This window comes from Ranitomeya variabilis, chromosome 3, assembly GCF_051348905.1.
Source record: "Ranitomeya variabilis isolate aRanVar5 chromosome 3, aRanVar5.hap1, whole genome shotgun sequence".
Classification (NCBI taxonomy): domain Eukaryota; kingdom Metazoa; phylum Chordata; class Amphibia; order Anura; family Dendrobatidae; genus Ranitomeya; species Ranitomeya variabilis.
In genome coordinates this window covers 640,766,255-640,872,087 of record NC_135234.1, presented here as the reverse complement: position 1 = coordinate 640,872,087, position 105,833 = coordinate 640,766,255, and the positions used below count along the sequence as shown (strand labels likewise).

The following is a 105,833-nucleotide window of genomic DNA, read 5'->3' as shown; positions in this document are numbered from 1 at the left end:
ACCCTACAAAGAGGTCTGGGGGGCAGTGAAAATGTTGAAATTAATGGAAAAATTGCTGAATGGAAGGAGAACAGCATGGGGAAAACACCTGGAAGCATCTCTGACTCCCAGATCTCTGATGAGAACAATGATGTCACACTTTCACTCCACTTTAAATTGGCGTTTACAGGAGAAAAGTGTTATACAATGACTTGTATATCAGGCAAAATTTAATAAAAAAGGAGAAACATAGGATAATAAGGAATACACCGGTGGGTGAAATAGAAAAATTGTTTAATATTTACTAAAGTAATTCATAATAATTACAATATAACCTGACACCTTTTCAGGAAACCACAAGACCCATGGAGAAACTACTCATAAATACATCAATATTGCACAAATCCCATGCATCCTGTGATGCTAAAAAAAAGTGCAAGTGTGCTAGTAGATAGATAAGTCAAGGTAAAGAACCACCTAGTAATATTCTTCAGTGAGTGAAAAGGTAAATGAAAAGCCCGAATTAGGAAGGTTCTTACCCAGACAAGATGAGTAGAGCCCCAGGCCAGGTGATAATGCCCCAACACACGTTTTGCGTGTATATGACCACGATTTCTCAAGGAGATGTGAGACAAAAATAATTCTGTTATAACCTTGGCCAGATCTGTGCCTTGCCACAATTCTGTCTCTGAGCTCCTTGGCCAGTTCCTTTGACCTCATGATTCTCATTTAGTTTGACATGCACTGTGAGCTGTGAGGTCTTGTACAGACAGGCCTGTGCTTTTCCAAATCAAGTCCTATCCGTTTAATTATACACAGCTGGACTCCAATGAAGGAGTAGAACTATCTCAAGGAGGATCACAAGGAAATGGACAGCATGTGACTTAAATATGAGTGTCTGAGCAAAGGGTCTGAATACTTATGACCATGTGATACAGTGGGGCAAAAAAGTATTTAGTCAGTCAGCAATAGTGCAAGTTCCACCACTTAAAAAGATGAGAGGCGTCTGTAATTTACATCATAGGTAGACCTCAACTATGGGAGACAAACTGAGAAAAAAAAATACAGAAAATCACATTGTCTGTTTTTTTATCATTTTATTTGCATAATCTGGTGGAAAATAAGTATTTGGTCAGAAACAAACAATCAAGATTTCTGGCTCTCACAGACCTGTAACTTCTTCTTTAAGAGTCTCCTCTTTCCTCCACTCATTACCTGTAGTAATGGCACCTGTTTAAACTTGTTATCAGTATAAAAAGACACCTGTGCACACCCTCAAACAGTCTGACTCCAAACTCCACTATGGTGAAGACCAAAGAGCTGTCAAAGGACACCAGAAACAAAATTGTAGCCCTGCACCAGGCTGGGAAGACTGAATCTGCAATAGCCAACCAGCTTGGAGTGAAGAAATCAACAGTGGGAGCAATAATTAGAAAATGGAAGACATTCAAGACCACTGATAATCTCCCTCGATCTGGGGCTCCACGCAAAATCCCACCCCGTGGGGTCAGAATGATCACAAGAATGGTGAGCAAAAATCCAAGAACCACGCGGGGGGACCTAGTGACTGAACTGCAGAGAGCTGGGACCAATGTAACAAGGCCTACCATAAGTAACACATTATGCCACCATGGACTCAGATCCTGCAGTGCCAGACATGTCCCACTGCTTAAGCCAGTACATGTCCGGGCCCGTCTGAAGTTTGCTAGAGAGCATTTGGATGATCCAGAGGAGTTTTGGGAGAATGTCCTATGGTCTGATGAAACCAAACTGGAACTGTTTGGTAGAAACACAACTTGTCGTGTTTGGAGGAAAAAGAATACTGAGTTGCATCCATCAAACACCATACCTACTGTAAAGCATGGTGGTGGAAACATCATGCTTTGGGGCTGTTTCTCTGCAAAGGGGCCAGGACGACTGATCCGGGTACATGAAAGAATGAATGGGGCCATGTATCGTGAGATTTTGAGTGCAAACCTCCTTCCATCAGCAAGGGCATTGAAGATGAAACGTGGCTGGGTCTTTCAACATGACAATGATCCAAAGCACACCGCCAGGGCAACGAAGGAGTGGCTTCGTAAGGCCGGGATCACACATGCGAGAAACTCGTCCGTGTCTCGCATGTGAAACCCAAGCTCTGGCGCCGGCACTTGGGAGCGGAGCGTGCAGCTCCATGTGTTCCTATGCGGCCGCACGCTCCGCTCCACAGTGCCGGTGACACTGCTTGCTTTTAACCAGCGAGACTCGGCCGTATCTCGCACCAGTGTGTCTCCGGCCTATGAAGCATTTCAAGGTCCTGGAGTGGCCTAGCCAGTCTCCAGATCTCAACCCTATAGAAAACCTTTGGAGGGAGTTGAAAGTCCGTGTTGCCAAGCGAAAAGCCAAAAACATCACTGCTCTAGAGGAGATCTGCATGGAGGAATGGGCCAACATACCAACAACAGTGTGTGGCAACCTTGTGAAGACTTACAGAAAACGTTTGACCTCTGTCATTGCCAACAAAGGATGTATTACAAAGTATTGAGATGAAATTTTGTTTCTGACCAAATACTTATTTTCCACCATATTATGCAAATAAAATGATAAAAAAACAGACAATGTGATTTTCTGTATTTTTTTTTTCTCAGTTTGTCTCCCATAGTTGAGGTCTACCTATGATGTAAATTACAGACGCCTCTCATCTTTTTAAGTGGTGGAACTTGCACTATTGCTGACTGACTAAATACTTTTTTGCCCCACTGTATTTCAGTTTTTCTTTTTTAAATTTGCAAAAATTACTATATTTCTGTTTTTTTCAGGCAAGATGGGGTGCACAGTGTACATTAATGCGAAAAAATGAACTTTTTTGAATTTACCAAATGGCTGCAATGAAACAAAGAGTGAAAAATTTAAAGGGGTCTGAATACTTTCCGTACCCACTGTATAACAATGTTTTTGGGTTTATAAGATTCTAAATCCCATGTTTGATTTGTGTAGCAGGTGCCAAACATGCAGGCCGAGGATTAGAGCCTTCAATCCGAGCACCAGCAAATGCTCAACGAGTGCCGAGGATATCGGAGCACCCAGATACTTGAGTGATATCCGCGTATCACCGAGCGTATCACCGAGCATGTTTACTCCTCACTAGATGCCATGCCATTCTCTACAAAATTAAAAATTACCATTTTTATTTGTTTCTATCATTGGTTAAAAACTTGATTAGGTTTTGGGGTTTTTTTTTAACCAAACCACCTGGGTGATGTAGGAAATATAGCAAAATAAGATAATTTATAAATGGAAAATAACTTGTAAAATATACAAAAATAATGGTATCTCCACATGTATTTACAAAAGTGCCACGTTTATTTCACATCCTGTGGAAAATTGCTGTTTTTCATTATCCTTTTTACAGTGATCTGGCAGACTTTATGCGATTTCCAACTTTTTTTTTCTCGAGCAGTGTAGATCAGCTGCTAGGCTTCAGGACTTTTGACGTAGGTTTACGTTGTGGTTGGAAATCGGTTCCCGAAAAATGATGTAAATTTACATGATGGCAATCATGCTGGCACAGGAGCAGTGCCCCAACAATTGCCGTCAGGAGCTCAGTTTAAGCGAAAGCTGAGCCTGTCGCTGCCAAGAGTGGTGCCGCATTTTAACCCCCTAAATACCATGATCGATATCGATTCCAGCATTTAGAAGGCAGGTAGTGGACTCTCTCTCCCTCCAGATCGACAGCCCCGTGACATAATCATGAGGGCCCGATCGTTGCTAAGGCAACCCGAGGTAGTCCTGGCGACATCTGGGTTAACCTGTTAGAACATGCTCTAAGGCAGTGGTGCCAAACCTATGGCATGCGTGCTGAGTTGATGACGCGCATACCCATAGGTAGGACTGTGATGTATGAAGAGACCAGATCAGTATTGGAACAGGCAGAGGTGAATAGTTTTTTTTTGTTTCTTTTTTTATGTGAGGCCATTATACAGTATGGAGCATCATGTGGGCACATTATGCAGTATGGAGCACTATCTTGGGCCATTACAAAGTATGGAGCACTATGTGGGCACACATACATTATGGAGAATCATGTGGGGCCATTATACAGTGTGGATCACTCTATGGAGCATAATTTGGGACCATTATACAGTATGGAGCATCATATGGGGCCATTATACAATATGGAGCATTATGTGGGCATATTATACAGTGTGGGGCACCATGTGTGGCTATTATACAGTGTGGAACACTCTGTGGGGGTTCTGCATGTGTACCAACTCGTCAAGCTCAATTTTTGTTTCTTTTTTTTTTTTTTTTTTTTTACTTTGTATTATTGCATTCTGTGCAAGCCGGGGTGTGGCCTCCCTCTCCTGAGCTGGAAATTGTATCTAAGGCTTCCCCAGACTGGTGTTCCACTGGTTGGGCTCAGTCCTTTTGTCTGCCCTTATTCACACTGAGGTCAACATTGAACCATGGTAAGGTTTTAATATTAGACAGTGTAGGACTGTCCCGATCAGAGTTACTTTGTCATGGTGGGAGGGCTTTTATGCTATTTTTTGATTAAAAAAAAAAAAGTATTACTAAAAACTCTGTTATTTAAATGCACTTTTTTGCTTTTTATTTACTTAGTTACAGCAGGGTTTTTGCTCACTTTTTCTCTTGTAGGTTTTATATGTATGGAGCTCTTTTTGTTTTCATTATACATTATGAAGTTCTGTGTGGGGATTACTGTTGGAGAATTATAGTGTGATGAGGTCACAATTCTCTGTTGGGGGAATTGAGGGAGGGGAGTACAGTAGGGTCATCAAACTGCATGTGAAAAAACTGGCATATTCTAGGTAAAGATAATGATTTAATAGAAAGAGTTGAAATGGGCCCATTGTTCGCCAGCCGGCGTGGTAAAAATATTAAAGACTTGATAGTCCGTAATAGTATCCAAAATGATCATACAAGTTGCTTAGATAGAGGCATCCTGAAAGGGAATTTCAAGTGCGGGCAGTGTTATTTTTGTTCCTATCATTTAATAGGTAGCACTATAAGAATCGGGCCCATCAACCATATAGTTCGGGAATTTATCTCTTGTAAATCAGCATATGTGGTATATGTAATATTTTACCCTTGTGGCTTTTACTATATAGGCAAAACCATTCGCCCCCTTTTTGTGCGAATAAGGGAACATTTAAATTCGGTACGCAGAGGAAAGGGGGTCCTCGCTTAGTGAACCACATAAGACAGTGTCACGCAGGTAATGTTCAAACACTTCGCTTTGCAGGCATTGAAAGGGTGAATCCACCGCAGCAAGGAGGGAATCTGAACCAGTTACTTCTAAGACGAGAAGCAAGATGGATACTGCGCACATGCGCAACAGGGCCAATTGGCCTGAATGAAAGAATAGACATGTCGGTCTTTCTATAAGGTTTCCAAAAAGCGGTGTTCCTGAATTCCCTACAGGTGTTTATGTTCTATGTTTCTATAGCTATTGTGTTATTTCAAGTATCACATATTTTTAATACATGTAAATTTTCGTGTTGTTCATTTACGTTTTGAGAGTAGGTGCTTTATTGCACCGATGACGTAAGTAAGGGGGAGTGTACATGCTTTGGTTTAACTATAAATCCAACCTCTCCACTTCCTTTAGTCATTGGGATCTGTAGAAGTGCACTTGCGCGAAACAGCTGTTGTCCTTTTACCTGCACGTTTCTCCTCGTCTGTAACCGCTAAATGTCCAAATAAAGGAAAGCATTTTATGGGACCGGTGAGTGCACATCATTTTTCTTTGATTTCGGACTATATACTTTGTTCATGGATGTAGCACCCGAGGTGGCCCGCCAAGTTTTGAAGCAATGGAGTAACAGCATAGTGGATGGCATGGAAACAATGGGTCAGTGATGAGCAGCGGTGCGGATTTCTTTTTCTTCATTGTTGGATTTGCTTATACTCTGTGTTCCAAATTATTATGCAAATTGGATTTAAGTGTCTTAAAGATTTAATTGTTTTGTTTTTCAAATAAACTCGTGGATGGTATTGTGTCTCAGGGCTCAATGAATCACTGAAATCAATCTTAAACACATGTGATAATTAGTTTTCCAGGTGATTCTAATTAAAGGAAAACTACTCAAAAATGATGTTCCACATTATTATGCAGGTCACAGGTTTCAAGCAATATGGGAAATAAAAAGGATCTCTCTGCTGCTGAAAAGCGTTAAATAGTGCAATACCTTGGACAAGGTATGAAAAAATTAGATATTTCACGAAAACTTAAGAGTGCTCATCATACTCTGATGAGATTTGTGACTGAAACAGAGCACAGACAGAGTTCATGCAAATAAAGGCATAATGAGGAAGTTTTCTGGCAGACAAATTCATTGGATTAAGAGAGCAGCTGCCAAAATACCATTACAAAGCAGCAAACAGTTATTTGAAGCTGCTGGTGCGTCTGGAGTCCCTCGTACCTCAAGGTGTAGGATCCTTCAAAGGCTTGCTGTGGTGCATAAACCTACTATTCGGCCACTCCTAAACAGTGTTCACAAGCAGAAACGGTTGCAGTGGGCCCAGACATACATGAAGACTAATTTTCAAACAGTCTTGTTTACTGATGAGTGTCGAGCAACTCTGGACGGTCGAGATGGATGGAGTAGTGGATGGTTGGTGGATGGCCACCATGTCCCAACAAGGCTGCGACGTCAGCAAGGAGGTGGAGGAGTCATGTTTTGGGTTGGAATCATGGGGAACCAGCTGGTAGAGCCCTTTAAGGTTCCTGAAGGTGTGAAAATGACCTCAGCAAAGTAAATTGAGTTTCTGACTGACAACTTTCTTCCATGGTCTAAAAAGCAGAATCGTGCCTTCAGGAACAAAATAATCTTCATGCATGACCATGAATACCTCTGAGTAATTGGCTGCTATGTGCATAAAAGGAGATAAACTCATGGTGTGGCCACCATCTTCCCCTGACCTCAACCCTATAGAGAACCTTTGGAGTATCATCAAACAAAAGATCTATGAGGTTGGGAGGCAGTTCACATCAAAACAGCAGCTCTGGGAGGCTATTCTGACTTCATGCAAAGAAATACAAGCAGAAACTCTCCATAAACTCACAAGTTCAATGGATGCAAGAGTTGTGAAGGTGATATCAATGAATGGCTCCTATGTTAACATGTAACTTGGCCTGTTAGGATGTTTTGGAGTTAAATAGCTTTTTTGTTCAGTGACTGTGACCTCCTAATGCTGCAAATTCCACAAATGAGCATTTTCAGTTCTTTAAAACATATCAAATGTTTAGAAATACTACTGTGCATAATAATTTGGAACAATGCATTTTGAGTTTTTATTCATTTTGGAGATTATACTGTTATCATTGGGAGGTTTCTTCAATAAAATTCGATGTATACTCTAACGGGTGATGACTCTTATTAGACTGACTGTCATTTGCACTGACCATTTAGGAAAATCCGAGAAAAATGCCATTTGCATAATAATTTGGAACATAGTGTATAGTATTTTGACCCACAGACTTACATTGGTTTCTATTTATCTGCCTCATAACCACATATGGTGATCTACCGCTATGTTCGTAGCTCCTACCATATTAGAAGAAAACTAGTAACTTGCAGAATATGCATATTTGTTTCTTGTACATTACCTCATTTTGAAATGCTTAAAGGGACTCTGTCACCCCCTCCAGCCGTTATAAACTAAAAGAGCCACCTTGTGCAGCAGTAATGCTGCATTCTAACAAGGTGGCTCTTTTAGTTTGTGGTGCAGTTATAGCCAAAATAAAGCGTTTTATAATTTCGCCAAAATACCTCTCTTTAGCCCTGGAGGCAGGTCTTAACCCCTCTGCTGCAACCGCCACACTTCAGTCGCTCAAATCTTCTTCGGCGCCGGGCGCCGCCCCCTCCATGCTGTTTTCCACTCAAATCCGGCGCCTGCGCTGTTTAGTACTGGATGGGGCAGGCGCAGTGAGCTCTGGCCGTCTGACCTCACATGCAGTCTTGCAGACTACGCCTGTGCGGCCACCCAGCTTGTAAATCCCAGCCCCGCACTGTGCATAATACATAACACACTGCGGGGCTGGGATTCACAAGCTGGGTGAATGTCTAATTGTTCAGTGTTTGTACCATCAAATGCAAAATCTGTGTACTGTAATTGATAATATAGAAATTGTGTATGACTAATAGGAATTCCCAGAACAGTTATAGGAACCAGGGTTTCTAGGCAATATTGCCTTGCGCAGGCGTGTACTCCGGAGGACAGAGAATGAACTTCAATCCAATATTGCGGCCAGCATGCAGCCAGCGGGTAAGGAAAGGGTGAATCAAACACCGAAAACCCCGCCCATATGACCCAAAACTGGTCCCGCCAAATTCAGGTGACAGGTTCCCTTTAAAGCTAAAGTAGCATCTTGTAGATGTGACACAGAAGATCCCAATACAGCAGCAGTGTTCAAAACCATCTTTTCAATGACTTGATTCAAACTTTTCTGAATGTTTACCCCTTTACTTCCAATATACCCAATATTTTCCAGATCTGATTTAAGTGTATGAATGTCCATAGTGTTAATTAGACTTCCCACTGTTCATAATCACCCCGAAATACCTTTTCTAACATTCCCCTCTTAGGCTGGTTTCACATTTGCGGTTGTGTCTGCAGCGTTTGTGCCGCAATTCTCCGCATGCGTCGTGTATTCCTATCTTTAACATTAGGGATGCAGGTGTCTGCGATTGGTTGCGTTTTGCTGCGTTTGACGACGCATGTGTCGTTTCGTCATCTGCGGTTTGGGCGGTAAACACTACATGTAGTATGTATAGAGGCGTCAATTTGCCTCCTAGAAATGTATGTGGTTGTTAGCGGAAGGAATGTGGCAAAAAACACATTATGGTCTATGTGAATGCATGCGGCCGCAAGCACATGCGTTTGGGAACACATATGTTGCACCACAGGAAAACAGGTCTAGACACTGATTAGCCACCCCCCACATACAAACTGATAAAAGGAGGGAGTGGGCATTGGCAGCTCACTACACAGCAGACTGATAAGCAGACCAGACGCAGGAAAGCACCTTGGAGGAAACAAGACTCTGAGGCCATGTGCACACGTTCGCGTTTGTTCGCTATAAAAACGTGATAAAAACGCAAAAAAAACGCTTACATATGCCTCCTATTATTTACAGTGTATTCCGCATTTCTTGTGCAAATTTGCATTTTTTTCCACGAAAAAATCGCATCGCGGAAAAAAAAGCAACATGTTCATTAAATTTGCGGAATTGCGGGGATTCCGCACACCTAGGAATGCATTGATCTACTTACTTCCCGCACGGGGCTGTGCACACCATGCGGGAAGTAAGCAGATTATGTGCGGTTGGTACCCAGGGTGGAGGAGAGGAGACTCTCCTCCACGGACTGGGCACCATATAATTGGTAAAAAAAAAAAAAGAATTAAAATAAAAAATAGTAATATACTCACCCTCTGATGGCCCCCCGGAGTCTTCCCGCCTCTCAGGTGCATGCTGCCGCTTCCGTTCCTATACATGGTGTGTGTGAAGGACCTGCGATGCGTCGCGGTCTTGTGATTGGTCGCGTGACCGCTCATGTGACCGCTCACATGACCGCGACGTCATGAAAGGTCCTGCACACACACACCATCTATAGGAACGGACACCGCTGAGGAGATCGGCTGTCTGCAGGTGAGTATAACCATTTTTTTATATATTTTTTTATTTTTAACATATCTTTTTACTATTGATGCTGCATAAGCAGCATCTATAGTAAAAAGTTAGTCACACTTGTCAAACACTATGTTTGACAAGTGTGACCAACCTGTCAGTCAGTTTTCCAAGCGATGCTACAGATCGCTTGGAAAACTTTAGCATTCTGCAAGCTAATTACGCTTGCAAAATGCTAAAAAAAACCGCAAAAAAAAAATGCGGATTTCTTGCAGAAAATTTCCGGTTTTCTTCAGGAAATTCCTGCAAGAAATCCTGACGTGTGCACATACCCTGAACAATGTGAGTATATCAAAGCCAATGTCTTTATTTATAGTGCTTTGGAACAAAGCACTATATTGTAATCCGAACGTGGTTAACTTCTTCTTATTCTTCTTCTTAGGGTACTGTCTCACTATACGATTTACCAACGATCACGACCAGCGATACGACCTGGCCGTGATCGTTGGTAAGTGGTTGTGTGGTCGCTGGGGAGCTGTCACACAGACAGCTCTCCAGCGACCAACGATGCCGAAGGCCCCGGGTAACCAGGGTAAACATCGGGTTACTAAGCGCAGGGCCGCGCTTAGTAACCCGATGTTTACTGTGGTTACCAGCGTAAAAGTAAAAAAAACCAAACCGTACATACTTACATTCCGGTGTCTGTCCCCCGGCGTTCTGCTTCTCTCCACTGTGTCTGCGCCAGCCGGCGCTCACAGTGCAGAGAAGCAGAACGCCGGGGGACAGACACCGGAATGTAAGTATGTACGGTTTTTTTTTTTTTACTTTTACGCTGGTAACCACGGTAACCACGATGTTTACCCTGGTTACAAGCGAACGCATCGCTGGATCGCTGTCACACACAACGATCCAGCGATGACAGCGGGAGATCCAGCGACGAAAGAAAGTTCCAAACGATCTGCTACGACGTACGATTCTCAGCGGGGTCCCTGATCGCTGCTGCGTGTCAGACACTGCGATATCGTATGGATATCGCTGGAACGTCACGGATCGTACCGTCGTAGCGACAAAAGTGCCACTGTGTGACAGTACCCTTATTATTAGGCTTTTTTCCACAATTAATGAGGCCCGAATCGCTGCACCCACAGACTCCAGTGAGGCGTCATTTCGAAGCCAGCGTCCACGAGAGGTGTGCTAAGTATTTTTCGTGTCAATCCGATTTGTAGTTTTTTTAAAAATTGCATTAAAAAAAAAATTTCCCATAGGAAATAATGGCGAGCTTTCCATTACCCCCAACTTGACCTTCCAAAGATGGCAGCTCTGTACGGTGTCCATTTTAGGACATGATCATTTATCAAAGTCAAACATCAGAATAAAGTGACTATGACACCCTCTCGTCCTGTGTGTGAAAAGTAAGTGCACACCCGTTCCCATGTGTGAAAAGTAAGTGCACCGAGTGGCCCCGCCCCCCAAATCGAACCCCGAGGGGCCCCGCCCACCAAATCGGACCTAGAGTGACCCCGCCCACCAAATTGGACCCAGAGTGACCCCGCCCACCAAATCGGACCCAGAGTGACCCCGCCCACCAAATCGGACCTCGAGGTGCCCAGCCCACCAAATCGGACCCCGCCCACCAAATCGGACCCCCAGGGGCCCCGCCCACCAAATCAGACCCCCAGGGGCCTCGCCCCCCAAATCAGACCCCAAGGGGCCCCGCCCCCGAAATCGGACCCCGAGGGGCCCCGCCCCCCAAATCCTCAACCCTGAGGGGCTACAACTACCAAACCAGCGCCTGAGGGGCACCCAAATGTGAAATTCTTGCAGGGGCAGCCCGGGCACCATTCCAAAGCACTATCTGTAGTCATCTTCTTCTGAGGAGGAGCAACAGCCTGGGCCTGCACAAGGGGAAAATGTCAATTAAGTTTCGCACTCCCTTCTTCAGATTGGTAAGCAATCACTGTCACATCTACACATGTGACAAATTTTTTTTTATCCTTTTTTTAGAGCAGTTCTTCCACTGCAGCAGAGGCTGAGCAGGAGCAGCGTGGAGACGCTCGGATGGCAAGGCGGCAGCGTGTAAGTACACCTGGCTGACTGTTTATTGTATCCTGACTTTACAATTCTTGAATGTTAATTTCTTTACTTTCCTCTTTCTTTACCTTTTTCTTCGTGTCTCCTTTTTTTTCTTGACTTTCAATATTCATGCCAGTTTTCTGTCTTCTTTCTTTTCCTTATGTTAATTTCTGCAACATTAATGTCTTTATATTTATTTTTTAGGTTCCAGAACGGGATGAGGACCTCATTGAAAATGACCTCCTAATCTCCCTGGTCCATGAACGAGTCCCGTTGTGGGACACCCGGGTTCTGCAGCACTCGGACAACATGACGATCCGGCGGCTATGGAATGAGGTGGCCAAAGCCATGTGGGATGGCTGGGACAACGCCCCGACTTGGGTCCGAAATGCATTTTGTAAGTATTGCAATGCTGTGTGCTGCAGCAGTGACCTTGGCTGGGATCACACAACTGTGTGTGATGAGAGAAACTCTCAGGAGTTATTCTAATCACACACAGTTGTGTGATCATGGTCAAAAGTGCATTGTCTGATCATTATTTATATTTTTAAACCGTGCTCAAAGTCAAAACACGTTTGCGTTCGATGAAGGACCGCTTCAACAAGGACCTTCGTCAAGAGAGCCGGGTTCCTAGTGGTTTTGGAGCAAGGATCCGCAAATACAAATATCACCGCATCCTTGCATTTTTGAGACCGGTCCTTGCCCAGAGAACGTAAGTATTTTTTGTGGTGTTATGGGTTGTGTTGGATTGCTTAATCTGTATTTTTCTATTCCACAGGAGTTGGCGCTTTACTATTGTAAATGTTTTGTATTAATGTATTTTTTTCTTTTTTCACAGCACATGGAGCAGCACTCTTGACACGGGTTCTGGAGCGGTCCTTCATCAAACAGCCACAGACCCATCCCAGCCTTCCAGCAGCGCTGCAGCAAGTGGGCCTGCCACACAGACTGGAGACCAGGAAGCTGGTCCATCAGGAGTTCCCCTGTCCCAGTCCTCTGCCTCTTTTTTTTTTTTCAGTGGCAGAGCGCCTCGGACAGGTCACTTATGCCCGAGTTTTTGCACTTGAGCTCGGTCTTTCATGATGGACTCAAGGCGATGGGTGACTGACTAGATAGTGCCATAAACCATATGAATACACTTATCCAGGAGGTCACCAAATGCCTTGACCAAGTGAAAGCCGATCTCCAGAGGCCAGCACATCATTTTTTCAATCAAATAGAGAAGGGCATGTCGGAAGACCTTACTCCTGATCTCCAGCTTAGTGTCATGCAGGCCTGCAATGCTGCTTACATGCAGGCTATGCAGCAGAGTCAGTATTTTCAGCAGACAGTGGCGGTATATCCACCTGTGCCTACACTGTCACGCTTGACCTCAATGCCAACCTCTGCTGCATACCACTGCACGGCCACCTCCATTCCAAGCACTGCCGGACACCACTACAGCACCACCACCATGCCAAGTGCTGTTGGACAGCCCACCGCCACCACCATGACAACTGCTGCTCCTGCTTGGACCGCCTCCACTGCCACCACCATGCAGCAGCAGGACTGTTGTGAATTCCGTTCTTGGGCTCCATCCTGTGGTTGCAAATGGTATTGTTGGGAGTTCTGCTCTTGGGCTCCCTCTGGTGGTTTCAAGTGGAACTTAGCAGCTGCTTTCACTAATTGGTTCCCTGGCCTTGTTATTTAACTGGGCTTTGCTTTAGTGGATGCCAGCTGTCAATGTTCCTTCCTGTGGATTCAGTCCTTTCCTGGAAGTTCTCTGTTGGCCAGTCCATTTCAGCTTAAGATAAGTTCTGCTAGTTTTTGGGTGTTTCCCTGCCTATGACCTTCTGTTCAGTTTAAGTTATGTCTCTTTTGTCCAGCTTGTCATTATGAAATATTCCGGCTAGTTGGAAGCTCTGGGGTTGCAGATTTGCCCCTCCACACCGTGAGTCGGTGTGGAGGTTATTTTTGTAAACTCTGCGTGGACATTGAGTTTTTTATACTGACCGCACAGTAGCCTTTTCTATCTCTGTCTATTTAGATAGTATTGGCCTCCTTTGCTAAAATCTAGTTTCATTTCTGAGTTTGTCATTTTCCTCTTCACTCACTGTCAATATTTGTGGGGGGCTATCCTTCCTTTGGGGGTTTCTCTGAGGCGAGATAGTTTTCCGTTTCCATCTTCAGGGATAGCTAGTTCTTAGGCTGTGAAGAGGCATCTAGGCAGAGATAGGAACGCTCCACGGCTATTTCTAGTGTTGGTGTTAGGAGTAGGGATTGCGGTCAGTAAAGCTACCACTTCCTCAGAGCTAGTACTTTATTTGTTTTACCCACTAGGTCATTTCAGTGCTGCTCCGTAATCACTAGGTCATATAGGTGATTGCTGTCTGTGGAGCTGCCACCTCCTCTGAGCTTGTCCATGATTGGTTTTACCCACCAGGTCATTTCAGTACCACTCCGTAACCACCAGGTCATAACACAGGACCCTGGCATGGCCTTCTGCTCCACCACCACGATGCAGCAGTGCCCAGGCATGGCCTTCCCCACCACCATGCAGCAGCAGGACCCTGTCATGGCCGTCCGCTCCACGAGCACAATGGACGCTGGCATGGCTGTCCGCTTTACGAGCACAATGCAGCAGCCGGACCCTGACAAGTCGCCCACCATGACCAGGTCACAACAAATGAGCCCACTGAGGCTCCCCAGACCACGTAGATCCCAAAAAGGGGAAAAAAATAAAAAGCAGCATACTATCTGTATTCCTCCCCCATCACCTCCCAATGTGTCTGTAATGTCAGATTTGTTTCACCCTTCCAGTGTGTCTCAGGCCTCTCATGTGTCAAGTCCCATCCCCGAACTCCCAGACCCCACTACTTTAATTGCCCCTTCTCCTGCCACCCCTGCGTCGTCCACACTTAGCCTGGCCTCACAGCTACACACCCCCCAGTTCCGTCACTCTACCCCAAGCAGGCGCAGTTACATTTTTTTTTTGTTAAAAAGTAAATAATGTTTCTTGCCCCCAATAATGTTTGGTTATTTGTGTATTTTGCCACCAGCAACACACACCGTGCGCCTAATAAAACACTGCGCCGCATACTATATTTTTTTGCCTACTCATAACTCCAGTAGTTATTAAGTACAACACTGCATCTTTGTGTGTTTGGTATAGAGCTATGAGGTGGCAAAAAAAAATATAACTAGTATTTTTTCCATAATCTCTTCAGTCTGATTAATGTGTCATGGACTGAAGAGAAAATGCGGTAATACAAAGCAGAACTATACTCAACAGGTCATGTGTCATTAATAGTGAGTTCATGATGCACAAAACTCTACGTCTTGAACATATTATTTATGACACCTGACCTGGTGAGTAGAGAACTGCATTGTATAATCTCCATTTTTTCTTCAGTGTGCATAATCTATTTCACACAAACTGAAGAGATGATGGAGGTCATACAAGGCATATCTATACTCTCCTGGACATGTGTCAGAAATAGTGAATTCATGAGGCTGTTATTTGTGCATCATGAATTCATTATTTATGACACCTGACTTGATGAGTGTAGATCTGCTTTGTATTATACCTCCATCGTCTCTTCAGTCTGCGTCCAATAGATACTGCAGAACAGAATCCGGACGTAATGACGTCAACTACCTTATCACTAGCAACCTAAGTGGTTTTTAGAGGAAATACATAAGAGACTCGGTCAAGATATCAAAACATGTAGTTTATTAACAAAAAATATTAGTAACATTTAAAACATAACTGGTACAGACCCAAACCCAACAGGACATTTTACACAATATTGTCTTGCTACACGTCCAATATCAGAATCAAAATAGGCAGCAAATTTGTCCCGCATGTGGCCAATTTCAACAGTTGACCACAGCGGGTGATGCTGGTAATCTGGCAATGGGTTTGCAACTAGTTCATCCAGTTCAATGTTGGGTCACTCCTTAGCCATTATGTAATTGTGGAGAACCACACAGGCTTTGACCACCTCATCGACTGTCTCCATTTTTAGATTGATGGCTGTCCCAAGAATGAGCCATTTTGAGACTAGAATCCCAAAGGTACACTCTACTGTTCTTCAGGCCCTGGTCAGATTGTAGTTATGAATTCTTTTAGTGTGGTTCAAGTCCCGACTGGAATATGGCTTCAGTAGGTTTTCACACATCTGAAAGACCTCATCCCCAACCATAACAAATAGCATCGGTGGGCCTTGAGTGTTGGGGAGAGGTCGTGGCAATTTCCATCCACATGTCCTCCGTGGGTAGGGGTATTAATTCATCCTGGAGAACATTCCACAAAGCCCGGCAGATGTCCACAAAGCCCGGCAGGTGTCTGCAACTATTCCAGACAGGGTGGAAATTCCAAGCCGGTACTGAAAGTGGAGAGATGATAAGCTCTCTCTGGTTGCCAGAAATCTGAAATAAAATAAAAATCTAAAATTACAATCAATTCCATTTATGGTGGTGTTTAGCTAAAGACATAAAGGAAAATACAAATAATACATGGCAGACCAACAATAATTATGCCAGTCATTTGTTTAGAATTATTACGTACCTTAATGTAACCAGGAGACGTTCCTCTGCTGGAATCGCTCTATGGAGCTAGGTGTCCTGTCTCCCGATGGCTTCTTGGACATGACCAAGCAAATCTCGAAAAGAGTCTTGAGACATCCTGGTATATTCCGGGAATTTGTCCGGGTTGACATTAAGCTCGCCATATAGCGTGTGATAGGCTCCACGGCTCTCCCGGAGTTCAATAATGGGGTGTCTCCAAAAACGCCTACGCCGTGTCCTTCTCTGTCGTTCTCTATTTCTTTGTTGCTCCCAAGCAAACGCACAGGCAAGAAACAGCTTGATACTTAAATCCAGGTTGAAATAAAAGCTCTCCATGTGAAGATCCATTATGACACAGGATGCAGTAGCAAACTGTTAAGATTTCAGCAGTCCAAGGGTCTATATAGATAGCCCATAATACACGCCCACTGTAGTCCCATTGGCGGTGTCTGTTTATCTAGATTTTTCTCCTGTTAAATTTTTCACCATACGCACAGAAAAAGCAAAACGCATAAAAAAGTGTGAAAACGCCTTTTTTTTTTAACCGCATGCTTTACCTTATGCGTATAAAAAACGCTGCGTTTGTACGCGTTTGCATGCGGTTTTTCGTGCGTTTGAGGTTGCGGATTAAACGCTGTGGATTGTAACGCAAATGTGAAACTCACCTTACTTCTAACCTGTGCTGAGGTTCTTTTCCTAAACCATTGTTCTATTCCCATTTCCTTGTTAATGAGATATGATTGACACTGTGGATATCTAGAAGAGATTTTCCAGTTAGACATGTTAAAAGTCCATATCATAGTCCTAAACACTCCATCTCATAATGGAGGTTTAGATTGGAATCGGTTGATTTGGAAAGGAGTAGATGGTTGAAATCTTGTCTGTGTGCATACATTATCTACTGCTGACCATACATTTACATTTACATCTTTACATTGCTTGTAATTATTTTTCGTTAAAATGCAACATTTATAAAATCCAGAATCCTCAGGAGATGAATTGAATTATCTACAGAAAAAATAAAATTCTTATTCAACCATCTCACTTTACCGGATTGAAAAACTTCCCAAAAATAATCTATCTTTGGTCCATGTCAACAGAGATTCCGAAGGTAACTCTAACTTTGTGTTGCATTTTAATAACAATGGCGACATATTTTCTTAACTATGTACTGCTTTTGGGGTAACCCTTACTTCTGAAGCTATAGTATTTGTTACTGTAAAAATTAGATACCTGTACTTATATTCATTTTCTAGTTATCTGGAAATTCCATGTTTTTACCCAATCTTCATCTCCTTCTGTAATAGAAAGTAATGAAGGATCCAAACTTTCCCCACAAAGTTGTGTCCTTAACCCCTTTACCCCCAAGGGTGGTTTGGACGTTAATGACCAGGCCAATTTTTACAATTCTGACCACTGTCCCTTTATGAGGTTATATCTCTGGAACGCTTCAACGGATCCCGGTGAATCTGACATTGTTTTCTCGTGACATATTGTACTTCATGATAGTGGTAAAATTTATTTGATATTACCTGCGTTTATTTGTGAAAAAAACGGAAATTTGGCGAAAATTTTGAAAATTTCACAATTTTCCAACTTTGAATTTTTATGCAATTAAATCACAGAGATATGTCACACAAAATACTTAATAAGTAACATTTCCCACATCTACTTTACATCAGCACAATTTTGGAACCAAAATTTTTTTTTGTTAGGGAGTTATAAGGGTTAAAAGTTGACCAGCAATTTCTCATTTTTACAACACAATTTTTTTTTAGGGACCACATCTCATTTGAAGTCATTTTGAGGGGTCTATATGATAGAAAATAACCAAGTGTGACACCATTCTAAAAACTGCACCCCTCAAGGTGCTCAAAACCACATTCAAGAAGTTTATTAACCCTTCAGGTGTTTCCCAGGAATTTTTGGAATGTTTAAATAAAAATGAACATTTATCTTTTTTTCACAAAAAATTTACTTCAGCTCCAATTTGCTTTATTTTACCAAGGGTAACAGGAGAACATGGACCCCAAAAAGTTGTTGTACAATTTGTCCTGAGTACGCCGATACTTTATACGTGGGGGTAAACCACTGTTTGGGCGCATGGCAGAGCTCGGAAGCGAAGGAGCGCCATTTGACTTTTCAATGCAAAATTGACTGGAATTGAGATGGGACGCCATGTTGCATTTGGAGAGCCCCTGATGTGCCTAAACATTGAAACCCCCTCACAAGTGACACCATTTTGGAAAGTAGACCCCCTAAGGAACTTATCTAGATGTGTGGTGAGCACTTTGACCCATTAAGTGATTCACAGAAGTTTATAATGCAGAGCCGTCAAAATAAAAAATCATATTTTTTCACAAAAATGATCCTTTCGCCCCCAATATTTTTATTTTTCCAATGGTAAGAGAAGAAATTAGACCCCAAAAGTTGTTGTCCAATTTGTCCTGAGTACGCTGATACCCCATATGTGGGGTGGAACCACCGTTTGAGCGCATGGCAGAGCTCGGAAGGAGCGTCATTTGGAATGCAGACTTTGATGGAATGGTCTGCGGGCGTCACATTGCGTTTGCAGAGCCCCTAATGTACCTAAACAGTAGAAACCCCCCACAAGTGACCCCATATTGGAAACTAGACCCCCCCAAGGAACTTATCTAGATGTGTTGAGAACTTTGAACCCCCAAGTGTTTCACTACAGTTTATAACGCAGAGCCGTGAAAATAAAATTCCTTTTTTATCCACAAAAATTATTTTTTAGCCCCCAGTTTTGTGTTTTCCCAAGGGTAACAGGAGAAAGTTGTTGTCCAATGTGTCCTGAGTACGCTGATACCCCATATGTTTGGGTAAACCCATGTTTGGGTGCACGGGAGAGCTCGGAAGGGAAGGAGCACTGTTTTACTTTTTCAACGCAGAATTGGCTGGAATTGAGAGCGGACGCCATGTCGCGTTTGGAGAGCCCCTGATGTGCCTAAACAGTGGAAACCCCCCAATTATAACTGAAACCCTAATCCAAACACATCCCTAACCCTAATCCCAACGGTAACCCTAACCACACCCCTAACCCTGACACACCCCTAACCCTAATCCCAACCCTATTCCCAACCGTAAATGTAATCCAAACCCTAACACTAATTTTAGCCCCAACCCTAACCCTAACTTTAGCCCCAACCCTTACTGTAACCTTAACCCTAGCCCCAACCCTAACCCTATCCCCAACCCTAGCCCTAAACCTAACCCTAGCCCTAACGGGAAAATGGAAATAAATACATTTTTTTAATTTTTCCCCAACTAAGGGGGTGATGAAGGGGGGTTTGATTTACTTTTATAGTGGGTTTTTAGCGTATTTTTATGTTTGGCAGCCGTCACACACTGAAAGACGCTTTTTATTGCAAAAAATATTCTTTGCGTTACCACATTTTGAGAGCTATAATTTTTTTCCATATTTTGGTCCACAGAGTCATGTGAGGTCTTGTTTTTTGCGGGGACGAGATGACGTATTTATTGGTTACATTTTCGGGCACGTGACATTTTTTGATCGCTTTTTATTCCGATTTTTGTTAGGCAGAATGAACAAAAACCAGCTATTCATGAATTTCTTTTAGGGGGGTGTTTATACCGTTCCGCGTTTAGTAAAATTGATAAAGAAGTTTTATTCTTAGGGTCAGTATGATTACAGCGATATCTAATTTATATTTTTTTTTGTTTTGGCGCTTTTATACAATAAAAACTTTTATATAAAAAATTATTTTTGCATCGCTTTATTCTGAGCGCTGTAACTTTTTTTTCTCCCACCGATGACGCTATATGGTGGCTCGTTTTTTGCGGGACAAGATGACATTTTCAGCAGTACCATGTTTACTTATATCTGTCTTTTTGATCATGTGTTATTCCACTTTTTGTTCGGCGGTATGATGATAAAGCATTGTTTTTTGCCTCATGGTTATTTTTTTTTTTACGGTGTTCACTGAAGAGGTTAACTAGTGGGACAGTTTTATAGGTCGGGTCGTTACGGACGCGGCGATACTAAATGTGTGTACTTTTATTGTTTTTTTTTTATTTACACAAAGAGATGTATTTATTGGAACAATAATTTTTTTTATTTATTTAGGATTTTTAAAAAATATATATTTTTACAGTGTGTGTAATTTTTTTTTTTTTTTACTTTTTCACATTGTCCCACTATATATTGTCAGATCGCTGATCTGACACTTTGCACAGTACTGTGTCAGATCAGCGATCTGAAAGGCAGTGCTGGAGGCTTGCCGGCACCTGCTCGCAAGACACCTCCCTGCAGGACCCGGAAGGACCCCCGTGGCCATCTTGGATCCGGGGCCTGCAGGGAGAACGGAGGAGACCCTCGAAACATCGCGTTGTTCTGAGGATCTCAGGGAAGCACGCAGGGAGCCCCCTCCCTGCACGATGCTTCCCTATGCCACCGAAACGCTGCAATCATGTTTGATCGCAGTGTTCCGGGGGTTAACATGCCGGGAGCGGTCCATGACTGCTCTTGGCACATAGTGCCGGATGTCAGCTGTGATAATTAGCTGATACCCGGCCGCGCTCCCTCGGTGAGCGCGGCTGATAGCATATGACGTACTATCCCGTCGATGGTCATACGGGCCTGGGTCACCTCGAATGGATAGTAGATCTAATGTCAGAAAGGGGTTAAGAAGCATCTTACAGCACTGACAGGTATAATGCATTAGGGCTTGTGCACACGCTGCGGATTCCATTGCGGAATTTTCCGCAGCGGATTTGATAAATCCGCAGTGCAAAACCGCTGCGGTTTTTACTTCGGATTTATCGCGGTTTCTATTGCGGGTTTTCACCTGCAGATTTCTATTGGATCAGGTGTAAACCCGCAGCGGAATCCGCTCAAAGAATTGACATGCTGCGGAATATATACCGCTGCGTTTTCGCGCGTTTTTTTCCGCAGCATGTGCACTGCGGATTTCGTTTGCCATAGGTTTACATTGTACTGTAAACTCATGGGAAACCGCTGCGGACCTGCAGCTGCGGAAACGCTGCGGTTCCGCAGCAAAATCCGCAGCTTGTGCACATACCCTTACAATGCATAACACCAGAGATCAGATGAAGAAAAGTGAAAGTTCCATGTAAATATATTTAAAAAATAATAAAATAAACAAAGAAAATGAAAAAAAATTAAACCAATAACTAGGTATATTTACGTAAAAAATAAAACAAAAAAAATACATATTTGGTATTGCTGCGTCTGGAACGACCTGACCTATAAAACTGTCATGATATGATCCCCTCGTCAATGAACTTTTAATAAAAAATGTTGCAAAAAATTATGCTTTTTCATCATACTGACAAAAAAAGTGTAAGAAAATACAATCAAAAAGTCAAATGTAAATAAAAATGGTACCTAAGCCACATTTAGGCTATGTGCACACGTTGCGGATTCATGTGCAGATTTTTCCGCACTGTTTTTGAAAAATTTGCAGGTAAAACGCACTGCTTTTTACCTACGGATTTCCTGCGGTTTTTGGGGCGGATTTGACCTGCGGTTTTAGGGTATGTTTCCACGTTCAGGAAACGCTGTGTATTTGACGCTGAGCAGAGCCGAAGCGTCATACACGCAGCGTCCAGATGTTACAGCATAGTGGAGGGGAATTTATGAAATCCCGTCTCCACTATGCGTGGTAACACGCACCCGGCGGCCTTGCGATTATGGACATGCGGCGCGTCTTTTAAGATCGCAGCATGTCCGTTTACCTTGCGGCGACGCTGCGCCGCCGCAAGGTAAAACACAGGGCCCTATGTGTAGGGTGCGATGATGTCGGATGTGTGCAATGAACACATCCGGCATCATCGCGTCACAGAAGGGGGCGGAGCGGGTTTGCCGCTCCGTCCAAACCGCCGGCCATCCTGAAGGTGGACACGTACCCTTACACCTGCGGATTCCTATACAGGAACAGGTGTAAAACGCTGCAGAATCCGCACAAAGAATTGACATGCTGCAGAAAATACAATGCAGTGTTTCCACGTGGTATTTGCCGCAGCATGTGCACTGCGGATTTGGTTTTCCATAGGTTTACACGGTACTGTAAACCTGATGGAAAACTGCTGTGAATCCGCAGGCAAATCCGAAACGTGTGTACATACCCTCAGAGCCAACATCCACTGCTGCTTGTTTCTGGAAAACACCCATGTAGTCAAAATCATCACTACACCTGTACGTAAAATCCTAAAAGGGTGTAATCTCCAAAATGGGGTCATTAGAGAGGGGATTCGGCTCTTCTGGCACTTAAGGGCTCTAAAGAGTCAAATAGCGCCCCTTCTCCTGACAGTCCTGCCTAGTGGCTAAGCAGTATAGGACAGATGCATATGCGGTATATACAGCAGAAATTATGTGACACACTGTAATGCCATTTTAATCCATTTCCCAGTGTGAAAATGTAAAATTTGGGGCTAAAACAAAATGTTTGTGGTAAAAATGTAATTATTTTTTCTTCACTGTGCAGTGGTATAAAATTCTGTGACACGCTTGTGGTGTCAATATGATCACTGTACCCTTGGATGAATTTATTGAGGTGTAATTTGAAAAATGAGGTCCCTTTGGGGGGGTACTGATGTTTTGAGACCTCAGAGGCTCTTCCAGTAGAACATTGCATCAGCAAACCATAACAGTGAAATCTGCCCTATAGTATGGCGCTCCTTCATTTCTGAGCTTTTCACTGTGCCTGAAAAGTATTTCCTGATTACATGTAAGGTATTGGTACACTCAGGAAAAAAATGCATAAAAAAAACTGTGAGGTCCATTTTTTCCTCCTAGGCCTTATAAAAATAAAAAATGTGGGGCTAAAACATTTTAGTGGTAAAAATATAATTATTCTTTCTCCACCGCCTAATGGTATAAAATTCTGTGAAGCACATGTGGTGTCAATATGATCACTGCACCCCTAGATGAATTCATTGGGGGGTGTAGTCTCTAAAATCGGGTCACTTAGGAAGGGGTTCTGACACTGCGGTGGCTCTACCAATGTAACATGGCACCCTCAAACCATTCCAGCTAAGGGTACTTTCACACTAGCGTTTTTTGCAATGCGTCGTTTTGGCGAAAAAACGCATCCTGCAAAAGTGCTTGCAGGATGCGTTTTTTCACCATTGACTAACATTAGCGACGCATTTTCGACGCATTGCCACACGTCGCAGCCGTCGTGCGACGGTTGCGCCGTGTTGTGGCGGACCGTCGGCTGCAAAAAACGTTACATGTAACGTTTTTTGCTGCCGACGGACCGCCATTTCCGACCGCGCATGCGCGGCGGGAACTCCGCCCCCACCTCCCCGCACCTCACAATGGGGCGGCGGATGCGCTGGAAAAATGCATCCGCTGCCCCCGTTGTGCGGCGTATACAGCGCTAGCGTCGGTACGTCGGCCCGACGCACTGCGACGGGCCGAGTACGACGCTAGTGTGAAAGTAGCCTAAGGCTTCTTTCACACTTCTGTCGTTCGGGGTGCGTCATAATGCAGTGAAGTGATTTATCGACGGATGTTGTGGAAAACGTGTGCAACGCATCCAGTGTTATGACGGATGCATCGAAGGAGATCCTGCCTGCATTTTCAGGTATAAAAAAATCCTTCCGGGCATGCTCAGAGTGAAAAAACGGGATACGTCACTGGATTCCTGTGTTTGACGGTGAGCGACATATCCTGTGTCCAGAGGCTTCCATTATAGCCGACGGACAGCACAGGATGCGTCGCTGAGCGTTTTTCCGACGTGCAGAAAAAACGTTCCCCTGAACGTTTTCTCCGCACGACGGACCGCTATTTTCCGACGGATCCAGTGCACGACGGAAGAAACGGATGGCCATCCGTCACTAAGGCTACTTTCACATTTGCGTTAGAATCCGCAGCGTATCATGCGCAACCGCATGCAAAAATGCATGCAAACGTCTGATAACGCAGCGTTTATCTGCATCAGCTTACGCATGATGGTAAAAAAAACACAGCGTTTGAATGCGTTTTTACATGTGTTTGCACTTTTTCTGCCCATGCGTTTGATATTTCCAGGAGGGTGTGCCTTTAATGGGCATGCGCAGTCCGAAGTATGCGTGTCAAACGCGTGCGTACGCAAAGACATGTGTACGCATGTGTTCCCATAGATAGTAATGCGTTTTTTTGCCGCATTCCTTGCGCTAACAACCGCATACGTTTCTAGGCGTCAAATTGACACCTCTAAAATTACTACATGTAGCGTTTACCGTGCCAAACCGCAGACGATGAAACGACGCATGCGTCGTCAAACGCGGCAAAACGCAGCCGATCGCAGACTCATGCATCCCTAATGTTAAATATAGGAAAACACAACGCATGCGGATAATTGCGGAAGAAATGCTGCAGACACAACCGCAAATGTGAAACCGGCTTTTACAAGTCTATGGAAAAAAACAGGATCCTGCAGAAAAAATTGCAGGATCCTGTTTTTTCATAACTCGACGGAAGGAAAAAGACGGAAGTGTGAAAGAAGCCTAAATCTGAACTCCAATAAGGCATGTCTTCCCTTTTCAGGCACAGGGGAAAGCTCAGAAGTAGTTTTCTACCACATATGGGGTATTACTTAGAAGAGATGAATGCTTCAAGAGTAATTTTCAAAATGGAATCGCTTGTGGGGGTTTCTGCTGTTTTGCATGTCAGAGGCTCTTCAAATGTGATTTGGCATCTGCAATTTATTCCAGCCAAAACTGAGCTCCAGAATTCACTGAGCCCGGCCGTGTGCCCATACAAAGCAACAACTTGTATAGTCCACCTTTATCCTAAGGCTACTTTCACACTAGTGTCGGGCTCGGCCCGTCGCTGTGCGTCGGGCCGAGGTTACCGACACTAGCGGTCTCTGCGCCGCACAACGGGGGCAGCAGATGCATTTTCCAGCGCATCCGCTGCCCCATTGGGAGGTGCGGGGAGGTGGGGGCGGAGTTCCAGCTGCGCATGCGCGGTCGGAAAAAGCGGACCGTCGGCGGCAAAAAACGTTACATGTAGCGTTTTTTTGTGCCGACGGTCCGCCACAGCACGGCGCAACTGTCGCACGACGGTTGCGACGTGTGTCAATCCGTCGCAATACGTCGCATAATGTTAGTCTATGGTGAAAAAACGCATCCTGCAAGCACTTTTGCAGGATGCGTTTTTTCTGCAAAACCACGCATTGTGAAGGATTGCAGTTAACGCTAGTGTGAAAGTAGCCTAAGACTACAGGTCACATGGGGTGAAATGATGAACACATTAGAAAAAGAAAACACAAATCAATTGAATATATTAAAAAAAACCGCAAAAAATGGAAATAACTGAACGAGAAATAAAATGACAGCGCTTAAAACCGCATCTCTTATTATCAGCGGTTTCCAGAGCACAAGGCCTCGGTGTGGGCAGACTGCAGCCATCAGTGCTCGCATGGTAGTAATAGGGCGCCATCTTGTGGAGAATCGCTACACCCAGCTTGGCGCCATTATCTGGTCAATACTGCTGAGAACCCCGATTACCCCCAATGGCGGCCAATATCCTGCTCTGTGGCCAGGAGCCACCCAGGGACTAACATTGGCCATGTGCTGGTGAGAGGGTGAATAAGTCCCTCTGGGGCTGCGCACTTACAGCTGGAAGGAGATTAAAAAAAAAACTACATCTCCCATAATGCTAATAGTGGGAACCGGAAGTGGCGTCAGAATTATGTCCGAAAACGTGGGCGTGGTCTGGTGTTTCCCGCGTAGTTTGTGTTGTTGCTGTCAGAACGAAGAATCGCTAGGTCCCTCCGGGCTGCAGCATGGACTTGTCGGTGTATGACCCGGCCAGTCTGCCGGACCTGCTGCCGCTCTACTACCGGAGGCTGTTCCCCTTCTACCAGTACTACCGGTGGCTGAACTACGGGGGCGGTGAGAAGAAGGCTTATAGTATAGCGGGCAGCAGTCATCTGCACTGGTTCTCCTGTATCGGGGGCGTCCAGTGATAGCGCGGTATCCGGCTCCTCACCCTCTATGTTCGTGAGCTTTCAGGCTGCGGGTTTCTTTCCGGTAAATGCACAGACCGGGAAAGGTGAAGTGACGGATGCTGCAGTTACTGATGTGTTGGAGACCCATGGATCTGGTCAGAAGTGCTGGACAGTGGTGCGGTGTACAGGGGTCGCACAGAGCGTAGTGGCGGTGTACAGGGGACGTGCAGCACGTAGTGGCGGTGTACAGGGGACGCACAGCACGTAGTGGGGGTGTACAGGGGTCGCACAGCGCGCAGTCGCGGTGTACAGGGGTCGCACAGCGTGTAGTGGCGGTGTACAGGGGACGTGCAGCACGTAGTGGCGGTGTACAGGGGACGTGCAGCACGTAGTGGCGGTGTACAGGGGACGCACAGCACGTAGTGGGGGTGTACAGGGGTCGCACAGCGCGCAGTCGCGGTGTACAGGGGTCGCACAGCGCGCAGTCGCGGTGTACAGGGGTCGCACAGCGTGTAGTGGCGGTGTACAGGGGACGCGCAGCACGTAGTGGCGGTGTACAGGGGACGCGCAGCACGTAGTGGCGGTGTACAGGGGTCGCACAGCGCGTTGTGGCGGTGTACAGGGGACGCACAGCGTGTAGTGGCGGTGTACAGGGGTCGCACAGCATGTAGTGGCGGTGTACAGGGGATGCTCAGCACATAGTGGCGGTGTACAGTGGACGCACAGCACGTAGTGGCAGTGTACAGGGGTCGCACAGCGTGTAGTGGCGGTGTACAGGGGACGCACAGCGTGTAGTGGCGGTGTACAGGGGACGCACAGCGTGTAGTGGCGGTGTACAGGGGACGCTCAGCACGTAGTGGCGGTGTACAGGGGACGCTCAGCACGTAGTGGCAGTGTACAGGGGACGCTCAGCACGTAGTGGCGGTGTACAGGGGTCGCTCAGCACGTAGTGGCGGTGTACAGGGGTCGCTCAGCGCGTAGTGGCGGTGTACAGGGGACGCTCAGCACGTAGTGGCAGTGTACAGGGGACGCTCAGCACGTAGTGGCGGTGTACAGGGGTCGCTCAGCACGTAGTGGCGGTGTACAGGGGTCGCTCAGCGCGTAGTCGCGGAGTACAGGGGACGCACAGCACGTGGCGGTGTACAGGGGTCGCACAGCGCGGAGTACAGGGGACGCACAGCACGTAGTGGCGGTGTACGGGGGGCTCGTGCCGCGTGTGGTGGTGGTGGTGGTGGTGTAGGTGTACGGGGGGGGGGGGGCCGCGCGCGCGTGGTGGCGGTGTACAGGGGGGGGGACGCACGGTGCTTAGGCCAGGTTCACATTTGCGTTAGGGGGCTTTGCGGAGGGCTGCATATGTCCTCAGTTAAGCTCCGCCTACTTCCGCATGCGTCCTGCATACCCAATGTTAAAGTTAGGTACGCAGGACACATGCGGAAGTAGGCAGAGCTTAAGTGAGGACATACGCAGCCCCCTGCAAAGCCCCCGAACGTAAATGTGAACTTAGCCTTAGTGGTGGTGTACTGGGGATGCGCGCCACACTGCATAGTCCATAGGGTCAGGGTTCTGGGGCTGCCATCATGTATGTTTTGCTCTTATGACTGTTCCAAACAGTGGACATGAAGAACGTACATGGTACATGTGAACAGAGCCTATGCGACCCTCCGCCCTATCCCTAAAATGCGGCTATACATCTTGTATCTACAGTCCCATTCCCTGTTCTGTGCTCCCACCATGCTGGTGCGGTAATAAGTCTACAGCGGGCGTCTTCTGCTCTTCGTGTGCTGAGTGTTGGACACGTGCTGGTGACTTGTTTTCACCCTGTAGCTCTGATTTCAGCAAAGTGCCGTCCTCCGCGCACCGTCCTCTTCGCTATATGGACAGAGTATCAAGAATCTCCACTTAAAGGGAACCTGTCACCCCCAAAATCGAAGGTGAGCTAAGCCCACCAGCATCAGGGGCTTATCTACAACATTCTGTAGTGCTGTAGATAAGCCTCCGATGTATCGTGAAAGATGAAAAAAAGAGGTTAGATTATACTCACCCAGGGGCGGTCCCGCTGCGGTCCGGTCCGATGGGCGTCGTGGTCCGGGGCCTCCCATCTTCTTATGTTGACGTCCTCTTGTCTTCATGCTGCTGCTCCGGCGCAGGCGTACTTTGTCTGCCCTGTTGAAGACAGAGCAAAGTACTGCAGTGCGCAGGTGCCGGGCCTCTCTGACCTTTCCCGGCGCCTGCGCACTGCAGTACTTTGCTCTGTCTTCAACAGGGCAGACAAAGTATGCTGCAGTGTGAAGACAAGAAGAGGATGTCATCGTAAGAAGATAGGAGGCCCCGGACCGCGACGCCCATCGGACCGGACCGCAGCTGGACCGCCCCTGGGTGAGTATAATCTAACCTCTTTTTCTCATCTTTCAGGTTAGATCGGGGGCTTATCTACGGCATTACAGAATGCTGTAGATAAACCCCTGATGCCAGTGACAGATTCCCTTTAATTACTGAATTTGGATTTTGTGTTCAGTCCTATTGCCACAGGTGTATAAAATCCAACAGTCTGCCCTTACTGTGTGAAATGATGTGGTCAGTATTTTGCATCAGTATTTATAAGCGAAAACCAGATGAGGAACAATCAGAGGAAAAGTATACTGTCACCACTTCTGGATTTATCACCCACTCCTGGTTTTGGCTTACAGATACTGATGTAGAATACTGACTGTGGCCAGAGAATGGGCCGTTCTATAGAGGTTACTGATCCCAGCGCAATCAATCCTGTAAGACTCTGTTCACATGTCTGTTCTGGAGTTCAGGGTTCCTGCTCCTTTTTAATAACAAACACAATTTCCAAACAAGATCCGTTTGCTAAGTGATCTGAACCGAGCAGTTGAGCCGAGTCTGAAGCAGAAGAAATGTCTTCTATGGAGTGACGGATCATACTTCTGTCTGATGGATTGGTCGGGGTTTGGCACATACAAGTAGAGAGTTAGGCTTCTTTCACACTTCTGTCTTCCAAATCTGCACAGGATCCATCAAGACGTTGAAATGACGGATCCTGTGCAGATTGTGGAAAACGTGTGCACTGGGCCCATCTTTCTGACGGACTCGTTGAGCCTATGTGCACCTGTTGTGTATGCGTCTTCGCAGCGGTTTTCCACTGCAAAAACGCATACACAACACAAACCAGGTTAAAAAAAAATAAAAAATTGCAGTATTCTCACCTACCGGCGTCCTGCGCAGCGATGCTCCCGGCAGCTAGCGTTCCTAGTAATACATTGCGAAATCTCGTGAGAAGAGCATCAATAGTAAAAAGAGAAAGAGAGCATTTCCCTGACGGGAAATTCTTCCACGCATGCTCTCTTTGAAAAGACGGGACCCGTCGCTGGATTCCTGCTTTTCACAGACAACGACGCATCCTGCGCCCATAGGCTACTATTGTAGCCAGTGACGGGCAGCGCAGGATACATCGCTGACCGATTTTCCGACGTGCAGAAAAAACGTTCCTCTGAACTTTTCTCTGCCCGACGGACTGTTTTTTTTATGCAGGATCCAGTGAAAGACAGATGAAACGGATGGCCATCGTCACAATCCGTCGCTAATACAAGTCTATGAGAAAATGCAGGATTCTCAAAAAAACGACGGATTGTGACTGGAACTGAAAGACGGAAGTGTGAAAGAGGCCTTACCTGCCAAACTGCATTGTGCCACCTGTAAAATAAGGGCTTGGTTGGGGGAGTTTGTTTGTTTGTTTGTGGAAGAACTTCCCTGGCCGCACAGAGCCCTGATCTCATCCCATTGAACACCCTTGGCATGAGCTACAAAGGTGCTCGCTCTTGTGGATGAATGCAGGAAGCAGGAATTCCCACACTCCAAAATCTTGTACACCCAGAAGAGTGGTCTCCTAATGAGCGTTATCCCGTACAGAACGCACAATGGGTTCGGGGTTGTCGTCTTGGTGACCCCTGTATATAGTGTTCTGTAATGCTCTAATAATATGGTTACTGTATATGTAATATACCTGCCTGTTTGTCTTTCAGTCATAAAGAACTACTTCCCAAACAGAGAGTTCAGTTTCACCCTGAAAGACGACATATACGTGCGCTATCAGTCCTTTAATAACATGAATGAGCTGGAGAAGGAGATGCAGAAGATGAATCCCTACAAAATCGACATAGGCGCCGTGTATTCCCACAAGGTCAATACTAACACTTTTTTATGTAGTAACCAGGGCACATGGCGTATATTAATTATAGACCTAAAAGCAGCACAAATCATTGCACCCAATGCGCATATATGTGTAACTGCTACACCAGTCAGCCGTCATGTTAAAGGGGTTGTCTGGTCTAAAATGAAACGTTTGCAGTCACTATATATGACTGCAGACTTGTAAATCCTCACAGTGCATTCACTTTCAGGACTCTGGTGTCAGCAGCGGGAACAGCAGTCATGTGACTGCATGTATACGAGAAACAGTCTAGTCAGATTGTGGCCGGAAGTGTGCATATCATATACATGCGGCCACACGACCACCGGTGCAGACACCGTGCACTGAGGATTTACAGGTCTGTAGTCACATAGAATGAAGACCCCTCATTCTGCCAGTACAGCTCTGACCCTTTTAGCAGTAGACTCTGGTACATCTGGCACCAACACACTAGTAGCAGATCCTGAGTTGCAAAATGGGTTCTTTATGGATTGGACTTATTTTTCCAGCACATCCTACAGTTTCTCAGTTGGATTGGGATCTGTAAGACTTAGGGGTTAACACCTTGACCTTTTGGTGGTTGTTGAGCAATGATTACAGTGCGGCAGGATGACTTATCCTTCTGAAAGATACCACTGCATAGAATCCCATTGCACCTTATGGGGTGTACTTAGTTTGCTTCAATCTTTAGATAAATGGTATGTCACAGATGTCCTGTGATGTAGAAGAAAATGAGACCAGGGACCTCCTTTGCGGTCCATTGTAGGTGGTTTTGGTGGTGGGCAGGGGTCAGCATGGGCACATCCATACACCGCTGCCATGCACTTGTGTTCTGACATCTTTTTGTAATAGCCAGAAACTTTTTCAGCAGTTTTTGCTACAGTAGCTCCTCTGTGTGATCGGACCACACAAGCTAGCTTTTTCTCCCATGATCACCTGTAACTTAGGTACTAACCACTGCTTCCACCCACAAGACCTGCTGTTTAGAGATTCTCTCACCCCGTTGCATACCCATTACAGCTTGTCCATCAAATCAACTTGAAGATCTGACTGTTCATTGGCAGCCTAATATCCCACTCCATGACAGATCCCATGCCATGGGATACTCCATTGTGCTCTTCAGTGGTTTTAATATTGTGGGTGATCAGGGTATGTGGTTTTTAAACTATTGCCTGTCCAGGAAACGCCACATAATGTTTGTAAATTATTTCTACAGCCCAGTATGCACAACTCTGTGAAATCTGGAACCTTTCATGCTCAGGAGAAGGAGCTGGTGTTTGATATCGATATGACAGATTATGACGATGTGCGGAGATGCTGCAGGTAATAATCTCATCCTGACTCTGTACCATCTCCACCTTTGAATCTGCTGTCGCTTTTTCTTTTAGTTTATATCTGACATTGTGTTTTGTATTTGCGCTAAACTTTTAAATGGTTTTGGGGCTATATTGCTTATGTAAATCAATGTTATTGATGATTATCAATGCTGCTTACTAATGAGCTTATTGTTTCCAATTTGTGTTAGATTCATGTCACACCTATTAGCCATCTTTTTGTGAAATCTTGATGGCACTCCCATCTATAAGATGATGATGGTGGACCATGTGACTACTTTTTTTTTTTTTTGCCTTCTCATCTGTTTTACTCCCCTATGAGCATTGCCTGGCTTAAAAGTCTCCTTACGCATTTTGGTACTGTTCAAAAGGAGAAACTTTACTCTCTAAACATCCATTGAAACCCTCTCTCCCACCCTGCCAGTGTCCTACCCAGCACTGACAAACTGCATTTATCTACAGATTGAAGTCTTTCCTATTGGTGAAGACTCTTGTATGGCTAAGTAACCCAACTAATGTGGAAAACTTGTTATATGGTCAGTTACCGCCAATAAATGGCACGAGAGAGCACTTAATGTTTTTCTTTCTCACAAGAGGGCTAATTTGCAGACCTTTTTTTCAATAAGTCTGCCTATGCCAGCTTGGTGTTCTCCATGGGAGAAACTTTACACCCTAAGCCTTCTACATAGTATTATACCATGCGTCCATAGGAAGCTAGCGCAGGCCCTAGGAGGATGAATTGTGTGTGGTTACATGTTCCTCCACTGGGGGCCACTTTAGGGATGGAAGCACATTCCTGGCTGGAAAAGTGTCTCAAAGGGGCGCAACTTCAGAAATATAACATTTTTTATATTAGTAATTGGCATGTAATCTTTATCCATATACGATGTATTAGCCATAAAGGTGCACTTTGGAATCAGTACTTTTGATGTCTGTTCTAAATGACTTTTCTAATCAATGTCATGTCTAGTTCTGCAGATATCTGCAATAAATGCTGGACATTGATGACCATTGCCATTCGTATCCTGGATCGATCCCTCAATGGTATGTATTTTGTGTAATGTATTATAGGGCTGATGTGTGCTTGCATCATTTGAACTGTATGAAGTAGACATCCGGTGCTTGTATTTCATTGTGAGAAGCTTCACAGGTCTGTCAGTCATTTTACTTCTAGTTACACCCTGCCCGATATGTCAGCTGATCCCCCACAGGCTTGTGTTCTTTCCTGATACCCCAAATATACCAAATGATACCTAATGAAATAGGATTCTGCCACTAAAGTCTTTTGTTTCCGATCTTTCCTTATCAGAGGACTTCGGCTTTCAACATCGATTATGGGTTTACTCAGGTAGAAGAGGCGTTCACTGCTGGGTGTGTGATGAGTCTGCAAGGAAACTTTCTCAAGCGGAGAGATCAGCGGTGGCAGAGTATTTAACTATTGTGAAGGTACAGTGATTTCTATTATAGTCTTCTGGATTAAGAAAGCAGTTCGCCATACAGTGGCATGTAAATGTTTGGGCACCCCTGGTCAAAATTACTGTTGTGAACAGTTAAGCAAGTTGAAGATGAAATGGTCTCTCAAAGGCCTAAAGATGAAACATTCCCTTTGTATTTTAGGCAAAAAATATTTACCTGTATATATAGTCATTTTTTCCATTTTAAAAATTAGAAAAAGGAATATGAGCCGATGCAAAAGTTTGGACACCCTTGGAGATTTGTTTGCTCAGATAACTTTGACCAAGGTTTCAGACCTTAATTAGTCTGTTAGGCTTATGGCTTGTTCACTATCATCGTTAGAAAAGGCCAGGTGATGCAAATTTCCCAGCGGTATAAAAACCCAAACTCCTCTAACCTTGTGCCAAAAAACCGCAGCCATGGGTTCTTTTAAGCAGCTGCCGAGCACTCTGAAAATGGCGGAGGCCCACAATGCGGCAGTAAGCTATAAGAAGATAGCAAAGTGTTTTCAAGTTGTCCTTTCCTCAGTTCGAAATGTAATTAAGAAATAGCAATTAACAGGAACAGTGGAGGTCAAGACAAGATTTGGAAGACAAAGCAAAATCTTAGTGAGAGCAGCTTTTAGGATTGCTATATAGGAAAAGAACCCCCACTTGACTGCAAAAGTCCTTAAGAAAGATTTAGGTGACTTTGGATTTGTGGTACATTTTTCTACTGTTCAGATAAACCTGCACAAATATGGCCTTCATTGAGGAGTCATCAGAAGAAAACCTCTCCTGCATCCTCACCATAAAATTCAGCATCAGAAGTATGCAAAAAAACAGCCTGGTGCATTTTGGAAACAAGTCCTGTGGACCAATGAGGTTAAAGTAAAACTTTGGGAACAATGGTGAAATGTATGTGGAGAAAAAAGAGCACAGAATTTCAGGAAAAGAACATCTCGCCAATCATTAAGCTTGGGGGTGGATCAATCTTGCTTTGGGATTGTGTTGCAGCCAGTGGCACGAGGAACATTTCATGGGTAGAGGGAAGAATGGATTCAATGAAATTTCAACAAATTATTGATACAAATATAACACTGTAAAATGGTGATGTTTTTTTTTTTTTTAAATCATAAACAGTGTTGATACAGTAACTGTGTTCAGCCACCAGAGGTCACCCTTGAGTAATAGGATAATTACAATGTTGTTGCAGTAATTTTGTTCAGCCACCAGAGGTCACCCAGGAGTAAAAGACAAGAAGATTCTGGAAACAGGACAGTTACCTCAGAGAGTTTCCGGACGTTTGAGAAGAAGCAGCACGGTGATGGAGAGTGGGGAATCCAGATCTTGAGGCATTCCTGTTTGGGACTGTGTGATTTCAAGAAAGCTATTCTTGTGAGTAAACAGAGAAGTGTGACCGGTCACCGACTGTGTAGTTAGCTAGGGATAGCTAGATAGGAATCACAGCCTATTTAAGGACACTCTTGTATTAAGAATTGCATGATAACTAATAGACACTGTGTGGATTCCTGCGCTTCACGATTCTGGCTGTGGGATATTCCTGGAATTATTTGTGAACTTTATCTGGATCTGCATCAGAAGATTTGGTGGCTCAAATACCTATTTAATCCGCTGCTGGACACCTGTATAATAAATTCAGTTATTGACTGTTGAAGCATATATTGTGAAAGAGTACACTCTGAGCACTCAACAATAAGACAGTGCACTGCGTATACACTGAGTATATACTGTGATATATGTATATGTTGGGAAAAACCGGGTACCCGTGATTTATTGTAAATTAGGCGGGAGGCGGGTGTAAGATTGTATTCCTGAGAGGACCACGTGTCACAGGCACAGTATAACCCCGTGTAGGCCCGTTACAGTTGAGGGAGTGGTATAGTTGTGGGGTAGTCGGATTCCTGTCTGTGAAGCTTGCACTTGGGGTCTCTCAGGCTGTATAACTTGTATTCTGTGAGTTGTGGCCCATATTGTGTTGGGAGAGAAATTCTGTCATTTTTTGCAATAGTTATAAAGAAAAGTTGGTTTAATATCATATTGTGCCCTGAGTCATTCATAGCAGCGCCGTATTCTGTTCTCGAGCAGCGACCGGCATAATGGTCGTTACAACACCATCTGTAAAAAAGCTGAAATTGAAAAGAGGATGGCTTCTACAAATGGATAATGATCATAAACACACGTCAAAATCCACAGTAGGCTACCTCAAAAGGTGAAAGCTGGTCCTCAGTCCACTAATCTGGACATCATTGAAAATCTGGCTAGACCTCAAAATAGCAGAACATGCAAGACGACGCAGGAATCTCACAGAACTGGAAGAATTGTACTAGGAAAAATGGATGGAAATCCCTCAAACAAGAATTGAAAGACTCTTGGCTGACTTCAAAAAGCGTTTACAAGCTGTGGTACTTCCAAAAGGGGGTGCTGCTAGGTACAAACCATGCAGAGTGCCCAAACTTTTGCATCAGCCCATTTTCTCTTTTGTAATTTTTAAAAATAGAAAAAATGAAAATATATTTATTTTTGCCTAAAATACAAAGTAAATGTGTCATCTTAAACTTTAGATCTTTTAGAGCTCACTTCATCTTCAACTTGCCTAACTGTTCACAATAACAGTAATTTTGACCAGGGCTGCCCAAACCTTTACATGCCACTGTATACCTGCCTTGAATTGTGACTTATTGATGCTTTTTAAATTTTGCTTCTCTGGGATTTTTAAGATGTTTTTTTTCTTTTGCAAAGATGAATATATTGCATAAAAAACAGCTTGTGTTACCCGTTCACTGGTCTTTTGGATTATCTGGACAGTGCCATACTAGATCTATTTCTGTAAGATATTGCAGTTTAGCCCCATTCCTTGTAATAGAGCCATGCTGTAATATCTGATACAGTCTGGAAAGAAAGGAGCCATATTTTTCTTACTCAGGACAACTTCTTCCAATAATAAACATTGCAAGGTAACACAAAGCATCGTTCCAGCTAATAATGAAGACTGCGACATTCACCATTCCGTTGTCTGGAGCAGACTCTTGGGTGAATCTATTACTTTTAATTTGTTTTATAAGAAAGAAAAGAGACCATTAGCCATTCCCTTTAATCAAATATGGAACCATTCACTTATATGTATACCTGTACCCTTCATGTCCACTGCTCCACATTGAAATTGCAAAATCAAGAAGGAAAACTCAAAGAATGATGGAAATCACAGGATTGGTAGACATGTTAGTGATAGCAAATGATAGAAGAAAAAAAAAAAAAGAGACATCATGGAAAATTTCAAAATACGTTGAATCAGCATAAAATGAGTGCCTCACACAGAAATCAGAGCACTTACACTCCTAGTTGCTATCAGTGAGATTAATAATGGTTCTCTGAGAAATGTTCTGCCATGGTGTTTGCACTTGTGCAGAAAATCATCAAGATCCACTGCTGGCAGCTAGATTTGCAGTTGCCAACCAATGATATCCCAGATATGCTCAATGGCAGACCATTCCAGAGACTTTGGCTGTGGTAGCATGTTTAGGCCACTCAGGCTGCTCCCAGTAGTATGAGTAACATGTAGCCTGGCATATGAATGTGTGTAATTCTACACGTGGTGCTCATTCTCAATACTGAATAAAGTAAGTTTTATACATCATTGAGTGCACAATTTTCTGTCATTTGGAGGGATTTTATAGGACTTAATTGATTTAAACAGAACTGTAAAATGAGATGTGTGTATGTATGTATAATATATTTATATTTATTTCATTCGCCACTTTATCCACTGATCACTGACTATTAAAGAAAAAAAAAACTCCACTTGGTCTCTAAAAAGTGTTTTGTTTTTTTTCCCTTACAGGGAGGAGAAGAAACTATAAAGAAAGTACAGCTTTCTGATCCAATTCATCCATTCATAAAGTATGTTCACCATTCTTCATTAACACTGCTGATATTAGGGCCACCTTTACTGATGGTCATGTGCCAAGGAGGAAAAAAAACAGGGGCATCAAGTTACATAGATATCTATCACTCTACAAATCACCACTCAGACAAGACCAAATGTTTTGTACAGTTTTTAGGGTACTAATAACTGTCTAAATGTATCAAGGTTCAACAGAGTCTATAACAAGGTATCTTCCTCTACATTTCTCCACCAACATAGATGGGTTTTTGGCTTCATTAGGCCATGTTCACACGCTGCGGGTTAATCCCGCAGCGGAATTGAAAATCTGCAGGGCAAAACCGCTGTGGTTATCCCTGCAGATTTATCGCGGTTTGTTCCGCGGTTTCCGCTGCGGGATTACTGCTGTACTATTGATGCTGCATATGAAGCAATATGCAGCATCAATAGTAATGTAAAAAATAATAAAAATTGGCTATACTCACCCTCTGACGTCGCGATCTCCCCGGCGCTGCAAGCGGCTGTGCCGACAAGGACCTTCGTGACGTCACGGTCATGTGACCGCGGCGTCATCACGGTCATGTGACCGCGACGTCACCACAGGTCCTGTTCGGCACAGCAACTGAGACCGGACGGCCGCGGGCAGCGCTGAGAGGTGAGTATAGCTTCATTTTTTATTTTAATTCTTTTTTTTACACTATTTTATGGTTCCCAGGGCCTGGAGGAGAGTCTCCTCTCCTCCACCCCGGGTACCACCCGCACATTATCCGCTTACTTCCCGCAACGTGGGCACAGCCCCATGCGGGAAGTAAGCGGTTCAATGCATTCCTATGGGTGCAGAATCGCAGCGATTCTGCACAAAGAAGTGACATGCTGCGGGTTGTAAACCGCTGCGTTTCTGCGCGGTTTTTCCCGCAGCATGTGCACTGCGGTTTGCGGTTTCCATAGGGTTTACATGTTAATGTAAACGCTATGGAAACTGCTGCGGACCCGCAGCATCAAAATCGCGGCGGTTCCGCGGTAAAAACCGCAGCGTGTGAACATGGCCTTAGAGTCTCTGCAGGTCTGAAACAACATTGCAGGCTATTACACTGAACTGGATGGCCATTTTTTGTTTTTCAGACTTCCAATCTATGTTACAATGTTATTGACAATGTATGTTTTTATTTTTTATTTGTTTTAGTTCATGGATTTTTTTTTTTACTTTGTACATCTATAAATAGTTGTCCTTCTAGCATATGTGATCCTGACAATAACCCTGGTTCTGTATCTTGCAGGAAATCCATTAAAGTTGTAGAGAGATACTTTGAACAATACGCCTTGGTGGATCAGGACATCCTGGAGAATAAGCAGTGCTGGGACAAAGTGTTGTCACTTGTTCCTGATGATATCCTTTCTCTTATCTGCTCATTACATTAAGCATTTTGTTGTTGGAACATTTTTAACCATCTTACAAAAATACCGTTAAAATATATCCTTTATTAGTAATGATTACAAACACCCTCCCCATAGGTAATTATACACACCCACATATCACAAACATAGAAGATACATTTCCAGTACCACAGGAAAGGATTAGCAACCCACCAATAATAGTTACAGAAGAAACCTACAGATCTTCCACCAGAAAAATACATCTTGTCTGTGAGGATAACAAGATAACCTCAATGACACTGCTACTGTATCTTCTCAAAGTACGTCATGATTTGATGCCATGTTGTCTAAGAGCCTCCTGATGAATGACGGAGGGAAAATGCTTAGAGGCACTGCATGCGATTCAGATGACACTTGCTTAAGGGGATTCTGTCACCAGGTTTAACCAATATGAGATACGGCTACTGTCTTTCAGGGCTTTTTTATTATTTATTTATATAGCACCATTAATTCCATGGTGCTGTACACGAGAAAGGGGTTACGTACGGAGTTATAGATATCGTTTACAGTAAACAAATTTACAATGACAGACTGGTACAGAGGGGAGAGGACCCTGTCCTTGCGGACTTACTGTAGGCTTTCCTGAAGAGATGGGTTTTCAGGTTCCATCTGAAGGATCCGAGGGTGGTGGATAATCGGACGTGTTGAGGCGTGGAATTCCAGAGGATGGGGGATATTCGGGAGAAATCTTGGAGGCGGTTATGTGAGGAACGAATAAGTGTGGAGGAGAGTAGGAGGTCTCGGGAGGATTGACGATTACGTGAGGGAAGATAGTGGGAGATTAGTTTAGAGATATAGAGAGGGGACAGGTTGTGGATGGCTTTGTAGATCAGTGTTAGTAGTTTGAACTGGATTCGTTGGGGAATTGGGAGCCACTGAAGGGATTTGCACAGGGGAGGAGAGAGGTTGATTAGCTGGGCAGCAGAGTTGAGGACAGACTGGAGTGGTGCAAGAGAGTTAGCGGGGAGGCCACAGAGGAGGGTGTTGCAGTAATCGAGGTGGGAGAAGATGAGGGCATGCACAAGAGTTTTGGTAGATGGTGGGCTGAGGAAGAGACTGATTCTGGCAATATTTTTGAATTGGAGGCGACAGGAGGTGGCAAGAGTTTGTAGGTGCGGTTTGAAGGACAGGGCAGAGTCGAGAGTTACCCCGAGGTAGAGGATTTCAGGTTCTTGAGAAAGTGATGCCGTTTACCATAATAGATAGATCATGTAGGGGGGATACGCGAGATAGAGGAAAGGTAATGAGTTCGGTTTTGTCTACATTGAGTTTTAGTAAGCGAGAGGTGAAGGAGGAGGATATGGCTGACGGACACTCTGGGATTCTGGACAGCAGAGGTGACATCTGGGCCAGAGAGGTAGATCTGAGTGTCGTCCGCATACAGGTGGTACTGGAAGCCGTGGGACTTTGAGTTGTCCTAGGCCAAGGGTATAGATGGAAAAAAGAAGGGGCCCTAGGACAGAGCCTAGAGGGACTCCCAACAGAGAGGGGGCGGGGTGAAGAGGTAGTGTGGGGTGGAAAACACTAAATGTGCGGTTGGAAAGGTATGAGGCAATCCAGGACAGGGCAAGGTCTTTGATGCCAAGGGAAGAAAAAATCTGTAGCAGTAGGCAGTGGTCCACTGTGTCGAAGGCAGAGGACAGGTCGAGAAGGAGGAGGATGGAGAACTGTCTGTTAGCTTTGGCTGTGAGTAAGTCATTACTAATTTCTCCATCGCCACATTGGGGGACACAGGACCATGGTGTATGCTGCTGCCACTAGGAGGCTGACACTAAGTATATACAAAAAGGGTTAGCTCCTCCTCTGCAGTATACACCGCCCACTGGCTCCAGATAATACCAGTTCTTGCTTAGTGTCCGTAGGAGGCACACTGCGTCTGTTTTTTTTCCAGACGTTCTTATTTTTATTTTTAACTTTGCGCAAGAGGACGAAGGGGGCGACAGACCCTTCTAAGGGGGCCGATCTCCCCCGAAACATCAACAGGCGAGCACGGCGAGTCTACTCCCCGTACCCTCTCCTGCGACGTGGGATGTTCGGCCGAGACTAGCCCTGTGAAATCCTAGGGGAGCGAACCCCTAGGATACACAGAGGCACTTTCCATGGATACAGTCCGGCCGCCCTCCCTCTGCACCACCACTGAAGAACAGCGGTGCTGCAAGGAGCTTCCCAGTCCCTCTCCGCCCCCTCATCAAGAGGGCGGCGGATCAAGGTTGACCGCACCCCCCCCCCCCCCCCCATACCTCGCCCGAAGAGGATGCAAGTGGTGAGTCTGGCAGGGGGGGAGGGGGCTCCCGAGCGCACCGTGGTCTCGGCCGCATTTTGCTGCTGGCCACCGCTAATTTAGTCCCCGGCTTTGGCCTCAGCTATGCCGCGTTCCGCCCACAGCGTGCGTGTCACACTGCGAGAAGCGCCTACAAACTCTCGCCGGCCATCTTTGATGCCAGGACGCCTTCTGGACGCCGGCTGCACTTTCTCGGTTACAGCACCGCGTCAGGACGCAGGACCTTGGGTAGGTGCGCTGCACACTGACACAGGCCCTCATACTCCTGCACTCAGTGCTCCGCCTTTTAGCTGCACAGGTGCCCCACAGCCCTGCACGGAGGTTAACTGACAATATGTCTCTGCCTGAACCTAAAAAGTCTGCAAAAACATAGTGTTCTTCACTTCTTGCACCTCCTGTCAGGCTGCGCTACCAAGCGGGCATACTGCTCCGCTCTGTAATGCTTGCGACCCTAAATGCACTCAGGAGCCCCCCGCCGCAAACGAGCCCGCGGTGACCAGTCCCCCTGAGTGGGCTTTGTCACTTTCGCAATCTATTGCTTCTTTGACTAAAGCTATTGAGTCCCTCCAGGATCCGAGCAGGACCGCTAATCCGCCTATTCAGGAAGCTTCCCCTACAGCTGCGGAATCTTCAGCCTGCAGGGGCCGCTCTCATCCTAAGCACAAGAGGCCATCCAGGAAGCGCGTCCGTAGCTCGTCCCCCAGGCCCTCTGGTGCCTCGGCGTCCGTTAGCTCCGCTACCCGCTCTCGCTCCCCAGGCACCTCTTCCGACCAGGACTCTGATCCTGAGTCTGATGGGCCTCTAGATCTGGAGTCGCCAGGTTATCAGAGCACCATAGATAGTCTCATTGAGGCCGTCAACCAGTCCCTTCAGGTTGATGAGGAACCGGCGACCTCCAGTACGGATAATTCGATGTCTTTCAAAAGGACCAAACGCACTCATAGGGTGTTTGCCAATCACCCGGAGTTACAGGACATTGTCCAGCGACATAGGGAGCGTCCAGACAAACGCTTTCAGGGTCATAAATCTCTGGAGTCCAAATATCCTTTTTCTCCTGATCTCCGCAAACAATGGACAGAATCCCCTCCTGTGGATCCTCCTGTCTCACGTTTGTCCTCTAAAACTATCCTGTCTGTGCCGGACGGATCTTCTATCAAAGATCCCACAGACAGACTGGTTGACAGTCTCGCCCGTTCAGCTTTTGAGGCTTCAGGCTCGGCACTCTTTACCTCCTTCGCTGCTACCTGGGTAGCCAAAGCCGTGACTTGTTGGGCAGACTCTCTGCATAAAGCCTTACAGAACAGTGACCTTCCGTCTGACATAACGGAGCTAGCAAATCAAATTTCCTTGGCTGGCGATTACTTAGTAAATGCTTCCCTGGATGGGGCGAACTGCTCTGCACTTACTTCTTCAAATGATGTGTCGATTAGGAGAGCGCTATGCCTCAGGAACTGGCGAGCGGACTCCGTATCTAAAAAGTCCCTCATGTCTCTGCCATATCTCCAGTGGTCGTCTATTTGGTGAAAAGCTGGACAAACTGATTTCAGACGCTAGGGGGGGAAAAAGTACTTCCCTTCCCCAGCAGAGATTCAGGCAACCGTTCCGACGACAGCCGCAGGCTCGTTTTCGGCCCTTTCGTGGAACTTACGCATGGCATTCCTCAGCCAGTTCCCCTGGTTCGGGGCACCTCGCCGGCAGAGACATAAGCCCTCAGGCTTCATACAGGCCCAACCATTCCTGGAGGTGCCGCTCCACACAGTCTCTAGGTCCAGGGGATCCAGACCCCAACCATCTTCTAAATGACTCGCAATCTCGTCCGGACGACACCAGCAAAGTAGGCGGACGCCTTCTCTTGTTTCGTCATGCCTGGCTCGCAGTCGTTCATGACGAGTGGGTCAGGGATCTGGTGTCCTCCGGTTACAAAATCGATTTTTCCTTTCCCCCTCCAACCCGACTCTTCTCTTCCTGCCCTCCAGCGGGAATGCGCGCTCGGGCTTTTTTTTCCCAGGCCATCCAGTCGCTCCTACAGGACGGAGTGATTGTCCCTGTCCCAGAGGACGAAAGGTTCTGCGGCTTTTATTCAAATCTGTTTGTGGTCCCCAAAAAGGATGGAACAGTAAGGCCCATCCTGGACCTAAAGCTCTTGAACAGATTTGTCAAAGTCCGTCATTTCAGGATGGAATCTCTCCGTTCCGTCATTGCCTCGATGCAACACGTTGAATTCTTAGCATCCCTCGACATCCGGGATGCGTACCTGCACATCCCAATCTTCCCACCTCATCAAAGGTTTCTTCGTTTCGCCGTCGGAGAGGACCGTTTTCAGTTCACGGCCTTGCCTTTTCGGCCTCGCCACCGCCCCCAGAGTTTTCACAAAGGTCTTGGCGGCAGTCATAGCCATTCTGCATTCTCGGGGTCTAGTTGTGCTTCCTTACCTAGACGACTTACTGGTCAAAGGCTCATCTTTCCGAGCCTGCGAGGAGTGCGTCTGCATTTCCTTGGATACTCTTTCTCGGCTGGGCTGGTTGATCAATTTAAAAAAGTCATCTCCTGTTCCAGCGCAACGTATCTCCTTCCTGGGCATGACCCTGGACACCTCCCTAGGGCTGGTGCTTCTTCCTCGGGACAAGGTCCTGGCTCTTCAACAGGGGGTCTGGAAGCTTCTTGAGCCGTCCCCCTGTTCCATACGTTTCGGGAAAATGGTGGCCGCAATGGACGCGATTCCATTCGCGCAACTACACCTCTGTCCCCTCCAGCACCCTCTGCTGGACGCATGGGACGGGAGTCCGTTTTCGCTCAACCAGCTGTGTCCTCTCCTCTGGTCAAGCAGACACTCCAATGGTGGATGCTCCGATCCTCTCTTCTCCAAGGGAAGTCCTTCCTCCCAGTCCATTGGCTGGTAGTGACTACCGATGCCAGCCTCCTAGGCTGGAGAGCAGTCTTTCGCCATCACACTGCGCAGGGAACCTGGACTCATCACGAGTCTCGTCTTCCAATCAATATCCTGGAGATACGTGCGATTCGGCTGTCCCTAAAGCGGTTCCATCATCTCCTAGCAGGCCGCCCCATCCGTATCCAGTCAGACAATGCTATGGCTGGGGCATATATAAATCATCAGGTGGGCACTCGCAGCAGAGCTGCAATGCGCGAGGTAGAGCACATCCTTCGCTGGGCCGAACACAACCGCTCGGTCATATTGGCCGTTCACATTCCAGGAGTGGAGAATTGGGCCGCGGATTTCCTCAGCCGGCAATGTCTTGCCTCAGGAGAGTGGTCTCTCCATCAGGACATATTCCAACAAATCTGCCTTTGTTGGGGTACTCCGGATGTAGACTTGATGTCTTCCTGGTTCAATGCCAAGGTACCTCAGTTTGTGGCCCGGTCCCGGGATCCCAGAGCAATCGGGGCGGATGCGCTAGTCCTTCCTTGGAGTCAGTTTCACCTCCCTTACCTGTTTCCCCCCCTGCCCCTGCTTCTCAGAGTCATCAGGAAGATCAGGGCAGAGGGTATCCCGGTAATTCTCATCGCCCCGGATTGGCCTCGCCGGGCATGGTATGCAGAGCTGGTCCAGCTCATCGCAGACGTTCCTTGGCGCCTACCAGATCATCCAGATCTACTTTCTCAGGGCCCGATCTACCTCCAGAACTCAGGGGCCCTGTGTTTGACGGCATGGCCGTTGAATCCTGGGTTCTGACTCAAGCGGGTTTTTCCTGTGAGGTAGTTTCCACCTTGATCAATGCCCGAAAGCCGATGTCATCACGTATCTACCATCGGACCTGGAGGATCTTCTTTGATTGGTGCAGAAGCAGAGGGCGCCCTCTGATGGTTTTCAACATCCCTACCATCTTGGATTTCCTCCAATCCGGTCTGGACTTGGGGCTTTCGCCGAGTTCCCTTAAAGGGCAGGTCTCGGCCTTGTCAGTCCTTTTTCAACGAAGAATTGCTTCCAAACCTCAGGTCAGAACGTTCTTTCAGGGAGTCTCTCACGTCGTGCCTCCCTACAGACGGCCTCTAGAGGCTTGGGACCTTAATCTGGTCCTAGGTGTCCTGCAGGAATCTCCCTTTGAGCCGTTGCAGTACATCTGTCTCTTCTTTCATGGAAGGTGACCTTTCTCGTCACCATTACCTCGATCAGACGAGTCTCGGAGTTGGCTGCCCTTTCCTGTCAGACGCCGTTCCACCGGGACAAGGTGGTCCTCAGGCCGTCCCCTTCTTTCCTCCCGAAGGTGGTGTCTTCCTTCCACCGCAATGAGGATATCTTACTTCCGTCCCTTTGCCCTACTCCAACGCACCGCGTGGAGAAGGCTCTTCACTCCTTGGATCTTGTTAGAGCTCTCAGGAAGTATGTGTCCAGGACGGCATCTTTTTGACAGACGGACGCTCTGTTCGTGCTCCCGGCGGGACACCGGAAGGGACTGGCCACTTCTAAGTCGACAATCGCCAGATGGATTCGGTCGACAATTCAAGAGGCTTACCGCGTCAGAGGCAAGCCTATCGCTGCGGGCCTCAGGGCACACTCCACTCGGTCGGTGGGTGCTTCCTGTGCCATTCGGAATCAAGTGTCTGCAGAGCAGGTTTGCAAAGCTGCGACCTGGTCTAGCCTGCACACCTTTTCAAAGCATTACAATTTCCATACTCAGGCATCTTCAGATGCAAGCCTTGGTAGGCCTATTCTGCAGGCAGAGGTAGCACACCTGTAGACAGCAGGTGCCATAAGTTTACACTACTGCTGCTTTTGGTCGTCCCACAGGCCTGTGACCCCCAATGTGGCGATGGAGAAATAGGGATTTTTGTGTACTCACCATAAAAATCCTTTTCTCCGAGCCACTCATTGGGGGACACAGCACCCACCCTTGTTTTGGCTTGTTGCCTATGATAAGTGTTTTAGTCTCTGACATGTTGTACCTACGGTTAAATTTTGTTAATCTCCTACTGCTTTGCTGCGAACTGGTATTATCCGGAGCCAGTGGGCGGTGTATACTGCAGAGGAGGAGCTAACCCTTTTTGTATTTACTTAGTGTCAGCCTCCTAGTGGCAGCAGCATACACCACGGTCCTGTGTCCCCCAATGAGTGGCTCGGAGAAAAGGATTTTACAGTGAGTACACAAAAATCCCTATTTTGTCAGGGCAGTTTTGGTGGAGAGGTGGGGGTGGAAGCTAGATTGGAGGTTTTCAAGGAGAGAGTTAGATGAGGTGGAAGGAAAGTTGAGCATGGACATGCTGCTCAAGGAGTTTTGAAGAAAACGGGAGCAGTGATATGGGGTGATAGCTGGACATAGCAGTTGGGTCAGGGCTTATATACAGCTTTCTATAATGCTGTATATAAGCCCCAACCCGACCTGCAAGAGAAGAAAAAGAAGTTTTATTATACTTACCTGTGTGGCGGTCCGGTCCGATGGTCGTCGCTGGTTTTGGTCTGGCGCCTCCCATCTTCTTACGATTCCTTCCCTCCTGCTAGCTTCATGTGTATGAAGCGTCCCTTCATCATCCATACAGTCTCCTTGGCACAGCGCTCCTGCTCAGGCGTACTTCTCTGTCCTGTTGAGGACAGAGCAAACTACTGCAGTGCACAGGTGCTAGGGCTCCTTGACCTTTCCCGTCACCTGCGAACTTAAGTACTTTGCTCTGATGTGTAAAGTGCTGGGGAATATGTTGGCGCTATAAACATAAAATTATTATTTGGCAGTCTGTTTACACAGATTATTGTAAAATGATCTTGTTAATAATAATTTAGTGTAAATTCAGCATAATTCTGTTCTGTGATGCAGAGTCTTGCTGGCAATAGGTCTCCATATACATTAGGCAATGCCTTGGTTCAAATGGCCGTCTCACAATGTGGGCAAAATGTATGGTCTGTAAATCGGACCAGAATAGTGCGGGTTACGATTTTCTCTATGGCATCAGTGTGGATAATCAGCCATGTGCACTGGCACACTAATGGTCTATGTGCTCTCTGGGTGCAGTCTGTAATGCATACCTGCAGAAAACACAGTTGCTTGAATGAGTCCTAAAGTTGGTTAGACCTGAGAATTCTTGCAAGATTGGCGGATGATCTAATGCAGGGATCTCAAACACGCGGCCCCTGAGGCTGTTATCTGTGGCCTGTGGGACACTGGCGCTTATGAGGCAGGGAGCAGGCCTTTAAGGACATCTTGTTGGGGCTGAAAAATCTCTTTTCTGTGCTGCTGAATCGCTGATTGTTGAATATGGAGAGGAGGGTTTTGTTTTGTTTTTTCACCAGTCCCAAAATGTAATGTACATGTATGATGCAGCAAGAAATGACTCCCTGCAAGCCACCATATATGTGTGTGGCTTAATGATGGCTCCAGCTCACAAGCAGAGGCGGCACCAGGTGTCGGCTGTGTATCATAGCCAACACCCTGCTGGAATGGCCATGATTGGTATGAGCAGCTTAGATACCTCTCTCAATAGTGATGGCAGTATCCAGACTGTTACTTGAGGGAGGGGGTTCCCTCTTTAAGCGTATCGACATGCCAAGTTAGAGCAGAGTGTCAGATTCCTGTCCAATTCTCTCGGATGAGAAAATTGTATCACAGGTGCAGAGAAGACTAATATAATTTCTCAACTTTCTCCTTTGTCTGTGTCCTCGTATATTGAACAGCACTCGGATGACATCCTAGTGTAGCCTGCTGGTTTACACTGGCCAATGATCTGCTTAAACATAATCACTCTGCACCACATTGTCTTGTGTAGGACATGTGCTGCCGTAGGAGGGCAACAACCCAGCAGCAGGATCGCCATCTCAGCCTTTGTGCAAAATGGAGCACTGCCAGAGCCCTGCAAAATGACTTCCAGCAGGCCACAACGGTTAGAAACCGGCTCCATGAGGATGGTCTGAGTGCCCGACGTCCACAGATGGGGGTTGTGCTCACAGCCCAACACCGTGCAGCATGTTTAGCATTAGCCACAGAACACCAGGATTGGCAAACTCGCCACTGGTGCCCTGTGCTCTTCACACATGAAAGCAGGTTCACACTGAGCATATGTGACAGAGTCTGGAGACGCCGTGCAGAGCGATCTGCCGGCAACATCCTTCAGCATGACCGGTTTGGCAGTGGGTCAGTAATGGTGTGGGGTGGCATTTCTTTCAAGGGCTGCACAGCCCTCCATGTTCTCGCCAGAGGTAGCCTGACTGCCATTAGGTACCAAAATGAGATCCTCAATCCCCTTGTGAGACCATATGCTGGTGCGATTGGCTCTGGGTTCCTCCTAATGCAGGACAATGCCAGACCTCATGTGGCTGGAGTTTGTCAGCAGTTCCTGCAAGATGAAGGCATTGAAGCTATAGACTGGCCCGCCCGTTCCCCAGATCTGAATCCGATTGAACACATCTGGGACATCATGTCTCGCCCCATCCACCAACGTCGTGTTGCACCACAGACTGTTCAGTAGTTGGCGGATGCTTTAGTCCAGGTCTGGGAGGAGATCTCTCAGGAGACCATCCGCCGCCTCATCAGGAGCATGGCCCAGGTGTTGTAGGGAGGTCATATAGGCACGTTGAGGACACACACACACACACACACACACACACACACACACACACACACACACACACACACACACACACACACACGCACTACTGAGCATAATTTCCTTGTCTTGAGGCATTTCCACTGAAGTTGGATCAGCCTGTAACTTCATTTTCCACTTTGATTTTGAGCATCATTCCAATTCCAGACCTCCGTGGGATGTTAGATGTGATTTATGTTGATCATTTTTAGGTTTTATTGTTCTCAACACATTCCACTATGTAATGAATAAAGTGGAATGAAGGAGTATTTCATTCAGTGATATCTAGGATGTGGGATTTTAGTGTTCCCTTTATTTTTTTGAGCAGTGTATATTTAAGCTTATTTTTGTAAGGCAATTTTTGACAATCCCTTATTGAAACCAATATTGTGAGCCATTCTGGTACATTTTTAACCCCTTCCTGACATGGGATGTAACAGTATGTCCTATGTGCGTACGAAACTGAGCCTATACCACAAAGGGCTGGTGCTTGCTGTTTTATGCAGACCGCTTCTGGCGGTATTTTTGTTCCAGTGTCCCCAGCTCTGCCAAAGTGCCTGGGTTGCAGCGGGTCAGGTCGTGAAGTCATAGCTCGTTTAATTTATGACAAACTAGCATTTCCTATGCCAGAAATCTCTAATTCGAGACTGGAGTAAGATTTGTGGCAAAGCACACGCTACTTGTCAGACGCTCTTGAGGAAGACCCCTCTGAATAAGGAGCGTCTGGTTCCTACATGCTCCCTCATCAAAACTGGTGAGAAAATCATCGGTCTTGATGAATTGGGGCTTTTGTATGTTCCCTAAAATTATACCATTAAAAAATGATGGCTCTTATTGCATAAAAAACAAGCCCACTCGCAGCTCCATGAGCGGAAAGATAAAAAAAAAAAGTTATGGAAAACAGCGTCACAAACAACATTTATCTTTTTAACAATGTCCAGAATTTTTGAAGCGAGTACATTACATGGTCAAATGAATGGTGTCTTTTAAAACCACAACTTGTCCTTCAAAAACAAGCTCTCGTACGTCTGTCAATGGAAAAATTAAAGTTACGCTCTTGGAAGAAGGGGAGGAAAAATGGAGTGGGTAAAAAAAATAATTTGCCATGGTGCAAACAGTAAAAGGGTAGTCTCATCACAGACATTGGCGCTATATTACTGTGGTGAGAGTGGTGTGTTCCCTGCCAATCGGTGAAACAAAGTTGCAGTGGAACTCCAAAAAAGCTGATCTGCAGTCACAGCTGATAACATTCTTCCTTATTGCAGGGAAAAGTCTTTCTAGAACATGAGCATTGTCCCAATACCCCAGCTTTGCCACCCGAATCAGTAACTAGTTATATGGCTGTTTGCAGAAGAAAGCACTTTACCACATTTTCAGGAGATTCTCCATCTAATACAGTACAATCTGTTCTATTAGTGATGGTCTAGTAATTTGAAGCAATAATTTTCTCCTTAATTTCAATAACCACCAGCGCGAGAGAGTCTTCTGCGTGATTTCCAGAAAGCGCGATCCTCTGTAGATCGCTGGGAGAAGTTAAAGAAAAATGTACCTGGTTTGGTGCGTAATCCTACTGTAAAAAGCCCATGGATTAGGGTGTCGGTGTACGTTCCCACGGGACATTTCTGCTGTGGATTATCTACAGCAGGAATACCGCAGCTGCGCTTACCATAGAATGGTGCTGTAAATTCACATGTCTCACTCTTTGCATTGTAAGAGGGGAAATACGCACTTGTACTGCAGGATAGATTGACATGTTATGGATTTAAAAGGGAACCGGTCATGTGAAAAATGCTATTAACCTGAACATATGGGGTTACTGCAGGTTAATAGCGTTCTGGAGCTGCCCAGCACTTGCATTGAAAGCCCAGGTATCAGGAGGAAATTAATTCCTCCCAGCAGCTTCCGGCTTTCAGTCATAAAGTCACGGCTCAGTGCATAGTGAACCGCTGCTGTAACCATGCCCTGACACTGACTGACAGCCAGCTTGGCTCTGCAGAGTCCGCAGTCATTTGGGGCAGTGTGGCATGGTTACAGCCACCGCTTTCTATGCAATGTACTGAGCGGTGATTGAAGCCGCGCTAGCTGCTCGCCAATAACTGAAAGCCTGAGGCGGACAGGGGGAGTAAAATTTGTTTTCTCCCAGCAGCCCAGCTTTCAGAGCAGGTGCTGGACAGCTTCAGAACGTTATTAACCTGCAGATTAAACCCATATCTGCAGGTTAATAGCGTTTTTCACATGACAGGTTCAGTTTAAATTTACAGCATTGCTCGATTTTATGTTGCAATTTTTTGCTTGTGCTTGAGATTCCTTTTAACCCCTTCATGACCCAGCCTATTTTGGCCTTAATGACCTTGCCGTTTTTTGCAATTCTGACCAGTGTCCCTTTATGAGGTAATAACTCAGGAACGCTTCAACGGATCCTAGCGATTCTGAGATTGTTTTTTCGTGACATATTGGGCTTCATGTTAGTGGTAAATTTAGGTCGATAATTTCTGAGTTTATTTGTGAAAAAAATGAAAATTTGGCAAAAATTTTGAAAATTTCGCAATTTTCACATTTTGAATTTTTATTCTGTTAAACCAGAGAGTTATGTGACACAAAATAGTTAATAAATAACATTTCCCACATGTCTACTTTACATCAGCACAATTTTGGAAACAAATTTTTTTTTTGCTAGGAAGTTATAAGGGTTAAAATTTGACCAGTGATTTCTCATTTTTACAACAAAATTTACAAAACCATTTTTTTTAGGGACCACCTCACATTTGAAGTCAGTTTGAGGGTTCTTTATGGCTGAAAATACCCAAAAGTGACACCATTCTAAAAACTGCACCCCTCAAGGTGCTCAAAACCACATTCAAGAAGTTTATTAACCCTTCAGCTGTTTCACAGCAGCAGAAGCAACATGGAAGTAAAAAATGAACATTTAACTTTTTAGTCACAAAAATGATCTTTTAGCAACAATTTTTTATTTTCCCAAGGGTAAAAGGAGAAACTGGACCACGGATGTTGTTGTCCAATTTGTCCTGAGTACGCTGATACCTCATATGTGGGGGTAAACCACTGTTTGGGCGCACGGCAGGGCTCGAAAGGGAAGGAGCGCCATTTGACTTTTTCAATGAAAAATTGGCTCCACTCTTTAGCGGACACCATGTCGCGTTTGGAGAGCCCCCGTGTGCCTAAACATTGGAGCTCCCCGACAAGTGACCCCATTTTGGAAACTAGACCCCCCAAGGAACTTATCTAGAAGCATAGTGAGCACTTTAAACCCTCAGGTGCTTCACAAATTGATCCGTAAAAATGAAAAAGTACTTTTTTTTTCACAAAAAAATTATTTTAGCCTCAATTTTTTCATTTTCACATGGGCAACAGGATAAAATGGATCCTAAATTTTGTTGGGCAATTTCTCCTGAGTACACCGATACCTCACATGTGGGGGTAAACCACTGTTTGGGCACATGGTAAGGCTCGGAAGGGAAGGAGCGCCATTTGACTTTTTGAATGAAAAATTATCTCCATCGTTAGCGGACACCATGTCGCGTTTGGAAAGCCCCCTGTGTGCCTAAACATTGGAGCGCCTCCACAAGTGACCCCATTTTGGAAACTAGACCCCCCCAAGGAACTTATCTAGAGGCATAGTGAGCACTTTAAACCCTCAGGTGCTTCACAAATTGATCCGCAAAAATGAAAAAGTACTTTTTTTTCACACAAAATTTCTTTTAGCCTCAATTCTTTCATTTTCACATGGGCAACAGGATAAAATGGATCCTAAAATTTGTTGGGCAATTTCTCCTGAGTACGCCGATACCTCATATGTGGGGGTAAACCACTGTTTGGGTGCACGGCAAGGCTCGGAAGGGGAGGCGTGCCATTTGACTTTTTGAATGGAAAATTAGCTCCAATCGTTAGCGGACACCATGTCGCGTTTGGAGAGCTCCTGTGTGCCTAAACATTGGAGCTCCCCTACAAGTGACCCCATTTTGGAAACTAGACCCCCCAAGGAACTTATCTAGATGCATAGTGAGCACTTATAACCCCCAGGTGCTTCACAGAAGTTTATAACGCAGAGCCGTCAAAATAAAAAATAATTTTTCTTTCCTCAAAAATGATTTTTAGCCCAGAATTTTTTATTTTCCCAAGGGTAATAGGAGAAATTGGACCCCAAATGTTGTTGTCCAGTTTGTCCTGAGTACGATGATACCCCATATGTGGGGGTAAACCACTGTTTGGGCGCACCGCAGGGCTCGGAAGGGAAGGCACGCCATTTGGCTTTTTGAATGGAAAATTAGCTCCAATCATTAGCGGACACCATGTCGCGTTTGGAGAGCCCCTGTGTGCCTAAACATTGGAGCTCCCGCACAAGTGACCCCATTTTGGAATCTAGACCTCCCAAGGAACTAATCTAGATGTGTGGTGAGCACTTTGAACCCCCAAGTGCTTCACAGAAGTTTATAACGCAGAGCCATGAAAATAAAAAATAATTTATTCAGTCGTCATGACAGCACTAACGAGAGAGGGGATCCGCCCTTCAGGGACAGGAAACCTACAGAGATAAAAGGGCGGCACCTCTCTCCCGCATCAGTTGGTTTCCTGTCCCTGACAGGGGACCCTGCAGAGGCCTTTGGAAGAAGGCGAAGAAATTTTGACCCAGGTCCGACTCACCGATCCTGGAGGCGGGATGGCCCCTTCCTCGGTGTTGATCGCGACGCTGGAAGTGCCGCACCACAGAGGGCTGTGGGGGTAGGCAACAGCACGGCAGGAGCAGCCTTCAGGGGGAGTGCTGTCTCCAGGGGTGTCCCATCGCCAGGTACGCGTGAGTATACTGTGGGAGGCCCTCCATTCCCTGGCGTCCCCTCTCACCAGCGTTCTAAGCGGTACTCTTGCTGCCGGCACTGCGCTGGAGCGTTCCCTCTTCACCGGCATCCTAAGCAGCACGAGCACTGCGTTCAGCGTCCAGGAAGCGTCGCACCGGAGGTGACGCGCATAGGGGGGCGGGGCTTAATTCGGCAGCAGACAATTACGCTCGGCGCATGCGCAGTGCGTCGCGCTGGGGAAAACATGGCGGCGCCCGGCGGTCTCTTTTGTATAGTCGGCGTGCGCGGATTTTTCGGGTATTTCTGGCGGCGCTACTTCCAGACGAGGATCGTGGCGCCATTGGCGGGGGTCTTGGAAGGGGAGGGGCCTCCCACACGCCAGATTGTACCAGGCAGTTCACCGGAATTGGCCGGCTGTCCCCCATCAGGGGGAGGTACCTTTAGGGGGCCGGCTATTTAAGGATTCAATGAGGGCTGCTTCATGCTTCATGTCCATTGTTACAATGGAGTCTCAGGAGCAGGACCAGTTGCCTTCTGTGCAGCAGTGTTTAACCCTGGAGAAGCCCCATACAGCGAACACCCAGCGACGTTCTAGTGGCAGTAGTCGTCCTGGAGGTAAAGCTGATCAATCTGATAAAGCCGGAAAGTCCTCGAGCCGGATGGATAGTGCTTCGGTGGAGAGGGTCCCCCCGCAATCTTCGGTATCACTTGGACACTGTAGGGGTAAGTGATCATCGTGAAAGTTCACTTAGTGATTGGTGTCCCTCCTTATTCCCTCTTTTTACATCAGGGAAAAAAGCGTCGGGTTCTGAATACGAACATTCTTGTTTTTCTTTTGACCGCATAGACCGCCTAGTTAAAGCGGTAAATAATACAATTGGGATTGAGCAGACGACACCAGAGAGATCCATGCAGGATGTCATGTTCCGAGGTCTGGACCGTAAATCCCGCCGATGCTTTCCGGTAGTGGAAAAAGTTAGCGCCCTAATTTCCAGAGAATGGAAAAAACCGGAAAGAAAAGGTTCTCTTCCTCCATCCTTCAAACGGAAGTATCCGTTCGAGGAGTCTGCTTCGGCCACGTGGGATAAAGCCCCGAAGCTTGATGCGGCTGTTGCCAAGGCTTCAAAAAAGTCCTCTCTACCGTTTGAGGATCTTGGTACTTTAAAGGATCCACTGGACAGAAGGGCAGATGTGTTTCTCAAGGGAACCTGGGAAACTTCAGCAGGGGCTCTCAGACCATCAATCGCTGCCACCTGCACGGCACGGTCTATGATGGTGTGGTTGGATAGCCTGGAGAGTCAGCTGAAGGACAAACCGCCGAGAGATGAAATATTATCCTCCCTCTCTATGATTCAGGGGGCTGCGGCTTACCTTGCTGACGCTTCAGCGGACTCAGTTAAATTGGCGGCTAGGTCGGCCGCGCTCTCTAATTCAGCCCGTAGAGCAATCTGGCTGAAATGTTGGCAAGGAGACATGCAGGCCAGATCCAAATTGTGCAACATCCCGTGTGTGGGAGAACACCTATTCGGTCCGGTTCTGGACGAATTATTAGAAAAAGCGGGAGACAGTAAGAAACGGTTTCCCTACCTCGGTAGGTCCTCTTACAGAAGAGGCGCTAATAGAAGGTGGTTTGATCGAACAAGACCAAATAGAGAAAGATCCAGATATGATGCCAACAAAAAGAAAGGTAGAGGCTACATGTTTAGCTCCTTTAGAGACAACAGGAAGCCACAATGACTGGCGGACCGGGTAGGAGGCAGGCTTCTAGCCTTCTATCCGGCATGGCGTACTATATCCAATAGCCCGTGGGTCTTGAACATTGTGGAGTCTGGTTTAAAGTTTGACTTTCGATTCACTCCTGACGACAGGTTTCTGGTAACACCATTGCGTTCTTCCTCCACAGAACAGCTGGCGTTAGAGAGTGAGGTCCAGGAACTCCAACAGAAAGGCGTTTTGGTGGAGGTTCCTGAAATACAGAGGGGTAAAGGATTCTATTCTCCCCTCTTCTTGATTAAGAAGCCAGATAACACTTTTCGCACAATTATAAACCTGAAAAGCCTAAATAGATTCTTGTGGATCCCGTCATTTAAAATGGAGTCGGTCAAGTCTGCAATAAAGTTATTGTTTGGCGGGTGCTTTATGGTCGTCTTGGATCTGAAAGACGCGTATTATCACGTCCCCATACACGTAGACCACCAGTGTTATCTAAGAGTTGCAGTCCTCTTAGGAGAATCAATAAGACACTTCCAATACAGGGCACTCCCCTTTGGTGTTGCGGTGGCCCCTCGGGTATTCACTAAAATAATGGTGGAGGTTATGGCGCATCTTCATGAGCAGGATATTCTCATAGTTCCATATCTCGATGACCTATTAATAATAGGAAACTCCGAATCACACTGCACGTCCCAACTACACAAAGTAATCGCAGCCTTGCAAAGGTTGGGGTGGATAATCAATTTTAAAAAGTCACGGTTGCAGCCTCTAGAGATTCAAGAATTCTTGGGTCTCATATTGGACTCAAGGTTACAAGAATGCCGTCTACCTGACGTTAAGTTGGAAAAGATCCAACGACAGATTCTTGGAGTGATTGCTAATCCAGTTATAACATTGAGGGGAGCAATGTCACTGTTAGGCTCACTCACGTCGTGCATCCCGGCAGTACGATGGGCCCAATACCACACCAGGGTCCTACAGTGGGAGGTTCTGTACAACACTCGTCGGTTAGAAGGTCACTTGGACAGTTTTCTTTCCTTGTCAATTGCCACTATTCAGTCTTTACGTTGGTGGTTACACGCTCCAAACCTTCGTAAGGGGGTACCCTGGATAAACCACATATCACGAGTATTAACCACAGACGCTAGTCCCACGGGATGGGGGGCGCATATAGGCGAGATGTGGGTCCAGGGGGTTTGGTCACCCTCCGAACAGAGTTTGTCTTCTAACCTCAAAGAGTTGTTGGCCGTAGAACGAGCTCTGAGATATTTCCTTATATCCTTACAGGACCATCACGTCAGAATATTCTCAGACAATCAGGTAACGGTAGCTTACGTTAATCACCAAGGGGGAACCCGATCCAGGTCCTTAATGGAGGTATCGGGTCGTATCTTACAGATAGCCGAGAATCATCTACGGTCACTAACATCACTGCACATAAAGGGGAAGCACAACGTTGTAGCCGACTTTCTAAGTCGCAGAAAGCTCGGGCAAGGAGAGTGGGTGCTCAATCAGACCATCTTCGATCAGATCACCCATCGTTGGGGATACCCACAAATAGACCTCTTCGCCAACAAAGAAAACAAAAAATGTCGTCGATTTTGTTCCCTAAATCCCAGAGACAATCCGGTGGCGGTGGACGCTCTCCTGATTCCTTGGCACTTCGAAACAGCCTATGCCTTTCCCCCGTTGAACTTGATCCCGATAGTCCTCAGAAAGATTCGGGAGGACAGAGCTCATGTGATTCTGATAGCGCCATTCTGGCCCAAGAGGCCGTGGTTTCCTTGGTTGAGGAAAATGTCCATTTCTCAACCATGGATTCTCCCAGAACTCCCAGACCTCCTCTCACAGGGTCCGATCTTCCATCCACGAGTGGCCAGTTTACATCTGACGGCGTGGGATTTGAAGGGTCATTATTAAGAAAAAAGGGATTTTCTGAGGGACTTATTAATACCCTATTAAAATGCAGGAAAAACTCCACAACAAATATTTATGTAAGAATCTGGAGAAAATTCCTTTCAGTCTCAGGATCGGTTATCAGTCAGAAAGCTAGTATTCCAAAGATCTTGGAGTTCCTGCAGAAAGGTCTCGAAATGGGGCTAGCTACAAGCACCCTCAGAGTCCAGGTTTCAGCCTTGGGGGCACTGTATAATTGTGGGTTAGCTAAAAATTATTGGATTGCTCGATTTATTAAAGCGGCCGCTAGATCAAGACCCATCATTAAAAATAAACTAGCCCCGTGGGACTTAAACTTAGTCCTCTCAGCGTTAACGGAACCCCCCTTTGAGCCTTTAGAATCTGCATCTATAAAGATCCTGTCCTTAAAAACTGCTCTTTTGATTGCTCTTACGTCTGCTAGGAGAGTTAGTGATTTGCAGGCCCTCTCTAGACTAACTCCATATATGCAGATTAGAGAAGATAGAGTAGTATTAAGAACGGATCCCCTCTATCTCCCAAAAGTAGCATCTAGGTTCCACAGACTCCAGGAGATAAATCTCCCTACCTTTTGTCCTAATCCTAAAAACCCAAAGGAACTCAAACTCCATACATTAGATGTCAAAAGATGCCTTCTTAAATATATTTCTTTAACAGATCCCTGGAAAAAAGACAATTCCCTGTTTATATCCTATCAGGGAGTCAAAAAAGAGTTTAGAGTGTCCAAAAACACCTTGAGTAGATGGATTAGGGAGGCAATTTCTCTGGCTTATTCAGCAGGTGGCCTAGAAGTCCCGGAAGGCGTAAAGGCTCATTCCACTCGTGCCATGGCATCTTCCTGGGCAGAGAGATCGGAGGTGTCAATTGAGGACATATGTAAGGCGGCCACATGGTCATCTCCGTCTACTTTCTTGAATCATTATAGATTAGATCTTGGTAGCTCCAATGATCTCACATTTGGTAGAAGGGTGCTGGAAGCAGTAATCCCACCCTAATACTCTTTTCTCTGTAATTCTCTCGTTAGTGCTGTCATGACGACTGAATAAATACTCAAGCTACTTACCAGGTAGCGGTGTTTTTCAGGAGTCCATGACAGCACTCCTATATTCCCTCCCTTTCTACTGGTATGGGTTTCATCACGATAAGTATATTCTCATGTAGGTTAATCTTCTACAAAATTTAGTCACAAGGTGAAATGTGTTAAGATATTTATGTGTTACTAATCAATGGAGGTCCTCTCATGCTCTGTAATCCAACTGATGCGGGAGAGAGGTGCCGCCCTTTTATCTCTGTAGGTTTCCTGTCCCTGAAGGGCGGATCCCCTCTCTCGTTAGTGCTGTCATGGACTCCTGAAAAACACCGCTACCTGGTAAGTAGCTTGAGTATTTTTCTTTTCTCAAAAATGATTTTTTAGCCCACAATTTTTTATTTTCCCAAGGGTAACAGGAGAAATTGGTCCCCAAAAGTTGTTGTCCAGTTTCTCCTGAGTACGCGGATACCCCATATGTGGGGGTAAACCACTGTTTTGGCACACGTCGGGGTTTGGAAGGGAAGTAGTGACGTTTTGAAATGCAGACTTTGATGGAATGCTCTGCGGGCGTCAGGTTGCATTTGCAGAGCCCCTGATGTGCCTAAACAGTAGGAACTCCCCACAAGTGACTCCATTTTGGAAACTAGACCCCCAAGGGAACTTATCTAGATGTGTGGTGAGCACTTTGAACCCCCAACTGCTTCACAGAAGTTTATAACGCAGAGCCGTGAAAATAATAAATGTTTCCTTTCCTCAAAAATATTTTTTTAGCCCAGAATTTTTTATTTTTGCAAGAGTAACAGGAGAAATTTGACCCCAAAAGTTGTTGTCCAGTTTCTCCTGAGTACGCTGATACCCCATATGTGGGGGTAAACCACTGTTTGGGCACATGCCGGGGCTCGGAAGGGAAGTAGTGACGTTTTGGAATGCAGACTTTGATGGAATGGTCTGCGGGCATCATGCTACGTTTGCAGAGCCCCTGATATGCCTAAACAGTAGAAACACCCCACAAGTGACCCCATTTTGGAAACTAGACCCCCCAAGGAACTTATCTAGATGTGTAATGAGCACGTTCAACCCCCAAGTGCTTCACAGAAGTTTACAACGCAGAGCCGTGAAAATAAAAAATCATTTTTCTTTTCTCAAAAAAGATGTTTTAGCAAGCAATTTTTTATTTTCACAAGGGTAACAGGAGAAATTGGACCACAATATTTGTTGCCCAGTTTGTTGTGAGTACGCTGATACCCCATATGTAGGGGTAAACCACTGTTTGGGCACACGTCAGGGCTCGGAAGTGAAGTAGTGACATTTGAAATGCAGACTTTGATGGAATGGTCTGCGGGCGTCACATTGCATTTGCAGAGCTCCTGATGTGCCTAAACAGTAGAAACACCCCACAAGTGACCCCATTTTGGAAACTAGACCCCCCAAGGAACTTATCTAGATGTGTGATGAGCACGTTCAACCCCCAAGTGCTTCACAGAAGTTTACAACGCAGAGCCGTGAAAATAAAAAATAATTGTTCTTTCCTCAAAAATTATGTTTTAGCAAGTAATTTTTTATTTTTGCAAGGGTAACATGAGAAATTGGACCCCAACAGTTGTTGCCCAGTTTGTCCTGAGTACGCTGGTACCTCAAATGTGGGGGTACACCACTTTTTGGGCGCACGTCGGGGCTTAGAAGGGAGGGAGCACCATTTGACTTTTTGAACGCAAGATTGGCTGGAATCATTGGTGGCGCCATGTTGCGTTTGGAGACCCCTGATGTGCCTAAACAGTGGAAACCCCTCAATTCTAACTTCAACACTAACCCCAACACACCCCTAATCCTAATCCCAACTGTAGCCATAACCCTAATCACAACCCTAACCCCAACACACCCCTAACCACAACACACCCGTAACCCTAATTCCAACCCTAATCCTAACCCTAATCCCAACCCTAACCACAACTGTAACCCCAACACACCCCTAACCCTATCCGTAACCCTAACACAAGCCTAATCTTAACCCTATTTCCAACCCTAGCCCTAATTCCAACCCTAACTCTAATTCCAACCCTAACCCTAAGGCTATGTGCCCACGTTGCGGATTCGTGTGAGATTTTTCCGCACGATTTTTGAAAAATCTGCAGGTAAAAGGCACTGCGTTTTACCTGCGGATTTACAGCGGATTTCCAGTGTTTTTTTGTGCGGATTTCACCTGCGGATACCTATTGAGGAACAGGTGTAAAACGCTGCGGAATCCGCACAAAGAATTGACATGCTGCGGAAAATACAACGCAGCGTTTCTGCACGGAATTTTCCGCACGATGGGCACAGCGGATTTGGTTTTCCATAGGTGTACATGGTACTGTAAACCTGATGGAAAACTGCTACGAATTCGCAGCGGCCAATCCGCACTGTGTGCACATGCCATAACCCTAACCCTACCCCTAACCCTACCCCTAGTTCTAGTTCTAACCCTAGTTCTAACCCTAACCCTAGTGGAAAAAAAATATATATATATTTTCTTTATTTTATTATTGTCCCTACCTATGGGGGTGATAAAGGGGGGGGGGTTATTTATTATTTTTTTTATTTTGATCGCTGTGATAGAACCTACCACAGCGATCAAAATGTACTTTGCCGGCCGGCAGATGCGGCGGGCGCACTGCGCATGCGCCCGCCATTTTGGAAGATGGCGGCGCCCAGGGAGAAGACGGACCGACTTCGGGAGGCTCGGTAAGTATGAGGGGGTGGTGGGGGGGTGGATCGGAGCACGGGGGGGGGGATCGGAGGACCGGGGGAGCGGACAGGAGCACGGGGGAGCGGACAGGAGCACGGGGGAGCGGACAGGGGGACGGAGGGGGGTACCGGAGAGAACGGAGGACTGGGGAGGAGATCGGGGGCGGTGGGGGGGGGGGCAGAACATGATTTCCAGCCATGGCAGATGCTATTGCAGCATCAGCCATGGCTGGATTGCAATATTTCACCATTTTCATAGGTGAAATATTGCAAATTGCTCTGATTGGCTGTTGCACTTTCAACAGCCAATCAGAGCGATCGTAGCCACGTGGGGGCAAAGCCACCCCCCCTGGGCTGAAGTACAACTCCCCCTCTCCCTGCAGATCGGGTAAAATAGGAGTTAACCCTTTCACCCGATCTGCAGGGATGCGATCATTCCATGACGCCACATAGGCGTCATGGGTCGGATTGGCACCGACTTTCATGACGCCTACGTGGCGTCAAAGGTCGGGAAGGGGTTAAATGCTTGTAAAATATGTCTGATTGTCTATATGTGGGAAGGTACCCTTAGGCTGGGGTCCCACTTGCGAGTGCAATGCGAGAAACTCGTGCAAGTCTCTCGCATCAAGTCCTGGCACTCGGGACCGGAGCGTTCAGCTGCATAAAAATACTTGCAGCCGCACACTCCGGTCCCGAGTGCCGAGTATTGATGCGAGAGCCTCGCGCTGCACTCGTGTGACCCCAGCCTTACTCCTGGAGAGGTGGGATAGGGACAAAAGGAGGGAAGAAAAGCTAACCTCTCTAACCATCTACTTCTGTAATCTTCTGCCCTATAATACCTCTTCGCTCTATTGTGATCATAGTACTACTATGATGCGTATGTGTAATACTTCAGTTTATTTTGTCTTTGTTTAAAGGGAAACTGTCACCCCCCAGGGCTTTTTTAAGTAAAAGAGCCACCTTCTGCAGCACTAAGGCTACATTCTGTGAAGGTGGCTGTTTTGTTTTTGCTCCCTAATAACGCTGAAATAGTCATTTTTATAAATTGCGTCCCATACTTGTATTGAGTCCGGGGGGTACGCTTTTTTCCCCCCTGACTCAACCGCCTCCCGGCCATCAATCGTCCCCTCAGTGCATCGGGCGCCACCTCCTCTGTTTTTCCTCACGGCGCCTGCGCCGTGCTCTCATTTTTCGGGCATGCGCCGTGCACGCTGCCCTGGAACTCGCATCAGCTGATCTACTGATATCGCACCTGCGTGTAGCGGATGCCCGAGATCCTGCCCCGCAGTGTATTATGATTTATTCACTCTGCGGGGCTGGGAATATGGCGCATGCGCAGTTGGTCTCTGTGGCTGTCCCCATCTCCCTCCACCTCTTTCCTCCAGCGTTATACGACTCGCTGATGTGAGTTCCAGGGCAGCGTGCACGGCGCATGCCCGAAAAATGAAAGCACAGCCCCAGTGACGTGAGGAAAAACAGGAGGCGGCGCCCGGTGCACTAAGGGTATGATTGATGGCTGGGAGGCAGTTGAGTCACGGGGAAAAAACGTACCCCCCCCGGACTCAATACAGGTATGGCGCGCATTTATAAAACTAAATATTTCAGCGTTATTAGGGAGCAAAAACATAAGTGCCACCTTCACAGAATGCATCATTAGTGCTGCTGAAGGTGGCTCTTTTACTTAAAAATGCCCGGGGTGGGTGGCAGGTTCCCTTTAACCCCTTCCTGACATCTGACGTACTATCCCGTCGAGGTGGGGTGGGCCCGTATGACCACCGACGGGATAGTACGTCATACGCGATCGGCCGCGCTCACGGGGGGAGCGCGGCCGATCGCGGCCGGGTGTCAGCTGCATATCGCAGCTGACATCCGGCACTATGTGCCAGGAGCGGTCACGGACCGCCCCCGGCACATTAACCCCCGGCACACCGCGATCAAACATGATCGCGGTGTACCGGCGGTATAGGGAAGCATCGCGCAGGGAGTGGGCTCCCTGCGGGCTTCCCTGAGACCCCCGGAGCAACGCGATGTGATCGCGTTGCTCCGAGGGTCTCCTACCTCCCTCCTCGCCGCAGGTCCCGGATCCAAGATGGCCGCGGCATCCGGGTCCTGCAGGGAGGGAGGTGGCTTACCGAGTGTCTGCTCAGAGCAGACACTTGGTAAGCCTGCAGCCCTGCACAGCAGATCGTCGATCTGGCAGAGTGCTGTGCACACTGCCAGATCAATGATCTGTGATGTCCCCCCCTGGGACAAAGTAAAAAAGTAAAAAAAAAATTCCCCACATGTGTAAAAAAATAAATAAAAAAAATATCCTAAATAAAGAAGAAAAAAAAATATTATTCCCATAAATACATTTCTTTTGCTAAATAAAATAAAAAAAACAATAAAAGTACACATATTTAGTATCGCCGCGTCCGTAACGACCCAACCTATAAAACTGCCCCACTAGTTAACCCCTTCAGTAAACACCGTAAGAGAAAAAAAAAAAAACGAGGCAAAAAACAACGCTTTATCATACCGCCGAACAAAAAGTGGAATAACACGCGATCAAAAAGACTGATATAAATAACCATGGTACCACTGAAAACGTCATCTTGTCCCGCAAAAAACGAGCTGCCATACAGCATCATCAGCAAAAAAAATAAAAAAGTTATAGTTCTGAGAATAAAGTGATACCAAAATAATTATTTTTTCTATAAAATAGTTTTTATCGTATAAAAGCGCCAAAACATAAAAAAAATGATATAAATGAGATATCGCTGTAATCGTACTGACCCGAAGAATAAAACTGCTTTATCAATTTTACCAAACGCGGAACGGTATAAACGCCTCCCCCAAAAGAAATTCATGAATAGCTGGTTTTTGATCACTCTGCCTCACAAAAATCGGAATAAAAAGTGATCAAAAAATGTCACGTGTCCGAAAATGTTACCAATAAAAACGTCAACTCGTCCCACAAAAAACAAGATCTCACATGACTCTGTGGACTCAAATATGGAAAAATTACAGCTCTCAAAATGTGGTAACGCAAAAAATATTTTTTGCAATGAAAAGCGTCTTTCAGTGTGTGACGGCTGCCAATCATAAAAATCCGCTAAAAAAACCGCTATAAAAGTAAATCAAACCCCCCCTTCATCACCCCCTTAGTTAGGGAAAAATTAAAAAATTGAAAAATGTATTTATTTCCATTTTCCGGTTAGGGCTAGAGTTATCCGGTTAGGGCTAGAGTTAGGGCTAGAGTTAGGGCTAGAGTTAGGGCTAGAGTTAGGGCTAGAGTTAGGGCTAGAGTTAGGGCTAGAGTTAGGGCTAGAGTTAGGGCTAGAGTTAGGGCTAGAGTTAGGGCTAGAGTTAGGGCTAGAGTTAGGGCTAGAGTTAGGGCTAGAGTTAGGGCTAGGGTTAGGGCTAGGGTTAGGGCTGGGGTTAGGGCTGGGGTTAGGGCTGGGGTTAGGGCTGGGGTTAGGGCTGGGGTTAGGGCTGGGGTTAGGGCTGGGGTTGGGGCTGGGGTTGGGGCTGGGGTTGGGGTTGGGGCTGGGGTTGGGGTTGGGGCTGGGGTTGGGGTTGGGGCTGGGGTTGGGGCTGGGGTTAGGGCTGGGGTTGGGGCTAGGGTTGGGGCTAGGGTTGGGGCTAGGGTTGGGGCTAGGGTTGGGGCTAGGGTTGGGGCTAGGGTTGGGGCTAGGGTTAGGGCTAGGGTTAGGGCTACAGTTAGGGTTGGGGCTAAAGATAGGGTTAGGGTTTGGATTACATTTACGGTTGGGAATAGGGTTGGGTGTGTCTGGGTTAGAGGAGTGGTTAGGGTTACTGTTGGGATTAGGGTAAGGGGTGTGTTTGGATTAGAGTTTCAGTTATAATTGGGGGTTTCCATTGTTTAGGCACATCAGGGGCTCTCCAAACGGGACATGGCATCCGATCTGAATTCCAGCCAATTCTGCGTTGAAAAAGGAAAACAGTGCTCCTTCCCTTCAGAGCTCTCCCGTGTGCCCAAACAGGGGTTTACCCCAACATATGGGGTATCAGCGTACTCAGGACAAATTGGACATCATCTTTTGGGGTCCAAGTTCTCCTGCTACCCTTGGGAAAATACAAAACTGGGGGCCAAAAAATAAGTTTTGTGGGAAAAAAAAGATTTTTTATTTTCACGGCTCTGCGTTGTAAACTGTAGTGAAACACTAGACTAGGGGGTTCAAAGTTCTCACAACACATCTAGATAAGTTCCTTGGGGGGTCTAGTTTCCAATATGGGGTCACTTGTGGGGGGTTTGTACTGTTTGGGTACATCAGGGGCTCTGCAAATGCAACGTGACGCCTGCAGACCAATCCATTTAAGTCTGCATTCCAAATGGCGCTCCTTCCCTTCCGAGCTCTGTCATGCGCCCAAACAGGGGTTCCCCCCCCCCCCCACATATGGGGTATCAGCGTACTCAGGACAAATTGGACAACAACTTTTGGGGTCCAATTTATCCTGATACCCTTGTGAAAATACAAAACTGGGGGCTAAAAATCATTTTTGTGAAAAAAAAAAAAAAGAATTTTTATTTTCACGGCTCTGCGTTATAAACTGTAGTGAAACACTTGGGGGTTCAAAGCTATCAAAACACATCTAGATAAGTTCCTTAGGGGGTCTACTTTCCAAAATGGTGTCACTTGTGGGGGTTTTTAATGTTTAGGCACATCAGGGGCTCTCCAAACGCAACATGGCATCCCATCTTAATTCCAGTCAATTTTGCATTGAAAAGTAAAATAGCGCTCCTTCCCTTCCGAGCTCTGCTATGCGCCCAAACAGTGGTTTACCCCCACATATGGGGTATCGTCGTACTCAGGACAAATTGCACAACAACTTTTGTGGTCTAATTTCTTCTCTTACCCTTGGGGAAATAAAAAAATGGGGGCGAAAAGATCATTTTTGTGAAAAAATATGATTTTTTATTTTTACGGCTCTGCATTATAAACTTCTGTGAAGCACTTGTTGGGTCAAAGTGCTCAACACACATCTAGATAAGTTCCTTAACCCCTTCCTGACATCAGACGTACTATCCCGTCGAGACAAAAACCCAGACACCTAATTACGGATAACCAGAGAGCACCAGAACAAGGGACTATGTTTAAAAATAATGTTTTATTCAATATATTCTGACAATAACAGATTAAAATACTTAAAACCAATATTTCAATACAGGACAAAAGATGATAGCATATATTATGCCGGCCAATTAAACTAATACTCCCTGATTCTCACTGCTTGTATATAGGAATAAACTAAAGTGCAAAAATGTGCTAAAAATTCATATATAAAAACCCCAAAGGAATACCCTATAATAAGTTTTAGAATGGAGTTGCAAATGGCAAAAAGGTGTAACAGTGTAACAGTACTCACAATTCTGTGCTAAAAAGTGGCATACAAAAAGTGCAAAAGTGTTATGGCCAAAAATCAGCCAATATAAAGCAGCCAAATGTGCAAAGTAAGCAAAAAACGCTATCGCATAATGTGCAAAGCGAGCCAATATAGAACAGCCAAATGTGCAAAATAAGCAAAGAACGCTATCGCATAATGTGCAAAGCGAGCCTGGGAGGACTATCAAATTTATAGGTTAATACCTGGTAAATGGCCGTGTCCTGAATCCACGCACCCCAACGCGCGTTTCGGATTCCTTCCTTCGTCAGGGGGTGGGTGGCAGGTTCCCTTTAACCCCTTCCTGACATCTGACGTACTATCCCGTCGAGGTGGGGTGGGCCCGTATGACCGCCGACGGGATAGTACGTCATCATCGATCAGCGGCGCTCACGGGGGGAGCGCGGCCGATCGCGGCCGGGTGTCAGCTGCATATCGCAGCTGACATCCGGCACTATGTGCCAGGAGCGGTCACGGACCGCCCCCGGCACATTAACCCCCGGCACACCGCGATCAAACATGATCGCAGTGTACCGGCGGTATAGGGAAGCATCGCGCAGGGAGGGGGCTCCCTGCGGGCTTCCCTGAGACCCCCGGAGCAACGCGATGTGATCGCGTTGCTCTGAGGGTCTCCTACCTCCCTCCTCGCCGCAGGTCCCGGATCCAAGATGGCCGCGGCATCCGGGTCCTGCAGGGAAGGAGGTGGCTTACCGAGTGTCTGCTCAGAGCAGACACTTGGAAAGCCTGCAGCCCTGCACAGCAGATCGTCGATCTGGCAGAGTGCTGTGCACACTGCCAGATCAATGATCTGTGATGTCCCCCCCTGGGACAAAGTAAAAAAGTAAAAAAAAAATTTTTCCACATGTGTAAAAAAAAAAAATAAAAAAATTCCTAAATAAATAATAATAAAAAAAAATATATTATTCCCATAAATACATTTCTTTATCTAAATAAAAAAAACAAAACAATAAAAGTACACATATTTAGTATCGCCGCGTCCGTAACGACCCAACCTATAAAACTGCCCCACTAGTTAACCCCTTCAGTAAACACCGTAAGAAAAAGAAAAAAAAAACGAGGCAAAAAACAACGCTTTATTACCATACCGCCGAACAAAAAGTGGAATAACACACGATCAAAAAGACTGATATAAATATCCATGGTACCGCTGAAAACGTCATCTTGTCCCGCAAAAAACAAGCCGCCATACAGCATCATCAGCAAAAAAATAAAAAAGTTATAGTCCTGAGAATAAAGCGATACCAAAATAATTATTTTTTCTATATTTTAGTTTTTATCGTATAAAAGCGCCAAAACATAAAAAAATGATATAAATGAGATATCGCTGTAATCGTACTGACCCGACGAATAAAACTGCTTTATCAATTTTACCAAACGCGGAACGGTATAAACGCCTCTCCCAAAAGAAATTCATGAATAGCAGGTTTTTGGTCATTCTGCCTCACAAAAATCGGAATAAAAAGCGATCAAAAATGGTCACGTGTCCGAAAATGTTACCAATAAAAACGTCAACTCGTCCCGCAAAAAACAAGACCTCACATGACTCTGTGGAGCAAAATGTGGAAAAATTATAGGTCTCAAAATGTGGAGACGCAAAAACTTTTTTGCTATAAAAAGCGTCGCTGGTTTCACACTTGCGTTTTTGTCTGCAGCGTTTTTTGCACAAAAAAACGCATGCGTTTTTTCCCTATATTTGACATTGAAAACGCATGCGTTTTTTTTGTACGCGTTTGGTCGCGTTTTCAAACGCATGCGGTTTTTTTCTGCATGCGTTCATTTTCAGAAATACAACCTGCAGTATTTTCTTGCGTTTTTAAGCACATGCGTTTGTTTGCGTTAAAAACGCATGCATTTTTATCGAAAAAAAACAGAAAACACACTGAAAAGCCACCCACCACCATCAAGGTGATAAAGGGATCCAAACCCTAACCCTACCCCTAAACTCATCCCTAACCGTTTAATGAACATTTTCTGACAGTCATAGTGCCACGTATTTCAGTGCCACGTATTTCAGTGCCACGTATTTCAGTGCCACGTATTTCAGTGCCACGTATTTCAGTGCCACGTATTTCAGTGCCACGTATTTCAGTGCCACGTATCACGTATTTCAGTGCCACGTGTTTCAGTGCCACGTATTTCAGTGCCACGTATCACGTATTTCAGTGCCACGTATTTCAGTGCCACGTATTTCAGTGCCACGTATCACATATTTCAGTGCCACGTATTTCAGTGCCACGTATTTCAGTGCCACGTATTTCAGTGCCACGTATTTCAGTGCCACGTATTTCAGTGCCACGTATTTCAGTGCCACGTATTTCAGTGCCACGTATTTCAGTGCCACGTATTTCAGTGCCACGTATTTCAGTGCCACGTATTTCAGTGCCACGTATTTCAGTGCCACGTATTTCAGTGCCACGTATTTCAGTGCCACGTATTTCAGTGCCACGTATTTCAGTGCCACGTATTTCAGTGCCACGTATTTCAGTGCCACGTATTTCAGTGCCACGTATCACATATTTCAGTGCCACGTATTTCAGTGCCACGTATTTCAGTGCCACGTGTTTCAGTGCCACGTGTTTCAGTGCCACGTATTTAAGTGCCACGTATCACGTATTTCAGTGCCACGTATTTCAGTGCCACGTATTTCAGTGCCACGTATTTCAGTGCCACGTATTTCAGTGCCACGTATCACGTATTTCAGTGCCACGTGTTTCAGTGCCACGTATCACGTATTTCAGTGCCACGTATTTCAGTGCCACGTATTTCAGTGCCACGTATTTCAGTGCCACGTATTTCAGTGCCACGTATTTCAGTGCCACGTATTTCAGTGCCACGTATTTCAGTGCCACGTATTTCAGTGCCACGTATTTCAGTGCCACGTATTTCAGTGCCACGTATTTCAGTGCCACGTATTTCAGTGCCACGTATTTTAGTGACACGTATTTCAGTCACGTTTAGGGTTAGGGTTAGGGGTAGGGTTAGGGTTAGGGCTAGGGTTGGAGGTAAAGTTAGGGTTAGGGTTTGGATTACATTTACGTTTGGATTAGGGTTGGGATTAGAATTATGGGTGTGTCAGGGCTAGGGGTGTGGTTAGGGTTACCGTTGGGATTAGGGTTAGGGGTGTGTTTGGGTTAGGGTTTCAGGTAGAATTGGGGAGTTTCCACTGTCCAGGCACATCAGGGGCTCTCCAAGCGCGACATGGCGTCCAATCTCAATTCCAGCCAATTCTGCGTTGAAAAAGTAAAACAGTGCTCCTTCCCTTCCGAGCTCTCCCGTGCGCCCAAAAAGGGGTTTACCCCAACATATGTGTTATCAGCGTACTCGGGACAAATTGAACAACAACTTCTGGGGTCCAAGTTCTCTTGTTATCCTTAGGAAAATAAAAATTTGGGGGGCTAAAAATCAGTTTTGTGGGAAAAAAAAGATGTTTTATTTTCACGGCTCTGCGTTATAAACTGTAGTGAAACACTTGGGGGTTCAAAGTTCTCACAACACATCTAGATAAGTTCCTTGGGAGGTCTAGTTTCCAATATGGGGTCACTTGTGGGGGGTTTGTACTGTTTGGGTACATCAGGGGCTCTGCAAATGCAACGTGACGCCTGCAGACCAATCCATTTAAGGCTGCATTCCAAATGGCGCTCCTTCCCTTCCGAGCTCTGTCATGCACCCAAACAGTGGTTCCCCCCCACATATGGGGTATCAGCGTACTCAGGACAAATTGGACAACAACTTTTGGGGTCTAATTTATCCTGTTACCCTTGTAAAAATACAAAACTGGGGGCTAAAAAATCATTTTTGTGAAAAAAAAAAAGAATTTTTATTTTCACGGCTTTGCGCTATAAACTTTAGTGAAACACTTGGGGGTTCAAAGTTCTCAAAACACATCTAGATAAGTTCCTTGGGAGGTCTAGTTTCCAATATGGGGTCACTTGTGGGGGGTTTGTACTGTTTGGGTACATCAGGGGCTCTGCAAATGCAACGTGACGGCTGCTGACCAATCCATTTAAGTCTGCATTCCAAATGGCGCTCCTTCCCTTCCGAGCTCTGTCATGCGCCCAAACAGTGGTTCCCCCCCACATATGGGGTATCAGCGTACTCAGGACAAATTGGAAAACAAATTTTGGGGTCCAATTTATTCTGTTACCCTTGTAAAAATACAAAGCTGGGTGCTAAAAAATCATTTTTGAGAAAAAAAATAAAAATTATTTTCACGGCTCTGCGTTATAATCTGTAGTGAAACACTTGGGGGTTCAAAGCTCTCAAAACACATCTAGATAAGATCCTTAGGGGGTCTACTTTCCAAAATGGTGTCACTTGTAGGGAGTTTCAATGTTTAGGCACATCAGGGGCTCTCCAAACGCAACATGGCGTCCCATCTCAATTCCAGTCAATTTTGCATTGAAAAGTCAAATGGCGCTCCTTCCCTTCCAAGCTCTGCCATGCGCCCAAACAATGGTTTACACCCACATATGGGGTATCAGCGTACTCAGGACAAATTGGCCAACATTTTTTGGGGTCCAATTTCTTCTCTTACCCTTGGGAAAATAAAAAATTGGGGGCGAAAAGATCATTTTTGTGAAAAAATATGATTTTTTATTTTTACGGCTCTGCATTATAAACTTCTGTGAAGCACTTGGTGGGTCAAAGTGCTCACCACACATCTAGATAAGTTCCTTAGGGGGTCTACTTTCCAAAATGGTGTCACTTGTAGGGAGTTTCAATGTTTAGGCACATCAGGGGCTCTCCAAACGCAACATGGCGTCCCATCTCAATTCCAGTCAATTTTGCATTGAAAAGTCAAATGGCGCTCCTTCCCTTCCAAGCTCTGCCATGCGCCCAAACAATGGTTTACACCCACATATGGGGTATCATCGTACTCAGGACAAATTGCACAACATTTTTTGGGGTCCAATTTCTTCTCTTACCCTTGGGAAAATAAAAAATTGGGGGCGAAAAGATCATTTTTGTGAAAAAATATGATTTTTTATTTTTACGGCTCTGCATTATAAACTTCTGTGAAGCACTTGGTGGGTCAAAGTGCTCACCACACATCAAGATAAGTTCCTTAGGGGGTCTACTTTCCAAAATGGTGTCACTTGTAGGGGGTTTCAGTGTTTAGGCACATCAGGGGCTCTCCAAACGCAACATGGCGTCCCATCTCAATTCCAGTCAATTTTGCATTGAAAAGTCAAATGGCGCTCCTTTCCTTCCGAGCTCTGCCATACGCCCAAACAGTGGTCTACCCCCACATATGGGGTATCAGCGTACTCAGGACAAATTGTACAACAACTTTGGGGGTCCATTTTCTCCTGTTACCCTTGGTAAAATAAAACAAATTGGAGCTGAAATAAATTTTGTGTGAAAAAAAGTTAAATGTTCATTTTTATTTAAACATTCCAAAAATTCCTGTGAAACACCTGAAGGGTTAATAAACTTCTTGAATGTGGTTTTGAGCACCTTGAGGGGTGCAGTTTTTAGAATGGTGTCACACTTGGGTATTTTCTATCATATAGACCCCTCAAAATGACTTCAAATGAGATGTGGTCCCTAAAAAAAAATGGTGTTGTAAAAATGAGAAATTGCTGGTCAACTTTTAACCCTTATAACTCCGTCACAAAAAAAAATTTTGGTTCCAAAATTGTACTGATGTAAAGTAGACATGTGGGAAATGTTACTTATTAAGTATTTTGCGTGACATATGTCTGTGATTTAAGGGCATAAAAATTCAAAGTTGGAAAATTGCAAAATTTTCAAAATTTTCGCCAAATTTCCATTTTTTTCACAAATAAACGCAAGTTATATCGAATAAATTTTACCACTAACATGAAGTACAATATGTCACGAGAAAACAATGTCAGAATCGCCAAGATCCGTCAAAGCGTTCCAGAGTTATAGCCTCATAAAGGGACAGTGGTCAGAATTGTAAAAATTGGCCCGGTCATTAACGTGCAAACCACCCTTGGGGGTGAAGGGGTTAAGGGGTCTACTTTCCAAAATGGTGTCACTTGTACAGGGTTTCAATGTTTAGGCACATCAGGGGCTCTCCAAACGCAACATGGCGTCCCATCTCAATTCCAGTCAATTTTGCATTGATAAGTCAAATGGTGCTCCTTCCCTTCCGAGCTCTGCCCTGCGCCCAAACAATGGTTTACACCCACATATGGGGTATCAGCGTACTCAGGACAAATTGCACAACAATTTTTCGGGTCCAATTTCTTCTCTTACCCTTGGGAAAATAAAAAATTGGGGGCGAAAAGATCATTTTTGTGAAAAAATATGATTTTTTATTTTTACGACTCTGCATTATAAACTTCTGTGAAGCACTTGTTGGGTCAAAGTGCTCACCACACATCTAGATAAGATCCTTAGGGGGTCTACTTTCCAAAATGGTGTCACTTGTGGGGGGTTTCAATGTTTAGGCACATCAGTGGCTCTCCAAATGCAACATGGCGTCCCATCTCAATTCCAGTCAATTTTGCATTGAAAAGTCAAATGGCGCTCCTTTCCTTCCGAGCTCTGCCATGCGCCCAAACAGTGGTTTACCCCCACATATGGGGTATCAGCGTACTCAGGACAAATTGTACAACAAATTTTGGGGTCTATTTTCTCCTGTTACCCTTGGTAAAATAAAACAAATTGGAGCTGAAATAAATTTTGTGTGAAAAAAAGTTAAATGTTTATTTTTATTTAAACATTCCAAAAATTCCTGTGAAACACCTGAAGGGTTAATAAACTTTTTGAAAGTGGTTTTGAGTACCTTGAGGGGTGCAGTTTTTAGAATGGTGTCACACTTGGGTATTTTCTATCATATAAACCCCTCAAAATGACTTCAAATGAGATGTGGTCCCTAAAAAAAAATGGTGTTGTAAAAAGGAGAAATTGCTGGTCAACTTTTAACCCTTATAACTCCGTCAAAAAAAAAAATGTTGGTTCCAAAATTGTGCTGATGTAAAGTAGACATGTGGGAAATGTTACTTATTAAGTATTTTGCGTGACATATGTCTGTGGTTTAAGGGCATAAAAATTCAAAGTTGGAAAATTGCGAAATTTTCAAAATTTTCACCAAATATTCATTTTTTTCACAAATAAACGCAAGTTATATCGAAGAAATTTTACCACTATCATGAAGTACAATATGTCACGAGAAAACAATGTCTGAATCGCCAAGATCCGTTGAAGCGTTCCAGAGTTATAACCTCATAAAGGGACAGTGGTCAGAATTGTAAAAATTGGCCCGGTCATTAACGTGCAAACCACCCTTGGGGGTGAAGGGGTTAAATAAGGTAAAACTTGTGGATTCATCTTTGTTTTGTTCTTATCTAGGATAAAAAAGGTGCTAATTCAGCGAATGAAATTATGTTACAATATTGCTATCCCCGCTTGGACATTAATGTCAGCAAAGGGGTAAACCATTTGCTGAAAAGTCCCTTCAGTGTCCACCCCAAAACAGGCAAGTGCTCAGAGTTCCCAAACGCATGGTTTTTAGTTTAAAGTTATGGGGGGTTTTTTGTTATGTGGTTTGTTATTTGTGGTTTGAATTCAGTCTAAGAAACCCTGAGAGGTTGTTCACATGTTGCGATTTTGCTGTGTATTTTTTTTTTAATGCAAATTAAAAACTGCTTTTTACAGTACCAGCAAAAGCTGAGAATTCCGAAATGTCATGCACATACATTTTTTTTTTCCCTGACTGAACTTGAAAACTGCTGCTTTTTTTTCAAAACTGCAGAATGTCAATTCTTTGTGTTTTTGCAGCATTTTCTTTCACCCATAGAAGGCATTAAGCGCAAAAACGCTTCAAATAACATTGCCACCAGTTTTTGCAGCATTTTTAGTGGAAAAAAAAGCCGGTACAGAAGTATGAGAACCCTATTTATTTTTGTGATTTTTATCACATTTAAACCATAATGTCTCCTCACCTGAAAATGGCAGCTAGGATTAGTACAGTTCCATTAAATTAGTGATATGTCTGAAAATAAACAAAGCCTGAACATCTCAGTGTCTGACCAATGTTTGAAAGTGAACAGTGCCTGACCAATGCGTGACAGTGAACAATGCCCGACCAATGTGTGAAAGTGAACAGTGCCTGGCCAATGTGTGACGGTGAACAATGCCAACCAATGTGTGACGGTGAACAATGCCAGGCCAATGTGTGACAGTGAAAAATGCCAGGCCAATGTGTGACAGTGAACAGTGCCTGGCCAATGTGTGACAGTGAACAATGCCTAACCAATGTGTGACAGTGAACAATGCCAGGCCAATGTGTGACAGTGAACAATGCCCGGCCAATGTGTGACAGTGAACAGTGCCTGGCCAATGTGTGACAGTGAACAATGCCAACCAATGTGTGACAGTGAACAGTGCCTGGCCAATGTGTGACAGTGAACAGTGCCTGGCCAATGTGTGACAGTGAACAATGCCTAACCAATGTGTGACAGTGAACAATGCCAACCAATGTGTGACAGTGAACAATGCCTGGCCAATGTGTGACGGTGAACAATGCCTGGCCAGTGTGACAGTGAACAATGCCCGGCCAATGTGAGACAGTGAACAATGCCTGGCCAATGTGTAAAGGTGAATAACACCTGACCAACTCAATGCTCTGCCAATGTCTTGTTTTTACATTTGCTAGTGTGCATCTTTTGAGACACAAAACTTTTTCTACTAAATATTTTGATCAGATTGCGTATATATAAGCAGAGCTGAACTTTGGGATCCTGAAAAACGCAGCAAAAAACAAACAAACTGCGTTTTGTTTTTCAGCCTTTTTTGTTGCCAAGGGATCCGGTTTTGGCTGCAGAAAAAAAGTGATAAAAAAAGCAATATGTGAACATAGCCATAATTGTGACCGACATTGTCTGCACGTTTAATTTTCCTGAAGATAATCTGCTCTTATTTTAGGGAGAATTTCAGTTCCGATTGATGTGAAGAAGTTGGACAGTTTTGATCCATTTGCAGTCCCAACAATAAGGTAACCTCAAAAAGCAGGAGGTTCTCACTTTTGGCACAGTAAAAATGCAATCTGTACTGTAATGTTCTAGTTGATTACAACACTGCCCATCAGTAAGTCACCAGAGAGAACACAAGTTTGTTTTTTATTGTGGAATTAAAGAGGTTATCCAAGGCTATATTAAAATTGGAAAACCTTCCATATTCTATAGAGAAAAGAAAAGCTGTGACCCTTTAAAAAAAAAATCTTATGCTTGTATTTGTCATCACTCTGTTAATTTTTGGGGGGTCTTAACACAAGAGCCCGTGCTGATGTCTATACAGCATAGTTCTGCCTTCTGCAAAGATTGTCTTGGATTGAGATCAAGACTCATTGCTGGCCAGTTTAAAATACCCCATTTCTCCTTTTTTTAACCATTCTTACGTAATTTTGAATGAGTGCTATGGGTCATTACCTGCTTTTGGATCCAGTACTATGTTTGGGAACAGGATTTGCCCCCACAAAAGAAAAAAAAAACATCTGGCATTTTCAAGGTCTTCAGTCCAATAGACGGCATCAAAACAGCCTTGTAACATTTTGGATCATCCACCATGTTTCCCTTTTTAGTAGAGTGCAGTTTTCTTTATATCCTTTCTTCATCTATAAGCATAACTTAATTGGCTCTTTTTATGAGTTTCTTTTAAGAAGTGGGTTCCTAATTTGTGATGAGCACCCTAATTTATTCAAGGTGTATGGCATGGGTTCTCGCCCTCACTCCATATGTCTGCACTTCAGCCTGAAGTTATTTAGAGTCTGTACATGATTTTTTGCTACATTTCTGTCCAACTTTTCAAAGGGTCATTAATTTTCCTCTTTCCTCCATGTCCTTGGAGGTCCATGAGTAGGAAACTTGATAACATTTCAGACTGTTCAGGTTGAGTGGTGCACTTAAAGAGGCACTCCAGGGTTTTTTGTTTTTTGTTTTCATTATTTTTGAGAATTATGACTTCATTCCATAAAAAGGGGAGAGAGGGTCACCATCTCGGTCTAGAGGAATTCTTGTATGAAGCAATTGCATGGACTGTGACAATGACATTCTTCACAATGAGAATAGAAGATCATGTCACAGACAATGATGATGACTGCACAGTGCCTGTCATACAGTTATTATGTAGGCGATAACAGTTCAGCCTCCCTGTCTATTTACTGATAATATATTAATTTAGAAGAATATAGACGTAAGGATAGTCTGTGTCATCCCAGCAGATAGATGATTCTGGCTCCAACAAGTTATGTTGCACTGATTCTTTATGGGATTTATAGCAGAGCATTGGGGAATATCATGCAGGATGAGAGATGGGAATCAAGGTAAAGGCTGAATTACATGGAAGTACAACATGAAAGAGAGAGTGATGGACAATCAGATGGGGATGTATGAATAGAAAAGTGCTTATTTAAAGGGAGTCAGTTAGCAGGTTTTTCCTATATAAGCTTAGAGCAGTGTAATGTAGGAGCAAAGCAACCCTGATTACAGCAATGTGCCACTTACTGGGCTGTATTTTTCTGTTTCAATACAATCTGTGCTTTATCAGCAGGAGGTTATCATTACAGGGCAACTGGCCTTGTGCATCCTGGTCCAACGACCACCCCCAGCAGTGAATAGTAGCTCCCTGTCACTATACAATGTACACAGAAAGCTGTGGTGTGCGGGGTTATACACAGCTCAATAACTGAGCTCTGCTAGATCTGCAGCAGGGAAAACTGTTTCATAACTGCTTCAATCCAGTGTGATACATTGCTGGAATCAGGGTCTCTGCCTCTACATCATGCTTCTGTCAGGTTACATAGCAAAAACCTGCATACAAATTCCCTTTTAATATTCAGGACTGCAAATAATGTTGACTACAACAGTATTTCATGAGCGTACACTCACAACAGTACTTGCATGCACAATTTGCAGTTCACCTAAGACAGGCCTTCTGTTGAGTCCATGATACATAAAGAAAAAAATCTCAATTTACCTAATAAGTCAATGATGTAACTATTCCTGAGATTGCTGCAGTAAACAAAGGTGTCTACGTCAGAATTCTGGTGTAAAACGCCTTAAATTGGGCATGTTTTGGAGTACATCTCTGATGGAGACGCAATGCTCCTTCATTAACACTTGCCTGTACAATGCCAGTCTTAAGGAATGGGCCCCTGGGAATCTTATGTGCAGACTACTGACCAGATGGATGCATTTGTGATGTGTTACCTAACCTTATAACTACAAGAGCCATTAGTGATGATTTAACCTCAAAGGTGATCGATTTTTACTGTCTTTGAACATCACATTTTTCATTTATGAATGTATATTTTTAAGTTTTGATTTTAAAACTCGTATTGTTCACTTTAGCCTAATTTGTAGTGAGCTGGACAACGTAAGCACCATAGATGAGGACCATGTGAGCCCCAATGAAGGCGGCGAGCCAGGCGTCAAACGGCGAACTAGAGGTGACTTGTATCTAGAACTAAATTTACCAGTTTTGCAATTATGCATCTGTAAAATGTTGCAAATTAATGTATCTTTATGTAGAAGCAAAATTCCATTGGACTGTCGCAGTATTTATATTTTTAGGCAATATGAAACGGCAAGCAATAACCACTTGAATTTGATACAGCAATAGGATATTTTCATGATGCCATGGTCTATGGACAATAATATTTCTGAAAGGTGCATTTATTCTGCACGTGACCCCAAGTATTCAAATCTTATACCTGCCGTCACGTGACTGCTTGCCCACACCAGGAATACCAGAGAGTCATGACTAGTGATGAGCGAATTTGTTTGGAAAACAATCGCCAAACATAAATTCAGCACTAAGATGGCACATTCAGATTCGTGATCGGAAACACAAGCAAGTCGGGAAAAATTGGCAACATTCTGTAAAAAGTGCTGGAAAATATTTAACACAAAAATATTTTCAGCACTTTAGCAACGATAATGGTGGTGTATCATGAGCGTTTGGGATGTGTTTGAAGGGAGGGGGGATTTGCAGAGCTCAGGGGTGCAGGTTTTTGTAAACTGAAAAAATAAATAAATGTTTTCCTAACTTTGTGTGCACATTGCGGCTAGGCAATCAGGGCACAGGAAACATCCACAATGTCCTGAAACTATGGCTTGTGTCATTGGCTGCTGAAATCACATGTTCCTCTCCATATAAAGAGCGGACATGATGTTTTAGCGCCATTTTGAAACTATCAGCGCACAGAGGCTGCTCCTGATGCTTGCTGTGTTAGCAGCAAGATTTTTGGTACTTAGCGGGTGTTATTTAGTCAGCTATTGCTGATGTCCACAGGCAAAGCCAGCAGGGCACATGTCCTACAAGTGTGTTGTGCACCGCTTCTATTGTGCTCCATGCACGAGTATACCATTCTAAATCTCATTTATTCACTAGTTAAATGTGAAACAGCCTGCTGTATCCCACCTTGTCATTTACTGCTGTCGTGACATTGTTCAGTGATTTTAGCTTTTGTGTATGAAAAAATATTTTGGGGGGCAGTTGCTAGCGCGATTCACCATGCCATATTTCACCTTATTTAGTGGCAGTGAAATTCCACAGTGTGCATAGCTCATGCATATTAAAAAAAAAAAAAATCTCTATATTTTTCTGTTGCTAAATGTGATACAGCTTACCGTATTCCACGGTTTCATTTTGTGGTGGTGATATGAAGCAGTCTGCAGACCTCACACACATAAAAAAAAAAAAATTCTGTTGCAAAACGTGATGCAGCCCACAGTATCCCATGTTACCATTTTGTTGCATTTAAATGAAGCTGTCTGCAGATCTCAAGCACATAGCAAAAAAAATTTGTTGCAAAACGTGATGCAGCCTGCAGTATCCCACGTCATTTTGTTGCATTTAAATTAAGCTGTCTGCAGACCTCATGCACATTGCAAAAAAAAAAGTTCTGTTGCAAAACGTGATGCTGCCCTCAGTATCCCACGTTGTCATTTTGTTGCATTTCAGTGAAGCTGTCTGCAGACCTGATGCACATAGCAAAAAAAATAAAATATTCTGTTGCAAAATTTGTGGCGGTTAAATTGTGTATGCAGAGCTGTTGCTCATAGTAAAAAACAAAACAAAAAAAAAACAACATTTTTGGGGTTTTACAAATGTGATACAGCAGGCTGAATCTAAATTTGAAATTGTTTGGAGCATATCTTCTAGTTTATACAGGCGTCATCCACACAACAAAAAAATTCTTCCATTAGTAACGTCATACAGTAGGGGACATCTCACTTTCAAATTGTTTGAAGCATATCTTCTTTGTAATACAGGCCTCATCCACACTCAGTTTTTTCTTCTGTGACTAACACGATACAGCACAACATATTTCACCTTGTAATTTACTGCCAATGCAATTCAGATGTTTGCAGAGCTGATGCAGAGTTTAAAATCTAATTTTGTGTTGCTAATACTGTGCTCCTACCACACTATCTGAGCAACATGACTGAGAAAAGCAAGGCCATGGTGGAAGTAGGATTCGGCTTGGTGTTCAAGGTGTAAGTGGGGTAGGTGGTAACGTTTGTGAAAGCATTAGTGAACCAACGTCACGATCTATGCAAAGACAACTGACAACTTCTGTTACTGGATGGGCTACTCCACTACCTTTGCTTGGCAGACGCAGAGTGGTACTGCTTAAGGCCCAGAAAGAGCATGTGCTCAAGTGGAATGCAAGCACATCTTCAAGTGGCCTCTCCTCCTCTACCTCAACATTACACCCAGTACAGTCCACAGAAGTGGCACCTAAATTCCCCTTGCTTCCCCCCCGCATCCCAACTCTACAACCGTACCACTTACTGCGGAACCACAGATGGGTGAGTGAAGAGCTGACAACACATTCTATGCCGTTTTCATCAGAAGTGTACGCAAAAGCAATACAGAGTCAAGAGGAGGAAATCTGCACCGATGCCCAAAACTTTTTTAGCTTGGATCCGGGGCAGGACAAGGTTGGGTCCGAGCAGCATCCTGACCCTCGTCATCAGACCTTAACCCCCCCGGGGGGGGGGGGGTGATCCTGATGTGACTCATATCTGAGGCTCACGCGGACTGTACTGTGCTGACAGGAAGAGGAGGGCAAGGAATGTGATAATAGAGGATGATGATAAGGTGATAGATCCCAGTTGGCGTGAACATAGAGGCACACATGTGAGTAGGTCATCTGATGAGGCTACGTTGCGCCGTATGTCGCAGAAACGTAGCAACTAGTGATGAGCGAATATACTCGTTGCTCAGATTTTTCTGGGCACGCACGGGTGGTCTCGGAGTATTTGTTAGTGTTCGGAGATTTCATTTTCCTTGCCGCAGCTAGATGATTTGCGGCTACTAGACAGCTTGATTACATGTGGGGATTCCATAGCTACCAGGCAACCCCCACATGTACTTAGGCTAGCTAGTAGCTGTAAATCAAGCAGCTGAATCAACAAAAACAAAATCTCCGAACACTAACAAATACTCAGAGATCACCCGAGCAACGAGAATATTCGCTCATCACTAGTAGTAATGCAGCAAGGACAAGCAATGCATCCTCAGCCACAACTGTGGCTGTGACCTGCAGCTCGCATGAGTGGCAAGGGTTGCCTAGCGTGGGCCTTTTTTGACACTGCAAAGGATGAGCCAACTCACGTAATCTGCCAACTTTGGGAAAAAAAACTGAGTCGAGGTAAAAAAAATGCAATAATTTTAACTACTACATGTATGAACAGTCATATGCGCAATCATCATGCATTACTCTGGGAATTCCACTGCGCTAAAATGCGGACCTCAACAACAATCAGCTGTCCCATCAATCACATCTACTGCTTCTTCCTCCTCCTTTGTTACCGTGCTAATTATTGAAACGCGGGTCTTCGACTGCAGAACCTCGGGTTCTTTACCCGCTCCAGTCACACTGACTGAGAGCCCACCGTCAGCTTTAACGGAAGCAGACATGCTTGCTGTTTTTGACCGATCTCCGAGAACGAGCACACCACAACTTTCTCAATTCACCGTAACATCTCTGCCTGCACCTCTCTCACGGTCCAGCAGTTTGTACGGATCACCGTACTCTGCCGTCTCACAGCACTACAGCCAGCCCACAATGGGCAGTTGTGGTCATGTACAAGATTGTTTCCTCCTACGCATGACAAAGCTAAGAGGTTGAACTCCACTATCTCCAATCTGATGGCTACGGAATTGCTGCCTTTCCTCCTGGTAGATACAAACGTTTTCAGAAAGCTGATGGCCATCGCAGTCCCCCAGTACCAATTACCCAGTCGCTATTACTTTTCTAAGAACGCTGTGTGAAGGATCTCACAGGGGAAGGGAGGTGTCGACTTCTCTCCCCTCCCATGAGATGAGCAAAGGACCCAGCAGGGATAGGCTCTCTGGTGCCACCACTTGCCCCAGGTCAGTCAGGGAACTGCACCGAGGGCAAATAGTCACCAGAAAGGCTTCTCTAAGGCTATGTTTCCACGTTCAGGAAACGTGTTTGATGCTGCGTAGAGCCGCATGAACACATCCGGCATCATTGCGTCTACAGAAGGGGGCAGAGCTTTGGGCGGAGCGGGTTTGCCGCTCCGTCCAAACCGCCGGCCATCCTGAACGTGGACACGTACCCTTATAGGTACGAGTTATTGAGGTGCTCCCAGTGAGGGGTGATATACATCACCAGTCCAAGCTGGGGACATATATGTAAAGCTCCGCCATCAGTTCCTCGTTATACATCAGCCCCGTCCGACAACAGGCTTAGGTCGGGTCAGAAACCAACCCAGAGTAGCCTATAGTTGACCAACTGAGCGTGCGGACGTGGGGATTTGTGAATCGAGGTAAAAGAGCAGCCCAAGATTAATTTTATATTTAATCACCAAAAAGGCGCACTAGATAAGTACAGGTTGTATATAAGAACAAATATAAAAGTTTACAGTCAGGAGTGAAGTACAAGGGTAGGCTATAGATAGGTTGCAATTACTGTGCTATGTAGCATGTGACCACAGGGAGGCGTTAATGGATCACAGATCCAAAACTTAGTTTCAGGCTTTCCTGGCTGCGTCAGCTAATGTATCCTCCTGACAGTAGAAAAAGTAAGTCCAAAAAGAGGGACTGCCTTATATCTCCTTGGCTGCTCTCTCCCACACTCTGCTCCCACCCCTGGGTGGTGCAGCCTCTCTCCTCCCATCTCTGAGAATATGATTTTCTGTCCAGAACCTTGGATGGCCCATAGCTTTCCACCTGAAGCTCTGAACGGGTCGGTGGCGCTGCCACTGGGTTCCTCTGGATTTTCTGTGCATAGAGACTAAATTTGCCTACCGTGTGTAATTCATGTTAGCTATGCTTTATAAATTAATAACGCAGAGTGCTACAGGTTGCTGCTGGGCACGGGCGTATGGGGGAAGAAATGCCGATTCCGATTATGTGCTCAGCTAGTCTCAGAGAGATTGCCTTCTGTTATTATAGGTCATTTTCCAGGTTCAATACCTCAGAACCTGGCTGTGACTTGTACTATGGTGTATCCATGTGCTTCCATCAGACAAGAGCCAGCTGGCTGCAGCAGCAAAAAAAAAAAGTTTGTACCATTGTGGTAAAAGCTTCAAAGAGTTTCTTCCTTGCTCTTTTAATTAAAAGAAAACAATGCTCCTGTGGAATCCCAAGGGTGGTGGCACATTTCAGGAGGGGAGAGACCTTTACTTCGTCCCTCACAAGCTGTGCCTTTGCTACACCAGCGTGACGCAGACATCACCTGTTCCTTGACTAAATCTGCCAGGGTGCATTTCACCACAGACACCAGAAGTAAGCATGATGGCCGAGGGTGTTACATCTTGCTGACTGGGCGCTGGTGGCTGCAGGGGCAGGCGCTGCTCCACAAGTCTTGGAATCCCCAAGGCTTGCAGGACAACCTCTACATTTACCACTTCCTTCACTGCTTCTGCCTCTTCCACCTGTGCCCACAAGTTCCAACAGTGCAGAGCGAATCCCCACCACCTTCGTACTGCACAGCCAGGGCTCACCGCAATCAAGCAGTGTTAAAATTGATATGCCTTGGAGATGAGTCATACAGCTGAAGAGTTATGGACAGCTCTCCAGGCTTAGTTTGATCAATGGCTGTTTTAGCTGAACCTGCATCCAGGGAAGGCCGTGTCCAAGAATGGTGCGAACCTGGTGACAGCCCTATGGCGAGGCAAGCTCCTAACCCTGCCTTGCACGGTTCAGGTCCTCAACCTGGTGGTGCAGCATTTTGTCCGCCACTATTCTGGCCTGGGTAAGCTGCTGCAGAAAGCATGGAATCTGTGTGCTCACTTCCGCCGTTCGCACCCCTCAGGTCGACTTGAACAAAAGATACAGAGGTCTTTGTCCATGCCAGTTAACAGGTTGATATGCAATGTACCGACACGATGGAATTCCACTCTGCACATGTTGCAGCGACTGTGGCAGCAGCAACGAGCCCTGACGCAGTGTGTCATGTTGTATAGCCTAGGCCAATGCAGTATGGAAGTGGTGCATATCACGTTTACAGAGTGGGCACAGATTAAGGACCTCTGCACCCTTCTGCACAGTTTCGAAATGGCTACTAAGATGGTTAGCGCTGATGAAGCCATCATCCGCATCACTATTCTGGTCGTCTATATGCTGGAGAAGACTTTGAATAGCCTGCAGGAGGAAATGGTAGTCCCAGAGGAAGCAGAGGGGAGGATGCCAAAGGGATAACATTGTCTCTAAGTTCCAGACTGTTGTCACACAGGCGGGTGCCAAGGGAGGGTGGATTACTGCGATCAAGGAGGGCAGGTGATAACAGACAAACTGTTATCGAAGGTGCAAGATCCGAGGAACAAATGAAGAAGGAAGAGGTGATGGGCGAGCACCTGCACTGTTGCATAATCGCATGGATACTGTGCACTTAATGCTTTTTTCAGATTTACTTGAGGAAAAATAGAAAGTCATTTTGAAAATGGGGCGCCTGCGCAGTAGCAGCTGTTTGTATAGATCCGATAGCTGCTGTTACACAGGCGCCGGTGGCGCCATCTTGCTGGAGAAGAAAAAAAATGTCCTCCACCAAGATGGCACCGCCTGCGCAGTAGCAGCTCTGGGAGATCGCCAACAACTGCTACTGTGCAGGCGCCCTAAGCGCCACTTTCAAAATGACTTTTTTTCAGATTTACTTAAAGAAAATGTTATTTTGAAAATGGCGCCCGGGGCGCCTGCGCAGTAGAAGCTGTTGGCGATCTCAGAGAGCTGCTACTGCGCAGGGGCCATCTTGGTAGAGGACATTTTTTTTCTTCTCCAGCAAGATGACGACTTCCAACCTCAGGCACATCAATTAGTCAATGCCAAAACATTAGCAGCAGCAGTGCTGCAAGTGGAAGAAGCAACTTCTGTGAGTCCTTTGACACTTTTTTTTAGACCAGCTCATGCACCAGCACAACAGAGTCCAAGTCTTACGTGTGGTGAACGAATGGAGAGGATGGTGCAGGAGTATCTAGAACTGAATATCAGTACCATCAGGAGGGTTTGGACCCTTTCACATTTTGGTCTTCGACAATGGATGAGTGGCCTGAGTTCGCCTCACACGCCTTGGAGGTTTTATCGTGCCCGGCAGCCAGCGTTCTCTCAGAACGTGTCTTCAGTGCTGCTGGTGGTGTCCTGGCGGATAAGCGCAGCCAACTGTCCCCTGAAAGTGTAGACCCCTAACTTTCATCAAGACTAACAAGTCATAGATCTCCAAGGACTTTTGCACCCCAATCGCAGACTGTACAGACTAGGTGATATTGCGTTTTTAGTATGCTGCATTAATGTCGCGTAACTGCACTTGGTGATATCTTTAGTGTGGCTTCTGTGCCTGCTGCTGCAGATATTGACACGCATTTGTGGAAATGTGAACAGTCATGGTTGGTCTACATCTGCTGGGTTGGCTGTAGTGGAAGACTTGTCGGTCCCAATTATACTATTTCTACTCTCGTGAAATTTATGCCACTATGGTGGTGTCAGGCCCTTACATTTTTTAATTTTGAAAATTCCTGGTTGGGTGTCCATCTGCTGGATTGGGCGTAGTGAAAGACATGTCAGTCCCTTTTATACTTTTTCTACTGTGGTGAAATTGATACCACTTGGGTGGTGTCTGCCAATAGTTTTTGGAAATGTGTAGACTCCTGGTTGGATCTTGTGTTTTGCCTGTAGCAGTAAGCATCAGAGACCGTCAGGCCTCCACTTCATTGGAGTCAACTACCTGTGTTAAGGCCCCGTCTCACATAGCGAGATCGCTAGCGAGATCGCTGCTGAGTCACAAGTTTTGTGACGCAACAGCGACCTCCATAGCGATCTCGCTATGTGTGACACGTACCAGCGATCAGGCCCCTGCTGCGAGATCGCTGGTCGTGTCGGAATGGCCTGGACCTTTTTTTGGTCGTTGAGGCCCCGCTGACATCGCTGAATCGGTGTGTGTGACACCGATCCAGCGATGTCTTCACTGGTAACCAGGGTAAACATCGGGTTACTAAGCGCAGGGCCGCGCTTAGTAACCCGATGTTTACCCTGGTTACCAAAAAAACAAACAGTACATACTCGCCTTTCGGTGTCCAGGTCCCTTGCCGTCTGCTTCCTGCTCTGACTGAGCCGCCGTACAGTGAGAAGTGAGAGCACAGCGGTGACGTCACTGCTGCTCTCACTTCTCACTGTACGGCCGGATCTCAGTCAGAGCAGGAAGCAGACGGCAAGGGACCTGGACACCGAAAGGCGAGTATGTACTGTTTGTTTTTTTTGGTAACCAGGGTAAACATCGGGTTACTAAGCGCGGCCCTGCGCTTAGTAACCCGATGTTTACCCTGGTTACCCGGGTGCTGCAGGGGGACTTCGGCATCGTTGAAGACAGTTTCAACGATGCCGAAGTCGTTCCCCTGATCGTTGGTCGCTGGAGAGAGCTGTCTGTGTGACAGCTCCCCAGCGACCACACAGCGACTTACCAACGATCACGGCCAGGTCGTATCGCTGGTCGTGATCGTTGGTAAATCGCTTAGTGAGACGGGGCCTTAACTACTATCCTTAGATTTTTCTGACAATGGTAGTCTACGAAACTGATATTTGTGCCACCTGAGTGTGGCTCAGCATGAAAGCAGGTAGAGGTGTTGCATGTGGTATCAGGGCTCCCAGCAGAGCAGGCCTACACCGACACCTCACCCACCTCGTCTTACTGTTAAGTTCAATTGAAAGCTGTAAATGCTGTCACAGACTGCGATACCTCATGCCTGCTGATTGCTGCAGTGCCATGCTACAGTTAGTACTGTGGGTGAATTGAGGTCACATTCCTGGTGTCTGTCCCCCATTTGATGTGTTTTGGCAGATTTTGGAGCTGTTAGAAGGTGTTGGTTGTGCATGCGTTTGTTTTTGCCTCCCATTGACTGTAATGGCGTTTGGCAAATAGTCAATGAATAAATCGGCAAATTCTGCGATCGTAAGCCGAACCGAAGATTGAAATATTCGCTCTAATCATGATAGCGTGCACACCACACTCATTGACTGCATACTTAAATCCCAAGCCTGGACAACCTAACTAGGAAACATCTATTTAATATTGAATTTCACATAAACAGACTGAACGACTGAGTACTTACCAGGATATTCCATTGTATTAAAAAAAATTATATACGGTGTGTGTATATGTATGTATATGTGTATGTATATATACCGATGTCTGTGTTACCTATTCGGGGTCCTATGATAGCCAAATGAAATGTATGGAGTTCTGTCTTCTATAGTTTTAAAATTCTCAAAAGTTTACTTTAACAATTGTTTTTCAGATTACAAAAGAACCAGCCTGGCTCCATACATGAAAATATTTGAACAATTTCTTGATATACTTGACCGTACTCGAAAAGGAGAAATGTTGTTGAAAAGTGGTAAGTAGAAGCAAGTTGCTGTTAACAGCCATGGATGTGTTAAGACTAGAGATGAGCGTATATTTCAATATTTGGTTCGGATGACGATCATCGTATTTGCATGATTTGCCAAACGTCATTTGACTCAGTGGGAGTACAGATGAGCAAATATGTTTGGAAAATCTTCAAACATAAATTTGGCACCATTATGGTATGAATATGGCAAATTTGTTTTCCAAACATATTCGCTCATCTTTAGTTAAGACCATACCACAACCATTATATAACCTTCCTACATTTCATTCTATAGTAAATCTTTTTCACATAGTGTGACAGATATACATACATTATGCCACATAAACATACATATTACACTGCACTTGAAATGGCTTTTACCATTGCATTGTATTATACTAATCTTGTCCTTATGGTCTTATTTTATTTCTTTAGATCTAAAGAAAGAGTTCTGAAGTTTATAAAAGGACTTATTTGCATTGCACACTTGATGGTTGGAAACTAAGAAGAACTTTAAAGAACTCTGGCTTACCTTTCATACTGTCTACAAAGTAGAAACGGCTGTGACAGCTCAACCACTTAATGTGTTAATGGGACAATGGATGCAGTTTTATGAAAAGCCTCAACCTGGATAAAATAACTGAACGAACTTGAACTTATCAAATAAATTGTATTGTTTAGTACAATTTCTTTTATCACTTGTGGTCGCATTAAATATGTATGATTTATATTCCGCATTATACAGAAAGGTGTAATATATCGCACGTCTATCCTATCTTAGGCTGTGTACTTGGAATTTTTAATTTTTCCCAGTTTAACCCCTTCACGACATTCGCCTTACATGTACGGCACCACAGAAGGTTTGTTCCCGCAAACCGCCATACATGTACGACGTGATGATCGCGCGGGCTCACCCCCAGCTCCGGTGCGATCATCAGTGGGTATCAGCGCTATATAATGTATGTGGCAACGAACATGATTGGGGTAACTTCAAAATTGGGGTCATTTGAGGGGGGGGATTCTGCTCTTCTGACACTTACAAGCTCTGTATATGGAGTCCACAAACTATTCTACGACTATTTGTTCTCTAAGAGTCAAATAGTGCTCTTTTGCTCCCAAGTCTCACCATTCAACTAAGCAGTTCTATACAGCAACATACAAAGTTTTGACTCATTCACCAGAAATTGACACACTTTGGTGCCATTTTTATCCATCTCCAAGTGTGAAATATAAAATTTGGGGCTAAAACAATTTTTCTGTCAAAATGTAACCACTTTTTCTTCACTGCCCTATGGTAGAAAATTCTGTGGCCCACCAATGGTATCAATATGATCACTGCATCCTTAGATGAATTCATTGAGGAGTGTAGTTTGTAAAATGGGGTCACTTATGGGGGGTGGTTCTGGCACATCAGGGGCTCTTCCAGCGGATCATGGCACCAGCAAACCATAACAGTAAAATCAGCACTATAATATGACGCTCCTTCCCTTCTAAGTTTTGCACTGTGCTTGAAAAGTAGCTCCCCGATTACATGCAGGCTTTTGGTGCAATCATGAGAAATTGCACAACAAACTGAAGTCCATTTTTTCCTATTACCGTATATACTTGAGTATAAGCCGACCCAAGTATAAGCCGAGACCCCTAATTTTGCCACAAAAAAACTGTGAAAACTTAATGACTCGAGTATAAGCCTAGAGTGGGAAATGCAGCAGCTCCAGGTAAATGTCAAAAATACAAATGGATACCAATAAAAGTAAAATTGAGACATCAGCAGGTTGTGTTTTTGAATATCCATATTGAATCAGGAGCCCCATATAATGCTCCATAAAGTTTATGATGGGCCCCATAAGATGCTCCATACAAAACACGCCCCATATAATGCTCCATACAGTTTATGATGGGCTCCATAAGATGCTCCATATTAAAATATGTCCCATTTAATGCTGCACAAATGCGGATTATGGCCCCATAAGATGCTCCATACAGACATTTGCCCCACATAATGCTGCACAAATGCTGATTATGGCCCCATAAGATGCACCATAAAGATATTTGCCCCATATAAAGCTCCACAAACGTTGATTATGGCCCCATAAGATGCTCCATACAGACATTTGCCCCATATAATGCTGCACAAATGCTGATTATGGCCCCATAAGATTCTCTATAAAGATATTTGCCCCATATAATGCTCCACAAACGTTGCTTATGGCCCCATAAGATGCTCCATACAGTCATTTGCCCCATATGCTGTTGCTGCGATTAAAAAAAAAAAAAATCATACTCACCTCTCAGGCCCCCAGCACTTGCTATATTCACCTGCTCCTCGTTCCACCGCCGCCGGGCGCCGCTGTGTCTTCCATCCTCTGCACTGATGATCAGGCAGAGGGCGCACACTAATCGCGTCACCGCGCCCTCGGACCAGAGCGTCAGTGCAAAGGACGGGGAAGACGCAGCGGAGGAACAGGTGAATATCGCGCACTGCATTATACTCACCTGCTCCTGGTGCGGTCCCTGGTTCCCCCAGCGCTGCAGCTTCTTCCTGTAGTGAGCGGTCACATGGTATCGCTCATTACAGTAATGAATATGCGGCTCCACCCCTATGGGAGTGGAGTCCATATTCATTACTGTAATGAGCGGTACCATGTGACCGCTCACTACAGGAAGAAGCTGCGGCGCTGGGGGGACCAGGGACTGCGCCAGGAGCAGGTATTATTACACAGCTGCTGCTCCCCCCTCCCCTGCCGACCCCTGGGAATGACTTTAGTATAAGCCGAGAGGGGCAATTTCAGCGTAAAAAAAATGGGCTGAAATTCTCGGCTTATACTCGAATATATACGATAGTTTAGAAAAAATAAAAACTTGGGGCTAACACAATTATTTCTTCACTGCCAAATGGTATAAAATTTTGTGAGGCACATGTGCCAATATGATCACTGCACCTCTAGATGAATTCATTGAAGAGTGTAGTTTGTAAAATGGAATCATTTTTTGGGGGAGAGTTTCTGTTGTTCTGCCACCTGAAAGGCTCTGCCACTGTGATATGGCACCCTTAATGGGAATCTGTCACCCCAAAAATTGTATATGAGCTAAGGCCACCGGCATCAGGGGCTTATCTACAGCATTATGTAATGCTGTAGATAAGTCCCCGATGTAACCTGAAAGGTAAGAAAAACAGGTTATATTACTCACCCAGGGGCGGTCCCGCTGCGGTCCGGTCCGATGGGCGTCGCGGTCCGGGTCCAGCGCCTCCCATCTTCATACAATGATGTCCTCTTCTTCCTGCCGTGGCTCTGGCGCCTGCACACTACAGTACTTTCCTCTGCCCTCAACAGGGCAGACAGAACACCTGCGCCGGAGCCGTGGAAGGAAGACAAGAAGAGGACGTCATCGTATGAAGATGGGAGGCGCTGGACCCAGACCGCAGTGGGACCGCCCCTTGGTCAGTATAATATAACCTGTACTTCTTACCTTTCAGGTTACATCGGGGGCTTATCTACAACAATACAGAATGCTGTAGATAAGCCCCTGATGCAGGTGGCCTTAGCTCATATATGATTTTTGGGGTGACAGATTCCCTTTAAACCAGTCCAGCAAAATCTGAACTCCAATATGGCGCTTATTCCCTTCTAAGCTTTGCACTGTGCCTCAACAGTAGTTCTTGACCACATTGGTGAACTCAGAAGAAATTGCAGAAGAAATTGTACCGTTTTTTTCTCCCATTAGTGATGAGCGAATATACTCGGTACTCGAGATTTCCCGAGCACGCTCGGGTGTCCTCTGATTATTTGTAAGTACTCAGAGATTTAGTTTTCAGCGCCGCAGCTGATTTACATCTGTTAGCCAGCATAAGTACATGTGGGGGTTGCCTGGTTGCTAGGGAATCCCCACATGTAATCAAGCTGGCTAACAGATGTAAATCATTCAGCTGCGGCGATGAAAACTAAATCTCCGAGTACTTACAAATACTTGGAGGACACCCGAGCGTGCTCGGGAAATCTCGAGTATCAAGTATATTCGCTCATCACTACCCATTATCCTTTTTGACTTGGGGCCAAACAACATTTTAGAAAAATAAAGTGGTAGTTCTTCATTGACGCATGTTATTCAATTCTATGAATTGATTGAGGGTTAAAAATGCTCACTACATGCTTAGATTAATTCCTCGTAGTTTCCAAAATGGAATCACTTGGTTGTTGTTGTTTTTTGCGGTTTTGGTATTTCAGAGTTTATTTAAATGTGACATAGCATCTGCAGTCTATTCTGGCAAAATTGCGTTCCGGAATTCAATTGGCGCTCCTTCCCTTCCGAGCCCTGCCATGCGACCAAACAGTAGTTTTCCACCACATATGGTGTATGTGTTCCCAGGAGAAATAGCACAACTAACTGGTCCATTACCCTTGTGAAAACAAAAATGTTGACTAAAGCAACATTTTTGTGAGAAAAATGTATTTTTCCCATGATGTCCCTCATGACAGCATGTCAGGAGGTAGTCCTACTCATCCTCTAGGGACAGGAAACACGAGAGGTTAAAAGCCCCCTTCCTCCTCTATCTCACAAAGTGTTTTTCCTGTCCCTAGCAGAACAGAGCATGGAAAGGAAGGAGGACAGGAAGAAAGAAGCTTACCTGGGAGTTCAGGGATGGGAGGGGCCTTGAGCTCTTCCTATCCCCACTGTCAAGAGGCTCTAGGCTGATATTTTACTGGGTGGGGGTCCCTCAGCCAGTCGATGGAGCAGAACCGAGCACCCAACTTCTGCCGTTTCACTCTGCAGAGGTCTCTCGGCGTCATGCTGCAGAAGCCGGCCAAGACTTCCAGGTCACGTGTATGGGCGTGCATTCCAGTGATGGAATTCGCTTCAGGCGGGGACTTCCTTTCTGACGACGCACATGCGTTCCAGCAAGAATGTAATTTCCGGTTTCGAGGTGTACCGCCGATTGGACCGGCGCAGTGTCCCTTCCAGCATGGGACACTGACAAATGCTATGCAGAACAGTCCCTGGCCAGTGTAAGTTACCCCCATACGACCAGGTTTTTTTCTCTATATCCCACAGGTAATAGCATGCAATTCTCCTATCTGTTAACTAGGACAGAGGGGCTTCCTTAAGATCAGGATCTTCTTCCCACAAACGGCCTGAGAAATGTCTGGCGTGCAATACAAAGCTGTCAGAGACCTATAGAAAACAGCTTTGTTCAGAATGTTTTGCAAAATTTCTTAAGGATGAACAATCTGCCCTGTTAGCAGATATGAGGTCCATGATTAGGGATGAGGTCCAAAGTATGGTCGCTAGTCTCGTACCGGCTAAACCAGCCCAAAGCACTTCCCGTCATAAAAAGGCGAGGTGGGAGATGGAGGAGTCTTCCGAAGAGGTATATGCCTATTCATACGGTTCGGAAGAGGAAATGGATGCTGAAGCCCCCCAAATACCCTCAAAGGAGAGCAAGAAATATTTCTTCTCGTCCGAAAATACAGATGACCTGTTGAGCAGTACGGGCAACCATGATCGTAGAGGAGACTCAGGTGCCATATACAATACAGGGCAAGATGTTTGGAGGTCTGAGAAGACCGAGGAATAGAGTGTTCCCAGTCAACCAAAATATAAGAGTAATGATCCTGGAAGAGTGAGAGGACAGAGAAATGTCTGGTTATCCCTAAAGATTTCAAGTTCCAGCTTCCATTTGACCCAGAGGAGGTACAAATTTGGGAGGAAATCCCAAAAGTTGATATCCCTATTGCCAAAGTAGCAAAAAATGGGTATTAGACCTACCGGTAATTCAGTTTCCAGGAGTCCATCCTGACAGCACCCTGGAGGACGACGTCCTCCTTGCAGAGACAGGAAATACACACGAGAGGTTAAAAGGTCCCACTCCTCCCCTTCTCTTCAGTGTTTTGACAAGTACCACACCATGGATAGATGCAACTTAACAAAACTTTTTATTTAACCAAATCATATTACAGCATATGAAACAGTATACATAGGGAGGGAAAGTAACGGTGCTGTCAGGATGGACTCCTGGAAACCGAATTACCGGTAGGTCTAATACCCATTTTCCAGGATGTTCCCCTGACAGCACCCTGGAGAATACCAAAGAAAACCTCCTTTAGGGTTGGACTACCGCTTGGAGAACTTTTCTCCCAAATGACGTCTGCTGACCTGCTATCACGTCAAGTTTATAATGCTTACAGAATGTATTTACCCTGGCCCAGGTTGCGGCCTTGCATATCTGTTCTAAGGATGCCCCTGCTCGTTCAGCCCATGATGCTGAAATGGCTCTAGTTGAATGCGCTTTTATCCCTACTGGGCAGTCTACCCCTTCTGATGTATAGGCCTTAGCGATTAATGTTGTGATCCATCTAGCTATAGATGTTTTGGAAGCTTTTTTGCCTCTATTTCCACCCTCCCCCCCCCCCCCCATAGATTAAACAGGTTAGGGTCTTTTCTCCAGGTACTAGTGGCCTCTAGATAATCGATTACCACCCGTCTAACATCCAGGTAATGCAAGGACTACTCCTTTGCATTTGATGCATTTTCGCAAAAGGAGGGTAGAATTGGCTCTTGATTCCGATTTTGTACTGATGCTATCTTGGGGATAAAAGACGGGTCTAGTTTTAAAATTATGTGGTCATCACGAATTTGTAGGTAAGGGTCCCTAATAGATAGAGCCTGGATCTCCCCCACCCTTTTAGCTGTTGTAATGGCCACTAGGAAAGCTGTCTTCCATGTACGGACTGAAATAGGCATGTTTTCATGAAGGGCATAAGGTTCTTTACAAAGAGCCCTGAAGACCAAGTTTAAGTCCCAAGGAGGGGTTAATTGCCTAATAGTGGGACGCAATCTCTGGATGGCTTTGACAAATCTAACTACCCACGGGTGAGAGGCCAAAGGGTAATCCAAAAAGGTGCTGAGAGCCGAAATCTGTACCTTAAGGGTACTAGGTTTAAGACCCATGTTGAACCCTGATTGAAGAAAATCCAGGACTCTGAGAACATCCGTGATCCCTGCTACTACGGGCGACCTGCCACCCTCCATACAGAATTTTTTCCAGATCTTGTAGTAGATTGCCGAGGTTACAGTTTTCCTGCTAGCTTGAATGGTTGAAATGACTTCTTCTGATAAGCCCCAAGCTTTCAAAATGTCCCTTTCAGGATCCATGCTGATAGGTGTAATTTTTCTGGACTTTGATGTAAGACAGGACCTTGATAAACGATGTCCTTCCACAGAGGAAGCTCAATTGGATTCTCTGTAGCCATGGATCCCAGCAATGGGAGCCAACTCCTTTTCGGCCAGAACGGAACAATCATCAGAACTCTTGCTCTGTCTTCCTGGATTTTTCTGAGTACCATCGGAATCAGTGCCAATGGGGGAAAGGCATAGGAAAGTGGTTCGTTCCATGTCTGACTTAATGCGACGACTGCTTCTGGCATGTCTGAAGGATTTAGAGAATAGAATCTGGGCACCTTTGAATTTTTCCTTGTGGCAAACAAGTCTATTTTGGGAGTTCCCCAAAGGTGGCACAATAGTTGGAAAATATCTTGGTTTAGTTCCCATTCTGTTGGACAGACTTTTCTTCTGCTCAAGTAGTCGGCCAGGATATTTTGAGACCCCTCAAAGTGCACCGCTGTAATTGAAAGGACCGTATTTTCTGCCCAGAAAAATCTTTCGCTAGATCTTGTAGCGCTCTGTGTTTGGGACCTCCCTGGTGTTTTAGGAATGATACTGCCGTCATGTTGTCCATTAAAATCTTCACATGTTTGTCCTATAACCTTGAACGGTTTCTTTTCAGAGCCTCCCAGACCGCATAAAGCTCTCTGAAATTTGATGATTTGTGGCTGATGTCTTTGGGCCACCTGCCCTGAAAAAAATTTCCGTGTATGTGTGCTCCCCATCCCCACTGACTGGCATCCGTCGTGATTACCACACAAGGGGACGGGATCCATGGGACACCTGTCTTCAGGTTGCTGTATTGGGTCCACCACCGTAAAGATCTTCTTACTCCTGATGATAGTCTCATTGGCCTGTCTAGAGACATCTGGCTGCGATCCTATTCTGAGAGAACCTGACTCTGTAATAGTCTTGAATGGGCCTGAGCCCACCGGACACAGGTGATACATGATGTCATGATTCCTAAAATCTTCATGGCTGATCTTATAGTAAATCGATGTTTCACAAACTTCTTGATCATCTTCTTTACTGACTCCTGTTTTCTCTTGGTAGAAAGGATTGTCTGCGGGTGGAGTCCAGAAGCACCCCAAGGAATACTTTCCGGGTTTCGGGTTTTAAATGCGACTTTTTTCGATTCACCACCCATCACCGTAATAGCTCGATCCCTGTACAAGAGTAGGGTTTCTGGTGATCGGGCCACTAGGAGAAAATCGTCCAAATAAGGTATTATTGTAACTCCCTGGCTTCTCAGGTAGGCCACTACCTCTGCGACCAGTTTTGTAAATATTCTGGGAGCAGATGCTAAGCCAAATGGGAGGCATTGAAACTGGAGGTGGCAGGTTTGGTCCGGTAGACTTACCGAGAACCTTAGAAGTTCCTGAGAGGATGGATGGATTGGAACCTGATAATAGGCACTCTTCAGGTCAAGAGTGCACATTACCGAATTTTTGTCTATGAGGTGGATGGTTGATCTTATAGACTCCATCCTGAACCTTTTGTATTTGACCCATACATTTAATGGCTTTAAGTTTATGATCGTGCGCGTTTCCCCCGACAGTTTTGGGATTGAGAATAGGGATGAGTAGTGACCTCTGCCTATCTCTGATGAGGGGACTCGAATTATGACCTTGGAATTGACAAGCTCCTGAAGGTCCGCGAACATTGAGGAACTGGCTGTTACGGTGGTCGGCGTGGTATACCTTTGAGGTGGGGCAGATATGAGTTCTATTCTGTACCCCTCTGATATTAAGTTTAAGACTTATTTGTTTTTTGTATGGTGCTTCAAATTGTTCACAAAAAACCTGAGTCTGCTGCCTATACCTATGGCGTCATTGTCTTCTAGACCTCGAGCTTGATCCAAAAAGGGGATTTTTTCCCCTTCTGCTTTGAGTATAGGAACTCCTATACGTTCCTCTGTTGGATCTCCATTGCTCTCTATAGTCAGGTTTGCGAGGGGGCGGCCTTTTCCGAAAGGGCTGAAATTTTGGGGGTTTATCTTCAGGGAAACCTTTTTTATTATCAGACGCAAATTCTAATATGTCATCTAACGCCTGTCCAAACACCCTAGACCCTGAAAAGGGAATGGCACATAACTTGTTTTTTGAGGCATTATCTCCCGACCAGGATTTAAGCCAAATAGCTCTACGAGTTGCATTAGTCAGGGAGCTGTTCCTGGCTGCGAATCTTACTGATTCGGCCGAAGTATCAGCTAGGAAGGCCGTGGCAGATCTTATAATAGGGAGAGATGAAATTATTTCTGCTCTTGGGGTCTTATTAACTAAATGTTCCTCTAATTGCCCCATCCATAAGAACATGGACGTGGCCACTGAAGTAGCCGCAATATTAGTTGAATCATGGCTGCAGACGCTTCCCAAGCTCGGCGTAAGAGAATATCTTCAAATACCTGAAGATAGGGATTCTGGGTGGACAGGGCCTGAAGTTCCCCCAGTCTTTTGGCCGATGTAATGGCTACTAAAAAATCTGTTTTGAGGGAAAGTTTAGCAATGTCTATATCCTTTGCTATATCAAACGGTTCCTTGCATAATTCATTAAGGACTAGGTTAAGGTCCCAAGGTGGGATAGTCTTCCTAATTAGGGGTCTCAGCCTCAGAACTGCTTTAGAAAACCGAGCAATCCAAGGGTGGGCAGCAAGGGAAGAATCATAAAATAAGCTGAGGGCTGCTATCTGGACCCTTAAAGTACTTGGTTTAAGCCCTTTTTTTGAATCCTTGCTGTAAGAATTCAAGAATTCTGGGTATGTCAGGGTGATCAACATCGATCGTTGTGTCTCCACAAAAACTGCAGAATTTTTTCCAAATTTTTAGATAGATTGCCGAAGTTACCGGCTTCCTACTTGCTTGCAGGATGGAAATGACTCCTTCCGATAGGCCCTTCGCTTTCAGGATCTGCCTTTCAGGATCCAAGCTGCCAACTGCAGATTCCCTGGGTTTTGATGAAGAATTGGACCCTGGAAAAGTAAGTCTTTCATTTCCGGAAGATGGTAAGGATTGTCTACTGACAGCTTCTTTAGCAGAGGGAACCAGCTCCTCTTGGGCCAGAAAGGGACCACCAAAATAACTCGAGCTCTGTCCTCGCATATTTTCCTGAGGATTCTTGGTATCAATGCCAGAGGGGGAAAGCATATAACAGACCCCTGCTCCATGACTGAGAGAGCATATACTTCTGCCGGATCCTCCTGAGGGTTCAGTGAATAAAAGGTTCCGACTTTCGCATTTCGTCTGGTCGCGAATAGGTACACCGTTGGTGTTCCCCAGCGTTGACATAATGTGTTGAAGACCTTGCTGTTTAGTTCCCACTCCGTAGATGATAGCTTCTCTCTGCTCAGAAAATCCGCAATCTGGTTCTTTAAGCCTTCTAGATGAACTGCCGAAATTGAGAGCACTGATTTTTCCACCCATGCGAAGATTTGATCCACCAGATGCTGTAGTTTCGGATGTCTTGGACCTCCCTGGTGGCGAAGAAAGGCTACTGTCGTTGTGTTGTCCGATAGAATCTTTAGATGTTTGTTCTTCAATAAGATTCGGGCTGAACACAAAACCTTCCATACTGCATGCAGCTCCCTGTGATTTGAGGAGTTGTTGCTGTCTTCCGAATTCCATTGTTCCTGGTAGTATCTTCCGAGGACCTGACCGCCCCAACCTTATTGGCTTGCATCCGTAGTTACCGTAACTGCTGGAGCCTGAATCCATGGGACACCGAACTGGAGATTTTTTGGCACAGTCCACCAGTGTAGGGATTGTCTGACCCGATGGGATAGGTAGAACTCCTTGTCTAGTGAAGTCTGTCTTCTGTCCCATGACCTGAGAACCGCCCTCTGTAACTGACGGGAATGAAACTGGCTCCAGCTGACACATGGAATGCAGGCTGTCATTAAACCCAGGATCTTCATCGCATCCCTGAATGATACTCGATCTCTTGAAAACTGGCGAATTCTTTTTATTAAGTCGGACAGCTTTTTGTCCGGAAGAAACGATTTTCTGACCTTCGAATCCAGTATGACACCTAGAAATTGTAGTTTTGATTTTGGTGTCAGGTGTGATTTTGACCAGTTTAACACCCAGCCTAATTTCTGCAGTGTGGAGATCACCAACTGACAATCGATCTTGAGCTGCCCCACAGAGTCTGCCACTAACAGGAAATCGTCCAAATAGGGAACTATGGTGATGTCTTGCTTTCTTAGATATGACACGATTTCTACGATGAGTTTTGTAAAAACTCTGGGTGCTGTTGCCAGACCAAATGGAAGGCAACGAAATTGGTAATGGAAGATTATCCCTTCTTTTTATACCGCAAACCTCAGGTACTTTTGGTGATCTGGAAAGATTGGTACGTGATAATATGCACTTTTTAAGTCCAAAGTACACATTACCACGTCTTTTCCCAACAGGGGAATTGTGGAGCGTACAGACTCCATTTTTAACCTTTTGTATTGTAGCCATTTGTTTAGGGGCTTGAGATTTATTATGGTTCGGGATTCCCCCGAAGGCTTCTTTATAGAGAAGAGACCTGAATAATGACCTCTTCCTATCTGGTGAGGAGGAACGGGAGATATTGCCTTCATCTGGAGGAGATCCTGTATGTCTGACCACATTGGGGAGACTGAAGAGAGATGGAAGTTGGAAACAAAATATCTTTCTGGGGGAAGGGAGTCGAATTCTATCCTGTACCCCTGGGAGATAATCTGGAGGACCCAAGGACTTGTGGTAATCCCTTCCCACTCCCCTAGGAAGTCCAGCAACCGCCCCCCTATCCTGGTGGCGTCATTTTCTTCAGAACTCTGACCTAGAGGTTGAGGGACCTGAATCCCTATTCCGGTTCCTATTTTCTCCCCCTTTCTGGTAGCTCCATCTCCCCTGTTTTCCCTTACCCCTATAGTCTGATCTTTGACCGTAATAGGGTCTGCGAAAGGGCTGGAACTTTTTACGTTTCTCCTCTGGAAACCCCTTCTTTTCATCAGAAGCTTTCTCCAGAATATCATCTAATATGGGGCCAAAAACCCTGCCTCCTGAAAAGGGAATGGAACATAACTTATTTTTTTGAATGAACGTCCCCCGACCAGTTTTTTAACCATATAGCCCTTCGGGCTGCATTTGATAAGGATTGGCCTCTAGCTGTAAACCTAACCGATTCTGCAGTAGCATCTGCAAGAAAACCGGTTGCCAGTTTGAGAAGAGGGATAGCTTTTATAATAGAATCTCTAGCGGTTCTGGCTGACAACTGATCTTTTAAGTCATCTACCCACAAATGCATTGCCCGCGCCACAGATGTTGCCGCTATATTTGTGCAGATTACTACTGCAGAGCTTTCCCATTCTTTTTTTAGGAGTCCATCCGCCTTTCTGTCCATTGGCTCCTTTAAGTTGGAGGAGTCCTCAAATGGTATGGCGGTTCTCTTAGACACCTTTGCAAGTGGGATATCAATTTTAGGTACATCTTCCCAATCTTTGACCTCCTCATGGTCAAAGGGAAGACGAAGTCTGAAGTCTCTAGGAATGGATATCCTTTTTTCTGCCTCCTCCCACTCCTCTAGAATCATTGAACGAATGTGGGCATTTACAGGAAAGACCATCGATGTTTGCGAACGTAGCCCCCCCAAACATCTCATCCTGAACTGACTGATTGGTTGAGGGTTCCTCAATCTGCATAGTCTGTCTGACCGCTCCCAGAAGTTCATCTATATCATTAGATGAGAACAAATATTTTTTCCCTTTTTGAGGAGGGTCCTTACTCAATTCTTCCTCCTCCATAGCAGATTCAAAAGAACTTTCCTCAGATGACAGATCTGACTCTCTTTGTCTTTTCTTAGATCTCGGAGGATCCTGTGGGTCAGACTGGACAAGGTGGGGAAACGATAAGCCAGAAATCGAAGCTTGCACCTCTTCTCTAACAATGGCTCTCATGCTCGTCATTAGGGAAGCCTGTTCTTCTCCCACAATACGGCTGGTGCAAGACTCGCACAGCAATTTCTGCCAGGAGTCTTTAAGTTTTATGGCACAGATGGGGCACTTCTTATACTTGCCGGGCTTCTTACCCCCCGATGAGGAAAGCCCCTAAAATAAATAACATAAGGATAGCTGATGGCCAGTACCTTTATTGGAGTTTATAGGGAGCAGACACCCAAGTGGGAACTCACATGCACCTGGGTCTCCTGCAGTGTGTCGGATTTTGCCTCATCCATATTACTGCTGCTGCTTAGGCTGGACACCTACTGAGCACCCCCACAGCCCCACACATACCTTTTAATCCTGAGCTGTCTGAGCCACCTGTCCCGGAGCTCCAATCGTCTCCCAACGTAGGAGTGAAGAGGATGCAGCCCCATGCTGCTGGCCACGACCCGGAAGTGACGTGCGCAGCAGCGGTGAACCGGAAGTGACTCGCCGCACAGAGCTCCACGCCCGGTCGGCGTTCTGTGATGCCTGCAGGCCCAACCTGACCAGATCCGCTTGCGAAGGGAGCGCCTTGCAGGAGCGACAAAGCAGGTACATCTGGGGCTTCATCCTGGGTCGAGAGCCCCCCCAGGGGGAAGCAACCCTTTCAACCAGGAGCAGCACTACACCAGTGCTGCTGAGGGACCCTATTACTCGGGTGTCAGCTACGCAGAGTCCATGTAGTGGGAAGGGAGAGGCCGAGCCCCCCGATCCTCACTCTCTGCACGGGACAGACGGAACTCTCGTCGTTCCCATCCACAGTGGGACAGGAAAAAACACTGAAGGGTGGAAGGGGGAGGGTCCTTTTAAACTCTTGTGGTTTCCTGTCCCACTATGGATAAGAAGGACATCCTCCATGGTGCCGTCAGGTGGTGACCTGGAAAGATACTTTCTTCCTTGATCCTGATCCTCCAGTGGAAGTTCACCCTCTTCTTGGTCTGAGCCCTTAAAATCTGATTCCTCATCCGAGGATAGATCAAGCTCTCTTTGATCTGGATCCCATCTGGGACTCTTACGGCTGGGGCCTGGACTGGAAGAGCGCTGTTGTGTCATAGTAGCCAAGGAGGCTTGAACTTCCTCCCTGATTAAACTCCTCATTTCAGGTAGGAGGGTTGGTTGTTCATCCTGAACAACTTTAGATATACAGGCGCTGCAGAGTGCTTTTTTGTATGCCTCTGGAAGTTTGACATGACATACGGAGCAACGGTTACTCTTTGCCGAGGCCTTGCCTGGCTTTTTGGCCGTTGGGAGGGGTGTCTGTGGGGTATCCTTATCCTAGATGATACAAGAATAGGGATAATCAGGACTAGGCTGAGTGTCTAAGTGCGTATTCAGGTGCATTTTGCACTATGCGCACTTACCCCTGCGTCTTCCTCCATATCCTCCTTCGTTTCAGGCATCTAAGAATCCTGCAAGATGCACTTCTAGCGTACAACCAGGGACACAGAATTGGTGACCCTGAGTCCTGTTATACACCAGTGGATGCCGATACCCCTTATCAAATTTGCTGCCTTCTGTGTCCCACATAGTGAGACACAGGCCGGAAGTGACGCTGGCGCCTGTATCCTCTCCGTGTTCCTGTATGGAACACATGGTTCATCGGTGCCTATACCGCTGGTTACTTCCGCGTTCCACGCTGTGGAACGCTGGCCAGATCCCACGTTGACGTCACAAGAAGTGACGCTGGCGCTTGTGCGTGCCAACCCCTCCGTGTTCCTGTATGGAACACATGGTTCTGGGCGCTTCTTCTCCCAAGATGGCGTCTGAGCCGAGAGCCTCCAGCTGGGAGGAGCAGTCTTACCCAGGAGCCCGACCGCTCACTGGTCTTTGGAGCAGAGGGACTCCCCACCGGGAAGTTTCTTCCCTGGGCCACTTGACCGGGGGAAGGATATTGGACCAGCCGCACGATCCCCGAGCCCTCCGGTATCCGGTAAGCCGTCGCGCTCTGCTCTTTCGTGTGTCCCTCCATGCAGGGACAGGAAAAACACTGAAGAGAAGGGGAGGAGTGGGACCTTTTAACCTCTCGTGTGTATTTCCTGTCCCTGCAAGGAGGAGGAGGACATCCTCCAGGGTGCTGTCAGGGGGACGTCCTGGAAAAGACCAATTCCCTTTGAGGATTCCTCTTGCCTCTGGGATGTTATGGGCAGAAAGGCAGAGTGGCTACTTAAAGGGAACCTGTCACTGCCAAAATCGAAGGTGAGCTAAGCCCACCAGCATCAGGGGCTTATCTACAGCATTCTGTAATGCTGTAGATAAGCCCCCGATGTATCCTGAAAGATGAGAAAGTAGGAATTAGTCCTACCGGTAATAGTGTTTCCAGGAGTCCATCATGACAGCACCACCAGGAGGTTGTCCTTCTTATCCTTGATAGGGACAGGAAACACAGAAGAGGTTAAATAGCCCCTCCCCACCTCCACCCCTCAGTGATTTTTTCAAGTACTACACCAGGATGGATGCAACTCTATTTTATTGAAATTCCTCTCTACACATGTTTACATCACATATCAGATAGGAACTCAAGGGAGGGTATATAAGGGGTGCTGTCATGATGGACTCCTGGAAACACTATTACCGGTAGGACTAATTCCTACTTTCCAGGACGTCCCTCCTGACAGCACCACCAGGAGAAATACCAAATAACTCCTATTTTTAGGGCGGGATTACAGCTTGGAGGACTTTCTTCCCAAATGTAGTTTGTTGGTTTACTGTTACATCTAATTTATAATGCCTACAAAAGGTATTTGATCTCGACCATGTTGCAGCTTTGCATATTTGGTCCATAGAAATCCCAGCGCTTTCTGCCCATGAGGTTGAGATTGCCCTCAGCGAATGTGCCTTGAGGCTTTCTGGAGGGGTTCTTCCTGCCGAGATGTAGGCTGCGTGATGGTAGACTTAATCCATCTTGCTAGAGTAGCTTTGGATGCTTTCTTCCCTTTATTCCTTACGGCCATCTGGATGAAGAGGTTGGAGTCAATTCTCCAATCATTTGTGATCTCTAAGTAGTGTAGAATTGTCCTTTTGACATCTAAAGCGTGAAGAGAACGCTCTTTGACATTACTCAAGTTTTGGCAGAATGTAGGCAGAACAATTTCTTGACTTCTATGGAAGTCAGAGACTACTTTAGTAAGGAACCCGGGGTCTAGTTTAAGGATGATACAATCATCTTGGACCTTTAAGTATGGATCTTTAATGGATAAAGATTGGATCTCAACGATACGTCGCTCTGAAGTTATTGCCGCTAGGAAGAGAGCTTTAAAGGTTACAGCTCTCAAGTCTGCTTGAGCTAGTGGCTCATATGGTTCCTTACAGAGTTCATTCAAGACCAGGTTTAGATCCCAGGGAGGCACTGAACTGCGAATTGTAAGCCTAAGTCTCTGAATGGCCTTGACAAACCTCACTATCCATGGATGGGAGGCTAGCTGGAAGTCATAGAAGGAACTGAGGGCTGAGATCTGTACCTTCAATGTACTAGGCCTTAGTCCTTTATCAAAACCCGACTGGAGAAAGTCTAGAATTTTTGGAATATCTGGACCCTGAGGGACCGATACAGGAGCTGTACTTTGGTAGCAGAACTTTTTCCATATTTTCCTGTATATTGCAGCAGTTACAGGTTTCCTACTGTTTTGGATAGTGGCAATGACTGGCTCCGAGAGGCCTTTTGATCTTAGGATCTCTTTTTCAGGATCCATGCTGTTAATTGTAGTAGACCCGGGTTTTGATGAACTACGGGGCCTTGAGATAAAAGGTCCGGCACTGCTGGTAGATGGATTGGATCCCCCAAGGACATCCACTTCAGTAGAGAAAACCAGCTCCTTTTGGGCCAGTATGGGACTATCAAGATAACTGATGTCTGGCTCTCCTGAATCTTCCTCAATACTCTTGGTATTAGAGCCAACGGAGGAAATGCGTATGCCAATTTCATGTCCCAGTTTTGAGCCAGTGCGTCTATTCCTGATGGTCTGTCTCCTGGGTTCAGCGAAAAGAATCTTTGTGTTTTTGCATTCTTCCTTGATCTTGACAGATCTACTTCCGGGAAGCCCCAACGTTGGGTTAGTTGGAGGAAGATTTCCTCGATAAAGGACCATTCTGTGGGACATAATTTCTGTCTGCTTAGAAAGTCGGCTACCTGGTTTTCGGTGCCTTTTAGGTGAACTGCAGTTATTGATTTGACTGTTCTGCCCAGGAGAATATTGTATCTGACAGGTCCTGTAAGTGACGATGTTTTGGACCTCCTTGGTGAAGTAGAAAGGCTACTGTCGTTGAGTTGTCTGAAAAGACACGGATGTGTTGGTCTTTTAATTTTTCCTGGAATGTCCTTAAGGCTTCCCAGACTGCCCTGAGTTCCCTGTAATTTGAAGACCTGCTTTGTACTGATGCAGGCCAAGTCCCTTGAGAGTAGTTCTCTTCTATGTGGGCTCCCCAGCCGCTGCGGCTTGCATCCGTAGTGATGCTTATACACGGAGATGTTCTCCAAGGCCTTCCTTTCTCGAGATTTTTTGTTATGGCCGACCATGACAGTGAACTTTTTGCATCTAGGGATAAGCGCACTTTGTTGTCCAGGGTTACATCCCTGCCGTCCCAAAGTGAGAGAATTTCTTGCTGCAGGGGTCTTGAGTGATATTGACTCCACTGAACGCTGGAAATACATGATGTCATTAAGCCCAGTACCCGCATGGCCTTTCTTATGGATGTCCGCTTTTGCTTCTGTAATGTTAGGATTTCTTTTTTTAATGATTCCTGCTTGTGATGCGGGAGGTACGTATGTTCCTGAACTGAGTCTAGGATTACTCCAAGAAATAATTTTCTTGTTTCGGGTTTGAGGTCTGATTTCTTTAAGTTTATTAGCCATCCTAGACTTTCCAGGAGTGACATCGTTGTTGTCAAGTTCTGTTCCATCTGTTGTGGGGAGTCTGCTATGAGTAGGATGTCGTCCAGATAAGGGACGATGAGGATCCCTTTTTTCCCTTAAGAAGACCATCACCTCTGCCATGAGTTTGGTGAATATTCTGGGAGCAGACGAGAGGCCGAATGGAAGGCACATGAACTGATAATGTAGAATCTGATCTTGGTCTCTTATGGCGAATCTGAGATATTGTTGGTGTGGGGCGAAGATGGGAACCTTGGTAGTAGGCACTTTTTAGATCTAATGTGCTCATTACTGATCCTTTCTGGATCAGAGGTATTACAGATTTGAGGGATTCCATCTTGAACTGTTTATAAGCTACTGATAGATTTAAAGGTTTCAAGTTTATGATCGTACGCTGTTCTCCGTTTGGCTTCTTTATGGAGAACAGACTTGAATAGTGTCCTTTAAACCTCTGGGAATGGGGTACCTGAATGATGGCTTTTATTTGGATAAGTTCCTGAATATCCTTTAGAAGAATCTGATGAACCGATAATGACTGGGTTTGAGTTAGACAAAATCTTTTTGGGAGGTGTTTGGCTGAATTCTATTTTGTACCCCGTTCTATCAAACTTAAGATCCATGAGTTTTGAGTGATGTTTTCCCAACCGTGTAGGAAGTACTGAAGCCTTCCACCCACTAAGTTGGTGTCATTGTTTGTTAGTTCTTGACTTCTGGTCCTGAAAGGTACCCCTGCCTCTACCCCCTTTCGGGTAGCTCCATCTTCCGCCTTTCCCTCTATAGTCTTGTCTGGGATGGGGCCGAGTCCTACGAAAGGACGGCGTATTCTTTCTGCTGCTTTTTCAAGCAATTCGTCCAATACTGGACCGAAGACATGAAGGCCAAAGAAGGGTATTGAACACAGTTTGTTTTTTGACTGCGTATCACCCGACCATGATCTGAGCCATAGAGCTCTTCTTGCTGCATTAGATAAAGCGTTGTTTCTAGCAGCGAACCGCACTGATTCTGCCGAAGCATCGGCCATAAAGTCTGTTGCCATCCTCAGGAGTGGTAAAGACTTCAGGATTTCATCTCTGGGAGTTTTATTATTAATCTGGGTCTATAATTTTTCTACCCACAGCGACATTG

General features: G+C 45.5%; 2 protein-coding genes across 4 annotated transcripts; both read left to right on the top strand.

The window, feature by feature from the left end:
- Positions 1-25,903: 25,903 nt before the first annotated feature.
- On the top strand, positions 25,904-87,463 carry PRIM1 (DNA primase subunit 1). 3 transcript variants are annotated; one of them, XM_077297655.1, is made up of 13 exons: positions 25,904-26,122; positions 30,204-30,361; positions 31,587-31,693; positions 32,675-32,748; positions 33,014-33,150; positions 37,000-37,058; positions 38,319-38,428; positions 49,752-49,840; positions 73,229-73,355; positions 74,804-74,873; positions 77,227-77,324; positions 86,641-86,739; positions 87,169-87,463. In XM_077297655.1, exons 1-13 carry the CDS (start codon positions 26,014-26,016, stop codon positions 87,186-87,188), a joined length of 1,257 nt encoding a protein of 418 aa, XP_077153770.1. In that variant the 5' UTR covers positions 25,904-26,013; the 3' UTR covers positions 87,189-87,463. The 3 variants fall into 3 exon arrangements, with proteins under 3 accessions (XP_077153770.1, XP_077153771.1, XP_077153772.1); XM_077297656.1 differs by having other exon boundaries at positions 73,229-73,359; positions 74,808-74,873; XM_077297657.1 differs by lacking the exon at positions 25,904-26,122 and adding an exon at positions 26,148-26,260.
- On the top strand, positions 56,042-61,907 carry LOC143817569 (uncharacterized). Its single transcript, XM_077299062.1, has 3 exons — positions 56,042-56,130; positions 56,209-57,483; positions 61,885-61,907. Exons 2-3 carry the CDS (start codon positions 56,400-56,402, stop codon positions 61,905-61,907), a joined length of 1,107 nt encoding a protein of 368 aa, XP_077155177.1. The 5' UTR covers positions 56,042-56,130; positions 56,209-56,399.
- Positions 87,464-105,833: the final 18,370 nt, after the last annotated feature.

Bases quoted from the DNA above. Each gene is read 5' to 3' on its own strand.
- PRIM1 (XM_077297655.1), top strand. From the start codon at position 26,014: ATGGACTTGTCGGTGTATGACCCGGCCAGTCTGCCGGACCTGCTGCCG. The intron at 74,874-77,226 runs GTAACCTCAAAA...TGTTCACTTTAG, and splicing joins TTTGCAGTCCCAACAATAAG to CCTAATTTGTAGTGAGCTGG. The intron at 86,740-87,168 runs GTAAGTAGAAGC...TTATTTCTTTAG, and splicing joins AGAAATGTTGTTGAAAAGTG to ATCTAAAGAAAGAGTTCTGA.
- LOC143817569 (XM_077299062.1), top strand. From the start codon at position 56,400: ATGTCGTCGATTTTGTTCCCTAAATCCCAGAGACAATCCGGTGGCGGT. The intron at 57,484-61,884 runs GTAGATGGATTA...TCTTTCCTCCAG, and splicing joins AGTGTCCAAAAACACCTTGA to CGTTATACGACTCGCTGATG.